General features: G+C 45.3%; 7 protein-coding genes, 1 long non-coding RNA gene and 1 pseudogene across 16 annotated transcripts; 7 read left to right on the forward strand and 2 right to left on the reverse strand.

Annotated features, from left to right (window-relative positions):
* Positions 1–819: 819 nt before the first annotated feature.
* Positions 820–2,865, forward strand: LOC113582945 (C-C chemokine receptor type 5). Its single transcript, XM_027018997.3, has one exon. It carries the CDS (start codon positions 910–912, stop codon positions 2,020–2,022), a length of 1,113 nt encoding a protein of 370 aa, XP_026874798.2. The 5' UTR covers positions 820–909; the 3' UTR covers positions 2,023–2,865.
* Positions 2,866–6,834: 3,969 nt separating this feature from the next.
* On the forward strand, positions 6,835–8,640 carry LOC113582944 (5-beta-cholestane-3-alpha,7-alpha-diol 12-alpha-hydroxylase). Its single transcript, XM_027018995.3, has one exon. The coding sequence runs from the start codon at positions 6,856–6,858 to the stop codon at positions 8,389–8,391; it is 1,536 nt and encodes a 511-aa protein (XP_026874796.2). The 5' UTR covers positions 6,835–6,855; the 3' UTR covers positions 8,392–8,640.
* An 852-nt stretch (positions 8,641–9,492) lies between these two features.
* LOC113590803 (5-beta-cholestane-3-alpha,7-alpha-diol 12-alpha-hydroxylase-like) lies at positions 9,493–12,157 on the forward strand. The gene has a single exon (XM_027031100.3). The coding sequence runs from the start codon at positions 10,375–10,377 to the stop codon at positions 11,908–11,910; it is 1,536 nt and encodes a 511-aa protein (XP_026886901.3). The 5' UTR covers positions 9,493–10,374; the 3' UTR covers positions 11,911–12,157.
* Positions 12,158–13,153: 996 nt separating this feature from the next.
* On the forward strand, positions 13,154–18,642 carry LOC113590802 (7-alpha-hydroxycholest-4-en-3-one 12-alpha-hydroxylase-like; annotated as a pseudogene).
* A 1,639-nt stretch (positions 18,643–20,281) lies between these two features.
* Positions 20,282–48,448, forward strand: gjc2 (gap junction protein gamma 2). Of its 5 annotated transcripts, none has more exons than XM_081694473.1 (4): positions 20,282–20,461; positions 39,767–39,824; positions 40,333–42,457; positions 45,690–48,448. In XM_081694473.1, exon 4 carries the CDS (start codon positions 45,710–45,712, stop codon positions 46,952–46,954), a length of 1,245 nt encoding a protein of 414 aa, XP_081550599.1. In that variant the 5' UTR covers positions 20,282–20,461; positions 39,767–39,824; positions 40,333–42,457; positions 45,690–45,709; the 3' UTR covers positions 46,955–48,448. The 5 variants fall into 5 exon arrangements, with proteins under 5 accessions (XP_081550599.1, XP_035375995.1, XP_035375993.1 ...); XM_035520102.2 differs by lacking the exon at positions 40,333–42,457 and adding an exon at positions 44,335–44,469 and having other exon boundaries at positions 20,283–20,461; XM_035520100.2 differs by lacking the exon at positions 40,333–42,457 and having other exon boundaries at positions 20,283–20,461.
* Positions 35,278–40,326, reverse strand: LOC145643391 (uncharacterized). The gene is made up of 3 exons (XR_014115757.1): positions 40,181–40,326; positions 39,692–39,777; positions 35,278–38,923 (listed from the first exon to the last, which is right to left on the reverse strand). It is a non-coding gene; the product is annotated as an uncharacterized LOC145643391 (long non-coding RNA).
* Positions 48,449–48,951: 503 nt separating the features above from the next.
* Positions 48,952–51,785, forward strand: iba57 (iron-sulfur cluster assembly factor IBA57). Its single transcript, XM_035536691.2, has 3 exons — positions 48,952–49,513; positions 50,306–50,658; positions 51,055–51,785. Exons 1-3 carry the CDS (start codon positions 49,101–49,103, stop codon positions 51,444–51,446), a joined length of 1,158 nt encoding a protein of 385 aa, XP_035392584.2. The 5' UTR covers positions 48,952–49,100; the 3' UTR covers positions 51,447–51,785.
* On the reverse strand, positions 51,476–56,384 carry jmjd4 (jumonji domain containing 4). Of its 2 annotated transcripts, none has more exons than XM_027031102.3 (6): positions 55,783–56,384; positions 55,457–55,622; positions 55,081–55,206; positions 54,543–54,810; positions 53,784–53,837; positions 51,476–52,781 (listed from the first exon to the last, which is right to left on the reverse strand). In XM_027031102.3, exons 1-6 carry the CDS (start codon positions 56,033–56,035, stop codon positions 52,473–52,475), a joined length of 1,176 nt encoding a protein of 391 aa, XP_026886903.1. In that variant the 5' UTR covers positions 56,036–56,384; the 3' UTR covers positions 51,476–52,472. The 2 variants fall into 2 exon arrangements, with proteins under 2 accessions (XP_026886903.1, XP_026886902.1); XM_027031101.3 differs by having other exon boundaries at positions 53,784–53,930; positions 55,783–56,381.
* snap47 (synaptosome associated protein 47) lies at positions 55,764–64,504 on the forward strand. Of its 4 annotated transcripts, XR_003412130.3 has the most exons (7): positions 56,626–56,830; positions 57,518–58,063; positions 58,441–58,940; positions 59,579–59,694; positions 62,330–62,504; positions 64,028–64,120; positions 64,202–64,504. XR_003412130.3 is itself a non-coding variant. In XM_027031104.3 (6 exons), exons 2-5 carry the CDS (start codon positions 57,570–57,572, stop codon positions 62,474–62,476), a joined length of 1,257 nt encoding a protein of 418 aa, XP_026886905.2. In that variant the 5' UTR covers positions 55,764–55,900; positions 57,518–57,569; the 3' UTR covers positions 62,477–62,504; positions 64,028–64,504. The 4 variants fall into 4 exon arrangements, 2 of the variants coding, with proteins under 2 accessions (XP_026886905.2, XP_026886904.2); XM_027031104.3 differs by lacking the exon at positions 56,626–56,830 and adding an exon at positions 55,764–55,900 and having other exon boundaries at positions 64,028–64,504; XR_014115756.1 differs by lacking the exons at positions 64,028–64,120; positions 64,202–64,504 and adding an exon at positions 61,633–61,850 and having other exon boundaries at positions 56,621–56,830; positions 62,330–62,467.
* Positions 64,505–114,546: the final 50,042 nt, after the last annotated feature.

Genomic DNA, 114,546 nt, shown 5'->3' on the forward strand with positions numbered 1-114,546 from the left:
CCCACAACAGCCTGTTTACTGACTGGGGGCACTCCACAGACAGAACAGACAGTATTCCCTCACATTCCCACAAATTCCCTCACATTCTCACATATTCCCACATGTTCCCACACGTTCCCCCAGTCACATAGCAAGCCAACCTCTTGTCTCCCCTCACACTATGGTGCACATCTGCGGTCTCTCGCTGAGAACCAGCCTTTGTGGAAGATCAAATAACAGTAGTCATTTTCACCCTGCCCCACTACAAACACTCAGTTGATATTCAGGACTGTAAATCACTGTTCTGCAAGTTGTGACTTCCCATCGCAATTCTCTGTGGATTTAGTTCTCTATAGTTTTAGTCCAGATATTAGGTTACCTTACTGGAAAACATATGAACAAAGCAGGCGGTTCCGCATTTAGGAATTTCAAAGTTGGTTATGTATATTCTCATAACGTATGGTGAGCTTTGCAATAGAACTTTCGCCTTCCAACATGTTTGATGATTATAATTTGGAGTCAGATACACTGGTTTTAAACCTTCACTCTGCCTTTTTCCGTTGCTGGTGCTAGGTAAAATGGTACAAAACAAACAAAACATTTAACAGTTCAGAATTATGTGTTCATCGGGAGTAAACGATTCCTGCTGTCTTGATTTACTGTTTTCTTTGCAACTTTTGGTTCAGTATTGATCGGAAAATAATCACATGATTTTTTTTATTTTTATTGAAACATCAAAGTGATTAAAAACTGCTGTGTCCTGGCAACAGACCCGAGGCTAGTCACTTCCTTTTTCTTGCTGCCTATTATTCCGCATTCCTCCTGTCTGGGGAAAGTTGGAGAGCGCAATCGGGTGGATGCTGCCTTTGTCCAATAACAATAATATTATTCCAATAACATTTTTCCAAGGCTCGAACTGGACCCACAACCATGGACGTCCTTCATCCTGCATCTTTCAATGATTCCTATGATTACAGCTATGAGGACTATTACAACATGGAATCAGAAAAGGAATACAGACCCTGCGAGAAGCATGAAGTCAGAACATTCAGCCAAGCATTCCTGCCAGCTTTCTTCTCCATTACATGTGTACTCAGCTTCATAAGTAATTTAACTTTAATCACTATTTTCATCAAGAGTAAGTCTCTGCGGAAAGTGTTTCCCCTCAACATGGTCACCGCAGATCTTCTGTTTACGTTAACTCTTCCCTTCTGGGCTGTTTATGCACACGGGGAGTGGATCTTCGGGCCCCACATGTGCAAGGCTGTCACAGTGTTCTACATGGTGGGCTTGTTCAGCAGCAACCTGTTTGTCGGATGTCTGACCCTGCAGAAGTATGTATGTGTAGCTCGCGTGTGTGTGGGACGACTGAGTGCATGCAGGAAGAACACGCTGGCATGTGCTGCCGTCTGGCTCCTGTCAATTTTAGCTGCCACACCACATCTCAGCTTTGTGGAGGCTCATGAGTTCCAGGGGCAGAGGATCTGCAGCTATAACTTCATGCACACACACGGCTGGAGGATCTACATGAGGTTTCAAATGATCATCCTTGGATTCTGCGGACCCTTCCTGATCTTATTGTTCTCCTCCTGTGCTATTTTCCGCATCATGGCCAGGAGGACTTCACTTCCCAAAAGATCCAGGACCCTGAAATTGGTAATGGGATTTACAATCTTGTTTTTTGCCCTCTGGTTCCCTTACAGTGTGGTGAACTTACTGCATGCTTTGCAAGAGCTTCATATCATATCTGAGTGTGTGATAAGCCTGCACCTGGACCTGGCCATTCAGAGCACAGAATGTATTGCGTTCACACACGTTTGTCTGAATCCTTTGGCTTATCTCCTTCTGAACCAGAAGATCTGGAGGAAATTACAAGGGAAATATACAACCTCCAACTATTTGATTAGTGTTTCTGATAGCAGTGACGACGGGTTCAGTCAGAAGGACACACTCGAGCTTAAAGGACTGCAGAGGTTCTCCAGCCCTGACTTAGATAGCTCCTGCACCGAACAACAAGGTCACGTCTTACCACACATTACATAGTCTATCAGTTCAAACCTATGTCATTTCAGTGTCACCCCGATAATGGCATGTAGTCTACATCTGAGTCCAGAATCAGGACTACAGAGACCTCAAAATTATTTTACTATTTAGCTCTGCTTTTGTAGTCTGACTGCTTAATGCTCATTCTGTATTTTTATAGGACTTTTAATATTGCATTTTAATCCACACAACATATTAGACCATGTTTTGACTCCTGATGGATGTAGCTAGAAGGGAAAGAAATCCAGCACCACTCTTACATAAGTATAAGTAATAGGACTTTGTGACAGGGGTTTCCTGTCTGTGTGCCAGGCATCCAAAGTAGAAAACATTCCCCCCATGATTATAGCTATGTGTGATGATAAGGCCATTCAGAAAAATGTTTCTTATCTAGAAATGTGAGCAAAACATTTAACATTTCATAATTGTTTTCTACAATTATTCTAATATAATTCATATATCAACATTTTCTGCTGTAATTTTGGTTTATACCCAACTTCAAATGAAAATATTTGATTTATCTATAGAGGCTACTAGATAAATGACTAATTTGTCTGGCAACAAGCTCACTTGCTAAACTTGCTGATTCAGGACTACATAGGACTTCCAACACTGTGGAAAACAGAAGTTGGTAATTTCTAGTCCCTCAGGTCATGAACTTTATTCACATGACCAAATGTGTCTAGAAGTCATGAATCATGACCATGTGTCATCAGCATTAAACATTGACTAGAAAGGGGTGACCCTCTTCAGCAAATATTAGTTTAAAGTGAGATCCCTGTGTGTAATAGTTAGCATACGGCTAAGATGGGTCATTTAGTTATGCCATGAGTGAGTGACCATACGGTCACAATACTCATTAATGAAATCTAATTCCTGACTTATCTGCTGGTGTAAAATGTTAACAGGTGCACAAAATATTAAGTTCTCTTTCTCAGTATGTTCACACCATTTATGATCAAATATTACCATCTCCACAGAACAGCGTGGCATTTGTCTTAAGGTAGTGGTCAGTATATTACTGTCAGCTTTTAGTGTGAACCTGAATCCAACTAGAACATACACATAGAGCACCACCAACCACCATTGGACATACATACATACATATATACATATACATATATATATATACACACACACACACACACATCTATATAGTTACACATTTCACATTCATACAGGACAATTTAGAGTCTCCAATCAACCAAAACTTCATGTTTTTGGACTGTGGGAGGAAACCAGAGACCCTGGAGGAAATCCCATACAAACGCAGGAAGAACATGGAAACTCACCTAAGACCCTAGTGCTGAGAGGCAAATGTCCAAGGTTTCATGGCAGAAAAAGACCTGATAATTCTAGCCCAGAATAATACTGTGTTTAAAGGCTAAGCATCACCTAATGACCTCCCTGAAGATTTCACATTATCTTAGCCACTTCAAAAATGTATACGTGGATTAAAATGAAAATAACATGTTTATTACTTTAAAAATGACGAATACAACTAAATGGCGCAAAAACATGATGTCGCTCCAGAAATTCGCTGAGTGACGTCACTGACTGGCAACCGTGAACAACGCCGTGATCAAATACCATTACGACTTGGACCGTGAATTTTCCAGTGCTGGTTCTTCAGATTCCAAATATATTTTTTAACTAGTTAACGGTGCTCTCTTTTAACAAATGTCTTAGCTAAACTAGCTAATGCATTTGCTTTAGTGGTGTAATATGTTTTCGGGAGGTTAATCACATATGTCTAGGTTATATATATCTGGCCTTGAATGCATTCTCATTACCTTCTCTTCTGCCTTGCTGACTTAAGTGAATTTCTAGTGCTAACTTCGTATATTGAAATAACTTAAATAAACTTAGTGTTATCCATTCAAGTATTTGGAAAGATGCTGGATCATTATGGGAAACATAACTAGCTAGCTAAATAACGAACTTTAAGACGCTTCACACTGAGCTATTAATGACGATAGCTAGCTAGCTAAACGCAAAGGTGCAGTTATCAGTGTTGTTGTAAAAGCATAATACGTTGAATACACATTCATAAAATAGTCTATAAATCTCCGTAATAAACCTCGGTGGAGTAGTTTTAGCCTAGTAACATTATGCCTTGAGCCACCAAGCTTAGCAAGTCAGTCAGATAGCTACTAACCCAGCTAGCTAGCAAGACTAGCTAATGTTAGCTAACGTCAACTAAAATGGGCAAAGTAATCGCACTTACCCCGTTTACTTCCACATACAGTGGCTCTGGAACACAACTCTATTTTCTTTACATGGCCATATTGTTGGAAAAGCAGCAGTCTTAAGATTCAGTCGTCGTGAACCCATCTTTGCACCTCATAGTTGTGGTAAATCACAACATAACGGCGTCAGCGGATTGTCCTTTCCAATGTGCCATTTTAAAGTTGACATATTTTGTCAATGTTTTGTATATTTTGGGGTCTTTGGGCTATTTCTACACGGGGGTCCCACTGTACTTTGAATTATTGCAGCCAAAGACAACACACCTTTTGGTCATTTTGCATCACCTACAGTTCAAACTTCTTGAGTTGTTGCCCACCATCTACGTCACAGGGACGACTTTTACGAAGAAAGCGGGCGAAGCTAAATAACAAAACGTTAAGCCGCATTCCTTGAGTTTGTAAAAAAAAAATGTTTTCTATCGATAATCACAAGTTAGAAACTCAGCTTTCACTGTAACATTTTCATATTAACTGGTGCTGCCTGGTTAGTAATTACACTTCTTCACATTTGAACTCTCGTATAGTGATTTGAACTTTTGGTCCTTTAGGTTTTCCCCAGATTGCATCTCTCAGACACAAAGTGCAGCAAACACAATCTGTGACTTGCATGTTTCACAGGTTTGATTTGCTTTGATTAGCTCATTTCATATTTTACACAAACAATATCCACACTGACGTACCATATGGTGCCTATAATAGAAACAGGAACAGTCTGGGATAACACAAAAAAGTCCACATACTTATTTCCATTGTGGTCCCTTATACCAAATCACACATTAGGCAGCAGATGAAAATATAGCAAATGTGACATAAGTCAATTATCACAATACAACTGCATACCTAATGTATCCATCTAATTATTATCCATACACCCCTCATGTATCAATTATTAACAGCATATTTAAAACCTTGCACAGTATCAATCATTTTAAAACACCTTGGCAACCGATTCCAGAGTTGCAGCTATATACATAAAGAAACCAAATCTATGGTTCTTCTTCTAGTAGAATAACTATGAACTTCTTGCAGGTGCACAAAATAAATTTAAAATACTGTGGAACAACCCCGTGCAAAATCTTATACACCTTACATAACTCTCATCAATGCAACTCTGTGCTGCACCTTTTAGCCATCCCATAAGGTTTAAAATAACCTTAACCAATCTGAGAAGTTTGAAATCCCTTTTTAATGTACTTTGGAATATCATCATAGGTTCACGTGTTTCTTCTTGTCCACAGGGTCAGAGTCTTCAGCAAGTCAAGGCCAAGTGCTATAAAGAAGGACAGTAGGGAAGGGTTTTCAATCTGGGCTGTTATCTTAGAGATAACACTATTGTAACACAATCTTTCCCGAATCATTATTCTAGAACCAGGTACACTCAAGGACACCCGATCAATTTTTAATTATAGACTTATGCTGACTGGTGAGATAAAACAGTATTTATCGCTTTTAAAACCAAGCAAGAGGTTAAGCATAAATAATAATGACATTGTTTTCTCCATGTCATCATCCGCTTCCCTTGGTATCCACTCCTGTGGGCTTCACGCATCACTTCAAAGAGCATGTACTGCGCCTTTCTGATAAGGAGAGATGCTTAAAGCAAGCAGCTGCGTTGGAATTCACATTCCCTTAGCAACAAGCCCAATTCATTTGTGCAATTTCCTTAGAATTTCATAGTCATATTTAGCCTATATAAAAGCACAAACACCCTAAACAAACAAGCAAACAAACAAACAAACAAACAAACAAACATGCATGATGGACAGAAAAATCCAGCAGCTAAGTTTCCTCGGATGTATAAATGGACGGAGTGGTTGATTATTCAGAACATGTGGGCAAACTCTCCACAGATCTGCCTTCCAATGTGTTTTCTACAAAGGTTCAAATAAGTAGTCCTCCAATATAAAGCAGCGTATCAGTTTTGCTGAAAAACACGTACCTATAATTTAATATTTTATTGGGCATAAGGATATTACATATGCCACACAGAGCCACTCACAACTTTGTACATGACATGTCATGATTATAGAATGCAAATAAGTAAATAATTAAGAATGCAAATATCTAAATAATGAATTTAAAATGTTAACGTATAAATTATTTTTAACACCTATATGATTCTAATATTTTTGTGTGTATGTACATGAATGAGAGTGTGAGTGAGAAAGCCTTAGTATAGTGTTCTTAGTATAGTGTTAATTTTCATGCCATGAAAGCTGTTTTAAAAACATGGACATTGCTTTGATGTTAGCTTGCATGGACATGAACAGTCATCAATGTAAAATAAGTTTATAAAATTATTAGTGTTAAACCAAACCCCTCTCCAACACCAATTTCCACATTTTATTCCTCTTACATAAGTCTTAAATAAGTCTCATATAGCCTTAACTCTTTGAAACAAGAACATAACTCTGTATCTAAGCCAAATGTATTGATAAGCAGGAGAAACTGGGTTTAAATGCATGTCTGATACCCTCTAGAGGAGCCACTCACATTTCAGGATTCAAATGGGAGGAGCAATTGTGAACCAAATAAAGCTGGAGTTAATGTTCAGTGTGCTTGACTACACACAGAGGAGCTAACCATGAGCTTTCTGTTTCAAATCTTGCTTGCTCTTTTTACCTCTCTGCTGGGGGGCCTCTATCTCCTGGGAGCTTTCCGTCGGAGGAGGCCAGGGGAACCCCCACTGGATAAAGGCCCTCTGCCCTGGCTGGGACACGTGTTGGAGTTCAGGAGAGACACAGCAAAGTTTCTGGAGAGGATGAAACACAAGCACGGGGATATTTTCACAGTGCAGCTGGGAGGATTTTATTACACATTCCTGACAGATCCTCACTCATTTGGGTCAGTGGTCAAAGAGGCACGAGCAAAACTAGACTTCAATAAGTTTGCAAGACATCTGGTTCAGCGCGTGTTCGGATACCATCCCACAGAAGAAGAACACAAGTTAATTCAGGCATCCAGCAATAAGCATCTGATGGGTGACGGGTTGGTTCTGATCACTCAGGCCATGATGACCAATCTCCAGAACCTGATGCTCCATAACATGGGTGCTGGGGATTATGAGAAACCCTGGCAGGAGGCAGAGCTCTTCAACTACAGCTACAACATTGTTTTTCGCGCTGGTTACCTGTCCTTGTTTGGAAATGAGAATGTCAAAACCTCAGGAAGTTTGGACAAAGCCAAGAAAATTGACCGGACTCACTCAGATGAGCTCTTTGTTGAGTTTCGCAAATATGACCAGCTCTTCCCCAACCTGGCATACGGCGTGCTGGGGCCAAGCAGTAAGAGGGAGGCTGAGAGGCTGAAAAAGCTATTCTGGAAAATTCTGTCAGTGCAGAAGGTGAAGTCCAGACAGAACATCAGTGACTGGGTGAATGAGTCGCAGCAGGAGAGGGCTGAACTCGGAATGGAGGACTTCATGCTGGACCGACACATGCTCCTTCTCCTGTGGGCGTCCCAGGGTAACACAGGCCCTGCCTCTTTCTGGCTACTCCTGTTCCTCATGAAGCACCCTGACGCTATGGAGGCCGTGAGAGGAGAGGTGGAGGAGGTTCTCCGTGAAACAGGACAGGAGGTGAAGCGTGGTGGGCCGCTGATTAACCTGACCAGGGACATGCTGCAGAGAACCCCCATTCTGGACAGTGCGGTGGAGGAGACCCTCCGCATGACAGCTGCCCCTGTGCTCACCAGAGCCGTCCTGGAAGACATGACCCTGAACATGGCCAACGGACAGCAGTACAACATCCGCATGGGTGACAGAGTGTCACTGTTTCCCTACACCACAGTTCAGATGGACCCAGAGATACACACTGACCCACACACCTTCAAGTATGACCGCTTCCTTACTCCAGAGGGGGGCAAAAAGACTGATTTCTATAAAGGTGGGAAGAAGGTCAAGTATTACACCATGCCCTGGGGTGCTGGTGTCAGCATGTGCCCTGGAAGGTTCTTTGCTACGAATGAGCTGAAACAGTTTGTTTTCCTTATGATTACATACTTTGACTTTGAGCTTAAAAACCCAGAGGAGGAGATTCCAGATATAGATATTAAGAGATGGGGGTTTGGAACCATGCAGCCAACCAAGGACATGCAGTTCAGATACAGGCTTAGATTTTAGGCTGAATTAATCCTTTGTGTAATTTTTCAGCACTTTGTAAAGGCTTTGAATTTTAATTCCATTTACAAATATTATCTTACACGAAAACTGAAGGAACAATATTGATCTGTATTATGATTTAGGTAACATGTAGATTGGGAGAAAAGGCAAAGTTTTGCAAAAGAAAATATGAAGTGGGTATACGCTGGGAGCTGGCTGTTATCTGTTTTCATGTATGTGCATATCTAACAAATAAAATTAAAAAAAATCTCTGTTCTACCTTCATTGATCTGGTTAAGCAAATGGGTTATAGGAAAGCCAGTAGATATAACTTGTCAACTTTGTTGTGAGTGCAAAGTGTGACATTTGTACCAAGCATCTATTTTCTTGGCAAAGCCTGTAAAGGGGTTGACATAGGTAGGCATAACTGGAAATTAGTTTCACATGATAATGAACTTTTACAGTTTGGGTTTTCTGTTATACTAATTCATTTTTCCCAAAATGCACGTTTCTTTTTGTGACTATAACTGAGGGGAAAAAGCCAGGCTGGTTGGATAGAATGTCTTAATATCATGTTATGAATAATTTATATATTATCAATATAACAATATCATGTTAACAATGTTCTATATGATATGATGTTATTAATATCATGTTAAAATTGGATTAAACACTCAGGTCCCCATACTTTGGGGCGGCGCGGTAGCACACAGCGGCCTTCTCCAGGTCCGATAATGGTGCTATTGTGCTACTATCTGTCGTCTGTACTACTTTTTTCCAGCAACTTAAACCACACATACATGGAAACAACCAACCTCCATAGCCTGCTACACTTAAGACATAATACACAAACCTACCTGGACGACGGCGTGCTTCAGACGCTCTGTCACCTCGGGTTGCTATGCGTACCAGGCCTGCAGACCACGGCGTCGCCTAAGTCCGAATGCCGAAGGGGGAGACACCGCAAGCGGTGTGCAGGGAAGCGAGCTGGGGTCCGTGCTAGGCTAAAAGCTAATCCTAGCAGACCAGCTCTACCATCTCTATTCCTTTCAAATGTCTGCTCCTTGGATAGATAATAAGCTGGACTGCATCAAACTCCAGCACACTACAAAGCGAGAGTTCAGAGACTGCTGTTTTAATCTTTACTGAAACGGCTCAGCGACAATATTCCAGACGCCGCCATTCATCTGAATGGATTAGTCTCAATCCGTGCCGATAGAGACAATGCACTCTCCGGCAAAACAGGCGGCGGAGGAGTATGCATTTATATCAATGAGTCCTGGTGTAAAAACTCTGTGCTTGTCGTTAAGTACTGGAGTTTGCTATTGTCAGATGCAGACCTTTTTATTTACCGCGGGAATTCACCTCCGTGTTTATAATCGCGCTGTACATTCCACCCAGCGCGACTACACGAGAGGCTCTCCAGGAGCTGTATGGAGCGATTAGTGAACTGCAGAGCGTTCATCCAGACGGACTGTTTATTGTCGCCGGAGACTTCAACCACGCCAATCTCAAGTCAGTACTGCCTAAATTTCATCAACATGTGAACTTTGCAACGAGAGGAGAGAACGCGCTACACGCTGGATCTCGTTTACACAAACATCTCAACAGTTTAGCCACTGTCTTCCTCTACCACACATAAAACACCCCTCCAACACCCGTTTCCACATTTTATTCCTCTTACATAAGTCTTAAATAAGTCTCATACAGCCTTAACTGTTTGAAACAAGAAAACTCTGTATCTAAGACAAATGTATTGATAAGCAGGAGAAACTGGGTTTATATGCATTATTTGCATTTGGACAGAGCACTCAACCATTTCACTGAGAGTTAAACTGTGTATGACTATGTATGTGACAGATAAACCAAACTTGAAACTTGAATGTCTGATACCCTCTAGAGGATCCACTCACATTTCAGGATTCAAATGGGAGGAGCAATTGTGAACCAAATAAAGCTGGAGTTAATATTCATTGTGCTTGACTACGCACGGAGGAGTTAACCATGAGCTTTCTGTTTCAAATCTTGCTTGCTCTTTTTACCTCTCTGCTGGGGGGCCTCTATCTCCTGGGAGCTTTCCGTCGGAGGAGGCCAGGGGAACCCCCACTGGATAAAGGCCCTCTTCCCTGGCTGGGACACGTGTTGGAGTTCAGGAGAGACACAGCAAAGTTTCTGGAGAGGATGAAACACAAGCACGGGGATATTTTCACAGTGCAGCTGGGAGGATTTTATTACACATTCCTGACAGATCCTCACTCATTTGGGTCAGTGGTCAAAGAGGCACGAGCAAAACTAGACTTCAATAAGTTTGCAAGACATCTGGTTCAGCGCGTGTTCGGATACCATCCCACAGAAGAAGAACACAAGTTAATTCAGGCATCCAGCAATAAGCATCTGATGGGTGACGGGTTGGTTCTGATCACTCAGGCCATGATGACCAATCTCCAGAACCTGATGCTCCATAACATGGGTGCTGGGGATTATGAGAAACCCTGGCAGGAGGCAGAGCTCTTCAACTACAGCTACAACATTGTTTTTCGCGCTGGTTACCTGTCCTTGTTTGGAAATGAGAATGTCAAAAAGTCAGGAAGTTTGGACAAAGCCAAGAAAATTGACCGGACTCACTCAGATGAGCTCTTTGTTGAGTTTCGCAAATATGACCAGCTCTTCCCCAACCTGGCATACGGCGTGCTGGGGCCAAGCAGTAAGAGGGAGGCTGAGAGGCTGAAAAAGCTATTCTGGAAAATTCTGTCAGTGCAGAAGGTGAAGTCCAGACAGAACATCAGTGACTGGGTGAATGAGTCGCAGCAGGAGAGGGCTGAACTCGGAATTGAGGACTTCATGCTGGACCGACACATGCTCCTTCTCCTGTGGGCGTCCCAGGGTAACACAGGCCCTGCCTCTTTCTGGCTACTCCTGTTCCTCATGAAGCACCCTGACGCTATGGAGGCCGTGAGAGGAGAGGTGGAGGAGGTTCTCCGTGAAACAGGTCAGGAGGTGAAGCGTGGTGGGCCGCTGATTAACCTGACCAGGGACATGCTGCAGAGAACCCCCATTCTGGACAGTGCGGTGGAGGAGACCCTCCGCATGACAGCTGCCCCTGTGCTCACCAGAGCCGTCCTGGAAGACATGACCCTGAACATGGCCAACGGACAGCAGTACAACATCCGCATGGGTGACAGAGTGTCACTGTTTCCCTACACCACAGTTCAGATGGACCCAGAGATGCACCCTGACCCACACATCTTCAAGTATGACCGCTTCCTTACTCCAGAGGGGGGCAAAAAGACTGATTTCTATAAAGGTGGGAAGAAGGTCAAGTATTACACCATGCCCTGGGGTGCTGGTGTCAGCATGTGCCCTGGAAGGTTCTTTGCTACGAATGAGCTGAAACAGTTTGCTTTCCTTATGATTACATACTTTGACTTTGAGCTTAAAAACCCAGAGGAGGAGATTCCAGATATAGATATTAAGAGATGGGGGTTTGGAACCATGCAGCCAACCAAGGACATGCAGTTCAGATACAGGCTTAGATTTTAGGCTGAATTAATCCTTTGTGTAATTTTTCAGCACTTTGTAAAGGCTTTGAATTTTAATTCCATTTACAAATATTATCTTACACGAAAACTGAAGGAACAATATTGATCTGTATTATGATTTAGGTAACATGTAGATTGGGAGAAAAGGCAAAATTTTGCAAAAGAAAAGATGAAGTGGGTGTATGCTGGGAGCTGGCTGTTATCTGTTTTCATGTATGTGCATATCTAACAAATAAAATTAAAAAATCTCTGTTCTACCTTCATTGATCTGGTTAAGCAAATGGGTTATAGGAAAGCCAGTAGATATAACTTTTGTCAACTTTGATGTGAGTGCAAAGTGTTACATTTGTACCAAGCATCTATTTTCTTGGCAAAGTCTGTAAAGGGGTTGACATAGGTAGGCATAACTGGAAATTAGTTTCACATGATAATGAACTTTTACAGTTTGGGTTTTGTTATACTAATTAATTTTTCCCAAAATGCACATTTCTTTTTGTGACTATAACTGAGGGGAAAAAGCCAGGCTGGTTGGATAGAATGTCTTAATATCATGTTATGAATAATTTATATATTATCAATATAACAATATCATGTTAACAATTTTCTATAATGATATGATGTTATTAATATCATGTTAAAATTGGATTAAACACTCAGGTCCCCATACTTTGGGGCGGCGCGGTAACACAGAGCGGCCTTCTCCAGGTCCGATAATGGTGCTATTGTGCTACTATCTGTCGTCTGTACTACTTTTTTCCAGCAACTTAAACCACACATACATGGAAACAACCAACCTCCATAGCCTGCTACACTTAAGACATAATACACAAACCTACCTGGACGACGGCGTGCTTCAGACGCTCTGTCACCTCGGGTTGCTATGCGTACCAGGCCTGCAGACCACGGCGTCGCCTAAGTCCGAATGCCGAAGGGGGAGACACCGCAAGCGGTGTGCAGGGAAGCGAGCTGGGGTCCGTGCTAGGCTAAAAGCTAATCCTAGCAGACCAGCTCTACCATCTCTATTCCTTTCAAATGTCCGCTCCTTGGATAGATAATAAGCTGGACTGCATCAAACTCCAGCACACTACAAAGCGAGAATTCAGAGACTGCTGTGTTTTAATCTTTACTGAAACGGCTCAGCGACAATATTCCAGACGCCGCCATTCATCTGAATGGATTAGTCTCAATCCGTGCCGATAGACAATTCACTCTCCGGCAAAACACGCGGCGGAGGAGTATGCATTTATATCAATGAGTCCTGGTGTAAAAACTCTGCGCTTGTCGTTAAGTACTGGAGTTTGCTATTGTCAGATGCAGACCTTTTTATTTACCGCGGGAATTCACCTCCGTGTTTATAATCGCGCTGTACATTCCACCCAGCGCGACTACACGAGAGGCTCTCCAGGAGCTGTATGGAGCGATTAGTGAACTGCAGAGCGTTCATCCAGACGGACTGTTTATTGTCGCCGGAGACTTCAACCACGCCAATCTCAAGTCAGTACTGCCTAAATTTCATCAACATGTGAACTTTGCAACGAGAGGAGAGAACGCGCTACACGCTGGATCTCGTTTACACAAACATCTCAACAGTTTAACCACTGTCTTCCTCTACCACACATAAAACACCCCTCCAACACCCGTTTCCACATTTTATTCCTCTTACATAAGTTAAATAAGTCTCATACAGCCTTAACTGTTTGAAACAAGAAAACTCTGTATCTAAGACAAATGTATTGATAAGCAGGAGAAACTGGGTTTATATGCATTATTTGCATTTGGACAGAGCACTCAACCATTTCACTGAGAGTTAAACTGTGTATGACTATGTATGTGACAGATAAACCAAACTTGAAACTTGAATGTCTGATACCCTCTAGAGGATCCACTCACATTTCAGGATTCAAATGGGAGGAACAATTGTGAACCAAATAAAGCTGAAGTTAATGTTCAGTGTGCTTGACTAAACACAGTGGAGCTAACCATGAGCTTTCTGTTTCCAATCTTGCTTGCTCTTTTTACCTCTCTGTTGGGGGGCCTCTATCTCCTGGGAGCTTTCCGTCGGAGGAGGCCAGGGGAACCCCCACTGGATAAAGGCCCTCTGCCCTGGCTGGGACACGTGTTGGAGTTCAGGAGAGACACAGCAAAGTTTCTGGAGAGGATGAAACACAAGCACGGGGATATTTTCACAGTGCAGCTGGGAGGATTTTATTACACATTCCTGACGGATCCTCACTCATTTGGGTTAGTAGTCAAAGAGGCACGAGCAAAACTAGACTTCAATAAGTTTGCAAGACATCTGATTCAGCGCGTGTTTGGCTACCCTACCACAGAAGAAGAACACAAGTTAATTCAGGCATCCAGCAATAAGCATCTGATGGGTGACGGGTTGGTTCTGATCACTCAGGCCATGATGACCAATCTATAGAACCTGATGCTCCAGGATGCAGAGCTCTTCAACTACAGCTACAACATTGCTTTTCATGCCAGTTACCTGTCCTTGTTTGGAAATGAGTATGTCAAAACCTCAGGAAATTGACAAAACCAAGGAAATTGAGTCAGATGAGCTCTTCTGCGAGTTTCGCAAATATGACTGACTCTTGCCCAACATGATCTATGGCATACTGGGGCAAAATCTGAAGAGAGAGGCTGAAAAGGCTATTCTGGAACATTGTCAGTGCAGAAGGTGAAGTCCAGACAGAACATCAGTGACTGGGTGAATAAGTCGCAGCAGGAGAGGGCTGAACTCGGAATGGAGGACTTCATGCTGGACCGACACATGCTCCTTCTCCTGCGGGCGTCCCAGGGTAACTCAGGCCCTGCCTCTTTCTGGCTCCTCCTGTTCCTCATGAAGCACCCTGACGCTATGGAGGTGGAGGAGGTTCTCCATGAAACAGGACAGTTCAAGTTCAAAGAGATTTTATTGCCATTTCAGCTATATACAATTACACAACAAAAACAAGACAATGTTCCTCCACGACCATGGTGCAACACAAAACAACAGTGCAACAGACATGCTACCCAAGTGCAAACAGTCCAATATAGTGCAAAAATGTCATTAAATAAACAATAATAAATACAGGTCAGGACAAGTACAAAATGAGTAGACAGTGCAATTATTTAGTCCAGTACACAGTACTGGGCATATGTAAAGTGAGTTGTGCGTAGGAATCAGTGACATGCTACACTGAACATAGTCACCAGTAGCAGCCAGAACAGTTCAGAGTACAATGCTGGTTTAGTACAGTACTCTAGCAGCAAGTAGGATAATGTGCAAGACTGCAACAGGAGTGCATAGTTTATTTGTGTGAGGTTTGACTTCAGCACTAGTCCGATGCAAAAAAAACATATGAGTGTGTGTATATGTATGAGGAGGTGAAGCGTGGTGGGCCGCTGATTAACCTGACCAGGGACATGCTGCAGAGAACCCCCATTCCGGACAGTGCAGTGGAGGAGACCCTCCGCATGACAGCTGCCCCTGTGCTCACCAGAGCCGTCCTGGAAGACATGACCCTGAACATGGCCAACAGACAGCAGAACATCTGCTGTTAACATTAATGGTTAACACAACCACACAGACAACTCAGGTTAAATAGCCTGAACATAAACACAGGCTACAATAACATCAACAGTGGTCTTACAAATATTAATGATAACTACACAAACAAACAGACATCCATAATGACCAACAATGTTGCACATACTAGCAGGGGTTTATATACTGACGAACATACAACACTAAACCCTGTGCAGGTGTGTGCAATCAAGGAGGGCGTGGTTACAAATAACAATCGTGAATCCCACGGCACGCGGTGGGCCATACCAAGTGACTAGTGTAGGGGGGAGCATTCCATGACAACAATGCACTTTATCTACAAATCTTAGACCTCAGTAAAACCATGTCTTCAGCAGCTAAAGATTGGTTTACCCTCAGGTACACTGACATCTAGTGGCAGATTTTAAATGACACACCAGTTGGGATTAGTTTAAACTGCACGTTCAAGGATATAGCAGAATGACTGATTGGAAATGGAATTATATCTGGGCATTAACATGTAGAGTAGAAGCTTTAATTTATTGTATATTTGTACAATATAATGTGTAGCTGTACCTGCTTATGTTAAAGGGCATTATTAGTGTTAGCTTGAAAAAGTGAAAGCAGATTTTTATTAGTCAGCTTTTGTCAGCTTTTATTCACAGTAAGGCATGAGTAAGAGGAATGGTGGCAATGGCATTCAGCAGTTTTGTGGCCAACCTCAGAAAAAAAGAAAAGTCTGTTCCCCTGATAAACTACCGCAGCAAGAAATCAGACCAGTTCTTCATAACACATAGCAGATGTTTTGGACCTGACTGAGTATAGGATGCAGAATATAATGTCATTTAGGGCCTAAAGAGACAGGGTGAGAGTTCTAGTATGAAACAGCTAATGAAACTTCCCAGTGCCTGCCAATGGAAGGCTATGATGTTCTGTGACAGCCTGTGTTCCAACGGCTACATCTACATCCCACTGGTGTTCCTGGTGGAATGCAAACACTACCATGCCAGGAATGCTTTCCTTCAGTTTAATTGGACATGAAAGGCATCTAGGAGTGGATAAAGCAAGCGATGCCATGCATCTGGTGGAAAGTCATCAGCTACCACTATGTGCAGTGGGAAAGTGAAATGCTAGGGTTAGGGTTGGGGTTGGGGTTAGGGTTAGGGTTGGTTTTAGGATTGGGGTTGGGATTAGGGTTAAGGTTGGGTTTAGGGTTAGGTTAGAGTTGGGTTTAGGGTTAGGGTTAGGGTTGGTGTTAGGGTTGGGTTTAAGGTTAGAGTTGGTGTTAGCGTTGGTTTGGGTTTAGGGTTGGGTTTAGGGTTAGGGTTAGGGTTAGGGTTTAGGGTTATAGAACACCTAACTGACTCATTACACCTGCAGGTATTGATGACTATATGGAATCCTAGGAGGGGAGGCACCTAAAGAATTTAAACTTCATGATTCCATTACATTGTCTTAGTGGTTCTTTTAAAGAAAAGGCAAATTCTTGACAGAAAACATATTCTGTCACTCAGGAATTTTGTCAATACCTGCAGCCCAAACCCTGCTATGGGAAAAGCGCTTCGTCATAAGACACACATGCTTATACTGAACTGAGAATATCAGTTCTTTCCTCATTGACATTGACAGCCCATTCCTTGTTCTGTTACATGGTCCTAATCACAGCTGTTAGCTTGCCCAGAAGCTGTGATTAAAAAATATGAACTAAAAGCAATACTTCATTTTATACAAGATACGCGTGTGAATGATATGGCTTTGTGAACATAGACTGTATTTATGGCACATATATATAATAATAAATGCCTGAAGACCCATCTATTTGCAGAATATTTAAAGGACAACTGACCCTGTTCCCATAATGACTGACTAAATTAGTACTTATTGTAGGATATTGTTTATGTTGTTTAACAAACTCAAGCATTTATTGTTTATAGCACTTTTGTTTAAGATAGACCTTATGTCTTTTGCACTTCTAGGTATCAGCATTCATCTCTGTATTCTACAGTATTCTAGTTCATTGGTATGTTTAATTCTAACCTATTGTACTGTACTAGGATGTATTCTATGAGGAAATGACAAAGCACTTTTGTAAGTCGCTCTGGATAAGAGCGTCTGCTAAATGCCGTAAATGTAAATGTAAATATATACAGTCTATGGTTATGAGCGTGCTGCCACCATGTGCTGTTTCTTTAATAATATTAAGGAAATATCATGATCATATATGAACAAAAAACTCCAAGCATAGATTGAAATGTGAAATTTCAGGGGTCCTCTGGATTTTAGACAGGCACCAAAAGTAAGAGTGCTTATCGAAGTTATCAAGTTAGTGAATTCCCTGCCCCCCACAATGTCCACTTCATGGCTACGGCCTTGCTACAGTAACTGTTACTATACTACAATAATAAATGCCTGTTTTTATGAGGTGATACTCAGCTGGGGCCAAGCGATAAGAGGGAGGCTGAGAGGCTGAAAAGGCTATTCTGGAACATTCTGTCAGTGCAGCAGGTGAAATCCAGAGAGAACATCAGTGACTGGGTGAATGAGTCACAGCAGGAGAGGGCTGAACTCGGAATGGAGGACTTCATGCTGGACCGACACATGCTCCTTCTCCTGTGGGCGTCCCAGGGTAACACAGGCCCTGCCTCTTTCTGGCTACTCCTGTTCCTCATGAAGCACCCTGACGCTATGGAGGCCGTGAGAGGAGAGGTGGAGGAGGTTCTCCGTGAAACAGGTCAGGAGGTGAAGCGTGGTGGGCCGCTGATTAACCTGACCAGGGACATGCTGCAGAGTACCCCCATTCTGGACAGTGTGGTGGATGAGAGCCTCCGCATGACAGCTGCCCCTTTGCTCACCAGAGCCGTCCTGGATGACATGACCCTGAACATGGCCAACAGACAGCAGTATATCCGCATGGGTGACAGAGTGTCACTGTTTCCCTACACCACAGTTCAGACGGACCCAGAGACACAGAAGGTCAATATTACAGCATGCCCTGGGGTCAGCATGTGCACTGGCAGCATTATTTTGCTCATGCTCACATACTTTGATCTCAAAAACCCTGATGAGGAGATTCCAGATATAGATCTCCAGAGATTGGGGATAGGGGTTATGCATTCAACCAAGGACATCCAGTTTAGATACAGAGTCATTTTAGGTGGAATAGCACATTGCTTGTGTAGTTTCCAACTGAACACCTTTTAAAGACAAACTATTCCCTATATAAAACATGTTAAACAATGCTGAATGCAGTTCTGTGATTTATTTAATATAGAATATGAGCATATGTTTTTCAAACTGATTTTGCCTGTAATGATAAAATGTAAAATAAAAATCTATTCTATCCATGTTCCTGTAATGCAGATAAGATACAGGAAAGTCAGCAGGTACATTTTTGTAAATTTTACAAAATGTTACATGCGGGCAAAGATGTTACACTTATTTTCTTGGCAAAGGACATGAGTGGGTATAACTGGAAACCTGTTTTGCTTGATGAAGGAATTAGTGATTTATGTCATTTTATATATATTATTCACTTTAGCTATAATATGTCTTTCATGTGTTATATATATGTGTGTGTGCCCTGGTATGTTTGCTTCTGTGTTACAGGTTCATGCCAGGTCTTGTGGGTAATTTCCCTTCCACACTTGGACCCAGTCCCAATGTTCCATCTCCATGGCGGGATCACCATCCTCCTGGCTCATCAGATAAAAGGAGAAAGAGGAAGAGAGAGAGATAGACTGGTTGTGTTGGGAAAGAGACTTGTGTGGTGTTGGGCTTTGCACTTGTTTGCATTCAACTGACTTAGTGTATGACCTTGTATTCTGTCCCTGGCTTTTGACTTAATATTCTCCCTCGGATAGTCGGCTGCCTTGTATATAAATATGTACATATCTAGTTTGTTGTAAATATCTTTCTTATGCATAGTAGTGGTGTATCACAGTGTTGTAAGGAGGGGCTGCCAGTTTTTTTGAGGGCAGGCAAATGTGTTCTTTTTCTGTTTTCTTTGGTGATAGGTGGTGAGTGTAGGCTGTGTATTTTCTTTTGGTGGAGTATAGACAGCTGTCTTGTTCCTTCTTAGCCTGTTTTGTTTGTTTGCTTGGTCCCTCCTGACATTGTTACACTGATCCCCTGTATAGTTATATGTTTATTCCAACACTGGCTAAACACCGCATTGACTTTTTCTGTTTTGTTTCTCATTCAACTCACCAATCGTTCACCGATATCACGTCATGTTTTAATGTTACGGACTCCCCTGCCTAGACTGAAATGTAAGACGTCATTAAAGCACTATTAATTTAAGAGGAACTGAACTGAGGGATAGACAAAGAATAAAGAGATGAATATAATGCAGAGGGAAAACTGAGTAATTCAGCAGTTTAGTGAATACAGCATAACTTATAGTTTTTTTTTAATTTGCAGGAGGCACAGCGCTACACAGATCTGAGTACTCCACATAGTGTCTCCAGTCCAGTGGCAGACACCAAGGTCAGGGGTCAATGAATCTTCACCGTGATGTCATCAGGTCCACTTTAGACAATACATGGCCATAGGGACAAGGAAAATTTTCCTTACACTAGTAAAGTGGATAGATAGATAAAGCCACACACACACACACACACACACACACACACACACACACACACACACACACACACACACACACACACACAGCATGCCCTAAAACATGTTGAAATCTCAGTTGTGTTTGACAGTTATGAGATATAAGAGAGCGACAGACTGAATCTGGCTGGAAAACAAAAGTCACGATTGATGCAGCAAACAGATTGGCTTCCCTTCAGGGGGAACAATGGGCCTATTGGTTGGAGGTCTGACTCCTGAGGGTCACTGCCTGTACTTGGTGGTGAGGGGTTTTGAGGGAAAAAAAACACCCATTGTCCTTATGCTCCATGGTGATTTAGGACACATTGGCTGTGGGCTGCAGGTTTGCAAGGTATATTTATGACCTCTGTAGGGCGATGAATCCAGACGTGCTACACGGATGAGCTGCCAGAATGGGGAGGTATTTTCTGCTTTTATTGACCATCTGTATAGGCTGTTGCTCATGCTTTTGTCTAAGTGTGTTTGGATTAAGAGAGACTTTCATTTTTGTAACTGAGGCTTAACTGATCACCATAAAGAGGTGCTTCATACCTTCGTAACTGCAGTGGAGAGGTTTTTTCCCAGGAAAAAAAAAACATCAGTGTCGTTATGGGATCAGTGTAATGCTTCTAATTCAATGCTAATCCTTTATTGATCCATAAGTCTGTCTGTCTGTGTGTAGTTGTGTAATAGACTGGTTATGACATTTCTGTCATAAATGTAACACCTCTGGGTTTGTGAATGTTCTGTTAAAAATGAAATACCAATAGACTGTGCAATAGCCTCAGGTACATGACATACCACACATATAACATGGATTCTGAAAGCTAGCTATCAACTTGCCAACAGCATTTTGGGAATGAACATTATTGGCTTCTAGCTGACGACTAACAATACAGATTCTGCACCTCTCTCTCTCTCTCTCTCTCTCTCTCTCTCTCTCTCTCTCTCTCTCTCTCTCTCTGTGTGTGTGTGTGTGTGTGTGTGTGTGTGTGTGTGTGTGTGTGTGTGTGTGTGTGTGTGTGCATGTCTCTCTCTCTGCATGTGCTCCAGCCTGGAATAATCGGTTTAACTTTATCACTTTATTGTCACCTCTAGTCACTAGTTTGATATGAGCAGGCTGTGCTCATTGTTTATTTTGTTTATTATGTGCTTATTGTTTTTGTTGTTGTTTTATTTAGTTTTTTTATCATTTGTTTGCTCTCTTAAATTGGCTATTTGGCTTGTAACGAGTCTGTCAATAAACCTAAACAAACCTAAATATTCTCACGCACCTTGCTGTTTTTTATAACCTGTGGACATGGATTTAGTTGATGTTTTTTATTTAAAATAAGTGCACTGCAGACTCTAGCTTTCAATATGAGCTTTCTAATACATGCAGATTAACTTTGCTATGAGTCTTAATTTCATACTTTGGTAACCTTATCTGAACTACCACGCTGGACCAGCCGGGGACACTGTTGCCTTCCAAAATGTTACTATAAATGTTCCTGTGGAACTATACAGCTCCCATAAGCAAGAAACACAGCCCATCGGTCCCTTGAGAATCAGGCTGCCAGGGGCTCAGATGAGAAAGACAGGGATACCAAATAGTTGACACTGTTTACATGGAAACAAGACACAAGTAATTTAGTGGAGAGAAGGGATGACCCAGGTCTCAGTAAACATGTTGGTTTTGTAAAATCTGAAGGTTAAGAGACATTTCTATCTATCCAGTAATCATTGTTGTAACTGTAATCTCATTTTAAGTCAACTAATGGCCTCCAGAACAAAAGGTCTCACTTGCCTGTTTCCAGTTGTGGTTCTGGAAAACTCCAGCCTGATTCATCCTGGATAAAGATGGCAAACTCTCTTGTGTAACGCTGATGATGTGTGCTCCTCTGGGAGTTCATTTGGAAGTTTCCTAAGCTGAGACACATTTTAAAGTAAGAACAGACCTGATGACATTGTAAGGAGAACGAGAAGACTCCAGTGTAATTCTGCTGTCCTTTCCACAGTTGGGAGAGACATTTGTTTGCCTCTCCCTTTTTTTAGGACGCAGGTCCCTATTCCCGGTGCTCAGCAGTAGCCTGCTAACCAGACTTCCCACCTCCCTGTCCCACTCGCTCGCCACCTCCCTCCCTACATCACCCCCACCTCGTTCTCCACCTCACTCCTTACCTCCCTCCCTACATCACCCCCACCTCGTTCTCCACCTCACTCCTTACCTCCCTCCCTACATCACCCCCAACTCATTCTCCACCTCACCCCCACCTCCCTCCCTACATCACTCCGCACCTCTCTACCCACCTCCCTACCTACCTCCCTACCTACCTCACCCCCACCTCCCTACCTCCCTCCCTACATCACCCCATACCTCTCTACCCACCTCCCTCCCTACATCACCCCATACCTCTCTACCCACCTCCCTCCCTACATCACCCCACCTCCCTCCCTACCTCCCTCCCTACATCACCCCACCTCGTTCTCCACCTCACTCCTTACCTCCCTCCCCACCTCCCTCCCTACCTCCCTTCCTACATCACCCCCAACTCATTCTCCACCTCACCCCCACCTCCCTCTCTACATCACTCCGCACCTCTCTACCCACCTCCCTCCCTACATCACCCCACCTCCCTCCCTACCTCCCTCCCTACATCACCCCACCTCGTTCTCCACCTCACCCCCACCTCCCTCCCTACATCACCCCCAACTCATTCTCCACCTCACCCCCACCTCCCTCCCTACATCACTCCGCACCTCTCTACCCACCTCCCTACCTACCTCCCTACCTACCTCACCCCCACCTCCCTACCTCCCTCCCTACATCACCCCATACCTCTCTACCCACCTCCCTCCCTACATCACCCCATACCTCTCTACCCACCTCCCTCCCTACATCACCCCACCTCCCTCCCTACCTCCCTCCCTACATCACCCCACCTCGTTCTCCACCTCACTCCTTACCTCCCTCCCCACCTCCCTCCCTACCTCCCTTCCTACATCACCCCCAACTCATTCTCCACCTCACCCCCACCTCCCTCTCTACATCACTCCGCACCTCTCTACCCACCTCCCTCCCTACATCACCCCACCTCCCTCCCTACCTCCCTCCCTACATCACCCCACCTCGTTCTCCACCTCACCCCCACCTCCCTCCCTACATCACCCCCAACTCATTCTCCACCTCACCCCCACCTCCTTCCCTACATCACTCCGCACCTCTCTACCCACCTCCCTACCTACCTCACCTCCACCTCCCTCCCTACCTCCCTCCCTACATCACCCCCAACTCATTCTCCACCTCACCCCCACCTCCCTCCCTACATCACTCCGCACCTCTCTACCCACCTCCCTACCTACCTCACCTCCACCTCCCTCTCTACCTCCCTACCTACATCACCCCACACCTCTCTACCCACCTTCCTCCCTATATCACTCCACACCTCTCTACCCACCTCACTCCCTACATCACCCCTACCTTCCAAAAGTACATTATGCACAGATAACTGTGTTCAGTTCAAGGTATATGTACATTGTCAAAATAACAAAGTAATGTCAAATGCTGTAACATTGAGCGGTACAGAGGCGGACGCATATGGGGAGAAGAGCGAGATTTATTAGGGGCAAAACCAGAGTCGTAGTCATTATAGCAGTCCAGGGTCATAGAGTCAATACAGAAAGTACGGTGATACATTAACACATTAACAAAAACATACAAAAACATACAAAGGCAAACAAGGGATATAACAGAGGCTAGGACACACGAAGGCTAGGATAACAAAACAGGATAACAAACGAAGGCTTTGAAACACAGACGGGCTTTCAGACTTCTACCAACACATACACGCAAACATTCAAATAAACAATGAACAGCCAAGACACAGGGAACATAATAGGGTTTAAATACATGAACTTAACAAGAAACAAGAAGAGAAACTTGAAACAAGAAACAGGTGTGGAAAATCAAATGAGGGGTGGAGAAAATTAAACTACAGAATGGAACTAAAATACACAAGCCAGGGAAACCACGGAAGCTGGGAGGGACTATTCGTGACAAATGTTACCAACTGGCAGGTAACCCTTTGCATGTAACCATAGATCTGAAAGGTCTTTCTTAACCACAATGCCAAAGACAGCCACAGTAGAAATATCAAAATGCTTGGAATATAGCTGTCTCCTTTTGTCTTCAGATCACCACTCTCAAGTGCATTAAGAGTATGTGTAGTGTGTTACACCCTTCTCAAAAGCATTAAGAGTGTGTGCAGGGATCTGGTTCTTCTTGTTTTCCCTTACATGGCATGGCTTGTTCCATGATTATCTTCAAGTGTCACATATTCACCATGCGTAATTCATCAAATGCACATAATGATAAAAACCCCTCCCATACACAATCAGAGGCATTTTGACAGCGTTATTAAAACTGAACTGGAAATGTTAATGTCAATCTCAGAAGGTTCCTTCAGACCACAGACACTGAATGGTAAAGAGAGCACAACATTGGTGTATATTCAATCATATTTCTAAACTTACTGATATTTTGCTTTATCACGAAAGCTCTAAAGACAATTTCTACATTTAGAGATGCTAATTAAAACATGATTGTAAACTAAATGCTCAGGCTTTCTCAATTCTCTTTTACAGCTAGAAGATAAATCAGGTAAATATCAGGTTTTATCAGGTAAATCAGAAACAGAATTAGAAAAATCAGAAACCTGAGGGATTATATGGCTGTGCTTGGAAAACTTGATTCATCTTTCCTCTGTGCACTATAGACCATACTCTCATGTTCTCACGTATAACTCTTTTTTTATTGGATTTGCTGCATAATAATTCACAATGGTGTGACATTTCAGTTCACACAGAGATAATCACACCAGTGTTAGTTACCTGATACTGTTCCACATGCCCTTATTCTGGACATACACAACTGCATCTCCCTGATACTGGTCATGCTCGCCTGTTCCTCTTGTGGTTCCTAAACTAGACCTGTGGGAAGGACTTCAGGAAGGACTTCAGGAAGGGTTATCCCCTGTCTGCCAGCCCTTCCTGAAGTCCTTCCCATGCATTTACTGTTTGGAGCCAAGCTGGTTAGATCTGCCCTCATGTTCTTAAATGTTGGCCTCTTTTTTTAATCCTTGTGTCTTTAGTAGGTTTTGCTCTGTGCTGTGTCTCGTGTAGCCTGTGATCTGGTGTTGTGGTGCCTCATCATCTTGCCAGATTACTGGCTAGCCCTCTGGGATGTGTTTATTTTGACAACTTGTCCTTGAGATCTGAGCTTCATTTGAGATTTGCTCCTGTCTGTCCTCTGTCAGGACACACACTCTCAAACTCTGCCTCACACTCACGCAAACAGATATGTCTACAGCAAGAACACTACCTGACCTCAATTCCAGTTTTCTCAGATTAATTATGGTCCTTGGTCAGTTTTCTGTGCATTTCATGAAAATTCAAACTGATATTTACTGTGAGCAGATGATTTGTCAGAATATTTAACATGAATGCCCTTTAGTGGTTCAGAAATTGTGAACTTCCTGTTGGTTCAAACATGTTTTCTGAGAAGGTTAGAATTTCATCTGATTTCAGTGCTGAAACTATTTGGAACACCGTAAGAGTAATTTGTGAGAATTATTGGAAAAATATGACATTAAATTAATAAATGCCAGAACACTTCAAAGAAGTGGATACAAGACACTAGATAAAGTGATGAAAACTTGTTTGTTTTTGTCAGATTTATCTCAGATGAGATATAACTGTACATTCTCTTTCCTGTTACTGTATGTGAAACAGTATATAGTGCTTCATATGGTTCAGGAGTGAAGTCAGAGGCAGTTCAGCGGTTAGTATGTTCTGCGGGAACACCGGTATCATGCCTCACCATTCCTCCTGTCATGACACATAAGGTGCAAACAGAAGCATTTCCTGTTGGGACATGCCTCTAAAGCTGCTTTGTGGTCACATCAATTGTAAAAAGACACATTAGTCTACAAAAACCTGGCAAAAAAAACAAACAAACAACAAAATAAAAACATGTTCTAACAATGTGAGAATGAGGGGATGTCAGCTAATGATAAATATTACAGTTGTCTGGCCTTCAGCCCTGAAGCCTGAGGCTAGAGTGAGCTGAGTTTACCCAGCTCAGAGCACTTTGCTGGGACCAGGGCAGGGCTTCCGTGGTGCTTATCCAGCTGGCCAGCTGGGACTCTCAATGCCAGCCCACAGAACCTGCCATGTGGGTAAAGACTCCAGAGGCCTCGCCTTAGCTGACACTGAAGGGTTTGACAGTAACTTGTTAAACACAGAGTGTGAGGGTGTGTGTATCTTGGCATCAATATAGAAGATCCCACGATGATGCCAAGGCTGATTAATTTATCATGGGAACATATGTAAAAGTTTCAATTAGGTTTGAACCATTCCCTTCCTGTTACTGGTAAATTGATATATTATGAGGTCATTACTGAGATCATAATTATGACAGTATTAAAGCGTAGTAGCTCTGAAATAAAATGTGATAGATGTGTTTATGTGTTGATAGATGTTATGTATTGTTAGATATGATGATGTGATAGTGTGTTGTTAGATTTGATGTGTTGATATATGTGATGATGTGTTGATAGATGTGATGTTTTTATAGATGTGATAATGTGTTTATAGATGTGATGTGTTGTGTGGCACTCATCACTTCTGACATTGGAACATTTCATTTCATTTCCTAGAGTTTTTGCTCAGTGATTCAGGAAGGGACTCCTAGATAACCTAGATAACAAACCCTAACCCTAGATAGCCTAGATAACTAACCCTAACGCTGTATACCTTAGATAGCTAACCCTAACCCTAGATAGCCTAGATAAATATTCTTAACCATAGATAGCCTAGATAACTAACCCTAACGCTGTATACCCTAGATAGCTAACCCTAACCCTAGATAGCCTAGATAAATATCCTTAACCATAGATAGCCTAGATAACTAACCCTAACGCTGTATACCCTAGATAGCTAACCCTAACCCTAGATAGCCTAGATAAATATCCTTAACCACAGATAGCCTAGATAACTAATCCTAACGCTGTATACCCTAGATAGCTAACCCTAACCCTAGCTAGCCCAGATAACTAACCCTAACCCTAGATAGCCCAGATAATTAACCTTAACCCTAGATAGCCCAGATAACTAACCCTAATGCTGTGTACCCTAGATAGCTAACCCTAACCCTAGCTAGCCCAGATAACTAACCCTAACCCTAGATAGCCCAGATAATTAACCTTAACCCTAGATAGCCCAGATAACTAACCCTAATGCTGTGTACCCTAGATAGCTAACCCTAACCCTAGATAGCCCAGATAATTAACCCTAACCCTAGATAGCCCAGATAACTAACCCTAATGCTGTATACCCTAGATAGCTAACCCTAACCCTAGATAGCCCAGATAATTAACCCTAACCCTAGCTAGCCCAGATAACTAACCCTAACCCTAGCTAGCCCAGATAACTAACCCTAACCCTAGATAGCCCAGATAATTAACCCTAACCCTAGCTAGCCCAGATAACTAACCCTAACCCGAGCTAGCCCAGATAACTAACCCTAACCCTAGATAGCCCAGATAATTAACCCTAACCCTAGCTAACCCCAGATAACTAACCCTAACGCTGTATACCCTAGATAGCTAACCCTAACCCTAGATAGCCCAGATAATTAACCCTAACCCTAGATAGCCCAGATAACTAACCCTAACCCTAGCTAGCCCAGATAACTAACCCTAACCCTAGATAGCCCAGATAATTAACCCTAACCCTAGCTAACCCCAGATAACTAACCCTAACGCTGTATACCCTAGATAGCTAACCCTAACCCTAGATAGCCCAGATAATTAACCCTAACCCTAGATAGCCCAGATAACTAACCCTAACGCTGTATACCCTAGATAGCTAACCCTAACCCTAGATAGCCCAGATAATTAACCCTAACCCTAGATAGCCCAGATAACTAACCCTAACGCTGTGTACCCTAGATAGCTAACCCTAACCCTAGATAGCCCAGATAATTAACCCTAACCCTAGCTAGCCCAGATAACTAACCCTAACCCTAGCTAGCCCAGATAACTAACCCTAACCCTAGATAGCCCAGATAATTAACCCTAACCCTAGCTAACCCCAGATAACTAACCCTAACGCTGTATACCCTAGATAACTAACCCTAACCCTAGCTAGCCCAGATAACTAACCCTAACCCTAGATAGCCCAGATAATTAACCCTAACCCTAGCTAACCCCAGATAACTAACCCTAACGCTGTATACCCTAGATAGCTAACCCTAACCCTAGATAGCCCAGATAATTAACCCTAACCCTAGATAGCCCAGATAACTAACCCTAACGCTGTATACCCTAGATAGCTAACCCTAACCCTAGATAGCCCAGATAACTAACCCTAACCCTAGATAGCCCAGATAATTAACCCTCACCCTAGATAGCCCAGATAATTAACCCTAATCCTAGCTAGCCCAGATAACTAACCCTAACCCTAGATAGCCCAGATAATTAACCTTAACCCTAGATAGCCCAGATAACTAACCCTAACGCTGTGTACCCTAGATAGCTAACCCTAACCCTAGATAGCCCAGATAATTAACCCTAACCCTAGCTAGCCCAGATAACTAACCCTAACCCTAGCTAGCCCAGATAACTAACCCTAACCCTAGATAGCCCAGATAATTAACCCTAACCCTAGCTAGCCCAGATAACTAACCCTAACCCGAGCTAGCCAAGATAACTAACCCTAACCCTAGATAGCCCAGATAATTAACCCTAACCCTAGCTAACCCCAGATAACTAACCCTAACGCTGTATACCCTAGATAGCTAACCCTAACCCTAGATAGCCCAGATAATTAACCCTAACCCTAGCTAGCCCAGATAACTAACCCTAACCCTAGCTAGCCCAGATAACTAACCCTAACCCAATGTAACCCACCTAAATTTCTCATGTGAGGGAAGGGTTAGATTTAGTGATAGTGCTCCTGCTATTCAGCAAGTGAAAGTTTTCTTCACCACGTTGTCATATTCTTCTTCCCTCATGGATAACAGTGCAGAGAAACTCCCCATTGACATGAAGTTAGATTCAGAAGAGTGCTTAGAGCTCATACCCCAAAGTTATCCCTTGTTTAAGTGGTATACAGCCATTACTGCGTTTAGCCCCGACTGTTTTGTTTTTTGTTTTTTTTTGGGGGGGGGGGGGGGTTGTTTGGGAGACTCGAATTTGGATTCAGATCCAGTGATCGAGAGAAATATGGCGAGCCAGTGAAGCTATGAACACGTTTGTCCTGCGCTGTCTAGCTTCGTAGACCGCAGGAGTCTTAGGAAAGAGGTATGTGCACAGAAGTCTTTATGTGTATGTAACATCTCTGATACAGATATTGATGATGACATAATTGCCTCTTTTGGGGAGTATGGGACAGTGACAAAAATAGTAAGGGTGGGAAAAACATGTTCAGGGAATTACAGTGCCATTGCTGAGTTTGATGCTGAGGAGCACATAGCATTCTTACAGCCTGACTTTTCTTGCTATATACCTAATGTAGCTAACACATCAATGAAGTGGCTAGTTGATAACATTAGCATACTAGTGCAGGTTGCAGAACACACCTCACTGACCACAGGCCATCCTGATGAACTTGATGATTCAGAGTCTGACCCAGACAGTGATGATTCAGGCAATAGCGAGATACCGCTCCTGCGCAAAACCACAAAGAAAGTAGAATGGCCCCCTTCAGTTCAAGCAGTTATTGATACTCTAGTCCATGCTAAATTGCCAAAACATAAAAGCAACCAGAAACACTGTTCCTTCTCTCTCAACCCATGTCCTCATGCCACCTGAAGTACTACACATGGTAGTGGAGCATGTGATCAAAAATAAGGCTTCGGCAAATAACCAGGGGTCTAAATGGTTAAGGTCATTCTCAGGGTGTGTCCCAAAACCCCCTGGCAAAGCAGATTTTTAAACTTGGTGTACCCATGTTGAGTTGATGTTTTAGGATTGCCTGCCTAAGGATGTACAGTGTAAGAAGATTTTGGGTCTTCTTCCCCCAGCTTCAGATGTTGTGAAACAGCTGGGTTTATGTGCATGTCCTCATGAGTATGTGAAGCTTCTGGATTCAGCATATGATAAAATATTTGGCAGATTTCTCAACATTCATGAAATACTTCTCAGTTCTGCTGTAAAAAGAAATGGTATAAAAGCAGCAGATGTAAACAGACAGTTGCTTAGGCAGCTTGTATATGGTTGTTGGGACCAGTCAATGCTTTTACGCTTACAGCTTGAGTCAAGGACTGATGACCCCCCTGATTTCGCAGAGCTTCTGCTGAAGCTGCGTACAGAAGAAGACAGATGAGACCAAGCTTGACAGATTACAGTGACGCAGGAATCAAGCCAACCTTAAATATGCATTCGGGAACAGAATTCACCTCGCATTTCTACATGCATGGTAGTATTCTGCAGGCTTACAGGGCAGAAACAGAGGAACTGAGAAAACAAGTTGCTGATTTGAAGATACAGCTGAGTTCCAAAAACTTTGGTAGACAATAAATACAGAGAACTGTGTCAGACAAGAGGAATGGAATGGAATGGAATATCAGACATGGCAGCATTTAAATTGGGCTGGGTGTCAAAAGAGGGACATATTGAGATCCAGACTTCAAATAAGAGTCCCACCCCATCCCAAGAGCCAGTGAGGGCTGGATATAATGCACACACAGAGACACAATCTAGAGATGTGGCCATTAGCAGGCTAGTTGCATCAAGGCACACGGCCTCAGTTATTATTGAGGAAACTCCCTGTGACTGCCTCCTTGATACAGGCTCCCAGGTGACAACTTCGCAGTCTCTTCAAGGCACTCACCTAAAATCATTGCTGATCCTACCGTTGAATAATCTACTTCAGATAGAAGGTCTGCCATACCTTGGTTATTGTAAACTTACTATCTACTTCCCCGAGTCTGTTACTGGCAGAGCTGAAGAAATAGCCAGTCTGGCTCAAGTTGTGCCAAATTGTAAAGCAAACTTTGAAACCCCTGCACTCATAGGAACAAATACACTTGATGTTCTGTATAGAGCCTGTGTAAGTAGCCAGAATGCCAAGCATCACCAAAGAGCTGGGAACCATCCTTATTTATCGCTGGTGAGAAATCCCTGTCATAGGGACAGTGGGAGAATTGGAGGGGTAAAACTGCAGGGCAAGTTGAACATCACCATTCCCTCCTCTGGAGAATCCTTACTAATCCCTAACCAAGTCTACCTGGTGGATTATTTTTCCCAGCCCAGTCTTCCTTTAAGGTTCCCATTCTTGTGCAGAACACAACTGGACATGACGTCACATTCCCTGCCAATAGAAATATTGCAGATCTATCAGTGCCCAGTGGCTTTGTCTTCCTCGTCCTCAGCCTCCACCTCCAGTCCTCACTGCAGAGTCGGCTTCTCCTCCCACATCCATTCAGGATCATTCCCAAGACCCCTTATCCCTGAGAAGTGACATATCCTTCAATTCTCCATTGGGGGATTCTACATTGTCTGAGGAATGAAAGAGAAGGATCACCACAAAGTTAAATTCTATCCCAGAAGTCTTTGCACATGGTGACCTTGATTATGGCCATACCACAGCTGTCAAATACTGCATTTCCTTTTCAGATCCTACTCCCTCCAAGCAGAGGGTGAGACCGAAACATCCTTCGGATTATGAGGCTGTGAGACTCCATCTCCAAGAGCTGCATGATGCCAACATCGTCAGAGAGCCCCTTTCCTTCACCCCTTGTAGTCAAGAAGAAATGCGGTGCTATAAGGCTGTGTGTGGATTATAGGAGCTGGAATAACAAGACCATTAAAAGATGCATATGCCCTACCTGAAATGGGGCTCAAAGCCAGGTCAGATAAGTGAAGACACGACAGCCTACTGGGTGAGCTACCACTCTGGTAAAACCAGAGGATTAAAAAAAAAAAAAAAAAAGGTGGGGAGTTGAACCCCGGCTGCTTTGCTGCGAGGCAAACGAACCCCCTCTAGACTGCAGCAGTCATAAAATGACCTGCACGTATATCGCTCTTAAAAGGAATGGAGGACAAAATGAGACAAAAAACTAAACACCACGCCAAGCATCGAAAAAGGGAGAACAAAGGATGCCACAGGAAGAATGGCAACCCCAATGCACTGGGGAAAACGAAACTAAAACTTCCCAAACAAAACCAGAAAACAGAGAGGAACTTTAATGGTTAAGGGGAGCCTTGGAAGAGATACAGATTTGAGGGGGAAAACCGTAGAGGGGAGGGGACGTGTAAAAACACAGACACCCTCACAGTGCAGAAGTAAGGTGTAGCACAAGGGCTCACAGACCTCAATACCCAAAGTTACCAGCTAGGCACTTTGCTCAGAACTTTTGCAAAGATCCAGCCCTGAGTGACTGGGTCACTGGGTTTATATAGGCCTAGCCCAGCTGTCGGGCGTTAAGCCTGCTTAGTGGTGTGCCTGCCACGAGGCCTCCCCCTGGTGGCTGGAGGGGGCCTCAGCATGGCACTGACCCTTACACTACCAAATAATGAAGAAGCCTTTTCAGCTGTTTGTGGATCTAAGTGGTTCTCAGTCATAGATCTTAAGTGAGGATATCAGGTCGAGCTTGAAGAAGAGGATAAGCACAAAACTGCTTTTGTGATGTCAGTGGGTTTCTGGGAATTCAGCAGGATGCCACAGGGGGTTACTAATGCTCCAAGCACTTTTCAAGATGTGATGGAGATGTGTGTGGGGAGTATGAACCTCAAGGAAGTCCTTGTATTCTTGAACAATCTTAATGTATTCTCAAACACGCTAGAAGAACATGAGGATCAGCTCATCCATGTCCTACAAAGGATTAAAGAATTCGGATTTAAACTCTCTCCAGAGAAATGCCTTTTTTTTTCAGGAAACCTGTCAACTACTTGGGCCATGTTGTGTCTGAAAATGGAGTTGGGACTGACCCTGATAAGATTGCTGCCCTTATTACCTGGCCAAGACCAAACAACCTTAAAGAGCTGAAGTCCTTCTTAAGGTTCACAGGGTATTATAGGAGGTTTGTGAAGGACTATTCAAAGATCTCCAAACCTCTAAAGGTTATCTTCTGCAGGTTATCTTCCCCCAAAGAAATACCCCAACCCAAAATGTACTAAGTCTAGAGCACTGTCTTTGTTCGATTGGAAGCAACCTTTTAATGAGAGGTGGACTGTCGATTGTGAGAGTGCAATTTGAACTCTGATTGAAAGGCTGACTTCTGCTCCTGTTTTTTAGGCTTTACAAATCCAGAGAGGTCATACATTCTCCATATAGACGCCAGTTTAAATGGTCTTGGTGCAGCTAGACCATATAAACTGCCCAGTTGACCATATAAATTGCCCCAGATTGCCCTGTATGAAGGGCAATGGGAAGAGAGGGAAGTCCAGCTAATGTTGAGGGTAGTGGACCAACTCAATCTGAGTGATGAAGTCCTATACCATAAGTGGACCATCAGAGGAGAACCCAGCTTCCAACTTGTCCTTCCCAAGAAGTTCAGGGATGCGGCTCTTAAGGGTCTTCATGATACCATTGGTCATCTCGGTATTGAAAGAACTGTGGATCTGGCGTGATGTAGGTTCTATTGGCCTAGGAAGTCTGTAGATGTAAGGGAGAGGATTTTGAACTGCAAAAGGTGTATTAGGCACAAGGCAAAGGCAGAGAGGAGTGCACCATTAGTAAACATTAAGACAAACCGCCCCCTTGAACTCATTTGCATGGATTATCTCTCTTTAGAGCCTGATGACAGAGGGACAAAAAACATACTAGTCATCACGGACCATTTTACAAAATATGCAGTTGCTGTTCCAACACCGAACCAGAGGGCTAGAACAGTTGCAAGGGTCTTGTGGAACAGCCCTGAAGGTCCCAGAAAAGTGTCACATCTAGAATATGTGAAGAGATTACAACATAGCCTTCAGGAGAGCTACAAATTGGCCATTGAGCACAGTGTCAAAGTAGCACAAGCAAATAAAGTGAGATATGATCCCAAAGTCAGACAGTCTACCCTCGAAACAGGTGACCGGGTGCTCGTGAGAAATGTTAGTCTTCGGGGCAAGCATAAGTTGACAGATAGATGGAGCCTGGATATGTAAAGGGTTATGAAGCAAATTGCTGAGACTACAGTCTACGTTGTGGCACTGCTGGGTACAGAAAGTCCAGAGAGATCCATACATAGAGATTTGCTGTTGCCTTGTGGGATTCTACATACCCCTGTTGTAGAACCTACTCAGCCAAGGCCCCCAAGGAGCATGACGTGTTCTCCAATGCTTGAGTCAGAAGAGGGGACCGATCCACCAAATCAACGTCTAGAAGAGATAGAAGAGGGAATATACCCAGTTCCTGTATGTGAGATGGCTGAGTACCATTCCCCCCGTACTACATCCTGGGTAGAGACTATTGAAATTCCTGTGGGAAGAGAACATGTGCTTCCCACCAGTGAGGATCAGTCCAGATCAGAGGGTGAATCAAACATATTAGATATTCAGCCTGCCACGGAGGTTGGATGGAAGGAAGAGTCCATTGCAAGAGATGAGAAATTCGTAAAGTCTGACTTAAACCCAGAAGCACATGCATATGATCCTCAGGTATTGCCTATGCAGGATGATCATCAACTGGACAGTCTTGTTCAACAGTCAGTTAATGACGCAACCAGTATCATACCCCCATCAGCACAGAGAGTTAGTCAAGACATAGAAGACAAGGCAGAACCTATGTATACCCTAGATAACTAACCCTAACCCTGTATACCTTAGATATCTAACCCTAACTCCAGATAGCCTATATAACTATCCCAAACCCTAGATGGCCTAGATAACTAATCCAAACCCTAGATATTTTGGATAAATAACCCCGACGCTAGATAACTAACCTTAACTGTAGTTAGCCTAGATAAATAACCCCGACCCTAGATAGCCTAGATAACTAACCCTAACCCTAGATAGCCTAGATAACTTGTTTAATATTTTTCTTAGCCCCTTTACATCTGATTTAGAAGAAAAACCCAAAATACAGAAGAACAGTCCATCTTCAAAGATACAACCATGTGAAAATGGTGCATTTTGTTCCACTGTGAAAAGATCCTGCTCTTCAGAGTTGCTTCAGTGAACTGCTTCTCATTTGTCCATATCTTTACCCTAATATCGCCTCACTCCACCCAACTCTGCCCAAGGTTCCACCAAACCCTGCCCACAGCTCTGCCCAACCCAGCCCAAGGCTCCGCCCCTCAGATTGAATTGTGGGAAAACTGCAGTCCAGTGAAGGCCCAATGTGGCCTCATTCTCCCAATCTGCTAATCTCATCTCAAAGATGATTTGCTTGCTTCCTGTAAGAGATATATTCTCCCTCTAAAAGCATCATCCCCATGCAAGACCAGCACATAGTATTGTGGCCGTTTCCTGTGAACTGTACTAAAAAAAATAAATTAAATAAAATAAAAAATTCTCTTTGGATGAGTAATAATTGCACATACTCTTACAGAACTGATATAGTACATAATTACATGTTTATTTACTTTAGAAGGTCAAGTTAGATTTAGCTGATACTTTTATCCAAAGTAACTTGCAATCATGGCTGAGTACAACTTTGAGTAATCACAGCTTAAGGATCTTGACAAATTGGGACTGATGGGACATAAACTGGCATCCCTCAGATTACAAATCAAATACTTTAACTACTGAGCTACCAATTGTGTTTTTATAGCCAAAATTGACTACTGATAGGATAAAGTAGTAGAGCCAGTGTTTGTGTTATGTTATGTAATTCCTTGCTAAAGGGAAACCCAGCACAGTTTGCTCCAAGTTTCTGACCTGTGCATGAACAGGTTCCTAGAACACTCTGTGTGCTACCTCACTCTCAGCATGGTTCCTGGGATACTCTGGGTGCTACCTCACTCTCAGCATTACTCCTAGGACACTCTGGGTGCTACCTCACTCTCAGCATGGTTTCTGGACGCTCTGTGTGCTACCTCACTCTCTGCATGGTTTCTGGATGCTCTGGGTGCTACCTCACTCTCTGCATGGTTCCTGGGATACTATGGGTGCTACCTCACTCTCAGCATTACTCCTAGGACACTCTGGGTGCTACCTCACTCTCAGCATGGTTCCTTGGATGCTCTGGGTGCTACCTCATTCTCATCATGGTTTCTGGATGCTCTGGGTGCTACCTCACTCTCAGCATGGTTTCTGGACGCTCTGGGTGCTACCTCACTCTCATCATGGTTTCTGGATGCTCTGGGTGCTACCTCATTCTCATCATGGTTTCTGGGTGCTCTGGGTGCTACCTCACTCTCAGCATGGTTCCTTGGATGCTCTGGGTGCTACCTCACTCTCAGCATGGTTTCTGGACGCTCTGGGTGCTACCTCACTCTCATCATGGTTTCTGGACGCTCTGGGTGCTAACTCACTCTCTGCATGGTTTCTAGGACGCTCTGGGTGCTACCTCACTCTCAGCATGGTTTCTGGACGCTCTGGGTGCTACCTCACTCTCAGCATGGTTTCTGGATGCTCTGGGTGCTACCTCACTCTCTGCATGGTTTCTGGACGCTCTGGGTGCTACCTCACTCTCTGCATGGTTTCTAGAACACTCTGGGTGCTACCTCATTCTCATCATGGTTTCTGGATGCTCTGGGTGCTACCTCACTCTCTGCATGGTTCCTTGGATGCTCTGGGTGCTACCTCATTCTCATCATGGTTTCTGGATGCTCTGGGTGCTACCTCACTCTCAGCATGGTTCCTTGGATGCTCTGGGTGCTACCTCACTCTCTGCAAGGTTTCTGGATGCTCAGGGTGCTACTTCACTCTCTGCATGGTTTCTAGGACACTCTGGGTGCAATCTCACTCTCTGCATGGTTTCTGGATGCTCTGGGTGCTACCTCACTCTCTGCATGGTTTCTAGGACACTCTGGGTGCTACCTCACTCTCTGCATGGTTTATGGACACTCTGGGTGCTACCTCACTCTCTGCATGGTTTCTGAATACTATGGGTGCTACCTCACTCTCAGCATTACTCCTAGGACACTCTGGGTGCTACCTCACTCTCTGCATGGTTCCTTGGATGCTCTGGGTGCTACCTCATTCTCATCATGGTTTCTGGACGCTCTGGGTGCTACCTCACTCTCTGCATGGTTTCTGGATGCTCTGGGTGCTACCTCACTCTCTGCATGGTTTCTGGACGCTCTGGGTGCTACCTCACTCTCAGCATGGTTTCTGGACACTCTGGGTGCTACCTCATTCTCATCATGGTTTCTGGACGCTCTGGGTGCTACCTCACTCTCTGCATGGTTTCTGGATGCTCTGGGTGCTACCTCACTCTCTGCATGGTTTCTGGATGCTCTGGGTGCTACCTCACTCTCTGCATGGTTCCTGGGATACTATGGGTGCTACCTCACTCTCAGCATTACTCCTAGGACACTCTGGGTGCTACCTCACTCTCAGCATGGTTCCTTGGATGCTCTGGGTGCTACCTCATTCTCATCATGGTTTCTGGATGCTCTGGGTGCTACCTCACTCTCTGCATGATTTCTAGGACACTGGGTGCTACCTCACTCTCTGCATGGTTTCTAGGACACTCTGGGTGCTACCTCACTCTCAGCATGGTTCCTAGGACACTCTGGGGGCTACCTCACTCTCATCATGGTTTCTGGATGCTCTGGGTGCTACCTCACTCTCAGCATGGTTTCTGGACGCTCTGGGTGCTACCTCATTCTCATCATGGTTTCTGGACGCTCTGGGTGCTACCTCACTCTCTGCATGGTTTCTGGATGCTCTGGGTGCTACCTCACTCTCTGCATGGTTTCTGGATGCTCTGTTTGCTACCTCACTCTCTGCATTACTCCTAGGACATTCTGGGTGCTACCTCACTCTCACCATGGTTTCTGGACGCTCTGGGTGCTACCTCAGTCTCTGCATGGTTTCTGGACGATCTGGGTGTTACCTCACTCTCTGCATGGTTTCTAGGACACTCTGGGTGCTACCTCACTCTCTGCATGGTTTCTGGACGCTCTGGGTGCTACCTCACTCTCTGCATGGTTTCTGTACGCTCTGGGTGCTACCTCACTCTCTGCATGGTTTCTGGATGCTCTGGGTGCTACCTCACTCTCTGCATGGTTTCTGGATGCTCTGGGTGCTACCTCACTCTCTGCATGCTTTCTGGACGCTCTGTTTGCTACCTCACTCTCAGCATGGTTTCTGGACGCTCTGTTTGCTACCTCACTCTCAGCATGGTTTCTGGACGCTCTGTTTGCTACCTCACTCTCTGCATGCTTTCTGGACGCTCTGTTTGCTACCTCACTCTCAGCATGGTTTCTGGATGCTCTGTTTGCTACCTCACTCTCTGCATGCTTTCTGGATGCTCTGTTTGCTACCTCTGACTGACTGTCTTCAGGTTCTGTGCTACATAGCTGCTTGAATGTGTTAGTTATGGGGAGACAACAGGCATGCCAGTATTTGGGGTAGCACCCACATTTCTGTCTGCGTCTGCTACCCCCCACCCCCATCCCTTCAACCTGCCTCCCAGGACAGATGCCTGGCTACCCAGCTGCAGTCCAAGTATGGCTGGAGCTCTGGCAAGCCAAGGTCTTTGGCTCCAGAATGACCTGCCAGCAGTGAAGGCCATGCGGGCCACAGGCACTGGGGTGTAGGGACAGGGCTTCTGTGGCCCAACTGAGGGGACAGGCTGGAGATCCAGCCCACCCAAGCTGATCTCCTGGAGTAAGGACAGGATCCATCTCAGTGAACATGCAGTACTCTCTCCCTATATCTGGCCTTGTATGGCAGCTTTGTGAGGGGTGAACCTCTGGAGGTAGGATGTCTGCCCCCTGCAGCAGTGCCTTGAGTGTAATGAACTGGAAAAGAAATTTAGGAAGTAGATTATAAACTTAACAAAAGAAATTTAGGAAGTAGATTATAAATTTTACAAAATAAATTTAGGAAGTAGATTATATCCATATATACATTGTGTATATATACATATCATACATATATTGTACATACATTGTTATATATATATATATTTTTTTGTGTGTGTGTGTGTGTGTGTGTGTGTGTAGATAGATAGATAGATAGATAGATAGATAGATAGATAGATAGATAGATAGATAGATAGATAGATAGATAGATATTTCCTTATGCACCCCTGTTTTTTTTCCCTCAGTTTGGACAGAGCACTCTCAAACCATTTCATTGTGAGTTATACCGTGTATGACTATGTATGTGACAAATAAACCAAACTTGAAACTTGAAACTTGAAACTAAACTTAACAAAATAAACTTAGGAAGTATATTATAAACTTAACAAAATAAACTTAGGAAATATATTATAAAATAACAAAATAAACTTAGGAAGTATATTATAAAATTAACAAAATAAACTTTAATGACACTGAGGTTTTTTTCTCTTCGGTACTGAGGCATCCACTTTTTTTCAGTGCAAAGGTTTGAGGTTGGATCTGTGTGTTACCGCTTAACAAAACATAGAAGGAAGGAGAAGGAAACTTGTAGCAGTGTTAAGGAACAGTCTGCGTTCATGACAAACTTGGCGATTAGAAGCAGGTGATGGGCTGTTGCTTAATAATGAGGTTGGTTTTTTCTTGTTTTGCGTTGGAGGAGTTTACCTTTCACACAGAGAAGAAGGAGCCATCAGCTTGATTTAAACCTGTGTCTCAGGTCTTAACCCTTTTCATTTCCAGATGTCTGTAGGCTGAAATGGAAGCATGGGTTACTAGTGAGCATGGCTTGCCACCAGAGGTAGGTAGTAATGTTACATCAACTCCTGTACATTTACCTAAGTAACTGTTTTTTAAAAAGAGGAGACTTTATGCTTGCGTACATTTGAGAGGTCAAAAATTTACTTTTACTCTGTTGCATTTCATCAACAATATTTCTCCTGTTATATTTTAAATAATTTTAATTCACTGCTTATTTTGTGTCTGTGCTTGAGTATTCTTTTTGATGGATAATTTCTTACTGTTACTAAAGTAATAATTTAGATGTCTACCCTTACTTCTAATCGAGTAATTACTTAAGTGTTATTCAGTATAATAATGTATTATTAATATGAAAACACATTTACTTGAATACACTTGCCTGGCATTTAGACCTACCTCTCGTTAAGCCTGAGAATGAATTGCAACTGAGAGTGGGTTCCAACCTTTTTGAGAAAATGATGTGAATAGTTTTAATTTTTGTGCTGCAAAGCCTGTACTGTCAATGCCACAGCTAATGACACCGTTCAGTGGAACATTTTGCATTTCAGTATCATTTGGAGTTTCGGGTGGAGTCTTTCTGGGGCCTGCAGATCTCATTATGACACGGAACAGAGACATGGTGTTGATAACAGGCTGTCCCTGGTTCAGCTAAAAGAGGACAAGACATTGTGCACTAGGGCTCGCGTTTGCCGTCCTACTCATGAAAGACGAAGACCTGGGATCCGTAGCCCATACTCACTTCTTTAGAAACGTCTGCTTATTAGATTTGCCTTGTAGGCGTAGGCCTACGTCTGTAGACTCCTGCCCGTGTGATGCTATAGTGTGTGTTTGTCATTGTCTAACTCTTCATGAAACGATCCGTTTCTGGGCAATGCTAATCTCGTGTGCACATGCAGTAGCTCCTGCTATCACCGCTGTGCAACGCGTAGTGTCAGTGTTGAGAAAAACTCGCAGCTCGGCCGTGCGCTCAGGCCCGTGGTGTATGGGCTAGAGGATGGCTGAGAAACCGCGCGTGCCCAAATCATGCATGCTTCAGTCTGCAATTGTACACCTGCCCCACAAATATGCACAGACCACGTAATGAAGTGGTCCGTGAGTGTTAATGAAGTGGTATGTTTTTAAATAAACGGCTGGTGTATCTGTCATGACACAAAAATGGTTTTGTTTATTGTTTGTTTGTTTATTTGGGTTTTTTGTTTGTTTGTTTTTTGCAAAAGCTAATTTTTCAGGCTCCTATTACAGTTTACGTATAATTATGTTTATATTCGCCTGCTGACTTTAAGAAAAATGAAATAAACGTTTGCACGTTTAAACGTCCTTACGTTTCAAAATGAAATTAAAATGACGTTTGAATTGCGAGAGAGATGTAGACGAATATAACTGCTTTGACAAAACCCAGAAACTTAATCCTTACAGTACACAGAGTTATTTATAACACAAGAGGCCATAAAACTCTATTTCACTAGTGCAGACTGCCTGCCAGATTTTGGTTAGCGTGAAGACAAGCCAAGACATAAAACACCGTTATATTGCTATGATTAAATCAATAAGGCCAAAGTTTTATTTTTCCGACGTGTTGCTGGGTGACATACATAAGACCCGGCGGGGCGGGCACTGGGGAGGGGGCGGCTCGAAGTGTTCCTGTCGCCCCGGGATGGTCCCGGGTCCCCGACCCTACGGAGAGATCTTCCAGGGTAAACACCCGTGCGGGATGTCGGAAAAGACACGGCGCAGGAAGGGTCATATCTCTCCTCTGGCTCGTCGCCTCCGCGTACTATCTAAATATTATGACATTGGATATGACAGAATATATCTGGTGGACAGAGGCTGGAGATTTGTGTCGCTGTGCTCGCTCTCCTGGTACTGCCTCAATACTGTTAGGCACTTTGTTTTTTCTGTACCACGCTGTGCCAACCAGTTCTTCCGCTTCCCGCTGAAGTTGATCCGAGGATATGGGATAACGTGTGTGGGGGGCTCGAGGGACAGCAGGGTGTCATATTCGTTTTGTTTGGTTATTGGTTATTGTTATTGGTTATTGTTATTGGTTATTGGTGCCTGTATGTTTAGTTAAGCAATCTGCATTTGTATAGGCTATAGTTTACTACCACTTATTTGGATTAACCTTATAGTAAATACAAACAGCATTGCAAACAAAGTAATAAAGATATTGTGGTTCCAAAACCTAGTAATTAAAGCCTTTTTAAACTGATGTATCTTCACGTATCGTTGCAACTACAACCGTTTCGTCAAAGCATTCAAAATAGTAAGATGCAAACGCCCGAGGCTGGCATTAAATTCCGCGCAAGTAAACTAATGCAGTCGAGTGCTGTTCGGACATCTCCGAGTCCGACCCTTACTGTCAGGCCCTGCCGCCAGAGGAACGTTTTCGCTCTCTGCCGATCTTCTATTTTTGTTAAGCTACTTCTTTTTACAGAGGGTGGTTGTAACACAAACCAGACTCCGCGCTGCGCCCGGGGCGTTCTCCGCGAGGCGCCGGGCGCGTGCGTTCAGACGGGGGTGATGCTGAGTTTAGAGAGGCGGTTTCCCCGCCGTGGCCTGTTGCGCGAGGCTGTGGGGGTGCGGGACCAGCCATGCCAGATGCGGGAATATTGATCGCTGTAATAACTGCAGAAAAGTTACGACCGAATGGAGCGCCTCCCGCAACTTCTCAAGGTGTGAGTGGTCTGCTTTCTATAACCACATTAGCGACTGATGAATGATTGTCACATGTTATTCGAATTAATCGAATTAATCAGGTTATCGTACACTGCATTTGTGAAAATTTGATTCTGTACCGTGATGAACATATATGAGAAAAAGAATTCTCGTTTAGTAGCGTGCATTAGTGACAGGGGCGCCCTGCGTGCCTCCGTCACAAGGTGTGGTACTCTTGCTGTGTTTTAGTGACGAGAAAGAATCTTTCATTTGAACCAGTTATTTTTAATGAACCAATCGAGCCGGTTCGTAGGTCATACCTAATCTACCTTATTCTATCATCTATCTAATAGTTATATAAGAATTCTAATACATTCATATCTATCTAACAAACAAAACACGCGTAGCCAAGCACATTAAGATCGTCTGTTTCGAATTGTAAGACCAAGCAATGTTTAATTCAACATATTAAGAACATCCCTCTTTAATTGTTATCCGCTCAGCTTCCTCTGACTTGTTAGTTTCTGCCGTGTGCTGCCAGCGGCTCCGTGCGCTGACTTAAATATCCGGTGAATCCTACCGGTTGAACCGGTGTAGGTTGCACAATCGACTCACCCGTTAGATAAATGTAGGACAGGCACCGAACTCCCCGAGTCCAACTAGTTCGGGCAGAGCACGTTCGATTCTAAATCACGAATTCATCAGCCTATCCCAAACCACTGCTACTATAGGCGAGATTGTTGTAGATGTGCCAAGCTACCTGGCTACTGAAACCAGTGAGACACACGTTTATGCAGTGGCAGAGCGGGGAAGTCTTGGAACCCGTCGCACGAGGCAAACTTTTTTTTTTTAAATGTCAGCTGGATGGGCCTAAACTACTGAACTGAACCGCAGTATGGACTGCACAGATAAAGACAGCACAAAGTGAAAATGGTATGTAGCGTCGGGTGTTTACTTTTGATAGACTTGGCTTTGAAAACTTATTAAACACGTTATAAAAGACATCAACCGGAAAACGACAGGATCCGACTACGAATCTGAGATTCGTCTGAACGTGCTGCTATGCGCGCCTGTTACGTCATAAACGCTCCATCTGCGGGGCGAAAAGGAATTCTGATCGAATCTTTGTATCGGACGGAAGCCCGTGCTGTCTTCAGTCCTTGTGTTATGAAACTTACCGTTCAGATGTAATCACTTAAAAAACGCCTTGTTTATAAGAAATGTAAAACAAAAACACAAACATTGAGTGAATATTTTAGATGCGACTTTTAGGGAAGCTGCTGCATCTGGGTTAAGTTTAATGTGTATATTCAGAATCTAGGAAATTCTAACTATAGCTAAAAAGGGTTTTTATTTGATCATTCATGCAAAACAAATTTGCAATTTAAAAAGATTTTTAAAAATTACCACAATATCTAAAATTGAGGCACATGTTTTCAGTGTTTGAGTAATTCAGAAATAAAATTGAAATATATCTGAATATCCTGCTCAAGCACAATTTGCTATATTGTTTAAACCTGTGTGTGTGCTATATTTTGCTCAGAAACACAGATATGCAGCACCTCTCTTAATAATCAACGGCTGTTATTAACTTAATTGGTACGATCCTCTGTTTTTCTGTTTCCACAGCTAACTTTAAAGAAGAACTTTTGTTGAAAAAACATTTTCCAACCATTTGTAACAATGTCAGAGGAGCTTAATGATGCACATGGAGTCTAAATCATTCTTGTAAATTCTGGAAAATTCCCCATTGCCAGATTCGCTGGGTCTTGGTGGTGGACTGAGACACATTATCTCATAGACAATATGAGCGCCCAGAGCCTTTAATCACGAGCTATTAAAGCTGTTTTGTAAAATAACAAAACCTCTCCTCTCCAATCACATGTGCTTTGCAGACCTATAGATACTCTAGGAGAGGTTTCTGCTTATAGGCACCAATCCCTTCAAAGGAATACACACAAGGCATCGCATACTGATGTGTTTGAGCAGTTTGGGACGGGAGTGTTCACTGTTGTCTCAGATAAACCCAGGTATTGTCTTCTCTCTCCCTCCTGTAGTAGCACACGCACTGCTGTCTCACTCTCTTCTCTCTCCCTCCTGTTGTAGCACATGCACTGCTGTCTCACTCTCTTCTCTCTCGCTCCTGTTGTAGCACACGCACTGCTGTCTCACTCTCTTCTCTCTCCCTCCTGTTGTAGCACACGCACTGCTGTCTCACTCTCTTCTCTCTCCCTCCTGTAGTAGCACACGCACTGCTGTCTCACTCTCTTCTCTCTCCCTCCTGTAGTAGCACACGCACTGCTGTCTCACTCTCTTCTCTCTCCCTCCTGTAGTAGCACATGCACTGCTGTCTCACTCTCTTCTCTCTCCCTCCTGTAGTAGCACACGCACTGCTGTCTCACTCTCTTCTCTCTCCCTCCTGTAGAAGCACACGCACTGCTGTCTCACTCTCTTCTCTCTCCTTCCTGTAGTAGCACACGCACTGCTGTCTCACTCTCTTCTCTCTCCCTCCTGTAGTAGCACACGCACTGCTGTCTCACTCTCTTCTCTCTCCCTCCTGTAGTAGCACACGCACTGCTGTCTCACTCTCTTCTCTCTCCCTCCTGTAGTAGCACATGCACTGCTGTCTCACTCTCTTCTCTCTCCCTCCTGTAGTAGCACATGCACTGCTGTCTCACTCTCTTCTCTCTCCCTCCTGTAGTAGCACATGCACTGCTGTCTCACTCTCTTCTCTCTCCCTCCTGTTGTAGCACACGCACTGCTGTCTCACTCTCTTCTCTCTCCCTCCTGTAGTAGCACATGCACTGCTGTCTCACTCTCTTCTCTCTCCCTCCTGTAGTAGCACATGCACTGCTGTCTCACTCTCTTCTCTCTCCCTCCTGTAGTAGCACATGCACTGCTGTCTCACTCTCTTCTCTCTCCCTCCTGTAGTAGCACATGCACTGCTGTCTCACTCTCTTCTCTCTCCCTCCTGTAGTAGCACATGCACTGCTGTCTCACTTTCTTCTCTCTCCCTCCTGTAGAAGCACACGCACTGCTGTCTCACTCTCAGTACAATCTTGTTACGAGGGCTACCCCCTTCCCATGGGAAAAGCATCCCTGCTTCTGGATTACCTCTGGATTAGCTATGACAGTATTACTATGGGAGCAGTACTATGACCATACCATGTAACGTATCTCTGAAGTTTAAAAGTGACAAAGCACCAATTCCTCTCTCTTCCCCTCCCTCTCTCTCCGACTATCTCTGCAGATCATAAGTGATCATCCTCTATGTCGAACATGAGTTGGGCCTTCCTCACACGTCTACTGGAGGAGATCCACAACCATTCCACCTTCGTGGGGAAGGTGTGGCTCTCTCTGCTTATAATCTTCCGCATCGTCCTGACGGCTGTGGGTGGAGAGTCCATCTACGCAGATGAGCAGACCAAGTTCACCTGCAACACCAAGCAGCCCGGATGCGACAACGTGTGCTACGATGCCTTCGCCCCGTTGTCACACCTCCGCTTCTGGGTGTTCCAGATCATCATGATCTCCACGCCCTCTGTCATGTACCTAGGCTACGCCATCCACAAGATCGCCCGCGCCTCCGAGGAAGAGGAGCGCAAGCTCCACTGGCAGCGGCTCAGGAATGAGCGCAGGGGCAGGTGGCAGGACGAGCCTCACCTGAACGAGGTTCTGGAGGAGGATGAAGATGATGAAGTCCTGGAGCCCATGATCTATGCCAACGAGCTGAAGGCTCAGGAGCCTAAGCCGCAGAATGACCAGAAGGACGTCAAGCACGACGGGCGTAGAAGGATCATGCGGGAGGGTCTGATGAGGATCTACGTGCTCCAGCTGTTGTCCCGCGCCGTCTTTGAGGTGGGGTTCCTCACAGGACAGTACCTGCTTTATGGCTTCCGCGTTGACCCGTCATACGTCTGCAGCAAGGTGCCCTGCCCGCACCGGGTGGACTGCTTCATCTCTCGGCCCACCGAGAAGACCATCTTCCTGCTTGTCATGTACGTGGTGAGCTTTCTCTGCCTGCTTCTCAACGTGTGCGAGATGTTGCACCTGGGCATCGGTGCCTTGCGTGACAAGCTGCGTAAGCGTCGCCGTCCGAGCCAACGGCCGCCTTACTCCTACTCCTACCCTCGCAACATCCCTGCCTCCCCCCCGGGGTATAACCTCGTCATCAAGGGAGACAAGCCCAAGCGTGGCCTAGCATCCACCAAGCAGAACGCGGCCAGCGCAGGACAGGAGGAACGGCGCACCAGCCCGGACGAGAACATCCCCGCGGACCTGGCCAGGTTGCACCGGCACCTGCGGGTGGCCCAGGAGCAGCTGAACATGGCTTTTCACACGTACAGCATGAAATCAGCTCATAGCTCCAGGGCCAGCAGCCCCGAGTCTGGGGCCACCATGGCGGAGCAGAACAGAGTGAACGCGGCCCAGGAGAGAGAGGGTGCCCGTCCCAAGGTCTGCTCAGAAAAGGCAGGGACAATAATGAAGAATGAAAAAACTTCCGTGTGGATTTAGACCTTGGCAGGAGCAACAGACGGGCCTGCAAACTGTCATCGTTATAATTTACAGAAGTTCTAGATAGCAACAATTCCATGTCTGTACTTTCTATCCTGAAATAAAACAAGGAAAGGAAAAGACAAACAGGCATCATCCTGTCAAGGTGATATCAGATCCCATAGGAAGGACAGAGATGTTTCACACACATACAGTAGCATTCTCTTCAGGATATGTTGTCTGGTGCTCACCAACCCTCAGAATACTACTTGCAATTACTGATTCACATATTGTATTTAGAATCATTTTTCTCTCATTTTTAGAGCATGTCAATGGACCACATCAGAAGTCATATTAGATGTTTTGCTTTTTTAATGATCATGGATTAATTTAACTTATTTTATGTATGCGCTGCTGTTCCTCATAAATCAATACAAGAACAGAGCTGCACTGACATGGCTAAACATTAACTCAGCTCATGAGTTTCTTCTTATGAGGTATCCTCACACTGCTTAAAAACATGCAGATCCTAATTATTACCCTAGGACATTCAAATTTTGTCTGTTTTTAAAGTATTTTCATCGCCGAGAGGCAACCATTCACAATACAGTGGGTGATGGGTCTTACATTTCTTGATGCAACGCCCAGGTCTAGAATCCATAATTTCAGCTAAACTCTGTGGAAGAATAAGAAGTATTGCAACACGCAAGCAGCAGTTATCTGTTAAAACTGTAGTTTATTTTGATTGAGTGGCTGTGTTTTAGGAGAGGAAAACACTGTGATATTTAAGACTGTAAATAAAAGTTAAGTAAGCTGTGGTCCTACTGTGTGGTTTTCACATTTTTAATAATATATTTAGGTACTTATTGCCTTTTTCCCCCCAGAAAGTAATTTTTATAGTTAAATTTCTGTATAACTCATTTACAGCATTTGGCATACGCTCTTAACCAGAGAAACATGCATGTTTACCAGTATGACAGTACATACACTATGGGACTTGAAACCATGACCTTTGTGTTACTAGCATGAGGAATTACTTTCTCTGCCATAATGTTGCTCAATGGTTAACATACTCCACTACTAATCAGTAGGTTGCCAGTTCAAGTCTCACCACTGTTGAGCCCCTGAACAAGACCCTTAACCCTCAATTACTCAAGATGTGTTCAGTCATAACTGTAAGTCAGTTTGGATCAAAGCATCAGCTAAATGGAGTAACCATATGAACTGTCATGAACTGCGTAGTAATGACAAAATGTTACTATTGTGCCAATGTTGATGTCAAATACTATTACTACAAGAGCTGTGAAACTGTTAGAATTTTATTTTTAATGAGTCCGGTAAGGTTTAAAGGCAATGGACCAAGAGTTTTGGAGACTGCAATAAGTATTTGTGAAGAAAGAATACATTTCTGCTGTTGAACTTTTTTTTTTCTGGATGTGCCTTTACTGGTTACGATTGTAACAGTGATGTGATTTGTACTGCATTCAAAAGAATAATAAATTTGGGATTAACTTGGCCGTGTGCTGGCTCATGCTTCTATCACTTTCTTTGCAGCAACAGCTGTTTTACAGGTGAGTTAGGTAGGCAGTAACCCATCTGCTGGCTTGTCATTTGTCATCTATCCTCTACCCCGTCCATCTCGGTGTTCTGCATGTCTGTTTTGAATTCTGACATCTTCTCCAGGGCAGGCTGTTCTGTACGGGGTCAGATGCGATAAGTACCATCGCATAACATTATTGAGTCAAACACATCCAGTCGTTTGTCTAAATGATTAGCTGTATGTAAAAATTAGAGAGAAATCTTGTAATTACGTCAGTAACAACTTACACATCGAACATTTTTGATAGGCTAATCTATTCCCTCACGCTAACTACATGACATGCATTGTGGGTTAATAGCTCTAAACTGAAAATGTTTATGGTAAGAAAGTAACGATGGTCAGTTTACTGAGTTTAAAGGAAAGGAAAATAAAAACGAATGAATTAATTAATGGACTCCTCCGTGCCCGCGCGGCAAAACGACGTGCTCGCGAGGCAGCATGGGAAACAAAATGGAAGGAAGTCGACTTGGGCAACAGAGTAGCGAGATGTCGCTCTGCGAGGTGTTTTAAATGCGGTACTCCTAGTTATTGTACGCACGACAAGAAAGCTCTGCTGTAGTCGACGCAATGAGTATGAAGGGCTTATTCAGCGGTGCAGTCCGAGCTGTGGCGGGCGGCAGGAACACAACGTTCATACCCAGGGTGTGTTTTTCTAACCGTGTGTTTAAAGCAACGTCCTGCTGGGACAGACCGGGACGCCTCACTTCTTCCAGTCTACCCAGACCAGGACACTTCAGCTGTTCCAGTCTACCCAGACCGGGACGCCTCACCTCTTCCAGTCTACCCAGACCAGGACACTTCATCTGTTACAGTCTCCCGAGCAGAAACCTTGTCCAGATTCATGGACAAGACACAAGCGCATTTCTTCAAGGAATTATCACGAATGACATGAACCTTCTCGGAGAAGGAAGGCAGAGATCTTTGTACGCTCACATGCTGAACGTTAAAGGCAGGACCTTGTACGATGTAATCATCTACAGGTAATGGTTCATTGGATTTGAGTTTGGTGTGTCATTACATCTGGCTTTAAGGAGCCAGGAAGCGAACAGAAAGGTCTGTGGTAGCTTCAGAGCTGGCTGAAACGAGGCAGGAGCCATAACCATCGTTATCTGTCTTCTTCGGCGTCGTAAACCTCGCCTGACATTTCTGACTGTAGATAAACTAGCTAAAGATCAAAACAGGTTTATTTATGGTTGTTGTACAACAGGACTTGAAGTTGTCAGGCTACCTAGCTATATGTTTTGACATAAGTTGATTTTAAGTTATAGAAGTATAGACGAATAATGTGAAACTCTATCAATACAAACATATAGTAACGTTTGTCACAAATATCCAGAATATTCGTACAGTACTACTCAACAAATCAGATAATAACTAATAATTATAAAAATGTAGACTCTCTGCTGTACAAGACAACGTATACAAGAAAGAAGGGTGCTGTGCAGAATACTGTATATGCAGAATATCACAGAAGTTTTCTTAAAAGCTTTGCTCTGACACCAGTTACACTAGTACTATGCTATACTAGAGCACAAATAGCTGATGAATATGCATGTGTGTGGTTGTGTTATATGAACAGCAGTGTTATGTAAACAAATGGTGAGATGTAAAGGAGAATTAGAGCACTGAGCCTGTATACACGTGTTGGTGGATGTTGCCTTTGTCATTCTTTATTGGTCTAAATGACTTCAAGATTAAAGAAGAACTCGCAAACTGCACCCACTGTTTTTATCTATTTGTATATTTCTTGTTTGTTTGTTTGTTTATGGTAGTCTGAACGAATCCTCGGCGGACCTGAACAGTGTTGTCTTGGAGTGTGACAGCTCGTTGCTGGGCGCTGTCGTGCAGCACCTAACGATGTACAAGATCAGGCGCAGAGTAACTGTGAACACATGTGCCGATCTTTCGCTGTGGGCTCTGCTGCCCCAGGAAACACGGTCTGCGCCGCAGCAGCTGAAACCAGAGCCCACGTCCGCAGAGAAAGCGCTGGTGCTGGTTGAGGACCCCAGAACAGACCTGATGGGCTGGAGACTCGTAGCCAGAAACAGTGAGAATCCTCCAGACTTCATCGCTGCGTGTCAACAGGGTGACCCTGATGAGTACCACAGCCATCGCTACAAAATTGGTATGGATTTAACATTATAATTTGTCTTTTATCTTCAACACAAAGTGTAAAGAGGCACCAAGCTATGGTCTGCCTCTTATTGTTGAATTTATTTTAATATCTCAATTTTGATTGTGTTACAATACGACCAACATTTTCTATATCCACTGACCCCATGAGGTAAGATACAGTATGTAGCAACTTTTTCAATTAAAATCAGTTTCTTATCAGATTGTAAACTGTTTGAATTACACAGAATTATGTTCATTTAATTATCCTCCGCAAAAGTAAAAGACAGTCACAGAGAAGGGAGGGAGTCCTCAGCATGACTGCATGACTTATCAGCAGTAGCTAATTAAATCAGAACATAGAGGTGTTCTGTAAGTACTGGTTTTCTCTTGTGCACCCCTTGCACAGGTCTGCCGGAGGGCGCGAGGGATCTTCCTCCCGGGGAGGCGTTGCCACTGGAGTCCAACTTGGTGTTCATGAATGGCATCAGCTTCAGCAAGGGCTGCTACCTGGGCCAGGAGCTGACCGCCCGCACCCACCACACGGGTGTGGTACGCAAGCGCCTGGTGCCAGTCAGGCTCTCGTCCCCGGTGGAGAGTCTGCAGGCAGGAGCTGAACTGCGGTCCCCTGGGGACAAGCCCGTGGGGAAATACAGGGCAGGGCTAGGACGAGTGGGCCTCGGCCTGGTGCGAACAGCTCATACCGACGAAACGCTCAGACTCGCATCCTCTCAGGACAGGACAGTGACTCTTGAGGTTTCAGTGCCGGACTGGTGGCCAGAAGACACTAAGAGTGAATAGTACTGCAAAAGATGAGAAGGGGTCACCGCTCACAGTAGCTGTCCAGCGGTAGTTTATATGTATTGAACATTTCACTGTTAAAAACATAAAAACAATTCTGTGAAAAGTTTTATGTAATGTTCCTTCAGTCACATATAACTAAATAAATAAGACATTTAAGAAGTTAACTAGATAGTCGACTCAAAGATCGAGCTGTGTGCTGGTAATATTTATTTATTTAAATGCAATAGTTTGGATGTTGAATTTGCCGTAACTTATTTATGTATGTGACGTACATCTCAAACATGCCATAAATCTTGATTTATATTCTTTCAAATTAAACTGATTCATGGGATTTTATAGCTCTGGTTCATGTCTGGTTCATATTTATAGCTCTGGTTCATGTCTCTGAGCTGTAAAGACATTATGAAAAAGTCCAGCTCCTCCATCCCCAGTAAGACGACCACTGGTCTGTGTTTCACGGGGCTTCGTCACTCATTAAGTGGTCTGGAACTCATGGTAATTAACTTGATCTATATCCAGAAACACAGCACCATCTCTCAGCCCTCATCAGCCAGGAAACATCTGAATGGGAGTGGATCCGAACATCAGCCTCTGCTAGAAATCGCATGCTATAAGACAGCAACTGCAATACGCAGCATGTTTACTATCTCACTATAAGACAGCACGTCTACTGTATCTCACTAGAAGATACAACACGTCTAGTGTAACACTAGAAGACAATAAATAACCAGAAGATGTGACAGTAAGGACATTTTAAAAGCAAGAAAAACCTAAGCAAACACCAAACCCCCACCATCTGTTCCTCAGAGTAGAGTAGCTGCCTAAATGATGATGCCCAAATTATTCTGATCACCGACATAGCTCATTTGCATATTAGTTTCACGACTAAATAAACAAATTTTTTCTGAGGATATTTATTTGCAGTGAAATGCATTTAATATGGCAGTGGCAAAAACACTTCAAGCATAGCATGTATCCCATCAGGTCTGTAGTGGTCTCCATGTTCCAATTGCACAGACGTTCTCAGACGATGGTGTGGACGGCCTCTCTGATCTCCTGCAACAGTTCATCTGGGCTAAAGCCCAGTGCTGACGGCTCAAGTCTCTTAAAGTCTTCATTGCTAAGCATGCTTTCCAAGACATGGATCACTCTTTGAAGGTCAAAGGCTGCATGGTGAGGACCTAGAGCACACAGGGCTTCAGAGGGGTTACCCTGGCAACTGACTGCATTGCCAGGGCAAGAGTTCAAGAAGGATATTCGGTTGTTTACGATGGTCTTAAGAAACAAAGCAAATTCCATGTAGTCTATTCCTGTGCAGGACTTCATAATCACCTGTGAAGGAATAAGAATCAAGATTTTTATCACAGAGTGGTCTGCTCATACACCTAATCATTATGGAGTCAAAAATAGCAAATATGTAGAAATATTCTTTTCCATTCTGTGTACAAACAATGGAGGCAGTGGTAATTAGCAGTACAAATTAATGCCATGTATTAATTTCTAAACCCTGGTGTTGAGTGCTAATGTCAGGTGTTCAGTATTAATTCTACATATTATGCCAGGAATTTCTTGCTAATGCGATATCTTGGATGGCACGTTATGCTATGCAATATGATGTTAATGTCAGGAGTTGGGTGTTAATTCTAGGTGTTATGGGCTAACATTGTGTGTTAATGTCAGGGGTTAGGTGCTAACATCATGTGCTAATGTCAGGGGTTGGGTTTAATGCTAGGTGTTAGGTGCTAACATCATGTGTTAGTGCTAGGTGTTAGGTGCTAACATCATGTGTTAGTGCTAGGTGTTGGGTGCTAACATCGTGTGTTAGTGCTAGGTGTTAGGTGCTAACATCATGTGTTAGTGTTAGGTGCTAGGTGTTGGGTGCTAACATCATGTGTTAGTGCTAGGTGTTAGGTGCTAACATCATGTGTTAGTGCTAGGTGTTGGGTGCTAACATCATGTGTTAGTGCTAAATGTTAGGTGCTAACATCATGTGTTAGTGCTAGGTGTTAGGTGCTAGGTGTTGGGTGCTAACATCATGTGTTAGTGTTAGGTGCTAACATCATGTGTTAGTGCTAGGTGTTAGGTGCTAACATCATGTGTTAGTGCTAGGTGTTAGGTGCTAACATCATGTGTTAGTGCTAGGTGTTGGGTGCTAACATCATGTGTTAGTGCTAGGTGTTAGGTGCTAACATCATGTGTTAGTGCTAGGTGTTGGGTGCTAACATCATGTGTTAGTGCTAGGTGTTAGGTGCTAACATCATGTGTTAGTGCTAGGTGTTGGGTGCTAACATCATGTGTTAGTGCTAGGTGTTAGGTGCTAACATCATGTGGTACCTGACAATGTTGGTGCCATGTGTCCATAGTGTCCCTCCATTCCTCAATCTCTTTCTGCACAGACAAGAGTTCATCTTGTAGGAACTGCCACATGATGTCCAAGTTGCAGCCATTCAGCCAGTTATGATTGACAGAGACAGTGTCCTCCTAACACACAGAGACCAGTTATGATTGACAGAGACAGTGTCCTCCTAACACACAGAGTGACCAGTTATGATTGACAGAGACAGTGTCCTCCTAACACGCAGAGAGATCAGTTATGATTGACGAAGACAGTGTCTTCCTAGCACACAGAGAGGCCCTGGTACTTTGGTAAGGAAGCTGTTTTTAGTAGGTGCTGCTGTCTGGCCTTGTTAAAATGTACTCTCAATTTCTGCTTCTCACTTGCATTGCATCTGCAGCAAGTTTTTACCCGTCTCTTTTTAAACAAGATCATTCCACATCTTTGGTGAGACAAGGAGTAATGACCTCACCTACGTTTTAGCCTGCATTCTCTAGTGTAAATCTAGCGTAGATTTAGCGTAAATCAACCTGACAGCAGTGAACACACCAAATCCACAAACTCATTATGACCAGGTTTTCCCTAATCTGGTGATTCATGAGTTGAGATGCAGCATTTCAGCAATGACTTTTTCACTTGAAGTCAGTTTCTCACCAGACTGTAAACTGTATATCATGTGACTGTTCACTTAAAATTTCATTCAGTTTTTCATCGTCTTGTACACCAGTTATCTAATCCTAACTGATATGGATTCTCACCAAATTGTAAACTTGGTGATGCCAACCGCTCGGCACAAAAATGACCTCGCCAGCCTCCTGAATGATCTCCAGAGGTGGGCACGCCTTGTCCGAGTGCGGGAACAGCCCCTTGTCCTGAAGTATGGTCGCCGTGACATCATATGCCAGGTTGCCATGGGAGTCCTTCAGGAACTCCTCCTGGCCCGGAGGGTACAGGAGCCATTTTTTCCGTCCGCAGATGTTGGCAGACCAGCTGTAGGAACGGAAAACGTCTGCGTGGAAAGGAGTCCTGGTGGGCAGAGAGGGAGTTGCTGTATGCTGTCCTGTTGTAGGTTATGTTAGTTCACGTTAAAGAGTGTGCTTTTCAGATCTACCCCCTGGGGTTCCCACGGACAGCACAGGTTGGTGTTTTTCCTGCCACAGCACATCTCATAAAGGGTGTGTATATTAGTTGTGAGTTATATCATGTGTGCTGGAGGAGGGAGACACCGAGCTGTACTGTTTGAAGGACACCGGGCCTAGGATTTGTAAAAAGTGAAGCAATATGCTTTATTCATACCAGGATCCTTTTGGCCCCATGTAGACAAAGCGATAGTCGTCCATTTCAATAGTGTCCCAGTACTCATTCAGCCAATCAGAGGAGAAGTATATGGGGGTCTTGTAAGTGTCATGCTCTGGAAATATCCTGAAACAGCAGACACATTATCATGCTATTTTAGAACTTGAAATTAAAACTTAATTTGCTCAATTGTAATAAAGTCATAGTTATTTAATCTTAAAATGTTGAATCCCCCTAAAATAAGGTGTTTAAACGAATAGGGTCAATTTAGAAATAAATAATAGATCTCTTGATTACAGAAAAGGGAAAGCAAAAAAATAAATAATCAAGAAAATTGCCCTCATCTCCACTGCTGGATCTGTGTCGGGATTCCTACCTCTGCATATGCCAGTCTTTGAGGTACAGGCATCCTCTGGGTGAAGAATGACCATTCTGAATGTATTCTCTCCAGTACTGAATGAATTCTTTGAAGGCCATTATTTGCTTGGGGTTGGCATTGTACTCCTTTGCACTGCAGTTGGCCACAGGCACTGGAGTCTCGTCTGTAAAGACGAAGACATACTGACTCATCACCGGAAAGGTTATTTCGGCTGTTCGGTTCATAGCATAGGCTGTTCGATTCATTTTCGGACTCGGAATATATAGAGCGGCAACATTCATGTCTTTGTTTTGTTTTTTAAAATAATGATATTGTTTACTCACCAAATTCCTGCAACAGCTTCTGGAAATTTGGTTTGCCGTCATCTGTAACCCAGTGCTTCCTGCAGTTCCAGTCTTCTGTGAACTTTTTGGAGAACATGCACGGCTGATTTGGGAGCAGGTAGTTCTTAAAGAACTTGGTGTAGGTTATTCCTCTCTCTATGTAGTCCACGAAGTGAGAGGACCGATACTGCTGGCACGACTGCCTCGGGATCTTAATGAGGCTGTAGCAGTTATGAAAAGTCTCTCTATCCATGTCACGGCATTTCAGCGCGGTGTTTAACCTAGTCAGGTTTATTTATCTTGCGGTTTCAGGACGCAAACACTTGTATTTTAACGACTGATGTCGTGTCTAATCCCAACCCTGGTCAACGACTGACGCCAACGCCAACTAGCTAGAGCTGCTTTTGGCCAGGATTACACGATTTTGTTCCGACTATCTGGTAGAATTACACTGGTATTACCATACCACGATGTGTAATAACAGTGTTTTTACAAATGTTGTGATCTCTGCAGATCTAGCGAAAATAACGTGATTTATCTGCGCCACAGTTCGGGGTTTAAGAGCACGGCAACCGAGGAGTCCAGGGGAAGAAAGTGAGCCACGCACAGCGCCCACATACGGATTAATCACAGGGGCTGTTCGCAAACTCGAGTTTAGTCATTTTAATCATGTCGCAAAGAGCATCTGTAGCCAAGCTTTGGGAGAAAACAGAAACCTCTATCTGCAATTGTCATTATGTTTACCATTTAAGCGGAACGCTTTCTGTCAACAAATTTTCCAGGTCGAAATATAAATATGAGTGGCACCAAGCAACTTCCGGTTTCCTAGCTGCATTATTTACAGTCTAGTTTAGCAATCCGAGCTGCTTCAGTTAAAGGCTCGTCGGAACAGCTAACCTAGACGTGCTGCATTTGCTCTTTTATAGAGCTAGATTGCAGGATGTAGCGATGCATACGTAACCAACTGGTATTAAGGGTTTTTTTAGGACACGTGTAGAAAATAATCCATCGCCAAATGTCAACCTGCGTTACACCTGCTGTTTGAAAGGTACTTTACTCCGGACGGTTACTGCCGTCATCTACGAATGATGTAACCTGCTTAATGTTTTGCTACGTGGAGCTTATTTCGGGCTGTTCATGTATTCAGACCACCATGTTGTGGTGCATTTATAATTTAACTATTTAACAAAGGCCCTTATGTTGGTCGATTGAGCCAGCCATGCAGCTAATGGTTTGATTGTATAACCGTATGTGAGTCTTGGGACTCGAACCCATGACCAGTGTTGCTAGCATATTGTCCTACCTGCTCTACCAGGGGAACCTCAGATCAAGCATAATACTCTTTTGTCTTGCTTTGAATTAGACTTGGGTGTCGTAAAGAAACTGATGCTAACGATTAGATTGAACTGTAACTGTACAGCCTGTGATTTTTTGCTTCATATTCTGTGATGCTGAACGGTATGGGTAGACATGTTGCCTGTTCTGGTGTCTGAGTTCCAAGCAGAACGGATTATACTTGATCACTCGGTGTAAATTTGCTGAACCTACTGCTATTGCCTGTAAATGCACTCAGGGGCTGTCAATGGCCTCAGTATGGTCTAGGAAACCTGGTAAGAGCATGTAATGAGGCTCATGTAGATATTTAGATCCTATAATAGAAGTAGGTATTACATACATGAACAAATGTAAACAATCCTGACTGTGAGCTTGGCTGTTACTGTCCTCGGCCTATCAGGTGAGCTCCTAGCCAGTTCCCGGGGGAGCCGAGCTCCACCCATCGCAGCAGGATGAGTCGGGACACGCCTGTCCGCAGCTGGCCCGCCTCCTACTATGTAAGCAGGGAGAAGCGCTGGGTGAGTGGCACACTGTCCCTGAGCCGCACCTCCGTCAGCTTCGCGTCGGAACCAAGCCGCGGAGTGGCGGCCACTGTCCCGCTGTCCCACGTTGTGGAGGTCAAGATGGAATCGTCCAGCTTCATCTTCGGGGCCCTGACAGTGCTCGAGCAGGGTGGAGTCAAGCACTGGTTTGGCTCGCTCCGCCCGTGCCGTGCCGCCGTCTACCATGTGGTGGAGCACTTCTGGAGGGAGAGACTCCTGGGTCCCGGCGAAGCCCAGGTGCCTCCTGCTCCGCTCAGCAAGGGCCAGGAGCTCATCAGTCTGGTGTCCGGGGCCCAGCGCAGGCTGGCCGACACAGGCAAGGTGATCAACCACCAGGGGGAGCAGTTCGACAACGTGATGCAGGGGCTGGACAAGATTGAGTCTGACCTGGGCGTGGCTGATAAGTAAGCAACCTTTGTGTTGGCTTGGCTTCTAGTTACACGTGTTGCATTTGTAGAAAAGGTTGAGGAAAGTCAGCTTTAGTGTGGCATTAACTATGTTTCAGGCCACTTTAATGGAAGAAAGGCCAGACCATCATAAGAGCATGTGTGTTCAGTGTTTACGTTCCACAGTGTCAAAACTCAGGATTACTGTACAATAAGTGCAGAATTTCGTTACTATCTTCTAACGTGTTCACTGATGATTGTGTATCTACCGAGCTAGCATCAGGTCAACTTTGACAGTATAACTGTGTTCACAATGACATAAAGGGAAAGAACTGATTCTGAGTCAGTCTTGTGGGAGGCCTGATAAGTTTGGCCTGTGTTGGTGTCGTGTGCAGGCTGTTGTCTGAGCTCGAGTCTCCACCCTGGTGGCCGTTTGGCAAGCTGCCCTGGAGAAGTCAGCCGGAGAAGGCAGAGGCAGCTGCCAAGGCTCCCTGCCCCAAAGGCTCCGGCAAAGCCCACAAGGTGATCAGCAGCATCCCGGTTGTGGTGTCCCGCGGCGGAAATCCAGGCGAGGTGAAACCTGGCTCCCTAACTGTGCTGGTGTCTGGCCTGGAGGTGCGCGGCGCTGGCGGGCAGCTGGTCCACCGCTTCGAGCGGGATGAGGTGGACGACATCCGCGTGCACAGCCCCTACGAGCTCAGTGTCCGCCAGCGCTTCATTGGCAAGCCGGACGTGTGCTACAGGCTGCTGTCCGCCAAGATGGGCGAGGCCCTGGCCGTGCTGGAGGTGCAGTACAAGAAGAAGGTGGAGTTCATGAGCGATTATGCTGCCTTCCAGGCCACGCCCACTAACACACCAGGGAGCGCGGACAGCGCCGCCGCCTTCTGGGCTGCAGGTGTGATGGGTGGGGCCTTGGTCTGCCTGCTAATGCCACTGGGGTTACTGATTCTTTGGTTCTGTTCAGGGTTATTTTAGGAAAATTATGTGTTCGCGTTTCTGGCATCTATGTGCTTTACTGTTATTTGATCTTAAATACCTTTATTTAAAGTCTGATTATCAAAATGTTTTATTGTCAAAACTTATTTCAGCTAATTCATTTCTTAATTATCAGTTTTACATTTTGCAGTGAACTTGAAATTCTTTTTTCCATCACACGATGGCAGCAGTGTTACAACTGCCCATCACGTGGAGCAAATAAACTCCTAAGGCCCCTGGAAAACCCGATCATCTCTGCGTCCACCTTCACGTGTTTACTTTTACAGAATACTTTTAACAGATCATTACACACACAATGCACTGCACTTCCTCTTCTTTACCATTTGAGCTCTGCCAGCTGTTTTTACCCCATAGTTGTTTGCTTCAGTAGAAACACACTTCCAGCTCTGTTAAATCAAGGTCTGGCTGTCATAAAGCAACTCATCACATTTCCTGGAAGGGTTTAGGCCTGTAGTCTAATCTGTTTTCTGTGCTCTCTTTTATCTGTGCATTGAGTCCTGGGCCTTCCTGTGCGGGTGTGTTTGTTGCCCCCTGCAGGTGTGGCCCCGGTACAGGGCCTGGACACAGAGATGCCTGCTGGGATGCTGACTCAGGTGCAGCTGCACGTCTTACGTCCCACGGTGACCGAGGCAGAAGCGCAGGAGCTCAAACAGGTCCGTCTGCTGTCCTCACGTAACCTCATACACTTAGGGGAAGAGCTTCAGATCCTGGAGATCTACAACCGTGCAGAGATTAGGTCCATCCCTAATCTCACACTGCTGATCTCACACTGCTGATCTCACACTGCTGATCTCACACTGCTCATCTCACACTGCTCATCTCACACTGCTCATCTCACACTGCTACTGAAGGCTACTGAGCACTTCTGAATAGCTGAACCATGCAACCAGTTGGGGTTGGAACTAAACTTTGTCAAATGGTACATCTTCAGGAGCAGAGTTGAGTCTGAACTCTACAGGACAGTATAACTCCAGGAGCTGAAATGGAGATAAACTCTACAGGACAGTATAACTCCAGGAGCTGAAATGGAGATAAACTCTACAGGACAGTATAACTCCAGGAGCTGAAATGGAGATAAACTCTACAGGATAGTATAACTCCAGGAGCTGAAATGGAGCTAAACTCTACATTATTCCATATCAGTAACGTAATTAGTACTGCTTTTAGTACTTGCTTCACTGTGTTGGGTGTCAGTGTTTTCTGACAGAAAGCTCAGAAGGAAAATCTCGTAGGAGACTAATGGAGGAAGAATGAAGTCATGGAGAAGAACTGACAGCATATGGTCCATATACCGTTGAGGAACTAACAGAAATGCCTGCTGGGAACATTCTGGAAGGTCCCAGTAATCAGTATTCCATATTTATTACTTTTTTTCCCTAAAGGAACTGCATTTACACGTACGCTGAGGAAGTCAGAGGAAGTGAATAAAAGAAGGAGGATGAGCTCTAACCTTTACTACATAAACTGTTACACAGAAGAATTTAGTATGCTGCAGAATCCAGAGGTCTTGTGGGCTCTGCAGATGTCAGTCTGTGCACTCACACCTACATCTGTTCCTTCAACCCTTAACTGCTCCTAAAGCACCAGTCACGCCACCATCCCACGAAGGCCGCTGCTCTGTCTTCTGAAGCCTCTTAAATATGTTAGCAATTGCCAGTTTCCCAGTGGATTCTATGGATAGTTTGATTAAGTTTCCTTTGACTGATTAGCTCAGGTAAATTCTGGTATTGTTCGTGTTTAAGCTGGAAAGGCAGTGTTTTGGTTCATTTTCTCTCATTTTGCTGCTTCTTGCTTTAACTATGCATTTCACCTGGCAGTGAGGAGGAGGGTGAGAAACCCACCCTCCACTGAAAGCTCCCGCAGTTGCACCAGGGTGACACAGCAGAGGGGTGTGCGTGACGTCACCCTGGTGGGTGCATCTTGCGGAATACGACTGAAGAACTCTGTCCTGTTCACTACACAAGCATGACGTCGTACAGCAGCTCTACACAAACACTGCTCCAGACCTCAAACAATACCTGTTTTCTTCTGTTCAGCAGATCAGTGCTACAGCCCAAAAGGTTTGAAAGTGCCATGGGGAGTCATGGAGGACTGATGTGGAAGGGTTTGTAGACCTGGGCCCATGCCCCCTGCCTGCCCACTGTGGGCAGGATGTCCTGATCTCTGTATAGTACACATGACCTGGAAGCAGAACGTCCCCTGACGCCTTCCATCGGGGAGCGAGCTTTAGCTCTGAAGGCTATTCTGGTGCTTAGATATTAGCATCGGATGACATTTACTTTATGCGTCTGAATGAAGAGTGAGGACTTTAATATTTGGATTTCCTGGAGTGTGTTTGATATAGATACACTGATGTGGATACGTTGGCATTGACTATATGGATATACTGGCATTCATTTCCCTGGTGCTCTCTTCCTAATATTTCCCATTTATGCTGTGGCCTGAAGAGTTTTGAGCATCCCAGGCATGTGTTCCACTTGCACACATGCCCTTCTGCTGAATTCTTGTAGTAGATGTAATGACATTTGGTTTGTGTGTTGTGTGTGTGTGTGTGTGTGTGTGTGTGTTTTGGCATGATGGGGCCCATTTAGGATGTGCCACTGACCGTTATGCACTAATCCATTTAGAGAGCCGCAGACAGACTCGACCCACTCAGTGAGGATGACCTCATATGCTTGTGAAAATCTTACACATTCCGTCTGACACCAGAGTGCGGTGCGTGTGCTCCATGGGCTGAGCAGACAAGCAGTGGTGACGGACAGGCGTGAAACTCACTACAGACCTGTTGCTATTCTGGTAGTCTCTAATGGTGACTATGTTTATATTAAGGCAGTTTTCTAGTAGTCTATAATGCTGACTATACGTTTATATTAAGGCAGTTTTCTAGGAGTCTCTAATGGTGACTATGTTTATATTAAGGCAGTTTTCTAGTAGTCTATAATGCTGACTATACGTTTATATTAATGTACTTTTCTAGTAGTCTGTAATGCTGACTATCTGTTTATATTAAGGCAGTTTTCTAGTAGTCTATAATGCTGACTATACGTTTATATTAATGTACTTTTCTAGTAGTCTGTAATGCTGACTATACGTTTATATTAAGGTAGTTTTCTAGTACCACCAGAGGGCCACATTTCTGCTCTGTGACACCTTCCAACACACCTGAACGGGGCCATAAAGAACACTGAACATGCGCTGGACGTGTACCAGCAGCTGGGTTGGAACGAAAAGTGGACTTGGTTGAGAAAAGACTGTATTTTTATGTGATGTGTGTGTGTGTGTTTTCAGATGCTGACCCAGCTGAAGAGTCTGGCCCTTGAGGCAGAGACAGAGCTGGAAAGGCAGGATGAGACCCTGGACGCGCTGGCGTCCTCCAGCGACCGCGCTACCATGACCATCGACAAACACACCCGCAGAATGAGGAAACTACTGTAGCGGCTGCCGCCCCTCTGTCGCCATGGCGGTAAGCCACACTTGTCCTGACAGCAGGAGCTGCGCACGTAGGGGGCGCGTGTGGAGGCGGCTATAGTGTGGTGATGCATTGAAAATGGAGTGCATAGCCAAGTGGTTCCATGTTAATGCTGGTGTTGACTGTAGATATTGCGTTATAGTCTTGAAAGGGATTAAGTTCTGGTCAGAGGAGAGAATGCAGGACAGGGTGAGGGTGGGGGTGAATCCCTGAAATCATAGCCTTGCACCTGATAACAGCACTTTCAGGACTCCAGCATTCTGAGGGACTGTTGCTCACTGTTGGCACCTGCTGGACAAAACAGATCAGATTTAACGGACACATTCACCAGGTTCTCAAGATGCATGAACATTTTTTTATAATGAATACATTTAATTTAATTTGATTTATGTAATAATACGTGGAATAAATGTGTAATAATGTATGTAGAAATATATAATAATAATAATAATAATAATGATACTAATGCGTAGAATAAACTTTTACCAACACAAAACTGAAATCATTACACCATTGGTCAATTTTAAGCTTAAGCAAGAATTTAAAGACAAAATCTATATATGTGTTTCTAAGACGAATAAACATAACTATAATGAACTTCCTGCCGTGAAGCACTTTAACGTCAGTAGTGAAGGACACTAAGGTGAGGATGGCTCAGACGTGTGGGGGATTCCGTGGAAGTGGAGTTCCTGTCCCCGGAGTACGGTGTCTGTGACGCAGTCGCGTATCTTCAGTCAGGCTTGACGAAAGCGACGTAATGACCAGGCCAAGAAAGCGCTCCACCGAGGCCATCCTCCTGGCCGTCTCCCAGGCGTTCCGTCCGGCTGCCAACGGTGGCGCTTTTGGAACCCAAGCCGAACATCTGGAAGTCATCAAAGCTACATAAGTGAAAGCCCTCGTATAGCAGCTTCAGAGAGGATACGGGTGAACATGTGGGAAGTGTTTGGTGTTTCTTGATGGAGCGCGAGAGGACTGCACAGGTCCTGCGTTTTTAGAATTGACAGATGGGCGGTTTGTGTCGCTGGGAAGCACAAGACCTTGCTGTCAGTCTGCTACCTCTTCTTCTGTCCTTTAAGTGTCTGAGAGAGGAGCCGTAAAAAGTTTGAGTCTCCAGTAAACGGCATCTTTCCGTTGTACATTCATACATCATATTCAGATCGATCATGGCTCTCGATGGCTCTCTCTTTCTGTTTTTCTCCAATGATGGTTAATGTACACAAGCATATTTCAAAGAAATATTTTCAGAGAAGCTTAAATCTTGCTCCATCTTTAATGTTTGAGCAGGAAAGCTGATCTGATAACGGGCTTTTTTTTATCTAACTGTAGTCAGAATTAGGTTTATTGCAAAATATCAGATCAGCACCCATTGAGAAGTCTGAGAAACGATGAATCTCATGTCCAGGTTTGTCCTTACGAGTCAGCGCTTGATATCATTAACTAAAATGCTTTGAACTGAATGGAGTGTGATTTTAAAATGGCATTTAAAAATACCCACGAGTGTTTGTGTTTGTCCCCAGTTCTACACCAAGACCTGCTGCCATCTCTGTCTCGCTGGTCCAAACCTTCCTGCTCAACCAATGTCATGCCTCCGTGTTCCCCCCATCTTAGAGGTACTGCATGAGGCATGCATACTCTGCATCGCCACCTACTGGGCATTGTATATAATCTGTCACCCTGATGTTCAACCCTAGATCCTCGAGGGCTGGTTCCTACTTTTACAGAGGAGTCAGGTGTGATGTCAGGTGGTCAGTCAGGTAAACTGACTGTTGAGTAAGTAAAAAAAAAAAAAAAAACCTCGGCTGGGTTTGGCTTCAAGGATTAAGTATTAGAGCTACAACACTAAGGGAGATTGAATACTGTCCCACATCATGACTGTATCCTTCAAGTCTGATCATGGTTTATTTCTAGGGTTACTTGTGTATGCTATACATCAACGATGTTGCCAAATGTTGTAATCTTGTGTCTGACTGTAAAATAAACTAAAATAAACTTAACTTCACGTATGTTTCTGTGGCCTCTCCTGAACGGGGCTTGGTGGGCTTTGGTGGGCTATGGTGGGCATTGGTGGGTATTGGTGGGCTTTGGTGGGCTATGGTGGGCTTTGGTGGGGTTCGGTGGGATGCTGGGCAGAGCCCCCCGTGCTGCAGGAGGAAGCAGCGTCTTGGAGGGGGCTGAAGTCTTCGTAAACAGGCTAGCAAACAAGCTGTTGCCAGTGAGGGGTCAGCACCTGCTCAACATCCTGCTGTCAGAGTCCTCTAAAGAGAGTAAGAGACCGCCACATGCCAAAGGGGTTGGTTCCTCAGGGCAGGGTCTCTGTGCAGGGCGTCTCTACTGGACCTCAGGGCAGGGTCTCTGTGCAGGGTGTCTCTACCGGACCTCAGGGCAGGGTCTCTGCAAGGCGTCTCTACCGGACCTCAGGGCAGGGTCTCTGTTCAGTTTTCAACCCAGTTCTTGGATATAACTTATATCACCCTACACTGCTATCAGAGCATATGGCTACACATGATGTTTAAATATAGACATCAAATTATAAACAACAGTGTAAACGGTCTACGACATATTCACTGACTACACAAGGACACAGCGAACATGAACAGCTTTCAGTGAGCTGCTGGATATGCCCGAGGTGTCTTCAGGCGCATGGGGTCACTGCCATTGCGAAGTGATGAAGACGGAGGCTTTCCCGCGTTAGTCTGAGCCGAGAATTAAACATCTCAGCCCTGCCTGTTACCTCAAAGCACATGCTCATCACGTCTGCAATAACGTCACCTAGATTAGACGTTATGTTTGTTACAGTCGGCCACGGGCATGTGCTAGTCGGTCTGGCGCGCATCCTCAGGAGAAAACTCCCCCGTCCTCTCGCGCCCCCGCGAGGGCGTGTTCTACCCACTCTGCGGAATGTTTGCACCGTTCCGACCCCTTTCCACGCATCTTTATTTCTGTTTTCATAAGGATTATTTACCGGTCCACCGAGTTTCTCTCCGTCACGTTACAAACCGCCAGACTTGGGGATTTTCCTCATAAACTCTCGCGCCGCGTGGCTGCCTTAGATTCGGGCAGCCGAAGAGGAATTCACGTGGTCGGGCTCGCGAGGAAGTGGCGGCGGTCTGCTCCGACCACATACTCTGTCCGCGCGAGATCCGGAGCCCGGCCTCGCGGCGGATGATGCGGAGACATCGCTGGTTCGCGCTGGCTCTGATGCGCTCGCGTGTTTGCAGGCCGACGCTGCGGCGGCGATGGAGTCCGTACCGACGTTAAAGCGATCAGTGGCTGCCGTGGGAAGGCGCGGGCGATGGCGCGCGTTCCGTCTCGTTACCGAACAGCATCGCCATGAGCGGATGGTGCTGACTCCAGCCCGGGCGTGCTTTCCGCTCATAACGCACTCCAGGAAAGAGGGCAAATCAATTAGATGCCAAATTTAGTGCGTCAGACCGGGGAAAGTTAATCATTAGATCTGAATCTAATTTGCAGACTCTCTGACGTTTCGCTTGCACCATTCATCCATTTATTTATTCAGTTCTTCGTTTGTTTAAAGTCTGTGGGCCTTGTGGGTGTGTCTGCGTCTTTCACCAGGGCGATCATTCGGGACGCCGCGCGTTCCTTATGCCTGCGGTGGGTGGCGGCGGATTTATTTGACAAGCGCACGTTCACGCCAGCTCTCTCACGTCCGCCAGCCGGTGCGACGCTGAGCAGCGCTCCGCTCGAGCGGGGAGAGCCGTGGACTCTGACTCATGCGGACGCAGGTGCTGTCGCTCCGGGAGCGTCGGGTTGCAGGACTCAGACTCACTGCGTAACGCCCGGGGGTGTATGCTTAGCGCCACGTTAAATAACGGGGTGAGGAAAATATTACGTCTGACTGCTGTTTAAAACCCCTTTTATGTATAATCAAACAAATCTAGTTCATGTTTTGTTTTGATTTACACGAGGGAAGAGAAGAGGGCACCGTGAGCAGGACGACGACTGACCAGGCCCACTTTCTCCTGCAGAGTTGTTCTTTGAGTGTAGTCGGAGTACCCGATACTGAGCTGTCCATGAAACTAGTACATCATTGGGGAAACAGGCAATTCTCACACGTCACCACTCAGTTGATTTATTTTTCGTTTTATGCTTATTTGAGGCATTTATTGTTATCTTTCCTGAACTGAACGGAAAAGTTTAACTTAAGATGGCTTTATTGATTCTATACTGCACATGAAAACTGCAAATGTTCTTCAGGTGGACAGTTATTTCTTTTCTTCCGGGGTAGCAGTAGCTTGGAGGAGGAAAGCCCTCACATAAATGGGGTTAGCTGAGCATCTGGGAATTTCTTTTGAGTGTGGAGAATCACACACGTGACCTGACCTGTTCGGCAAAGCTAGCTGTGTGTGTTTCTTTCCCAGATGCACAGAGTTCTAAGTGAGGACGACTATGATATGATCGGGCTCCTGCAAATATTATTATTATCTTTCTTTTGGTCCTAAATGGGTCTGTGGTGTTTTGTTTGAGTCCATTCAGAGGTGGAGAGGTTCTTTTAATCTCTGCTTGAGAGAGGCACAGCTCAGCGCACAGGCCAAGACTAATAGGCCTCGGGAGTTAATGTCGTGCTCACGCCCCACAGGTCTAACAGGGCATGCTGCGTCCTTTCTCTGACCTTTAACCTTTAAGTTGCAGTATTAATGTCTGACCTTTAACCTTTAAGCTGTAGTATAAACTCTAACCCTACAACCAAACCGCATTTTGAATCCTTCAAACAAATCCTAAAACTTGTGCGCGATATACCGAAGGAGGCCCACGTCCGTGTACCTTAAGGTCAGAGTCTGTTTAACGTTGTTTCTCTGCTACGTGCACAGTCAGCGCACACAGTGGTCATGTAAAGGCAGGATGAGCTCCTGCGTCTGCTCTATCCGTCAGAGGGATCAGGACTACAGAGAGCAGTTCACTCGCTGCACAGTAGAGGGCAGCAGTGTTCTGAGACACGCTTACAGCGCTCACAACACTAAACGCAAACGACACAGTCTGAATATGATTCGCTGGGTGATATTTATTTTTTCACATTTATTTGTAAGCGCCTGTTGTAGCTTAAATATATACACTATAAAAAAGTAAAGCACAAATGCAGAGAAAGTCCTTTCAGACATGATCCCAGGGCCGATGAGACGAGGACGTTCTAGGTCCTGAGACTAGACCTGTCTCGTAGACACAGGCGCAGTGCAGACCAAACACCTTTTCAGGAGTGATCAGTCTAGGAAAGTCCCAGACAGCAGCCTCGTGTTTATCTGAACCTCTGCTGTGTTTTTGTCTGCCTCATAATCTTCACTGACACTATAACCTTTAATACAGGTTTCATATGGGAGTGTACTCTAAAAGAGATGAGGTCAGTCACCCCTTCTAATGCCTGTGCTTCGTTATTCAAAATATAAAGCTGGCATCGTTCACAGCACAGAAAAACATGACGGGCAGTTTGCCTGCTTTTGCTGGAGCGTCAGATGACTGTTTTTGTTGTGTGTGTGTGTGTGTGTGTGTGTGTGTGTGTGTGTGTGTGTGTGTGTGTGTGTGTGTGTGTGTGCGTGCGTGTGTGTGCGTGCGTGTGTACGTGTGCGTGTGTGTGTGTGTGCGTGTGTGTGTGTGTTTGTATGTGCGTGTGTGTGTGGGGTGGGTGGGTGGGTGTATGTGTCCCTGGTACAGGTCGTCAGGCATGCCTCCAGTGGTTGCTACATTGTGGCCTTTATTCAAAAGCCTCCCAGAATCCTGGTCCCCTTAAGCCCCGCCCCCTAAGAATGCTTGCGCCTCGCTCGTTTTTAGTGTCCCAGGCCGCAAATGGCAACACCGTGAAACACGTCCAGCCCCAACGACCCCCCACGATAAACTACTGAGAGCTATGAGGAGGAAATTCTTCATATGGGATCACAGCAGTAAGAAGGAATGTGGCAGCAAGGAGAGTTAAAAATGAGGTAAGCGGCAGGCAGAAATGCCATAGACAGAGAGGCAGCAGACAGACAGACACAGCAGAGGGAGAGGCAGCAGACACAGCAGGCAGAGAGGCAGCAAACAGACACAGCAGATAGGCAGCAGACAAACAGACACAGCAGACAGATAGGCAGCAGACAAACAGACACAGCAGACAGAGAGGCAGCAGACCGACAGACACAGCAGACAGAGAGGCAGCAAACAAACAGACACAGCAGACAGAGAGGCAAAAGACAAACACACAGCAGACATGAGGCAGCAGACAGATTTGGAGGCAGCAGACAGGCAGCAGACCGACAGAGAGGCAGCAGGTAGAAATACTGTAGGCAGGGAGGCAATAGAACAACGGATGAGTGGAGCTCAGGAGGCAGTGGAGAGTAGGAGTGTGGTCCAGCACACACAGGGACAGAGCTGCAGGCTTATCAGCTACAGCAAAGCTCAGGTAAGCATTCTGGGTAGGTCACCCTCTGTAGCCTGGATGGAAGCTGCTTTCTGGATGACCTACTTTAAACATATGCGATTTCTATTGCATAAATGATTGATGTGGATGGTTAAGAGGACAATAACTAGATTAGTCTTAGATTAGATTAGTTTTACAAAAATTTTTTAAAATAGGCAGTAATTTAAGGGAACAAATCTGGGTAAAGGGGCATGACAGTAAAGGGGTAAACATACCAAAAAATTCTCAGATAAATACATCACCTATCTAAGAATAGATTTTTTGGTCTAATAGAAATTTGTTTAGGGAATTACTGGAGTACTTACTCATAGACAGTGTTTTTCGTTCCACGCTGCTATACTCCCGACATGCAGGTCAAACGGTTCATTTCTCCAACAGCTCCATTGTCATTCCAGCTGTTATTTCAGCATTTTTACAGACAGTGTTCCAGACCACAGTTGCACTGTTGCATTATCGATGTTTGCAAATGCAGTTGATCCGAGTTTGGGTTTCGAGGCGGTCAGAAGCACACGAGGCAGCTGTGCTGGATTCCAGGCGAGTCCTTGCTGGCGCATGCCCAGCGTAGGGAGCAAGTTAGCGCCGGAAATCCATGTAAGTCCGAGCCAAGCTGGATGTTCCGGTGGGAGGTCCAAGCTGGTGACGAGCAGCAGTTAATGAGAGTGACATAGAAGGCAGTGAGGGATCCAGCATTCAGACATGACTGAGCCAACAAGGCAGTTATGGAGTCAGGGACTCCAGCACAGAGTCAGGGACACACAAAAATGTGCAGACTGGACAAGATCAGGGCGAGGGAACCGTGACAGCCACAGTCATCTGCTGTCTCACTGTCCTCAGTAATGTTAGCCAGTCTTCCGCTGTCTCACTGTCCTCAGTAATGTTAGCCAGTCTTCCGCTGTCTCACTGTCCTCAGTAATGTTAGCCAGTCTTCCGCTGTCTCACTGTCCTCAGTAATGTTAGCCAGTCTTCCGCTGTCTCACTGTCCTCAGTAATGTTAGCCAGTCTTCCGCTGTCTCACTGTCCTCAGTAATGTTAGCCAGTCTTCCGCTGTCTCACTGTCCTCAGTAATGTTAGCCAGTCTTCCGCTGTCTCACTGTCCTCAGTAATGTTAGCCAGTCTTCCGCTGTCTCACTGTCCTCAGTAATGTTAGCCAGTCTTCCGCTGTCTCACTGTCCTCAGTAATGTTAGCCAGTCTTCCGCTGTCTCACTGTCCTCAGTAATGTTAGCCAGTCTTCCGCTGTCTCACTGTCCTCAGTAATATTAGCCAGTCTTCCGCTAGCTCACAGACATCAGTAATATTAGCCAGTCTTCCGCTAGCTCACAGACATCAGTAATGTTAGCCAGTCTTCCGCTAGCTCACTGACATCAGTAATATTAGCCAGTCTTCCGCTAGCTCACAGACATCTGACCTCAGATTGATTGATTGACAGCAAGGTTATGTATCCATATGTGCACAGGCCATATTAGCAGATGGAATTCAGGGTTTTTGGACCTCAGTGTCTGGGAGCCATTCTTCACTATTCTGTATGTGATTCAGTTCCTCCGTTCATTATCAGTTCCTGCAAGGGCTGAATCTGAACTGGGAAAACTGTATAGTCTATGGGGTCACCTGGAATTGGAACTGGCACCAGAGTCTCAAAAGCCATGCAAATACAATTCCAACCTTTGTTCTAGGCTGTTTCAGGATCTGTCATGGAACGGGGTTGTTGTTGTTGTTTAATCTCATTTGTGGAGTGTACGCAATAAGAATGTGTGATTTTGTCTTTTGGGATTGTGAGGTGACACAAGGTAATGTCCAAAAGGAAACAAATAAGAACTTGGAAACAATAAAAAGAAAAAACACCAGGCGTCTTTATTGCTTGAAATATAGTCTGGACTGTGCCAAGAAAGACCATTTGCAAAATATGAAGAGTAATGGCAAATTCTCATGTCACGCTATGATAATGAGCTCCATTTCATGCTGAGAAATTCCAAGAAGCGATTGTACCACTACATGGCACACACATACAGATAGTCAGACAGTAAGGGAGACAGACACACAGACAGTAAGGCAGACAGACATACTTTGTGGGTTTATTTCTCTAACTGCATGGAATTTGTGGACAACACCTATTTTTGTGGAAAAGTCTTCTGCAGGCTGGATCATGTGTGCATGTGAAGCAGCTACAGGCCTGAAACCGGAGCTGTCAGAGCGTTCATAAGGCGCTCTGTCCAAGGTCTACTATGCCATCGAGAAGTTCAGTCAAAGAGTCCCAGATGTGGGCCTCCCTTCACTCGAGCCTGCCATATGTGGAACAGATACGAGAGAGAGAGAGAGAGAGAGAGAGAGAGAGAGAGAGAGAGAGAGAGAGAGAGAGAGAGAGAGAGAGAGAGAGAGAGAGAGAGAGAGAGAGAGAGAGAGTATAGGGTCTTTACAGAGTGTATTACAGGTGGAAAATAGGGAGAAATTATTGTTCCACTCCACTCGCCGATGTTGTGTGAGGTGACTGGTGGACCATGTTCCCTGGTGGGAAACCGTAATGCTACTCCTTGAGATATTGCACTGAAATCCCCTTCATAAAAACATCGTGTAGCCAAAACAGCACAGTGTATGGACCCAGACTGATGTCAGTTAGCACTGGAACCTCAGAGATCGTCTCCTTCCCTTTCAGTGAGTGGCTTTTATTCTCTCCCTTTGATTTTTCATTTTTTGCTCCAAGCGTAGATTTTGGGATTTTGTGGGTGGAGCACTTGCTAATTGACCTGGATAAACTCACACCTGTGGCAGGCCAATGTTTTGAGAGTCATGGAGGTTGAACATTTGTGGATGCATCCTCCTAGCAGGAGTTCAGACCCAACCCAGAGCAGATTTCCTCAGCCCCTCTGCCACGGTGAGGTCAGAACAGGATTCAGAGGCTTCTCTTTTCTGTAGGTTTGCTTTTCCGCTGAACGCTCTCATTAAGGCTTTTATTAGATTTAATGATGAAATGTCAAAAACAACATAAAGACAAAAAAAACCCAACTCCTGAGCATGAATTGGCTCTACTGTGTAATGAGCTTAACAACAATGAAACTGTAAAAACACCAAATGAAAACTCTGCGGTCCAGATCTGTTTGTGTGTTCCCTCTTTATTAAGGGACACCCACAATTTGATAGTTAAAATTGAGCAATGGTGAGAGAATTCTTTCTGCCTCTCAGTGCCGATAGAACGTGGACTAGTGGAGAAGTGTGATATTACACCCACCTGAACCTGTGACAGATACTACTGGAAACGACAGTGACCACCATTGTGAATGGTATTTCTGAACCTCTGTAAGTCTTTGGGGTAAACAGTCACTACCGTGTAGCTCCTTTATGCCAGACAGAAGTTGTCCTCCTGAGAAGATGGTCCCAGACCAGCGTTAACTCAATAGTGTTGAGTGTTTTATAACCCCGACAGGAGCAGCAGAACAAGAGTAATGTGTCCAATTCCTGAAGAACAAAAGGAAAATATAGATTTTGAAAATCTGAACCTTCACCTCACAGACTGTCCCTCCATTCTCTTTTTGTCTCAGCTGGAGGTGTCAATGTTTCCGACTCTTTCCAGCCCAAAGCAGTGAACAGAAATGCACCTGTCTACATGAAAGAAGCCCCTCTCGCGCTGACCTTGGGCCAGCAATGCAAGCATGTCTGTGGTGGAGCTCAGCCTTGGGCCGGCTGTGGGCTCTGTCCCTCTGCTTTCATAGCCTTCAGGACACAGGATACCCGCTCTCTGAAAGCGAACACCAGCTTGCTGTTAAATGCTCTCCATTCCCAGGCTTACGTGATGCCTGCACTCCCACTGCAGCCTGCCATCAGATGGTCACGAACAGAACTAGTCCTTCCTCGCTGTCCCTTAACTGGGTCTCTAAAGGTCAGTACCAGTGACCTGCTGCGTGGCCTGTACTGGGAGTGACAGTTCTGCGTGTAAAGTGTGCACCAGGGGGCGCAAACCCCAATACAACCTCAAACAATGTTTGTAAAGTCCGTAGTCATGCGTTACCTGATGCCCTGTGGAGGATGTGATACTGGTTTTGTCAGATATGATCAGATTTTATTATTAAAGAGAGAGACAGACAGATATAGATAGATTTCCTAAATGACTTCTAAGTATATGCTATATTAGATCTAAATGTAGCTACTTTTTGTGGCAGTGGTGATTGAGTGTAATAAAATTTTAATGTCATGTTATTTTACTAAGAAAATACACATTTTAAGAGAAACTAACAAATAGAGCCCCATTTATGAGGAACATGTGAGGATGGGTGTTTATCAACTGACACTTGGACGAACTCTGCGTGTAAGCTGTGAATAACTAGTCTTTAGGAATCCCTAGACGCTGCTGTTGAAGGGGTGCAGAGTGAGCTGTAAATAACCACCTGGGCTCTGTGGGTGACGGGTTTGGAGTGGCCCGTCCATGCTAATGACTGGATCAGGGTTTCCCCATCCAGGCCCTGAGGAGTCCCAGACCATCCCACCATGACTGCAGGTCTGACATTACATTTCTTGTTGGAAAGCAATGCTTGTGTTGCTGGTTGAAAGATCTAAAAATTATATCTGCCCTTTGTCTGCCATATAAAACACGTACTGCCAAAACACTTTAGTCTTATACTAATAACTCTTATTTGACAAGTTATGACCATATAAGTGAAATTTATTGATATAGATCAGGACGTTCCGAATGTCTTGTGGTCTAACACAGTTGATTGTTTATGAAGAACGTTCTCTGCAGTTTGGTTTGTGCTGCACTTTCAGTTCCAGCGGTTTGCAGCAGTAGAGGACTGGGCTGCTCATACACCACAACTAGATGGAGTTTGACGCTGTTAGACGTTGTTTCCTCCCACAACATTCAGTTCACAAAAACAACCACACAATGCACCTGAACTGAATTTGATGGGGCCACACCATCTAAATCTTTTGAAAAAGAAAAAATGAAAACATGACTAGAACTAATTTGAGGCGTTTTCTCTACGCTCAAATCTAAAGATGCTACTAACATGCAGGGCTTGTCAGGGATGCTGGGTTCAGTGGACAAAACGTCTCTACCTGACTCTACCTGACGTTTTACTACTGTTGCCCATTGATGAGCAACACCAAAGGATGTTGTAAAGACAGACGAGACCATTTATGAATGAGCCAAGCAGGGCCGTGAAACGGTCCAGCAAAATGTTTCTGCTTTATTCCCAAACACACACCAAGGTAAAGAGGAAAACTGAGGCACTTCAGAAAAATGAGAAAGAAAACACTGTGTCTCTTTACTCTCTGTATCCTCGTGAAAGACAGAACATGTTTATAACATCGTTAAATAAATGTGCAGTACAAACTCCATTTAAAGCCCTGACAGCTGTAGGGCATCGACCAGGTCAGATACAGTGAGTTTACAGATACTAGGCAAGCGACTTTGTTTGTCTGCATTGGTGGAGCTGTGGAGGACCAGGCTCTGTGCAGGCAGCCAGGGCATGGAGTGTGTGAGCAGAGGGAAAACGTTCCCCAGGGTAAAATAAAATGGATTTGGCAATGAACATTTGATTTGGAAGAGAATTTAATGTTGTGGTTAACTAGCCTGTTTGTGGAAAAGTGGAAAAGAAGGCTAGTCACAGCTAGTTAGGCAGAGAGCAGTTGGTTTTGATCCGTGCACGCCAAAACTTCAAACTATAGAACACTGAAAGATTCATTTAGTTTTACCACAGATTTAATTTAAGGCATTTCTTCTTTTACACTGAACAAAAATGTAATAGAAACAGGCAATTTGAATAAGCAAATTGCCCTATATAAGTGGATGATATTTGCCATTTCTGGAAAAAAAAACAAACATTAAAGCATTATTATCATTTAGATTTTTCTAACAATAAAGACTCTGGAAGAAGAAGGAAAATTACTCTGTATGGTTCTCCAGCCTGTGCCTGTGATGTGAGGTAAAATTACAGAGAAAGTGATTGCTCTGGAGGAGCCATAGTCATTGTGAAGTCACATTGGGAAGAAAAGTGAATTATTCCATAGTGCTCTGTGTCTTTTATTTCCTTGCTATTTCTGTATGACTGAAACTAGGAAAAAAACAGCACTTGCCTGAGTCCCAGCGCGCAACCCGTTCACGCTCATGTCTGTGCCGTTGATTTATAGGAGTTTAATATTTCATAATGCAATAACTTGAATTTATAGACTTGGACCTGACAACAGGTTCTCCAGAGCATGTCTCCTCCTTAGAGTCCACAAACATGCTGATTACACAAAGTCTTTTTGTGACATATCGGAACCAAATATCTTTAATGATTATCTCATGGGTGTGATTAAAAAACACACACACACAAGCTCTGAAGAAATATTATAGCTTTGTTTGACTGGAGCTCAGATTTAAGCGTCCATCTCTGTGCAGTGATTTATCAGTGTGGGAATTCCTGCCCGACATATGACTCGTCGGGGGGACTGTGGGTTAGCAGAGGACTCCTCCTGTGTGCGTCAGGTGCGCAGGGTCTGGAGGAGGGAGAGACCGGGCGGGCGCCTTGACATCCGGAGACGTGGACAACAGGACCTGGAGCATCCAAACCAGCTCCCTGCATCCTGGATGGGCGTGGTCAGGGGTGGGCGGAGCAAAGGTGGGTGTGGTCAGGGTGGGCAGAGGATGTGTGCACACATGGCTCAGTGGGCTGAGTCACTTTGTCTCTTAGGCCAGGATTTAAAAACTCACAAAACTTTGTTTAAAAATGTTAAGGAAAAGTTCCTGGTGCAGATTGGAATGTTTAACAAAATGGTGTGTTTTGATGACATGCTGGGATTGATTTTGACATAGGAATTTCGTGCTGCTAATTGGAGGTGGGTACATTTACATCTTGTTTACAAAGGGTGTACTGTAGACATGTATCGTGTGAACAAAACCTTGGCTTTGATTTATCAAACGAACCAGGAAATTCACTTATGCAAATTAAATTTTTTGGTTAAAATATCAATTGTGCTTTTAATGTCATGTGCAGTAAGTTTTTAAAAACCTCAAAAGATCTTGACCATATATGTGCTGCTTTTTAAAACATATTATTATTTAATACATATTATTTATTACATCAATTTGATTGTCTTCATATACAGTAAAAGTCCTTTTCACAGATGAGCAGATAAGATTATAATTTGAAATGTACCAATTATATAATATTATTAATTATATAGCTTTTTTACTATAATAAAATAATAATACTATAATAAAATTCTATAATATAATATAATATAATTCTATAATAATAATACTATAATAAAATTCCAGATAATTTTATTCTTGCCTTTTGTATTAGGTAACACAAAGGTATTAGGAAAGAGGACCAAACCTCATATGCACACAGCCATGTTTCTTTATTTAATACATGAGTGTTTGCGTCTGGTCGATCAAGGCCGGTTTAATACGTGAGTGTTTGCGTCTGGTCGATCAAGGCCGGTTTAATACGTGAGTGTTTGCGTCTGGTCGATCAAGGCCGGTTTAATACGTGAGTGTTTGCGTCTGGTCGATCAAGGCCGGTTTAATAAGTGAGTGTTAGCGTCTGGTCGATCAAGGCCAGTTTAATAAGTGAGTATTTGCATCTGGTCGATCTAGGCCAGTTTTCCAGTGCTGTATGCCAGGAGTTCTCACATAAGGGGCATATGAAGATTCTGCTTCAGGGAGATAAAATATTGAATAAGTATTATGGATATTATGCTAATGAAGGGTGAATATTATGTTGGAAATAGTGAGTGTTGACAGTGAGTGTTGATTTGAGAGCTGGAGCCATATGCATGATCATCGCACTATAGGTACAGACTGTAGTGTTGGTCATGAACGGTGGAGACTTGTGTCTTAGTAACAAACTCCAGTGCTGCTATAGCAACAGGACTGAAATAGCAAGGCCATAGGATGCATTTAGGCCACCCTACCAGCTGTAAATTTCAGGAAGTTTCATTAAACTTCTTGCTGTATCCGAAAAAAAAGCCCAGTATCTGGAAAAAGCAGCCTAAATAATTTAGAAAGGTAATGCTATCATTTTTCCAAATGAGCTGTGTTCAGGTCAGTGGAATTTCTCCACACCACCAGACCATGTCTTTATGGACCTGACTTTGTGCGCAGGCATGCTGGATGGGCAGTGGTAGCTCAGTGGTTAAGGTACTCAGCTTGTGGTTAAGGTACTCAGCTTGTAATTAGAAGTTCAATCCACACCACCACCAACTTGCCACTGTTGGGCCCCTCATTTGCTTAAGTTGTATTCAGACATAATTGTAAGTTGCTTTAGATAAAAGCGTCAGCTGAATGCTATGAAATCCCCCAAACTGTTGCCAGAAAGTTGGAAGCATGTGATTGTCCTGTGATTGAAATTTTGTGCTGTAGCATTAACATTCCCCTTCCCAAATGGTGAAGAAACTCTCCTCCTGTTGGCATAATACTTTCCGGCACTCTCCTGGCATCTGCCTGGTCCAGCAGACTGCTGTCTAGTGAAACAGGATTCTTCACTCCACAGAACATGTTTCCACTGGACTCTGCAGTGTGCTATCCACCACTCAGGCCAACGCTTGGCATTGAACATCACGATCGTAGCCTTGTGTGTAACTGCGACCATGGAAACCCCTTTCATGAAGGTCCTGACACATTCTTTTTCATAGTAGCTTTCTGTGTGTGGTCACAGACTATGAGTGGATATGGTCTAGCACTCTGTGAGTGGGCGTGGTCTATCGCTCTGTGAGTGACATTTAGCTGACGCTTTTATCCAATGCAATCATGAGTACAACTTTGAGTAATTGAGGGGTAAGGGTCCTGCTCAGGGGCCCAACAGTGAGAACCTGGCAGTGTTGGGACTTGTACTGGCAACGTACTAGTCAAGCTCCTTAACCACTGAGATGCCACTGCCAAAAGATTTTGAGCGGGCATGCTCTGTGAGTGGGCGTGGCCTAGCACCCTGTGAGTGGGCGTGGTCTACTGCTCTGTGAGAGGGGCGTGGTCTGTGAGTGGGAATCAAAAATGGGTGTTGCAGAAACACCTGAACTCAATATAGTGAGGAGTGGTGTATTTCTTTAATGTCAAAGAAGGCTTAATCCATGCCATAAGCAAATGGCATTCATCACCCAAGTCCTTTTACCATTATTTTCATGTTGACTCTATCAATTTCTTCAGAAATGGCTGAAAAGATCACAGAGGGTAAGTGGAACGCTAATACAAAATGGTCAGATTTCAGCTGTAGAGAAACTTTTCTCATGCTCTTCAATTGGCTTGTGTCCTTGGCCACGGAGTGCAGGTCGTCGAGGAGACGAGGCTCACTGGAGCGTGTGATGATGCACCTGTACTGCACGTTCTTCGCCTTTCCGCTGCATCTGCGTGTTTGGCGACGGAAGACTCCTGAATCTGTTCTGCTTTTCTACAGCGCATTAAAAGCCCAGCACACCATTCTGACCATAAAGACGCCAACAGTGCTGGAAGCACTAGAGGATCTTACTGGCTTTGGTCAGTGTTGAACTCGGGCTTTGGCTGTGGCACCCTTTTTCCACCGCCAGACCCTAGACCAGTCTAAGACGGACATTTCTGCACAAAAGGGACATTTTCACTTGAAAAGGAGGAAAGCCGTTCAGGCTGGTATTTCCCACCCACTACCTCTTCTGGACTCACCACAGAGCTGAGCTGAAGTCTGTCTGCAGAAACAACCTGTCCATGCTGTGACTCCTGGTGATTTTAAAACACCTTTCCTGGAAACCGAGAGCTCTGATGGGAGCGTTTGTGGTGGGTTGTTAGGGTTTGGATTATGTGGCTTTCAATAACATGGTACGTTTCCACTATCGGAACGCAGAACCAATCAGTCTAGGTAGAAGTGACTCAAAACTGTGTTACGGTCATTTTTTGCATAGACCCTGGAGTCTTTAAACCTCTTTATATCTCCCAGTGTAGCGTGAACTCAGTGTTTGTGAGCTCATGTCTAACACCAGCCTGAACCTGCTCTGTCTACTCTTCTTCTCCTCTCTCTCCTTCTCTCTCTCTCCTCCACTCCTCCTCACCTCCTTTCTCTTCTTCTCCCTCTCCTCTCCTTCTCTCTCCTCTCTCTCCTCTCCTTCTCTCTCCTCTACTCCTGCTCTTCTCCTCACCCTGTCTTCCTCTCTCCTCCTCTCTCCTCTCTCCTCTCTCCTCCTCTCCTCCTCTCTCCTCTCTCCTCCTCTCCTCCTCTCTCCTCTCTCCTCCTCTCTCCTCTCTCCTCCTCTCCTCCACTCCTGCTCTTCTCCTCACCCTGTCTTCCTCTCTGCTCAGTATCTCACTGGCACAGATGATTGCTTTCCTCTTAAAAATAAACAGCTCTTACATTATTGTTGTTTCTGCTCAACATTTATAGAGTCATAATTATATCTGTATCAAACTGGTCTCCATGATTAAATATTTCAGAACTGGTTTGAGATTTCCACACATCTATAAAGCCTCGCTAGTCAGGTTTGAGTCTGTCCTCTTATTCAGTGTGTACACTCAGATCTATAGATCTAAAGCAAGTTGGCACAAACGACAGATTCCACTGCAAGATTGGTTTTTTTCCACATTTAAAAAGAATGAAATCCAAAGTATAATTTAAAAAAAGCCAGTCCATGTTTAATTGGCCATACACCCTAGCAAGCCAAAAATACACTATTAAATGTGTTGAAATGTCAGGATCCTCCCACCACTCTTAGGTTCCTGTGATTTATAATGTGTTTCACAGAGAAGAGAAAACCCAGCATAGGATGACGTTCTCATGAAAACTCAGGATCTCGTCAGTCTCAGTGTATCTGTACCAAGCCCTCATCAGTCTCAGTGTGTCTGTATTCTGATTTCGTCAGTCTCAGTGTGTCTGTATCAAGACCTCATCGGTCTTAATGTGTCTGTATGAAGACCTCATCGGTCTCAGTGTGTCTGTGTCACAACCTCATCAGTCTCAGTGTGTCTGTATCAAGACCTCATCTGTCTCAATGTGTCTGTATGAAGACCTCATCGGTCTCAGTGTGTCTGTGTCACGACCTCATCGGTCTCAGTGTGTCTGCGTCACGACCTCATCAGTCTCAGTGTGTCTGTATGAAGACCTCGTCAGTTTCAGTGTGTCTGTATGAAGACCTCATCAGTCACAGTGTGTCTGTATGAAGACCTCATCAGTCTCAGCATGTCTGCATGAAGACCTCGCCCCTCATCTGAGCCATCACAGATACATTGATGAATTCTTCAGGAGCTCATGCTTTTTCGTCCACATCTCTCCTGCCTAAGAATGCTCAGCTTCACAGATGTCTGGAGGTAGATGACACTAAACATTGTCTGCAGACCTCTCCAGATCTGTCAGGGTTAGACTTAGAGTGGACCAATATCTGGTCTTATTGCAAAATCAGATGGGTGTTATTTGAGTGCCAAATTCAACATTTCTAAGGTGAGCACTACCCAGAAACCACTTAATGGTGTAGAATTATGTCAAAATGGGAAATAGCAAATCTCCACTCAGGAGAATTGTGCTTTAAAGTCAGATGAGCAGGAACCCTACTGGACCATATGGAGGACATTATCAGAACCCAACAGGACCTGCAGGACATCAGGCCTTCAGGACATATGAGGCCTGCTAGCTTCTTTCTTGTCAGACTCTTCAGCTTTTCAAGGAATTATGGGTCAACTCTCTCAGCAGTGATTGCTGACAACAATTTATGACTTACGGCTGCAGTTTTGGAGAGGGGCGGTTTGGGACCTCACAGGGCTGGATCGCATTGTACTTCGCAAAGGCATGCAGGCGCGCACACGCACGCACGCTGGAATGGCCAGACTGAAGCTCAGGTTTTCACGTTTGCTGAATGTTGTCCCTTGCTGTTACTGCTGGCTTGGACAGGCAGAATGGGTTGTAGCTACTGAAAGCTCATTCGTACTTTTATTCTATTCATTAATACTTTTATTTTACATTTAATAGTAGCGCTACTGTTTCCTACTGTGTCTCATTTATGTATGAAAGGAATGTTAGTAACCATGTGATTTACGTGTTGACTGTATTAAATGATTCAGTCATTTGGAGTGACCAAACCAGCCACCGTGTTACTGCCCATGTGCCTGTGTTACAGCCTGTGTGCCCGTGTTACTGCCTGTGTACCCATGTTACTGCCCGTGTGCCTATGTTACTGCCCATGTTACAGCCCATGTAACTGTGTTACTGCCTGTGTGCCTGTGTTACTGCCCATGTACCTGTGTTGTTGCCCGTGTGCCTGTGTTATTGCCCTTGTTACTGACCGTGTGCCTGTGTTACTGCCCATGTACCCACGTTTCTGCCGTGTACCCGTGTTAGTGCCCGTGTGCCCGTGTTACTGCCCGTGTTACTGCCCGTGTGCCTGTTTTAATGCCCGTGTACTCGTGTTACTGCCCGTGTTACTGCCCGTGTTACTGCCCGTGTTACTGCCCGTGTACTCGTGTTACTGCCCGTGTGTTCTTTAATAACTGCACTCTTCTCGACAACTCTGAAGCACCCTTCTCTCTCCTGCGCCATGTAAAAGCATTACAACACACACACACACACACACACACACACACAGGTCAAGACATCAGGAGAGAGGATGTGTTTCTCCCTCTCACTCTGTAACTCTGTCTGCTGCTCTGATCATCCTTGTGGGACATATCTGTCCTCGTTCTCTGGAGCTCTGTGTACAGGGAAAACTTTCCTGAGGCCTGACATGATGTTTTTGTATAATATTATCTGACATGTTTTGAAAAGAATGTCAGGAATGTACCTATTCCATGACACCCGGCCAAGCAGCTCGTTTTGAGTGGACGCATGATTAATTAGTATTGCTGACCTTAGTGGGAAGTCCTGTAATGAACAGTAAACTGCAGTGCTCCTCCCCATCGGCTACAGTGCTTTGTTCCCTATTTCCTGTGCATACACGGGTTTGTGAAGGCAGGCTCATTTTTGGCCGCTCTTCCTCTGGTGCTGATTAGAATTGTGCAGATTACACCCTGCTCAAGCTTCCACTCCACAAAGCTACCGACATCTTTTTTTTAGAATCTTTTATAATGAGAGATGAAATTCCACATGAAAGTCACGTCCTCATTCTTCCTTGTGCAACATGATTTGTCAACATTTTAGAGACGACAACAAGGGCGAGACAGCAAAGTGCTGTGAACGTGGGCAAGAAGGGGCAGCGTAACCTATCTCCATCATTGCATCAGAAAACCACAAACTTAACGTGTGCGATCAGTCTGACAGGCCTTATGTCACCCTACCTCGCCACTGCCTAGCCCCTGCCTTGCTTCACCTCACAACCTGGTGGTCTGGGAAAAAATATCCGTCTTTTGGAAGGCAACATTCGCAAAGTAAAGCCACAGGATGTGTTAGGAGATCCCAGTGTGAGCCCTGGGGTCAAGGGTCATGGTGCTGAAGGGATGGCAGACTAGAGATGGGCAGTGAGGCGGGACATAATGAGGACTTCCTTGTCCCTCCTGGGCAACGTTGCTAACAATGCCTAGTGACAGGAAGAGCATATCACCATAGTGACAGGAAGAGCATATAACCATAGTGACAGGAAGAGAATATCATCATAGTGACAGGAAGAGCATATAACCATAGTGACAGGAAGAGCATATCACCATAGTGACAGGAAGAGCATATTACCATAATGACAGGAAGAGCATATAACCATAGTGACAGGAAGAGCATATCACCATAGTGACAGGAAGAGCATATAACCATACTGACAGGAAGAGCATATAACCATAGTGACAGGAAGAGCATATAACCATAGTGACAGGAAGAGCATATCACCATAGTGACAGGAAGAGCATATAATCATAGTGACAGGAAGAGCATATAACCATAGTGACAGGAAGAGCATATCACCATAGTGACAGGAAGAGCATGGCTGTTGCCTGTTACACTCGCATCACAGTGGTGTTTCCATAGACCTTTATCAAGTATTACAGGGTGGTTTTATTTGTTGAGCTTTGGGGAATACCTTAACAAAATAGTTAAACGTTAACTGTCTATTCATTTATATGGGGAATCTTTTACTGTAATTTTTATGAGAATCAGTGTGGGTTTGTTGCTTGGACTAGAGTGCAGTATCTCATTCTAGTGTGTAAGGCCAGAGGAATGCAGTATCTCATTCTAGTGTGTAAGACCAGAGACATGCAGTATCTCATTCTAGTGTGTAACAGCAGAGGACATTCAGTATCTCATTCTGTTGTGTAAGACCAGGGGACATGCAGTATTTCATTCTAGTGTGTAAGATCAGAGGACATGCAGTATCTCATTCTAGTGTGTAAGGCCTGAGGAAAAAAATTCTTCAGTTCAGGAAATGTCCAGGCCAGCCAACGCTGAATATTCTCCCTGCCTTAGAGCCCAGAAAAAGTCAACACCATTGAAAGTCATTGAAATTCCACCAGAAAATAAAATCTGTGAGACTTCATTTTCTCTTCAATTTATCATCATTCAAGCTCATGATAATTGACAATTAGAATGTGGTTTTTCTACAGTAAGTGTCAAGGTTGGTGGCCCTGTATTTATATGACTTGACACACACACACACACACACGCACGCACACACAAACACACACACACACACAAACACAAACAAATACACAAACAAAAAAACCTCAAATACCGACCTCCCCACACACGCAAAGCTGAATAAAAGCACGGGTTGTAAAATTTCCATTCAGGTTCTGTCATATTTTGGTAGGAGTGTGTAGATGCTCATTCTCTAGACACTCTTCAGAGAACGACTGTGCTCTGAGTAAAAGCCTTTGGCACATAACTTATCCTCAACTCCTCAGAGAACAACTAGAGTTCCTGTTTCATTTTTCAACTTTCTCAATGTTCACATTCTAGTGAATGTGAGTGTGTGGGAGGAGACACCTGAATCCAGGTCAGCCCTGCGCTGATGTCTGTTGTGAACTCTGTCCATTGGCTTGAGTTGCAGCTGAGCAAGAGACATGTAGGCAGCAGGGTGCAAAAAAGTCATGCTGTGAATTGGGGGTTGGGATCTGGGGTTGGGGAGCCGTGGTTGGGAACCCGGGTTGGGGAGCCGGGGTTGGGGAGCCAGGGTTGGGAACCCGAGTTGGGGAGCCAGGGTTGGGAACCCGGGTTGGGGAGCCGGGGTTGGGGAGCCGAGGTTGGGAACCCGGGTTGGGGAGCTGGGGTTGGGAGCCGGGGTTGGGGAACCCGGGTTGGGCGCCGTCGGCTGACCTGAGGAAACCTTGCTTCCCCCACGGCTCCTCCCCAGTGTGAGTTCATTCCTCAGGTATGTGGAAAGGCCCAGCATCCAGCCTTGGCAATGCCACCACAAGATAGGCCAGTCCTGCCCTCACTGGGGGACTCGCATGGCCCACAGAGCTACGCTTCGAGAGGTAAATATCCTATGTTTGTAAAACTAAAAATGTTAACAACTCTAGTGCTTTCACTATACAGTGTGTGGAGTATTTTGCTGTAATTATGAAGATAACAGGCAGCTAACTAGTATCCACTGAACTCATTGTTATTTATGTGATGGTGCTAGTTATGCCACTGTGCACTTGATGGTTGGCCAAAGTCTCTCGCTATCAGCTTTTCTGTGGATGTGACTCTACCCGTCTGCATTTGCTTAGGTTCACCAGGAGCGTACAAGTGCAGGTGGATGGTGGCCCCTGGAATGTGTCCCTTTGTGCTGATTGGTTGGTCTGTTTTTGGCAGCAGTATCTCCGTTGGTGGAGATGGACCACTCTAAAATTCAGCTGTGACCTCTACCAACAGCATCATCTGAACATTAGAGCCGATGTGTTGGAGTGTTGGAGCTAAACTCTGGATCACCAGCACCAGAGTACAGGCAGCTGGGCTTGTGGGTCAACTTTGTGGAATGGCTGCATCTGTTCCAGCAGTGTAGCAGACTGAGTTAAGGCCTAGTTCTGTTGAATCTGGACGTGAATCCGCGCTCCGCAGTGCTGTTCATGAGAAACGCGTGAGTCTGTGCTTTTCAGTGCTGTTCATGAGAAACGCGTGAATCTGCGCTTCTCAGTGCTGTTCATGAGAAACGCGTGAGTCTGCGCTTCTCAGTGCTGTTCATGAGAAACGCGTGAGTCTGTGCTTCTCAGTGCTGTTCATGAGAAACGCGTGAGTCTGCGCTCCGCAGTGCTGTTCATGAGAAACGTGTGAGTCTGCGCTCCGCAGTGCTGTTCATGAGAAACGCGTGAGTCTGCGCTTCTCAGTGCTGTTCATGAGAAACGCGTGAGTCTGCGCTCCGCAGTGCTGTTCATGAGAAACGTGTGAGTCTGCGCTCCGCAGAGCTGTTCATGAGAAACGCGTGAGTCTGCGCTTCTCAGTGCTGTTCATGAGAAACGCGTGAGTCTGCGCTCCGCAGTGCTGTTCATGAGAAACGCGTGAGTCTGCGCTTCTCAGTGCTGTTCATGAGAAACACGTGAGTCTGCGCTTCTCAGTGCTGTTCATGAGAAACGCGTGAGTCTGCGCTTCTCAGTGCTGTTCATGAGAAACGCGTGAGTCTGTGCTCCTCAGTGCTTGTTCAAGGTGCAGCTTTTCACCATGACCCCCTTTTCCCACTACACACGCCCAGCACTCACAGTGTGAGACGCTGAAACGGATAGAGGGTTGCATTTCAAATTATCCTGACCCGTTGGCTAAGAGCTTTCTGACACTTACAGATCACCCGCTGCCATGGAAACCAAGCTACACATGCATAAACACAAGCAGACAGTCAGGGCACAAGTGTCCAGTAATTATCCCTAATCATGCTCCTTAATTAGAACTGTTAGGATCTCGTTGCAGTTTTATTACTGGTCCCCAGTTATTAATTGGTTTTCCATCCTATGCATGATTGATGGACAGTATTTTTACTCTCAGCTGTTTTTCACACAACACCCCACCTCCCCACCTCCCAGGGACTGGGTCACGCGTCTCCCCCTTCACCCACCCACCCACCCACCTCCTGGCTGTAGGTGTTTGGCAGAAGATGTGCGATTTTTAAGGCTCATTTGAGGGCTCTGTGCGAAGTTCACGTTTTGGTCAAGACTCAGGGAGAGAAAGCGGAAAGTGTGTAGGGTGAGCCTGACTGCAGAGTCTCCATAGCGACACCCTCTCCTGACCCCGCATGGGTGGCTAATCCTGCATGGCTGCGATTGGTTCCCGACCAAGTACGTAATACTCATCAGGAAGAATTTGTTAAGGAAATGTGTGTACCAGAAACAGAAGGTGGGTGTGTACTGGGAGACCGGTGTCGACAGCTTAACGAGCTTAACGAGCTTAACGAGGTCACGGTCTCGGAGCTACACACTGTAGTGAGCCCAGGTGGGACCGGGCCTACCTGTCTGAAGGCGTGGAGCAGTTAATTGGTTACTGCCTCTGCTGTTATCTTGATCGGCACAGTTAAAAATTAAAGCATGGGAAATGGAGTTTCTTGTAATGAGTAAAAGAGTGTGTTCATGGACTTGCTGTGAAACTATAAAAATCTGAGAACCAAAAGGGACTCGCTTTGGATTCTTGAGAGCTGAATGTTTCTGCTGGTCTTGAGTTGTAGACATTATTTTTTGGCTTGAATTGAGTAGCAACAGGACAGATAGACAAAGTCTATTTAGAGGATGGGAATGAGGGAGATTTCAGAATTACTACGGAAAAACCAAATGAGTAGGATCTGAAAATCACTGTAAACACTAAACCATAAATGTGTTCTGGAGAGTCACACAAATGAACTGATCTGGCCTTTACATTGACATTTCCTGTAGCAAAGAATGTGTCAGAAATTTTATATCGAAAAAAAGTATGCGCCTAATGATCTTTCCTGTGAAAATGTGTCTGTATAATGATGAGTTTGTTATATGTTATTTATATGTTATCATATTATAATATGAGTGTTATATGTTATTTATATGTGGCATTTTCAGTTAGCTGGACCTTGTCTGCTCCAAACACGTTGACTACATGCTGATATAGCTTCCAACTGTCAGGCCTGAGTAAAAGCAATTAAACAAAATCCCAAACAAAACCAAAAGAAGTTAAATAAAATAGACTTCTTCCGAATCTTTGTGAAGGCTTTCATTTTGCTTTGTCTGAGCACTTCATTAGGGTTAGGGCCTCCGCTTATGTAATCTCTAAACTGGCAGAGTCTTCCAACAGCTGGGGTACGATCTCAGGCGATCAGACCCCAGTAGAATGCTGTATTTCTCTTGCTGAAAATCTGGTATTGTCATCTTTGCACACTTTTCCTGCATTTCATGTGAAGTTTTAAGTGTGGGATCAGAGGAGCTCCACTTCCCCAGGCGGCGTGAGAGTGACCCGAGTGGCAGCTCTCTTCACCGGGAAGGGGGATGTGGGGGGGCTCACACGGATACGCCCCGTGCAAGTGGAAAGGCAGCCTGTGTGAACTGTCAGCACCAGATAGTCACGAGTGCAGCTACTCCACCCAGCCCGACATCACCACATACTGGTGGCACACACAATCCCCCCTCTACCCTACGCTCCCACCCCTCTAATACGGCGTGTTACAGAGGCTGGACGAGGGAAGAGTCTATGAGAAAAAGTCTGCAGCTGGCCTGGTGCTGCTGGACGGAGCTGGACGGAGCTTGGGAGACCGTGCTTTATTCAGACCGTCTCTCTGGCGTAGTGAGAGCTGTGTCTCCAAGTCTCCTTAGGAAAGCAGCAGAGGAGGGCCTACCCCAGGCCCAGGAAGACAGATGTATGGATCTACAAGCTGCATTAAGTCACGGCATTGTTCGCGAGGTGCTGACAGGGAGCTCTTAACAGAATATTCCAGTTCTCCAACAATGGAAAGTCAATCCCGTAATCAGCCTCTCCCTGCTTATAAAGGAGGAGAACAAACACGGGACTGTTTGTACAATGACTAAGAATCGGGATGAATGGAAAAGTCTCTATAACTGTGGCTGAGAGAGGAGACCAAGCCCGGTGATTTCACGTCTGCACAATCGTTTCCAGATAGCCTGTCGAGATACGCCACTGCAAAGTGCCTGTGCGATCAGGACTGAACGGGCTGATCGGCTCTCTCTGTGACAGACGAAACACTGTTCTCGCTCGGATGTGACTGTCTCACGTTGGGCGACCAGTATGAGCAACAGATGTTCCGGGCCAATGTTTTAAACAAGGAGTGAAAGATAAAAACCTTTGCACAACTGTTGGAGCTGTGCATAATCTATCTTCATAAGCATTCAGATGCCAGAGGGGTTGCTCAACGCTGTACGTTCTAGATCAGAGACCTGAAGTGCTGATCATAACCTCTCTGTAATCTCCATCTGAAGGAATATTGATCTGTTTCCAGAAAACACAGGGTCTGGTATAGAATGAGTTGCCTTGACTCAAAAAAGTAAACAGGTTTTTTGGACTGGGTGGTTTGGCCTGCTGTCAAATGGTGAGCTATTTTCTGCATATTGTAATTTGGTTAGTTGATGAATAAAATCATAATTAATCATGCGCTGCTGATGAGCTCATAATGCATCTGGAAAAATGTTGATAAATACCAGAGAAATACAGAGACATACTTGAGAACTACAGAGAAATACTGGAGAAATACAGGAGAGTTTAAAAATTTTGACATCGATTAGATGGTAATTTAAAAAGCAGACTGCCTATATGTTACTGCCTGAGGGTCCCTGTAAGATCCGTCTAGCAGAGTCATGCCTTCCGGGTGAAAATGATCGGTGATAAATAATAATAATAATGATCAATAGCGATGATGTTTTATTTATTTATTTATTTGAACTTGATATGACAGATCACTGGCATCTTGGTTATGCTGGAGTCTGTGCCTGAAGAGTTTATTTTTCAAGATTTTAATCAAACATCTGTAAAGTGTTTGTGGAGCATTATTAGCACTGGTAAGTTCCTACGGCGCCATGGTGTGGGGTCTGTATAGCACTTTAAAACAGACGGTTTCATGGATACTCATGATGTCACCTGCACTGTCAGTCTTTTCTGAGTTTTAAGAGGGTGGGGGTTTTTTTTTGTTTGTTTTTCCTGGCGAAGCTTCTGAAATGATGGAGAGATTAGTGCAACCTCCACTATTCAAATGAGCGGCAGGAGTCAGCGTGGAGGAGCGGATCAAAAGCCAAACGCAATGCCCCGCCAAAGCAGATAAATACACACTTCCTCCCTGCCTTCCCCTGCCTGGTTCTCACACCCTGGCTGGAGCCGCTCCGGGGCGGCAGCACGGAGGAAACGACCCACCACATCAAGAGTCGGCCCGCTGCTTCCAGAGCGCGCGCGGGGGGGGGGGGGGGGGGGGTGTCTAGATACCGCTCTGCTTCCTGTAGGGTGATGATGCGTGTGGCGGTTGCTGAGTTACAGAGAAAACGGATAACTCCAGCGACCGCCATTTAATTACACACGAACACTTGTTACTTGAGGGTTCGGAGTGCGTGTGTAATTATGGAGGGGAATGGTTTGGAAATTCCCACTACTTCAGTGATCCCTAACTGGAAAGGAATTGTTGACATTTTACTTCTAAAACACATTTTATTGGATTAAGATAATTGCGTGTATTTCGCTGCTTTTTTTTTTTTTTTTAAATACGTAGCCTCAGCAGGAAATATTTTAGCTCAGTTAGTTGACGTAGTAAATTAAGTGTTTTAAGACGAACTTCTGTGGGTCACAAAATATCACCATCCTCCCTCATACGTAAAATGACATCTTATTTATAATCCTAAGAACATAAATTAATGTGAAATGCACATTTTACTGCTCTACAGGACTGAGCTCCAGAACGTTTAAAGGTTTCCAAGCTCACTCCAGCATTAGAGTGGAAACAGGCTTTCGGAGTTCTTTATTAAGTCCTAACTCTGACTATTGAAATTGGACAGAGTTTTGGTGAGGTACTGACGACTCAGTGTCAACGTCTACATCGGGATTTAGTGTCCATCAATCATCCCTCTATTCCATTCTAGTGCTGTAGGAGAAATGAGATCGTTCCACCTCGCTAATGCGCTCCTGACCACCAAGAAGGAAGTACAGGCAGGTTTCCTCTTTGCCACAGCATGGACAGAGTACGCGTGTCGTGAGATTAACGTCCTTAACTCAGGTTCCCATCACGTGTTTCATGGTCTATTCAGTTTGACTTGTTTAGATCAACTTGTTCTGTGAAACAGGTGAGATTCTTAATGTAAAATCATCAGTCTTGGCAAGAAACCATATGGGAACATTCCAGTATTAAACCCTGTAGGAACATCCCAGTATTAAACCATGTAAGAACATCCCAGTATTAAACCATGTAAGAACATCCCAGTATTAAACCACATAGGAACATCCCAGGTATTAAACCCTGTAGGAACATCCCAGTATTAAACCACATAGGAACATCCCAGGTATTAAACCCTGTAGGAACATCCCAGTATTAAACCATGTAGAAAAAGCCAAGCCGTAGGTTCCCATGATGCAAATGTACTAATTCTCTCTGTATTCAGTGACATTGCTTTAAAAAAACAATGTCACCCTCTGCAGAGAAAGAAAGCACTTACAACACTGACCTCAACCATATTCCAGGTGTGAGACTCAGAGACAGACAAGTCCTTTATTTGGAAGGTTTTCCAAGGACACACGTAGCGTGTGCTCAGCTCCAGACCTGGGGACTGGGGGTTTAAAGGGTTCCCTCCTCCCAGCACACCTGATCCAGATCACCAGTTCATCGAGTCCTTCATAAGTCAGATCAGGTGTGTTGGGGCAGGGAAGCTGTGAAGCTCTGTAGGCTGACAGGAGCTCAGAGGTTAGCGGGACCCCAGGGGCTAGCGGGACCCCAGTCCCGCTGTATTGTGGAAGAGAAGACGTTTGACATCTTTCCTGCTCTACCAGTGCTGGATGTGCCACTTCCTGCCAGCATGTTGAAAAGCCCACTGGTAATTCACTCAGCGTCTCGTGTGCTGGCGCTGGCCTGGTGAAATGTGCTCTGCTGCTCTGGTTTGGCACACCATGCAGTACTGCCTGCTGGGAAGATTAGCACCCTCAAACAGTCCCGCCATCCACCTAAAAAAGGTGTGTGTACACTCTCCTCAGGCTGGCTAGGGCAGCACTGCACAGGACCCTCCGTCATGCACTCACACACACACGCACACATGGTCTTGCATTATTATTTTTGTGGAGTATTGTCATTCACACACTGACTTGTGTATGATGGTGCCTTAATAATGCTAAACCCACTGAACCCAAATCTTAACCTCAGTAAGCAAAACATGTCATGTTTTTTGTGCCATTGTAAGACCATTTGGTCCCCATAAAGAGCTGCATACATGACCAAACACACACACACACACACACACACACACACACACACACACACACACACACAGACACACACACACACACACACAGACACACACACACACACACACACACAGACACACAGACACACACACACACAGACACACAGACACACACACACACAGACACACAGACACACACATACACACACACACACACAGACACACACACAGACACACAGACACACACACACACACAGACACACACACAGACACACACACACTCACACACACACACACACACACACTCACAGTCCTACACCACAGCAGCAGCCGACAGTATTAAAGAAAAACCGTTTGAGTAATGAATGAGTTGAAGCAAGGCCACCCAAGCCAAATTGTGCACTATTATATCACTCCTGCAAACAAGGCGTGAGAGGGCTCTGTGTGCCAGAGGCCAGACCAGCCCTGGCGCCCTGGGCTTTACTCCTGCTGTCAGGAAATTGAAACACGCCTGGACGTTTCCCCACCTGCTTGGAAATGTCTTTCATCCACGATTTTTTTCAGTCTCTGTGAAAAATCCAAAATGAGGTGCTTAGTAAACAGCATTGAGGTTCATTGGAGTGGAGACAGTGAGTCACCACACAGATGCATCGTGGGTAACACCTAATGTTTTTTTTTTTCTCTAAACGTCATGTTTACAGCGTGTGTCAAGTTCCCCAGGAACGCGCCCATTAATAACATTAACTAGCAACTGGTACAATACACGTGCCGTATTTTGGATACAGCAGCATGTCCATTTAGATGTTGTTAACATAAGATCACATTTTCAAAATCCATGCAAAATCCATCTTAAAGGAACCATAAAGGAATTGTTGTCTGATGTTTCTCTGCTCTTTGGGGTCTTCTCAAAAATGATAGGCACTTCAGAAGTCGTCCACATGTTTTGATTAATCTGTACACCAAAGCCCCTCACTGGGTCTTGTAATAATTCATATGTATTATGCTCATCTGCAATATTTACAATGCTTCCGAGCAACGTGGACTCTGTTCAGAGAGACCAGTGCTGACCTATCACAGATCAGGGAGCTCACTGTGGACCAATCCCTGTCCAGAGAGACCAGTGTTGACCTATCACAGATCAGGGAGCTCATTGTGGACCAATCCCTGTCCAGAGAGACCAGTGTTGACCTATCACAGATCAGGGAGCTCACTGTGGACCAATCCCTGTCCAGGAAGCATACAGTGTAGTGTTTTTACTGTTTTAACACTTCTGATTCAGCACATAAAGTGTTCACCTCTGAAGTGGCTGTTTTCTTATGCTTATAAATAATGATTATTAAATTGTTACCCAGTCAGCGTCATTATAAAGATGAAATTCACTGAAGGTCCTTTCAGTTATTTTGATTCTTTAAAGTATGGTAACTTTAATCCATCTCTGCATATGATAGGTTTTGATAGGTTTTTAAAACGAAATATATGAAGTCCTGTTTATTAGTTTATCTGATATTGTTTTAGTCATATATCGGTGATGTTCTTCTAAAGAGAGGATTTCTCCTGGTTCTACCTTCTCTTAAAATGGCATTATGTCAGCAGGGAAACATATTTCGCCTTTTAGCTTGACAGATTCAACCTGACCTGAAAGATGAGAGCCAGAAAAACATGCGGCTCTCGTCCAGACAGCCACGCCGGCACGGCTGCCTGGAACAGCACGAAGGCTTGCGATGGACAGAAAAACCCGCACGCTGATGAGAAGAAGGACCCAGCGCAGCATGCAGGCTTTCCGCACGTTTCAGTGCTAGAGGCCTCTTTCTTTTCGTTAAGACTGCTTCTCCCCGTGCATTCACTCTGGCAAACAGCCTCAGAGAATGACAGCACGCTGGAGTGGTGGGCTCAGCCCCATTCAGAGTCATTGCTGGTGTGTTTGGGGGTAGCAGAAACAGAACCCGCTGCTCCAGTCCAGTCTGACTAGTGCATCTGACCCCTGACCTCTATGCCCGGCTGGGCAGTGTGTGATGTTCCCTTTTCCGGCACACACACTTATAAGTGATGATGACTGCCTTCCTGCCCCTGCCCCTCGTGAGATAAAGCTGACCTGCTACAATCACTATAGGGAATTTCATTTTCTATTCTATTTCCCTAGTGTTTCCCTGATGACTGTTGTTAGGGGAGCTGCCCCCACCCCATCACCCTGCTGCCTAATAGCCCCCGCCCTCCCCCTTTGAATTTGCCCCTCTGCTGGAGGCCCAAGCCTGTGGGTACAAGCAGCTGCAGGTCTGGTTTGTTTTGGCTTTGCTGTGCTCTGACATGCTTGGGAAGGGCAAGGAGAGGAAATGGGTGGACCAGAGAGAGAGAGAGAGAGAGAGAGAGGGAGAGAGAGAGAGAGAGAGAGAGAGAGAGAGGGATGATGAGAGTGAAAAAAATAGATGGGAGAACAGCAGAAAGGGAGAGTAAATAAAGGCAACAGAGAGACTGAGAGAATGGAGAGTGAGACAAGGAGCTGAGAGTGAGACTGGGGAGTGAGACTGAGAGAGTGGAGAGTGAGACTGGGGAGTGAGACTGAGAGTGGAGAATGAGCCTGGGAGAGTGGAGAGTGAGACTGAGAGAGTGGAGAGTGAGACAAGGAGATGAGAGTGAGACCGAGAGAGTGGAGAGTGAGACTGGGAGAGTGGAGCGTGAGGGAGAGAGTGACCAAGTGTGTTTTCTCTCCTCTCAGGCACTGTGAGCTTGTAAGGCTGAGTCCATCTGTTTTTAATAAGGGGCCTGAGCGGTCCAGGAGCTGTGGCTGGCGTACATGCCCAGCTCGGTGAGCCTCGCCCCAGCAGCCACACTCACACGCAGTCCCTGCAGCGGACAAGGCCTGCTGCTGAGCATGCGGGACGGCTCTCCATCCCGAAGCAATTTAGTGACTCAACAAACACCTGCACCTATGGGGGCCCCTTGAGAGTGCCCTGGGACCATGAGCTGGCTCTGAGGTCTAGCTGGAGTGACACATTCTCACCAGTAGTGGGCAGTGTGACGCTGTTTGCCCAACAGCTAGGGGTAGGCGATTGGTGTGTGTGTGTGTAGAGTGGAGCATAAGGTGTGCTGCTTGTAGTGCCATCATTAAAGAGTTTTCTCCCTGTGGAACGTTCCATCGATCACCATGCACACACGTGACTACAGGATGTTAAAGTCAGAGGTGAGTTTCCTCTGCACACAGTCGTACACACACACCCAAGCAGACAGATAGGACCTTCACACACCCATGCAGAGTGACCCAGCAGTGACACTCACTCCACTTTCACTTTATGACACTCACTCCACTCTCACTCTGACATTCACTCCACTCTCACTCTGACATTCACTCCACTCTCACTCTGACATTCACTCCACTCTCACTCTGATATTCACTCCACTCTCACTCTGATATTCACTCCACTCTCACTCTGACATTCACTCCACTCTCACTCTGATATTCACTCCACTCTCACTCTATGTCTCTGCTGTTTTCAGCATGTGCAGAGTCAGAATGAGTTCATGGGCCTCGTAACCACACGACCATCAGTCTCTCTGTCGGGGGGTCTGACTCCAGACAAACTCCCACAATTTAAGAGTTGTTGCAATGCAACTGTTCTCTTCAAGCTGGAAAACTTAAAAGCATTTCATTAGATAAAGGATGACAGGTTTGTAAAAGTATTTTCATGAATTTAGCAACCGTTGGTTTCTAGTTTCTTCATGGATTTTGGTCTAGCTTTGAGCGTAAGGAAGTAAGCTCTGACTTGGTGGTTCCTCTCCGGTCAGACACTGAGTGTCTGTTTAGCTCAGTCCGACTGAGGGTCATGGTCGTGAGCGCAGTGAGCTCACTCAGGCACGGTTAGTTTACATCCAACCCAGAACACAGCAGCAGAGAAATCACATCCAATGAGAACAACCTGGACCATACTGCAGAGTGGCAGTTCAGTGGGACAGGCTTAGAAAGAGACTACACACCTGTCACACACACACACTCTCTCTCTCTCTCACACACACAGCCCTGCCAGATTAACTCCCAACCTGCTCCGTTGGTAATGTCTGTCTGCCCTTCCTGAGCCTGACTTATGAGACGCTGTCTGTTTGGATCTGAGCTCTGAATCGTATGAGGTCAAATCTCTCCTTCTGTGAGTCAGAGTGGCATTAGTGTGAGAGTACACACCAGTGACTGTGCCCATCCTCCTCCGCGGGGCCTGCCACCTCGGTGGGTCCTGGGTACCTCTGCCAAACACACTCTTACGGGCTGTTGATTATTTGGGTAAACACTCCAGTACCCATGAGACATGCACCCTCTCATTATTCTTAGATTTGGGGAATTCCAACAGCAGTGGCTGCAAAATGGGTAACATACCCAATAATTAAAAACACAACTGAAACACAACTTTCTAAAAGCACTGTATTTACATATCCCAGGTGGCACGATATAAATCTGTCTTATTAACATCAATTTTAAAAATCATGGCTAAATGGCTAAGATTGCTTTTCCATATGTACTCCATATATAAGGCTGGTAATACCTCATAATGTTCTGTATCTTTGCAGAAAATAATTTGGAAATGACATTGGTGGTAATTCAGAGTCCTAGGGGTATACCTCCCTGTGGGGGGTAGCTCAGTGGCTAAGATAGCTATGATGGCTAAATCTAGTAATCAGAAAATTGTCAGTTCAATTGTCAGCAAGACCCTTAACCCTCAGTTACTGAAGTTGTGTTCAGTCATAATTGTAAGTCGCTTTGAATAAATCTGTCAGCTAAATGCTGTAAATTTGTTGTAAAAAAAAAAAATGTAATTCAACAGTGGTGGGAAGTCGTGTGGCTATAACCATGTAATCCAGTAGTGGTGGGTATAACCGCATAATCTAGCAGTGGAATAATTTAACTGAGTCCTTGGGTTGGCAGGGGAGCCCACACAGTAACATATTTTAATATGATTAAGATCTGAAGCAGGATTAGGCAGAAGAGTGACACAGACTTCCCAGGAGTTTTACTGTTTGAGTTCTGAGCCCCTGGCCCTTGGATATGTGTACTATTAACGGGTCCAGTTGGTTGGTGAGCTACAAACATCATTTGACTGTGAATACAAGCAGAGGACAAGAATGATCTTAATTTCACTTTTAGAATGATTTTTTCTTTTACTGGAACACACAGGCCCTCGCACTGCTGAGAACTCCACATTGCATTGCGATTGTCTAACCGTGACTCACGCCATTTGCAGGAGGGCTGGTCTCTGCGCTTATTTCTTATTAAGCAGAAATAATGTTCCTCTTACTGTGCATAACGGAATCTTCTCTCTCCAGTGTCAGATGCTGGAAACATGACGCCTGCATTGGCAGCGTGGCTGGGTTCACTCACTCCGTTCCGCCTCATCCGGTCTGCGCCCTGATGACGATTGTTGCTGTGGCGGCATGTGTTGGGAAGACATGGGCTTTTCCAGCCTATTAGCCCAACCAGCTGCTCAGTAGAGCTACTCTGTGGAACAGTGGGACGCCCCTGGTTCAGCCTTGCGCAATCATTCAATTAAATCAGATATTGTATCATTTGTTCACGTTGTTTGACTGTGTTTTAATAAGACACATCTGCTGGCTGAGAATATTAAACGCTCATTAAAAGCTCCATTAAAGACGCTAACAGTACAGTGTGGACGTTATTCCTATCTGGCGCTGTACGGTCGACATTTCTTTATGGAAGCTCAATAGCTAATCAGGAATGACTCTGGTCAGGTGTTCTAGAGCAGTGCCAACTGTGTATGTTCAGCTGTGAGTGCAGAGTGCAGCAGTGATCCTCACAACTCCGTCACTCCTTCAGTACCAGCAGTGGTCCTCACACCTCCCTCAGTACCAGGAGTGATCCTCACCTCCTCACACCTCCTTACAGGAGTTACCTCCTTACACCTCCTTACAGGAGTTACCTCCCTCCAGTAACAGGAGTGATCCTCACACCTCCTTCAGTAACAGGAGTGATCGTTACACCTCCTTCAGTAACAGGAGTGATCCTCACACCTCCTCACACCTCCTTCAGTACCAGCAGTGATCCTCACACCTCCTTCAGTAACAGCAGTGATCCTCACACCTCACACCTCCTTCAGTAACAGCAGTGATCCTCACACCTCACACCTCCTCACACCTCCTTCAGTACCAGCAGTGATCCTCACACCTCACACTTCCTCACACCTCCTTCAGTACCAGCAGTGATCCTCACACCTCCTCACACCTCCTTCAGTACCAGCAGTGATCCTCACACCTTACACCTCCTCACACCTCCTTCAGTACCAGCATCCTTCAGTATCATGCTCAGACCTCCTAGTGTAGTGTTCCTCTCTTAATCCACAACCTCCTCTGCTCCCCATCTTGTAAACAGAACCATTCCCATGGTTATGGTGCTGCATCCCATGGTAAGGACTGTTACATTCTGATCTCAGACTGCAGACCAGGACCAGATGATCTAGCTTCTCTGATCTTCACGCTGGGCATGCCTGAGAGAAGCCCTTCCAAAGACCAGGTGTCTGCTGGACCACACCAACGTGTGACGGCCCACGTGACATGGAGCACCTGGCACACATACCAATAACGGCTGGCCACACGAAAGGACTTTGCATGTTTTCAGCTCAGAACCATGTGGCAGGGAAGTGTGACACATAAACACAAACAAGCCCACGTCCTGAGCCATTACGGAGCAGAGACAGTGATCAGAGCGCACGAGAATGGTGAGGAGGAGGAGGAGCTAGCCCTCCCGACAGGAGAGTCAACAGCTGCAGCACAAACACAGCATCTGCACAGCATCACTGGCACCAGTGCATGATGGGAGAAATTATTATCTTACTACAGAGACCTGACTTTCACACAGTCTAGCCATCTTTCAAGTGTGTGGCAACTCTTTAGACTGTACAAATTACTGCAGATAAACGTTTAATACTAGTTTATTTTATTTTAAAAATGTTTTAATTCTCCTGGCAGTGTGATTATCTGCAATGCAAGTCCAATTTGGCTAGAGCGGAATTTCACCCTCTGTTTTGGCTAGTGGAGTTAGCAGTGTTAGCATCAAGTACACAAGGCAGTCATGAGTTTAAAGGGAGGTGTATGCACGCAGCTGAATGCAGTCTTCATAATGCAGAAACTGCTTGTGTTGTTTGTTTGCATGCTTGTGTTCTTGCTTTTTAAGCACTGTTTGAGCATTTGAGCAGTGTTTCTAAGTCCCAAGCCCATCTTAAATCCATATTCTCCATTGCCCTTAATGGACGTTCTCTTGCGGGTTGGGCCTCAGACACATGCACACCATCGGGACGAGACTAGAACCTCTAGAAAATTGGACTAGACATTTATTGCTTATTTTATTATTATTTAAATATTTTTTTCTTAAAATTGTTATTATTGTGGTGACCATTGTCGGCCGGAGGACGATGGGCCCCCCCTTTGAGTCTCGGTTCCTCTCAAGGTTTCTTCCTCGTGCTCTGGGGAGTTTCTTCTCACCACTGGTGCCCTTGGCTTGTTCACTGGGGGCTTGGACTCAGATATCTGTAAAGCTGGTTTGTGACAACATCTGTTTTAAAAAGTGCTACATAAATACATTTTGATGTTTGATGTCTCCTGTTTTCTGGATCCATATTCACAGTGTTCACAGGCCAATGTTATAGGCTAAGTTTCTACCAGTGACAACCACCGTTTCTTCACGTGTGCGCATGTAGATTAATGTCATTAACATAATTCCTTATTGGGTTGTACTGCCCCTTGTGACGCCTGGTCCTCCTGGAAGCTCACATCATGTCTCAGTAGGGCGGTTGTCATGGTTTTAACGCGGTAATGGCACAGTAAGGTGGGTGGGATCGTTTGTTTGGCCCAATGCAGATGATTACTGCAGGGAAACGCTTTCATACAGAGGACAGATAAACCTTCAAACAAGGCCTGGACATCCTGCTGTTCCCCGTAGTCCAGTGTGTCTTCGCAGGCCCCGGGGACGTCCAGTTTAGAGGAAGAAGCTCTGCAGATAAGTTGCCTCTCAGATAGCGTTCACGGGAACTGAGATGTTTGTTGTAGTTTGCGGCTCAAAGCGAAGCAGACGGAATGTTAATTCTTTACAAAATTGTTGGTGCGGCATAAATATTTATCACGGCAAATTTACTGTTGTTTTAGAAATGACAGTGAATCTTTTCCCAGGCTTTCAGTGTCTGTAAACAGCATTGAAGTAAATCATTTTAGGATCAAGTAATAAGGATTTGGGTTAACTGACCTATTGTAGTCAATCATCAGTTCTAGTTACATTTAAGAGAGGATTTTATGACTGTTAGATATGCAGCTGCAGATCGAATGTAGATGGGTGCTAATTTGTCTATTGTTTTTTTTTTTGTATGTCTGTTTTTAAAATCTCAGGTAATGTTAGAATTCTGGATATAGAACATTCCAGTTATCTAGGTTAAAAGGTAGAAAATATTTTCCATGCTTTTATAAGATTTTAGACTCTGTTTGGTTTACACCTCACAGGACAAAACAGTTTGTCCCGTTCCTGCTTGGCCAGAGTAAGAAGAATTCAGTGATGTTCTCCTCATCCCCATCCACGATGTTTGGAGAACCACGTCAGGGTGTTGGGTACATATTCTATATGGAGACAAAGAATGTCTGCTTCCTGTTTTTTGTTCACAAGTCTTCCATTGTGAAAATGGCTAATCCAGTGAACTGGAATTGGAATTGGAATCCTTTTTCCCATCCCATTATTCAAAGACAAGAGCACATAAGTGTACTCAAGCCCCAGGGAACCTAAAGTCACCAGGTCCAGAGTAAACAGGCCCAGGGTAAACAGGTTCACAGGTCCAGGGTAAACAGGTCCCGGGTCTTTGAGTGTTAGCCTCTACCTCAGACCTGGCTCATGGCCATGGAACCAATCACCTGTTCAACTGTTCCATGGGGCATGTGGAGGTAATAACCCCCACCCGCCCGACACCTGCCAACCTCAGCCACCGTATGAATGGCAGCACACCAATAATGTCCTGCTGTGTAAACAGGCAGGCGGGACAATGGGCGGGGCCTCACACTGGCCCATGTGTCAGTCTTACCCGTGCGACCTCTTCTGCACCCTGCCTCCATTCGCCCTGATCACATTCCAGCACATTCAGGACTTGTAGGAAGGATATGTGTGTGTGTGTGTGTGTGTGTGTGTGTGTGTGTGTGTGTGTGTGTGTGTGTGTGTGTGTGTGTGTGTGCATGCACGTCCGTGTGTGTGAATGTGCACGAATGTGCATGCAGGTGTGTGCATGTGTACGCATACTTGTGTGTATATGTCTCTGCATGTGTGATAGAGGGTGGATGTGTATGTGTGTGTTGGAGTGTGATGCATCATTCTGGTTCAAGGCGAAGCCTGGGCGGAGGAGAGGGGTGGAGTCACACGGGGCTCTGTTTATCTGAGAAAGCACAGAGCCGCTCCTCACTGGCCATGACAACTGGCTCACGGCTGTCTCCACTGCACCCATGGCAGTGTTCCTCAAAGCGTCTGAAACAAACGCTGGCTTCCGCCTCAAGCAGTGAGGCGTTCTCTTACTGGTCCGTTTGAGATGGAAAAAAAAGAGTTACAATTACAGGAAGAAGAAATACACAGAGGCTAAAAGAGAAGTAGTGGGACCAGGGAGAGAGAGAATGAGAGAGGGAGAAAGAGGGAGAGAGAGAAAGAGAGAGTGAGAAAGAGGGAGAGAGAGAATGAGAGAGAGGAGGAAAGAGGGAGAGAGAGAATGAGAGAGAGGGAGAAAGAGAGAGAATAAGAGAGAGGGAGAAAGAGGAAGAGAGAGAAAGAGAGGGAGAAAGAGGGATAGAGAATGAGACAGAGGGAGAAAGAGGGAGAGAGAGAATGAGAGAGGGAGAGAGAATGAGAGCAGGAGAGAGAATAAGAGAGAGGGAGAAAGAGGGAGAGAGAATGAGAGAGAGGGAGAAAGAGGGAGAGAGAGAATGAGAGAGAGGGAGAAAGAGAGAGAGAATAAGAGAGGGAGAAAGAGGAAGAGAGAAAGAGAGGGAGAAAGAGGGAGAGAGAATGAGAGAGAGGGAGAAAGAGGGAGAGAGAGAATGAGAGAGGGAGAGAGAATGAGAGCGGGAGAGAGAGAATAAGAGAGAGGGAGAAAGAGGGAGAGAGAATGAGAGAGGGGGAGAAAGAGGGAGAGAGAGAATGAGAGAGAGGGAGAAAGAAGGCCTTGGGGAATATAGTATAGGGGAATTTCCCTGCCAGATGTTTTTGCTTTAAAAGTAATGTATAAACCCCCTTGTTTCAGAACTCGGGGACTGACCTCTGATAGTTCAGCCACCCCCCTCCCCCCAAATCTGGCTCAACCCTTTAATCAAACCGGCATCTGGACCGCATTGCAGTCGTGGGGACAGCTGCCTGATTGGTCCTTAGCAGACCAGTGAATGATGTCACGTCCTATTAATAATGGCATTGCCCCAAAGAGATGCCATTCAACCTGGAGAGTCCACTCGAGGACCATCAAGAAGGAGTGAGGCTTATCCAGAGGTCATAACCCTGCATAAAAGAGTGTGTAATCAAACGTTTGGTGTTTTGGGTTTGCTCTAACACTAAGTGCTAAGTTCTTTTCTCCTTGGTAGTAAAGGTGCTCCTCACACGGTGAAACAGTTTTGGTGTTTATTTGATGTGGTTTTATGTGTTGTAGAAAAGATCCTACTGAGAATGGACCATCATTGCCAGATTTGGGTAATTCCACACATAAACAAATATTCAGCGAAACCAGAGGGCAGGTGGCACAGCTGGGTTTGAAACATGAACAGGTCTCACCTCTGCACTGCAAAACATTAACATGTCTATGTTCAGGTCAGGATGGTAGAGGCAGGTCCAAGTTCAGGTCTGGATGATACGCTGTTCCAATGCGCTGTCCAATTACAGGTCCTAGTCCATCAGTTCAGTTCAGTTCAGTTCAGTTCAGTCAATTCAGTTTAGTTCAGTTCAGCTTATACATACACACAAGTGTGTACAGTGTAAGGAATCTTATTTAGCTTTAGCGCTAAGCAATCTGAAGATGTGTCGGATTCCTTCTAAAAGTAAAACCAATATTTTTGCCCCCAGAGAGCTCTAAACTCAGGAATTCAGTCATCATTAGTCACCAACCCCTGCAGGTGAGCTCAGGATGCTACTGGGTTGAGCTTCCCCTGTCATTTGACTCAAGCATCTCAAAACATTTAGGAGGCTATATAAAGTCAACCATGTGTGTTATTCTCCTGCTCCCTGCTGGCTCGAGTGGTCCAGGCTGTATGATTCATCTCTTAGTGGAACTGATCCTAATTGGGTGGAATTTGGATTTGGATCAAGGCTATGAGGAACAGGCTGAGACAGACCCAGCTTTGGACCACAGGGTTAGGCTGAGATAAGACTCAGCTTTGGACCAGAGGGTTTGGCTGAGACAGACCCAGCTTTGGACGAGATGGGTTTGGCTGAAACACACCCAGCTTTAAAACAGATGGTTTGGCTGAGACAGACCCAGCCTTGGATGAGAGGGTTAGGCTGAGATAAGACTCAGCTTTGGACCGAAGGGTTAGGCTCTGCCGAACTGGTTCTGCATCGCCCCAGCTTGCTGGTGTAGCTCAAACACCTGTGGCCTACTTTTCAAAGCATCTGTATTTTGGAGAAGGCAAAACACCTGGAGATCTTGATCAGTCTTCAGTCATGTTGACAGAGAAGTACACATTCCTCATATAGAGTTCCTTTTTGGTACCTGTAAGTACCTGACAAGACCCAAAAACACAACAGCCCTCAGATTGTGAACCAGTGCATTACAAACACTGCATACTCGGTTAGTGTGTTGAACATTTGTTTAATGGTAAGAAGGAAAGTTCACTAGCCAAGGTCACATAAGAATCAGCATCAAAATTAGAATCAAAATTAGATTCAGAATTGGAATTTGAATTACAAACAGAATCAAAAAGCATTTTTAAAATTGATTTAGATGGTGTAGAACCTTCACAGTAAGAAACATAAACAAAAAAAAAAAAACAAAGAAAATTGAGACTTTAATCGGTGGAAGAGTAGGGAATGAATAAAACATTACAACTCAGATCTGAAGCTTCTCCTGTCTGAAAACAACCATCTGGGAGAAGATTTTTTCCCTGTTACTACAGACAACTGTATATTAAAACCAGCAGGAGCGCCTGTGTTGGGTGCTCTGCAAAGATGACGCGATGATTTATCTGACAGGGAAAAAAAGCCTTGATAAATTAAATATGAGTAAGGAATGTGTGCTTGGTGGCCATTCAGAACACTGTTGCTGTACACAGGGAAGCTCGGTGGAGATCAGAGCATCTGTGTGGTCTTACGGGTGCTTCTCTGACTCCGTCCAAGACCATCTGACCTCAGTGATGCCCAAACGATACCTGCACTACCTCTGTGCCTGCACTTCAAAGCTTATTAAGATACATTTATGGAAACGATCTCCACAGTGACAGCATTTGACTCACAGAGGTCCCTGAAGCAACCCCAAAACAAGTGATATGCCAAGCAGACCCCAGAGGACATCAAAGCGATGTTTGCAGAGGGTTTTAAGAAAAGGCTTTTTTGAATCACAGATTTTATGTCTCTGAGCTATGTGAAGCATTCTGTTCACATCTGTTTCCAATAGTCCAATTCTGTCTTTAGTTTTTAAGTCACCGTCTTCTCTGGCTTACTCCAAAAGTGAAGTTCTCTGTTTTGCAGATTTTGTTTGATCTGTGAGAACCAGCATGGCACAAAACTATTGTCATTCATGTGAAACAGTTCTTTTGATCTACGTTAAATCCTAAATCCACTTTTGGACAATTCGAGCAGACTGTGGCGCAGCACCTGTGAGGTTGCCTTGTTGGAACCTTCTAGAGTAAGTAAATGAAGCTGTCATGTGCACCCTGTTACCTCAGTAGCTGTGTTATCAGCACAATCGCTGGCTGCTCCGTGTGGAGTTTGTCAGCGTCCTGGTTTTAATCTTTTAGGCAAAACAAAACGACTGAACCAATTAGGCCGACCTAAGCGGGACAAAAATACCAAAGTTTATAAACATGGCTCGAGCTCCAGTGTGTTCCTGCAGTCTTGTCTCACAGAAGACTGGAAAAAAGGAAATGAAAATCACAGGAAGTTTATTCATTTGGGTCAGGTATGCCAGCGATTTAACCCTTTATGAAGTTCATCGATTAGCTATGGTCTGTTGTGCTTGATCGGACCACATCATGAAATTTACCGAGCTTCATAAAATTCATGAAGACAGTAAAAGAGAAAACCACCTCTTATTAAAGCGTGAGTATGCGAGAGTGATGGAGAAAAGTCCACCCGTCCTTCCGCAATTGAACCCAGCTCTGAAATCGCGGCTCTGTCTTCACTCCTGCATGCAAGCCAAAGCGGATCGGCTTGGACGCCAGCCCCTCGCGTTCTAGGAAACGCAGGCCGGGTCACTTTTAATGAGCGGAAGAGGGGGCAGGTTGGGGGTACCGGGTTCTGCTGGTCCTGTTCCTGACCTCGACGCCGCGTGGGGGCGTGGAGAGGAGGAAGCCGCTTATCTGGCCTGGGCAGTCTGGAGAGGATCGCTCAGCCCCCACTATCGGTCCTGTCCCGGGAAGGCAGCGGCGAGTGCGGGTCTGCCTTTGATCTCCAAGGGCCAGTGCACTGTCTCCCGACAGCCGTCCGTTCCCCAGGACCGGCTTATCGCGGCACTCGAGGCAGCATGTAAACACAGCGAGGCGTTTGGCGGCGGCGGCCGCGGCCGTTTGTCATGTGACACGCCGCTAACCTGCTGCATGGAACACCGAACATCGGCCAGCCTTTTGTGAAACCCGCCGAACACTTTTTGCACGTCGACGCCGACGGTTTTCGGGGTCACAGCCGAATGCCTCCACGGCTAAGGAGTTCCAGACCAATCCCACCAAACTGCAGACGTCACAGTACAAAGAGGCTAAAAGCAGACCAGACCGTCCGCTGAATGTTCGACACCACCGTAACATTACATTTCTGACACAGACTATGACAGATGGCAGACTGTGTGCCCGAGCAGGGAGCATCCGTCAGCATCTCCTGTGACAGAGATGAAAGCTTAGGCCTGACGTGAAACAGCCTTGGTCTTCTCTGCCGCCGCCTGTGCGTGCTATCTGGTCCATCTTCACCCACCTGGAGGAGACCCAAGAGAGCAGGACCAGATGTGGACCTGCAAACGATTTGGGCTCCTGGCCGGCGAGCCTACCCCGCCTCTCTCCTTTGAACGGCGAGATTATCAGCCACACCCCTTTAACGAGGTTAGCCAGTGGCGAGCCGCTACGCTTAAACATCTCCAACCAGCCTGAGAGGATGGCATGAAATAAAAGCATAGTTGCAGGGTTTCACTTGTACAATTTTCAGTGTTGTTCTTTCAGGACGCTTTTTGATGGCTGTGATAAGGTGATTCTTGTAATCGGTCCCTGCATTCAGTGATTATGAGGGTGATCTCACCAAACTAGGCAAACACAAGGTCAAATGTTACAGGTTATTATTAACAATAAGGAAAATTAAATATTTGATATACCTCAATAAACTGACAAGCTAGTATGTTCCATTTGGAACAGGGTGAAGGCAGTTATCGTTACATTAATATAAGATTTTTCAAGTTTTAGAAAGTTCATTGTTCTTTTGTGTAATTGTACATCTACAATGATACAGAAGTAGGAAATCACACACTAATTTGTTGTTAGAAAAGTAAAACAGTTTGACTAAATCAACAGTTTGCTCCTACTGTGTTAAAAACATCTTCAGGCTCTGCTGTTTGTCCCTGGACCCCACTGGTGTCTCAGTCTTGTGCTTGGACACATTCAGTCAGTGTTTCAGTTCCAGTCTGTCAGTAACACTGAACTAGATCAGGGACAGAGGGAAACTGGGACCAGGCCGAGGGTCTCCAAGGACCGGCCTGAGTGGGGCTGCTGGAAAGAGTCACTGAGGAGGGACGCTGCCTCCTGCCCAGTCCTGTGGGGCAGTGCACACTTGTGTTGTGTTCTAGTGCCCCTCAGCCAGGAAATTAGCCCTTCAACCCCAACCCTTGATGACTTAGATGAGAACTGGTATAGAATAAGAGAACTGTCTGTATGTGCCCCAGGACCAGGCTGATGAAAATCCCTGTTCTGGGATACTCTGAGGTTGGCTAAATTCCAGAAGTGGGAATATTTGTCTTTTTATTCCTGAGAGCCTGGATGATACCTGCCATTGTTGAGGGAAGCAGTGACACCAAGGAAGGAAGTAACCCTGAGGCCATAGGATTTGAACCATCAACCCCATTCCCAATGTACACTGTTACCTTTTCACACTGCAAAGTGTGGAAGGTTCTGGCATTATTTAAGTCTTATTAAATCTTCATTAGCCATTCCAGATGGAATTGTTTCCATGTTCAAATAATTGTATGCTAAACTTCACAAATCCATCAAGAAAAGTCTTGATTAAGGATTATATAATAGACAGTGGACAAAATTATTTTTGTATGGTCAGTATGGTTGAAATCAGTTTTTGGCCGTTGTACAAAAGGCCAGAGAGGTTTGGAGAACTGCATTCTGCCGGGAGTATTTATGACATCTCAGTGTGCAGAAGTTACCACGTATATGGTCAGGGTGTGTGAAAAGGGGAGTAACGTGATTAATGCGCCAGCTCAGAGCCGTGACAGCAGACCTTAACAGCTCCGCAGTAATCAGCCAAACGTACATAAACTCCATAAATCCAGCCACCTTGCGTGACACACTTTTGTCATCTCGTTTGCTGACTAGCACAGTTTGTCTCCATGTTTTAGTGCAAAGTCCACCGCATCTGGAAGAGTGAGAGGAGCAGAAATATGAATAGCGTTATGATTTTTGGAAGTTTGTAGCGCATGGCTGATATCTGATGATCAGATGGGGTGAGAGGGAATGCTGGGATACATGAGGTCAAACGACAATGACATGCACCAGGAACTCAAGCACAGGGAGCCAGAAGCTGAGAAACTTAAAACCAGATGATCCACACCCCTCCAGAGAGCTGTGTGTGTGTGTGCGTTTTTGTGCGTGTGCGTGGGTGTGTGTGTGTGTGTGTGTGTGTGTGTGTGTGTGTGTGTGCGTTTTTGTGCGTGTGCGTGGGTGTGTGTGTGTGTTTGCTTGTGTTTTTGTCTGTGTGTGTGTGTGTGTGTGTGTGTGTGAGTGTGAGAGTCTGTGTGTGTGTCTATGTTTGCGTTTTTGTCTGTGTGTGTGTGTGTGTGTGTGTGTGTGTGTGTGTGTGTGTGTGTGTGTTCGCGTTTGTGTCTGTGCGTGTGTGGGTGTATGGGTGTGTGAGGACACTACCATCCCTAATGTTACTTATACCCAGGGAACCCTTCTGGACACGTGTGACATTTCCAAACAACTATTCAGAAGTGGTTTCTGCCGTATTTAGGATGTCACGGAAATCTCCGCAGGAAAGCTGACCCTAAACAGATGAGGGTTGAGGGAGTGCTTTCTTAAGCCCTGTAACACGGAACCCTGTTACTCTTTGGGGAAATCCTTCGTGCCACCACAATGGCAGCTGCTCCAGAGGGAAATCGTCAGAGAAACATTTCCACTCGTTTATCACCTTCTTTTTGAGATAATAGTGAATATAGATTAATAATACACAATGTCATATTGAGGAAGTAGATTGTTAAACCATGATAGGAAAAGAAAATCTTGGTGTCAAGATCTTTTCTTTAGTAGCGGATGGATTTCCTATTACGACTAATGCCTTTATTTTTAATCACTGGTTTTAATTTTTTTTAAACCAGACCGATAAGAAGGAGATATGTGCCTCTCAACACAACCTCTCATCACTGAGCGCTGAACATGGGGCCCACCTCACTATCGATCCACCACACATCATATAGGAACCATAGTCACGCAGGACGCATGGCGCTCCTCCTGAGATGCTTTTCTCCACGTTATGAGCTAGTTTAGGTTTCTTCTTTCTTCATAATCAATAGCTGTGGTCCAAAGATGTTCTAATTGACCTCGTTGTGCTATAGGAGAGATCAGTCACCTTGTACATACATTGCAGTCGCATTACCTAACCTAGCTACCCGCCTTGCTATCAAACCACACGGTCTTTAACAACACAGCTAAACTGGCTATTATCCCAAATGAGTCTTAATGAGGCAGCGGGGTTGGCTTCGTTTTTCTCTCCAAATGAGCTCTTGCCGATTCAGCAGGACCTCAGCGGGGTCCTCGACACATCTGAAGGTTAGGCGGCTGGTCGGTGCTATCGCGTTTCTCCGTAAACAGTGCGTAGTGCTTCGGGACAAATGCTGATGGGCCCGCGGTGCGTTGTTGAGCTCGCTGTAGGAATGAGAGTGGATTTACATGCACGCTGGTCTGCTGGTCCATGTCAAACAAACCCCCCGCATTAGTTCCCCAATGCTGCCGAACTCCGTGACAGTACAGTGCAGGTTTTTACCCAGGACAGGCGTGTGCGCGATGACAAAGCACAACTGTGAAGCACACCTGCGGTTGCAAGACACACCTGAGGTCTCACAAAAAATGGGTGGGGGGGAGTCAAGGCTGTTAGCGATGACCCAGAGCCAACATCTGTCATTGTTGACGTCACCTAGGTACTGAACCGCACCACTACAGTACTGACATGTCAGACCCAGTACTGACGTCTCACGGGGGGACTCTCTCTTGCACAGTCTCACAGTTTGTTAACCCTTGACTTTACCCATGTTGAGGAAAAGAAACGTAGCCAAACACAGTTGCAGGGTTCAGTCGCAAGTCATGGAGAGAGTAGACAGTTTCAGGTACCTTGGAGTTCACATTTCGCAGGGCCTGTCCTGGTCCCGCCACACCAACTCCCTGGCAAAGAAGGCTCATCAGCGTCTTTACCACCTCAGACGCCTAAGAGACTTTAGACTGCCTTCCAAGGTGCTGTGGAACTTCTACACCTGCACTATCGAGAGCATCCTCACGGGGAATATCACAGTCTGGTTTGGGAACAGCACCAAGCAGGACAGACAAGCATTCCAGAGGGTGGTGCGTTTAGTGGAGTGCATCATTCATACAGAATTTCCTGACCTGCAGACCATCTACTACAAGCAGTGCCAGACCAAGGCCAGGAGGATTGTGAAGGACCCCACCCATCCCAACAATAAGCTCTTCTCTCTGTTGAGGTCAGGGAAGCACTTTCACTCCCTGAAGACCAACACAGAGAGACTAAAGAGGAGCTTTTTCCCACAGGCCATTTGGGCCCTTAATCAGGGACTCTCAATAACATCATAACAAACTGTAAAAAAAAATGTAAAATTGTAAAAACTGTAAATTGTAGTTTCATTGTGAATATGCATATCCATACACTCCCTTTACATTCAATATTTATTCATTAATGCGCACCCTGATCTGCATATTTTATGCATCTCTCCTCGGCTACAGGCTACAGGCAGAGCAGTCACCAAAGGCATTTCACTGCCAGTTATACTGTGTATGACTGTATGTGACGAATAAAACTCTGAACTATTGAATATACGGAGCTTTCCAGCCAGACTGACTCACCGGCCACAGATGTGGTCCCTTGTAACTGCAACTCAAAAACAGCAGCAAGTTTGTCAAATAGAGCTGAGAATCTGTCAAAAGAGAGATTAACGTTCACTTGGCAAAACAGGAGGTTCACTGACAGAACATACACACACACACACACACACACACACACACACACACACACACACACACACACAAAATCACATTTAAATAATTTAATAACCTTGACTTCACTCAGTACTTCAATTCTGTCAGACCACAATTCACTCACTGAAGAAGCTCTGGTGGTGTGTGTGAATGTCCTGCAGTACTAACAGAAAGAAGGAGGGGATTGGAGCAGCAGGGCGTGTCTCGCCGCGTGACCACCCCGGGTCTGCATGCCACACTGTTCATCGTCTGTTCCATGTTCGTGACTCCATCTTGCGCGGCAGTGCTAAGTCACAATCCACATTCTTAAATCTGTCTGGTTTGCAAGTTTGACTTCTCCTCTGCCCACGAGCCCTGGAATTCGCATCAACTGTATACTCGGAGATATGTCCCTTACATAAATATCCTTCAAATGGGAATGGAACATGCGGAACGTTGCATGAGATGCTATTCCAAACAGACTTTTTATTCATTGCGCCTGGGCAAAATACAGGCACAAGGGACCTCAGCTGTCCGCTAGTCATCTGGCTGTGAAAACGCCAGGATACACACACAGATTGGCCAGGTTGGTCTGCCATCCTCCAGTGGTTCTCACAGATGAAAACTCCCAGGCATTTTGCAGGTTACAGGGGGGTTGCCTGCCTGCGTCCAGCATGTTACACACCTTACATCTCCTCGGGGTGACATGTTTTTCTAACTCCACTGATTAAAGGTGCTCAATGGCGCTTCTGCAGGCGGGGCTATGGCTGGCCCCTCCACCCTGGAGCTGCGTTTGGCAGGGCAGAGCCAGCTCCCACTTTAATATCTGCTCCAATTATGCTTTGGTGGTGGAGGCGAAGGAAGACATGTGAACCTACACCGCTGTGGGTCCATGGAGTGGTGGAGGAAGGTGGAGGCATCTCTAGCTGTCCTCAGAGACCCTCCCAGTTTCCATTAAGAGCTTTTTCTGCATGCTTTTCCCTCTGTGTCTTTCACTTTTATGGAAGAGCACAGTTTCTGAACACCTGGTGCCAAATCTGAAGATTGGAATATTTATAAAGTGACTATTACAGCTTTCTAGACTGAGATGCCTTGAACCGTGTGGCTATATCACCCTTTCCCCGTGGTTTGCTTTAGTCCCTCAGTAATAAACTGCACTGCAAGTTGAGGAGTTCTGTGCCAGGAGCCACATTTTGTTTTGTTTGAGAAGTCCCGGTTCATGACCTCTCTGAGCTCTGGAACTCAAACGGCGGGGGAAAAGACGTGAGACACATTAGTTGTGCTCAGCACTTCGTATATGAGCAGGACTGGAGCTGGCAGACTGGTAGTGCCCGTGCACATGGTCTCCAGGGCAACCTTGCGGTCTCGCTCAAGCACCTCTGCACTGGTGCCAGTGCTTCTGTGCAGCTGTCGCTAGAATGTTCTCTCCCAATAATACTGGGATATTTGGAGCATTCTAAAGAATGCCAGACCCAACACCAGCCGTGTCCACCCATAACAGAAACAGCTACGCCAAACACCAGCCCCGTCCACCCGTAACAGAAACAGCCATGCCAAACACCAGCCCCGTCCACCCGTAACAGATACAGCCACGACAAACACCAGCCGTGTCCACCCGTAAAAGATACAGCCACGACAAACACCAGCCCCGTCCACCCGTAACAGAAACAGCCATGCCAAACACCAGCCCCGTCCACCCGTAACAGATACAGCCACGCTAAACACCAGCCGTGTCCACCCGTAACAGATACAGCCACAACAAACACCAGCCATGTCCTCCTGTAACAGATACAGCCACGACAAACACCAGCCGTGTCCACTCGTAACAGATACAGCCACGCCAAACACCAGCCATGTCCTCCCATAACAGATACAGCCATGCCAAACACCAGCCCCGTCCACCCGTAACAGATACAGCCACGCTAAACACCAGGCGTGTCCACCCGTAACAGATACAGCCATGACAAACACCAGCCGTGTCCACCCGTAACAGATACAGCCACGCCAAACACCAGCTGTGTCCTCCGTAACAGATACAGCCATGCCAAACACCAGACGTGTCCTCCTGTAACAGATACAGCCACGCCAAACACCAGCCGTGTCCTCCCGTAACAGATACAGCCACGCCAAACACCAGCCGTGTCCTCCCGTAACAGATACAGCCACGCCAAACACCAGACGTGTCCTCCTGTAACAGATACAGCCACGCCAAACACCAGCCGTGTCCTCCCGTAACAGATAGAGCCACGCCAAACACCAGCTGTGTCCTCCGTAACAGATACAGCCATGCCAAACACCAGACGTGTCCTCCTGTAACAGATACAGCCACGCCAAACACCAGCCGTGTCCTCCCGTAACAGATACAGCCACGCCAAACACCAGACGTGTCCTCCTGTAACAGATACAGCCACGCCAAACACCAGCCGTGTCCTCCCGTAACAGATACAGCCACGCCAAACACCAGCCGTGTCCTCCCGTAACAGATACAGCCACGCCAAACACCAGCCGTGTCCTCCCATAAGAGTTTGGCACCTTCATATGTGTCACTGATGTTCTATAAGTTGCCCGACATGCGACATGCGCACCCCGTGTGACAGTAGTGATAAAACCCAGAGACAAAAATGAGCAGTCCTTCTGCCTGCCAGAGAGTTAGAAACACAGAGAAAGTTAGAGACAGAAGAGAGAGAGAGAGAGAGAGAGAGAGAGAGAGAGAGAGTTAAGCTTCACTGAGCCATAATTACAGTGGCACTTTCCGCAGAGGGAACTGCTGTTTGGTGTGACTTTCCCACAGCCTGTGTGTGCCTGTGCTGGATGTCTCAGCTGATGCTATCTTGTCCCAGCGTCCCAAAAACATCACACGTGTGCATACTCTCATGCATGGTTCAGAAAGCTCCAGAAGGTGAGCGCTTGGCCCCTAAGTCCCAGTGGCAGTGACGCGGGCCCAGGGTATCACTGCTGGGCTGAGCGGGGACTGATGAGGAGACTAATAGGTTAGCGGGCGGATCCGAGGGTTATCTCCCCCAGCGGAAATAAGACGAACCACCCAGTAATTGAGAATAATCACTGGTGCTGTACCACCCAGTCACCTACCAGTCAGCCTCTCATGGCTGGGACGCGGACTGATTCACATTTGTTGTGAGACCACAGGAGACTCCCCCCCACATACACATGCATGAACACATGTACACACAAATATATGTACACACACATACACACACACACACTAACACAAACACAAACACTTGTATGTATAAACACAAATAAACACAAACACCTTCGCACACACATACACAGACATATGTAGATACATGCCCACGTGTACACACCCGAACACAAACAAATTTCCGAACTCTCTCACATGGGATCTAAGACTTGGTGTCTGTGGTGTCTGGTTGCCATGCGAAACGATGGCATCTCCTCAGACAGGCTGCACTGTTCCTGCACAAACACTCCTCCTGAAAGATCTCGCCTGATTCTGAACCTGATCTGCTGAGGAAAGGAAAGCATTAGATCATAACATGGCTGCAACTGAAAAAGAGAAAAGAAAACATTAATATGGAATAGTAAGAAAGGGAAGGTCACGACCTTGTCAGAACCGACCTCTTCGGCACACGGTCGCCCGCCTGTGCTGACGGCTCCGCTATCTCCTCCGTATGGAACGCTGGCAGGATTTGGGCACAAAAGGCTGCACACTTCCCATTTTCCTGTATAAATTCCACATTTGCATGGAAAAATCTCCCTCCCGTGTTTGGATTTCCATCGTGCGGGCAAGGCTGGCTGGAGCGGGCGGAGGGCGGGGCCAGGAGACACAGGGCGGAGCCAGGTCGCCTGAGTGCATGTTTGGGTGCCCTCTTGACAGCACCGGCTCCCTGACCGATGCCGGAGGATCTGTACAAACCCAGTGGCCTGAACCAAGCCTTCCTCTTTCCCTCCACATCGTCCTCCTCGCAGCCACTGAGGGAAGCCGTCCAGTGGCTGTCTCTGGAGATACGCGCCGAACGGCGGGCGTCCCTCCAACAAACACACTGGCCAGTCACTACTTACGATAGACAGGGATTTTAAACAAATTAGAGCTTAAAGGTCTTTATGGAGGCTCTGAGGCAGACACGGGCACTGGGCCGAGCTTTTGGGCTTTTCTAAGTGGCTGTTTTGATGTATGGCTCCTTCTCGCCGTCTCCGGAAAACCTCTGGTGGGATACGCCAGGCTGCAGCGCCATTGACCACCGCTCCGCCCGCAAGCCTGTTTCCTGCCGCCAAGGAAGTGATACTGGAGTGCACGGCATAAACGTTTATAGCGTCTCAATCAAATCAATCATTCGCAGGGCTGACGAGCCGCTCTGCTTGCGGTCTTGGAGCTGTTCTCCACAGCGGGATTTTTGCTTTCCTGGTATGAGCTTGAACTCACTTCACTGGATGTTGCTTTAAACCAAAAATATCTGTGCACTAATTAGTTCTGGCCATGTCTGGTATCAGATACGGCAACGTTTACTTCCAGTATGGGGTCACTAGCTCAGGGGCCACCTCGTCAGCGGGGTCATTGCCCATTACAGTGGGTTCACACACCCCATGGTTTGGTCATAGACACAGGGCAGAGATGTCAAGTTCAACTGAATAAGAGCTAAAACATCCCCTCAGCTCACCCTGACCGGTGCCCATTCTGGCCTGTCTGATGCCTCCACCACCCCGCAGATGAACTATTTTAGCAGTTGTCAGAGTGCCAGTAACCAGACAGGGACAGTGTCAGGTACTAGTTTTCTTATCTGATGAGACTGGACGTGTGCATTTATAGGGGCCATTATAATAACAGTTGGCGGTCAGGGATGGTTTTTTTAATATACTTTCCTTATGACACTCATTATAACATGACACTCATAATGACGCTCATTATAAC

The sequence above is a fragment of the Electrophorus electricus genome, chromosome 13 (assembly GCF_041902795.1).
Source record: "Electrophorus electricus isolate QZ-2024a chromosome 13, ASM4190279v1, whole genome shotgun sequence".
Lineage (NCBI taxonomy): Eukaryota > Metazoa > Chordata > Actinopteri > Gymnotiformes > Gymnotidae > Electrophorus > Electrophorus electricus.

What these genes read in the sequence shown, in the direction of transcription:
- gjc2 (XM_081694473.1), top strand. Translation starts at nt 45,710, where the DNA reads ATGTCGAACATGAGTTGGGCCTTCCTCACACGTCTACTGGAGGAGATC.
- jmjd4 (XM_027031101.3), bottom strand. Translation starts at nt 56,035, where the DNA reads ATGGATAGAGAGACTTTTCATAACTGCTACAGCCTCATTAAGATCCCG. An exon ending in ATCACCAAGTTTACAATTTG is followed by an intron (nt 53,931 to 54,542) that starts GTGAGAATCCAT and finishes TCTGTGTGTTAG; the next exon opens with GAGGACACTGTCTCTGTCAA. An exon ending in CATGGCACCAACATTGTCAG is followed by an intron (nt 52,782 to 53,783) that starts GTACCACATGAT and finishes ATTCCTTCACAG; the next exon opens with GTGATTATGAAGTCCTGCAC.
- LOC113582944 (XM_027018995.3), top strand. Translation starts at nt 6,856, where the DNA reads ATGAGCTTTCTGTTTCAAATCTTGCTTGCTCTTTTTACCTCTCTGCTG.
- LOC113590803 (XM_027031100.3), top strand. Translation starts at nt 10,375, where the DNA reads ATGAGCTTTCTGTTTCAAATCTTGCTTGCTCTTTTTACCTCTCTGCTG.
- iba57 (XM_035536691.2), top strand. Translation starts at nt 49,101, where the DNA reads ATGAGTATGAAGGGCTTATTCAGCGGTGCAGTCCGAGCTGTGGCGGGC. An exon ending in TACGATGTAATCATCTACAG is followed by an intron (nt 49,514 to 50,305) that starts GTAATGGTTCAT and finishes TGTTTATGGTAG; the next exon opens with TCTGAACGAATCCTCGGCGG. An exon ending in CAGCCATCGCTACAAAATTG is followed by an intron (nt 50,659 to 51,054) that starts GTATGGATTTAA and finishes CCCCTTGCACAG; the next exon opens with GTCTGCCGGAGGGCGCGAGG.
- snap47 (XM_027031104.3), top strand. Translation starts at nt 57,570, where the DNA reads ATGAGTCGGGACACGCCTGTCCGCAGCTGGCCCGCCTCCTACTATGTA. An exon ending in GACCTGGGCGTGGCTGATAA is followed by an intron (nt 58,064 to 58,440) that starts GTAAGCAACCTT and finishes TGTCGTGTGCAG; the next exon opens with GCTGTTGTCTGAGCTCGAGT. An exon ending in AAGCGCAGGAGCTCAAACAG is followed by an intron (nt 59,695 to 62,329) that starts GTCCGTCTGCTG and finishes GTGTGTTTTCAG; the next exon opens with ATGCTGACCCAGCTGAAGAG.
- LOC113582945 (XM_027018997.3), top strand. Translation starts at nt 910, where the DNA reads ATGGACGTCCTTCATCCTGCATCTTTCAATGATTCCTATGATTACAGC.